General features: G+C 37.8%; 10 protein-coding genes across 18 annotated transcripts; 4 read left to right on the plus strand and 6 right to left on the minus strand.

The window, feature by feature from the left end:
* Positions 1-4442: 4442 nt before the first annotated feature.
* On the minus strand, positions 4443-12629 carry LOC124637590 (ATP-dependent translocase ABCB1-like). Of its 2 annotated transcripts, XM_047174173.1 has the most exons (22): positions 12288-12629; positions 12108-12208; positions 11550-11721; positions 11207-11378; positions 11004-11134; positions 10712-10936; positions 10491-10616; positions 10117-10320; positions 9780-9950; positions 9470-9659; positions 9270-9331; positions 9028-9192; positions 8762-8866; positions 8233-8394; positions 7767-7970; positions 7166-7407; positions 6765-6924; positions 6402-6491; positions 6045-6149; positions 5501-5707; positions 5026-5172; positions 4443-4645 (listed from the first exon to the last, which is right to left on the minus strand). In XM_047174173.1, exons 1-22 carry the CDS (start codon positions 12585-12587, stop codon positions 4454-4456), a joined length of 3633 nt encoding a protein of 1210 aa, XP_047030129.1. In that variant the 5' UTR covers positions 12588-12629; the 3' UTR covers positions 4443-4453. The 2 variants fall into 2 exon arrangements, with proteins under 2 accessions (XP_047030129.1, XP_047030128.1); XM_047174172.1 differs by lacking the exons at positions 11004-11134; positions 11207-11378; positions 11550-11721; positions 12108-12208; positions 12288-12629 and having other exon boundaries at positions 5501-5710; positions 10712-10964.
* A 1490-nt stretch (positions 12630-14119) lies between these two features.
* LOC124637600 (prostaglandin reductase 1-like) lies at positions 14120-15883 on the plus strand. 2 transcript variants are annotated; one of them, XM_047174193.1, is made up of 6 exons: positions 14120-14398; positions 14525-14624; positions 14727-14915; positions 14997-15115; positions 15217-15483; positions 15548-15883. In XM_047174193.1, the coding sequence occupies exons 1-6, from the start codon at positions 14392-14394 to the stop codon at positions 15778-15780; spliced, it is 915 nt and encodes a 304-aa protein (XP_047030149.1). In that variant the 5' UTR covers positions 14120-14391; the 3' UTR covers positions 15781-15883. The 2 variants fall into 2 exon arrangements, with proteins under 2 accessions (XP_047030149.1, XP_047030148.1); XM_047174192.1 differs by having other exon boundaries at positions 14120-14394.
* LOC124637594 lies at positions 15795-18862 on the minus strand. Of its 2 annotated transcripts, none has more exons than XM_047174183.1 (3): positions 18644-18862; positions 18159-18379; positions 15795-17597 (listed from the first exon to the last, which is right to left on the minus strand). In XM_047174183.1, exons 2-3 carry the CDS (start codon positions 18369-18371, stop codon positions 15912-15914), a joined length of 1899 nt encoding a protein of 632 aa, XP_047030139.1. In that variant the 5' UTR covers positions 18372-18379; positions 18644-18862; the 3' UTR covers positions 15795-15911. The 2 variants fall into 2 exon arrangements, with proteins under 2 accessions (XP_047030139.1, XP_047030138.1); XM_047174182.1 differs by having other exon boundaries at positions 18456-18861.
* A 1686-nt stretch (positions 18863-20548) lies between these two features.
* On the minus strand, positions 20549-24059 carry LOC124637601 (methylated-DNA--protein-cysteine methyltransferase, inducible). The gene is given in 3 exon segments (XM_047174194.1): positions 20549-23565; positions 23662-23947; positions 23949-24059. Coding segments are annotated over 3 exon segments (552 nt in total). The 5' UTR covers positions 23972-24059; the 3' UTR covers positions 20549-23322.
* LOC124637596 lies at positions 20931-23072 on the plus strand. Its single transcript, XM_047174186.1, has 4 exons — positions 20931-21746; positions 21897-21977; positions 22063-22237; positions 22887-23072. The coding sequence occupies exons 1-4, from the start codon at positions 20931-20933 to the stop codon at positions 23048-23050; spliced, it is 1236 nt and encodes a 411-aa protein (XP_047030142.1). The 3' UTR covers positions 23051-23072.
* A 2524-nt stretch (positions 24060-26583) lies between the features above and the next one.
* On the minus strand, positions 26584-28700 carry LOC124637599 (prostaglandin reductase 1-like). The gene is made up of 7 exons (XM_047174191.1): positions 28535-28700; positions 28125-28227; positions 27727-27915; positions 27527-27645; positions 27293-27447; positions 27110-27215; positions 26584-26895 (listed from the first exon to the last, which is right to left on the minus strand). The coding sequence occupies exons 1-7, from the start codon at positions 28698-28700 to the stop codon at positions 26663-26665; spliced, it is 1071 nt and encodes a 356-aa protein (XP_047030147.1). The 3' UTR covers positions 26584-26662.
* Positions 28226-36666, plus strand: LOC124637593 (MATH and LRR domain-containing protein PFE0570w-like). 2 transcript variants are annotated; one of them, XM_047174181.1, is made up of 8 exons: positions 28226-29030; positions 29441-29528; positions 29616-29829; positions 30128-30322; positions 30418-30483; positions 30782-30936; positions 31105-31219; positions 32866-36666. In XM_047174181.1, exons 2-8 carry the CDS (start codon positions 29449-29451, stop codon positions 36430-36432), a joined length of 4392 nt encoding a protein of 1463 aa, XP_047030137.1. In that variant the 5' UTR covers positions 28226-29030; positions 29441-29448; the 3' UTR covers positions 36433-36666. The 2 variants fall into 2 exon arrangements, with proteins under 2 accessions (XP_047030137.1, XP_047030136.1); XM_047174180.1 differs by having other exon boundaries at positions 28741-29528.
* Positions 36667-37137: 471 nt separating this feature from the next.
* Positions 37138-47157, minus strand: LOC124637597 (transmembrane protein 120 homolog). Of its 4 annotated transcripts, XM_047174187.1 has the most exons (9): positions 46947-47156; positions 46528-46646; positions 44973-45146; positions 43593-43685; positions 43148-43365; positions 42153-42376; positions 41645-41734; positions 38249-38401; positions 37138-37335 (listed from the first exon to the last, which is right to left on the minus strand). In XM_047174187.1, exons 1-9 carry the CDS (start codon positions 47007-47009, stop codon positions 37291-37293), a joined length of 1179 nt encoding a protein of 392 aa, XP_047030143.1. In that variant the 5' UTR covers positions 47010-47156; the 3' UTR covers positions 37138-37290. The 4 variants fall into 4 exon arrangements, with proteins under 4 accessions (XP_047030143.1, XP_047030145.1, XP_047030144.1 ...); XM_047174189.1 differs by lacking the exon at positions 38249-38401 and having other exon boundaries at positions 46947-47157; XM_047174188.1 differs by lacking the exon at positions 41645-41734 and having other exon boundaries at positions 46947-47152.
* A 416-nt stretch (positions 47158-47573) lies between these two features.
* On the minus strand, positions 47574-80165 carry LOC124637595 (lissencephaly-1 homolog). Of its 2 annotated transcripts, none has more exons than XM_047174184.1 (10): positions 80010-80165; positions 77174-77315; positions 57204-57357; positions 56054-56200; positions 54873-55029; positions 53426-53603; positions 52495-52630; positions 51060-51215; positions 50370-50565; positions 47574-50258 (listed from the first exon to the last, which is right to left on the minus strand). In XM_047174184.1, exons 2-10 carry the CDS (start codon positions 77209-77211, stop codon positions 50185-50187), a joined length of 1236 nt encoding a protein of 411 aa, XP_047030140.1. In that variant the 5' UTR covers positions 77212-77315; positions 80010-80165; the 3' UTR covers positions 47574-50184. The 2 variants fall into 2 exon arrangements, with proteins under 2 accessions (XP_047030140.1, XP_047030141.1); XM_047174185.1 differs by lacking the exon at positions 80010-80165 and adding an exon at positions 79547-79697.
* A 647-nt stretch (positions 80166-80812) lies between these two features.
* LOC124637382 (sarcolemmal membrane-associated protein) lies at positions 80813-103739 on the plus strand. The gene is made up of 13 exons (XM_047173804.1): positions 80813-81472; positions 85484-85600; positions 91396-91536; positions 92533-92667; positions 93395-93613; positions 94225-94374; positions 95648-95749; positions 96190-96342; positions 96759-96852; positions 96982-97086; positions 97596-97699; positions 101151-101372; positions 101508-103739. Exons 1-13 carry the CDS (start codon positions 81281-81283, stop codon positions 102231-102233), a joined length of 2460 nt encoding a protein of 819 aa, XP_047029760.1. The 5' UTR covers positions 80813-81280; the 3' UTR covers positions 102234-103739.
* The last annotated feature ends 21676 nt before the right edge of the window (positions 103740-125415 follow it).

Below are 125415 nucleotides of genomic sequence, written 5' to 3' on the forward strand. Positions count from 1 at the left end.
CGTTTTTATCCGTTTCTGTCATTCAATAATGAATTATTATGTCTGCAAAGGATTTACGAAAATAAATATGTGCAAAATTCTTCACGGTGAAACCGTGCACTTGTATTGCTTGAAAAACTGACTGGAATACTCGTATACACAATTTGTGATTCTTAAAACATTTTGGCGTTTACGCTTGTCGCACAGTGGCGCGTGCCAATTCATCTGTAGGTCCTAGATATCTCACTGCGCTGTGATTTTTACTTATGAATAGAAGAAAATATTGTCCGCGTGTCTGAAGTACTTAGAGAAGTCAGTGTGATGATAGGATCCATACTTAATATAGCTATAAAGGGTAATTGGCCCGCGGTCGTTATATTTGCGTAAATAAATAAATATCCACAGTGAATACTGAATGACGCGTATCCGCTCCTACTTCGATAAACATTTCGCGCGTCATAGTATTTTATGCATCATCACTTATTATTATCCAACTATCTCTAAACGCACCGCCTAGCGCCAACGGTATTGATCCACTGCACTCTGCAGCCACAGCATTCATTATGGAGGGGACTTCCCCGAGAAGTGTGTCTATAGCTAGATACTCAATTACGTATGTTGTGGTGGTTCCGTAGCTTCACGAGTTTGTTTTAGTTAACTTGTTATTTGACAACCTTATGTATAATGTTGTATAGTGGTAGGTGTCATAGTAGAGATTAAAGCAGAGAATTTTCATGGTAAACATTCGTGCAAATGTATTAAAAAAATACAAATGTTGTCAGCATTTTTAATGGGCAATTAGAACTTTGAAAAATATAGAATCGTCATGTTACATCGGGCGGGAACTTATATAACGACTGCATTTATCAACACGCGATGCAACTTTGTTTAAAAACAAAAGTTTAACACGAATGCTTTAAGCTAAGCCGTAAGTGCCTTCAAGGATTATTAAGTACAAAAACTAAATAATGAACGAAGAAATACTTACATATGAAATTAAATGACAAAATTCACATAAATAACCAGATGGTTCAGATTGGGTAGCTTGAGAGGAGTGTAGTTACAATCCAGCCAGTTCTGGGGCCCGATTCTCCTAATTTTACTTAAGCAACATACGATTCACGTTCGACTGCGATCCAATCCCGACTCGATTACGATTGAAACGTATGTGGCATTCCGCTATTTTTTCTTTGAAATAAACGTTTTTATCCTTTTCTGTTATTCAATAATGAATCATTTTGTCTGCAAATGATTAACTATTGCAATATGATTGTAGAGCAAACTACCGTATAGGCCAAAATGACCAAAATAGCAGACCAATCGCAAACCAATCGAATGTCGCTGGAATACGATTGGTCTTATATTAGTAGCAGAATGCCCGATATGGTTAAAACTGCTATTGCGATCATATTGCGATTCGATTTCTATTCGATTTTGACATTATTAACTTAGGAGAATCGGGCCCCTGGTGACCAAAACGAATCAATGAAATCATAAAGTGGTAATAAACGAATGGATTGATTTTCAGAATGAGAGTTTCAGATTAATGATTTGATTTATTATTTTAAAAAGTGCGACTAAAATTTCATCCACTTTAAATCTATCAATTCTAGAATACTTACCGTTAACACAGTGATACCCTGGGGGTATCACGGATACTTACCTACTTATGTCAGGACCCGTGGCAACCCCATGTTTATTATTTACCGAATACCGATACTTCATACTACTTCTATAATTAATCCTTCATTATGAACCCAATAATATTTCAAAAGAACGGAACCCTGTTTCCATCTTTGCGATTATATTTAATTCTGAAACCTCGTTCATACTTTGGGAAATAACCGCAGTTGGCCATTTGAGTGAGATATTCTCACAAAGATTTCGCCCTATAGTCTATGGGCATTGCATAGTTTGTTCGGAGTTTACAGAGGCGAGTACGAAGTGAAGTGAGTTTTGATAACTTAGTATCCAGTTTGCTAGTTTATAAAGGTAGGCGAGATCGGATGAAACTTCAGTGCTTTGCGCAAATTCTGCTCAGTGCGATTAAGTAAAAGTTCATCCATTCCATTGGTAAGTTTTTTTCCATTGTTCTCTTCTCACGATTGATTTTATTTAAAAACATAGAGATTTGCTTGTTTTAATTTAAAATGTTCGGTTGATGTCTTGTTGCGTTTTTCATCGATTACTGAATTGCGTGCAAAATCTAAATGCTCTCAAAATGGCTGCCCAACATCGCCAACAATGATGTTCACACCAATCGTGTGCCTTATGTAGGTATCTGCAATTTGGATTTTGACTTTCTGCTAAAGTCTAAATCGGTAATCTTATTTTCACGATTCCTTTTTGCTAGATTCCCTGTATTAGTATAAAATGTAGGGAATGTTTGTGAAAAGCTCAATGTTCTCAAAATGGCCGACCAACATCGCCATTCGCCAACAATGAAAATTCTTATTCATTCTTAACTTGCCGGCTGTGATATCGCTGTCTGAATCAGACTGAAGATAGGTTATACAACAGCTACCACCATTATTTGGAATGGCATTAATTGTGTAGATAGGTGGTCGATACTATTTTAAGTTTCGTTTTGTTTGCCTTCAAGTGACCGCACCCATCGTCAAACTCAATACATTGAGAGGACAAAGTGCCAACCAGAATAATTCTGTGAAAATAAGTATTATAGTGATAATATCTTTGTCAACAAAATAACACTTCGAGTGCCAAAATAAATAGGGTTTTATTTAAGTAGTAGGTAGTCCTCTGAACTTTACATACCTTGAGCAAGTAGCCTAGGTATCACTTAACCCCTTGAATTCCAGTGCGCGGATTCACGCGAGACCCAATTGAGTTTCTATTGTTCACTAATTAGCGGCATACAAGCAGTTAATGCCTAGGGTTCTAACTAACTTTTTGTGCACAAATGTTTCAGTAAAAATGGGTCTTTTGGCTGCAATTGCTGTCAATGTTGTGGGAGGTGCCGTCATTTACGGTACCGGAGGTCTTCTGGCTCCCGTAGTGGCGCCAATGCTGGGCTTCGGCAGTGCTGGCATCGCGGCGGGGTCCACTGCCGCTGCCGCTCAGGCCTACTACGGCAATCTTGCTGCAGGCTCCATCATATCGCAGCTGACTGCCGCTGCTATGGTGGCACCTACACCGTGAGTACCATCTTCAGATTTTTCGTGTCTGTATTCTGATAGTAGATGACATATTATTTTATTTATAATAGTGAGAATATTAATCAAATGGTGAAAAAAATCATATCAATTTTGTCTTACTTATACATCCTACTAAAGCACTACTTTATCACATACCTACACATAATAGAAGAATATAGAAGAACGGCTCCCACGGACTCTACTTGTAATGCTTGGACTTGTATGTAGCCTCGACTGCCTTCTATTGATTTTGTTTTTATGTAGGTATATGTCACCGGAAAATAACAAGACTCGTACCTACCCAAGTTGATCAATTTTCTAGGTAGTTGATCAACTCTCGGAAAGTAAAAACGGTAGTTGAAACGATAAAAACCTGACAAGCACAACATATTTTAGATTTACAGCTCTAGTTTCGTGTTAAATATAAAGCCCTACAATGATCGTTTCCTTTGTTACAGATAATTTCGCATCATCGACATTGCATTTATAACAATGTGATTGTAGTGCAGTAATAAAATATTTGGAACAACATATTAGTTTTATTTAACTAATTGAACGTAAGGGGTATTAAATACTTTATCGACTCAACGTTGCAGATACTTAGTAGGTTAGGTAGTCCTAGATGTCCTAGGTAGAATTTTGAACAATATGAGACTTCAGAAGTAAGCACATTATGGGGCTCCCGACTGAGATATATTTTTTGCTTGAATATTTTTGACAGTCAGTCAGTAGGTAATCAGAAGTCAAAAAGTCTGACAACCAGTCTTACGAAGGGGTATCGGTTGGCCTAACTAACTGGGTTGTGGAGGTTGGGCAGTCAATCGGTGTTAAACACTAGTACTAGTTGCATCCGGTTAGACTGGGAGCCGAACAAACTCAATCCACCCCAAACTCTCCCCCATTTATTATGATAAGATATGGAACATTAACATTGTCTATGTGATTTTGCGTAGTCATCATCCACGCTTTTAATTTAATTAATATTTCTACTTGAACATAAACTGCACTGTCAAACGACTTTTTTTGAAAACTTATGACACAAATACACTCGTTGATTGCCTTGCCTTTAACTAAAAGTAAACAATCTTGATAGCACTTTTGCACAAATGAATATGGAACCAGTAAATTACTGATTAAAATAGTAATTCAATTAATTAAATCATTAGTTTTAAAATAAAATTCATATCAAGATGTTTATCTTGAGCTAAGTCTCCTATTAAAAACTATAGATACTTATTGATATTAATATAGGTTCCAAACCCGTAAATATCCCGTGATTCGATAAGGTATAACAAAACACAGCATTTGGACATAACGATTTATATGGCGTGAGCGTGTAGATCATAGTACAAGCCCTTAGCTTCGAGCAGTTGGTGGTGTGTGCCGGCCTCAGCGACCCGTCCCTTGGCGATCACACAGATGAGGTCGGCGTCGCGGACCGTGCTCAGCCGGTGCGCGATGGTCACGCATGTGCGACCCGCTTTGGCGGCGTCTAGAGCCTCTTGCACTACCTATCAATTACACAAAGAAAGATGAAAAGTTACTACATAATTGACCTCATAAGCCTACACGAGGTGACAATTCAGTATTTGACGAGTCAAATTCATTACTTTTATTGTCAAAACCGGTTACTTTCTATATAGTTTGTATGAAATTGTGAAAAATGACGTCACAGATTTTTCACATCAAGCTGTGTGCTGTGCTTATTTTCCATAAAACAACGATATATTTTTTTCCATCAGAACAATAAATGAAAGTGACATTATCTAAGATCTCTAAGATGCTATCTTAGATGCTATAACATATATATGATAACTAAGATGCTTTTCCAAATGAATAAAGTATCTATTTATTTTGAACCTAGTCAGATTTACAATTGTACGATAATAACCTTCTCGCTTTCAGTATCCAAAGCACTAGTGGCCTCGTCTAGGAGCAGAATCTTGGGATGTCGTATCAGAGCCCGCGCTATTGCCACTCTCTGCTTCTGTCCACCAGACAACTGCATGCCTTTTGCGCCTATGTTCGTCTCATACCCCTGGTGTAAATAATGATAATGTTTTAGAAGGTTTGAAGCAGGTTTTGATTTAAAGGTCTTTCCAAGTCGCTAATGACAGCTTAATTAGCATTTTTGCAATTTATACCCTTAAAACAGCTCTCAAAATAAGATTTATACCTAAGCATATTGTTTTCATTAATGACAGGCAATTACAATTAGTTTGTTCAGTTTCAGTAAGATTTGTTATCTCTATGCCCCCATAGGATATAGATAGATACATAGGTACGTATGTAATATTGTCCGGACAGGCACGTATTTTGTTTAAACATGAAACACGTAAAAATATATGGACGTAAGTAAGTATTACCTGCGGTAATGACACAATGAAGTTATGTATGTTAGCTTGCTTGGCTGCCTGCACGATCTCTTCGTGCGTAGGCCCACGTTCATAGTCCCCATACGCGATGTTCTCCGCAATACTGTAGTCGAAGAGTACAGGCTCCTGTGACACCAGGCCGAAGCCCGAACGAGCCTCCGAGAGCAACAGCCCCGGCAGAGGTAACCCGTCTAAACACTGCTCCGGATGCAGAAAAAAGAAAAAAATATCAAAAATATTAGCAAGCTATAAAAAGGTAGGCTATTTATTCAAAGTAGGCTGAAAATCAGCACGTTTAAAGTTCAATTTTATAAAAGACAGCTCTTCCCCTTTTTCTATGTATTTTTGCTGGAAGAGGATGGTGGAGCAAACACTCTAGCAACACAATTCTGTCAGTATGGTTTGAAGGTTCGGTTCTTTATAAAATTAAATGCTCTGCTAAACTATCGAATTGCTCTACCATACCCAGTCTGTCATCTAGCAGCAACTGTTCTTAAATTTAGATAACTAGGCGAACACAGCATCAATCACTAACCACTTCTCCGACGTCAGGATCGTAGTATCTCTGCAGAAGTTGTATGACCGTGCTCTTGCCGCAGCCGCTGTGCCCGACCAGCGCTATCGTTTTGCCTCTCTCAACCTATGGATCAGATCTATTGATGATTGAAAATCAAATACGATATATGACTTATTGCCTGAAAAGGATTTTTGCAAGATTTACTTTTCTGAATCGCCGAACAAAAATAAAAGTTATTTAAATATTATTTTCTCGGATCGGCTGTACCCCTCAATGCCTAACAGATCTCGTATGAGAATGTTTGAGAGTGTTTGTCTAATTTTTAATTAATATTTATATAGGTACCCTGATTCCTCGATAAGTCCGTATTCATACCTTCAAGTCCAACCCTCGTAATACTTGCACTCCCGGCCTGCTGGGGTATCGAAACTGCACATCATGTAAGCTCGCCTCACCCTTCGGCCTCTAAGAATATTATGCGATATAAAATCAATACTAATATTATAAAGCTGAAGAGTTTGTTTGTTTGTTTGTTTGAACGCGCTAATCTCAGGAACTACTGGTCCGATTTGAAAATTTCTTTCAGTGTTAGATAGCCCATTTATCGAGGAAGGCTATAGGCTACTTTTTATCCTGGTACGGGAAGTAGTTCCCACGGGATGCGGGTGAAACCGCTGGCGGAAGTTAGTCAAATATAAAAATATGCAAGACCAGCTGTAAAATACGAAGAATACTTACAAATGGAGTGATGACAGGTGTAGCCGGATCACATATCTGTGGCTTCGTTTCAAGCAGTGCAACGATTCGGGAAGCTGCACTCACGCCCTTCTGGAACTCGGGAGCGAACGTGAACGCGTTCTGCGCTTGACCTGACGCCATTTGCAAAGACTGTGTAGTCCTGGTGACATCGTGAGTATTTTGTGTGGGTCTACTCAAAGAATTTCTATAAACTGGTCCTTGATATAAGTATACCTTGAGCTGAACAATATAAGGTATTTACATTGCGAATTATAACGTTACACTTCTACTTACAAAGAGTCAATTTTCTTGGTTAACTTTCAAGTTCTACAGATACATCGTACTCAAAAGACTACTAAGTACCCACCTCATTTCTAAATCTACAATCTTATATCACTCACACTAGAATATTTTCGTAGGGAACACCCTCAGCCACAATGAGACTTCCACCGTATGTCAGTGCTGTGGCATTGATGAAGTTGAAAATGGAACGCGAGAGGCCGTTGACGAGTCCTCGACAGTGCGCGGCCTTCTTGGCGTCTTTAAGTGCTGGGGCCAGTTGACGCACGTACTCTCGAACGAATAGACGTTCCTGGCCAAGGCAAACCACCGTGCGAATGTTACTCACCGCCTCTATGGCCACCTATAGAACATCGGTATTTGTTTAAGATGTTGGCATGAACAGTCGACAAAGCAGTTCGTGTGACGATGCTGAACATGACCTGAATTTGTAACTATAGTTTCTGTCTTCAGGGGTAGGCAGAAGCCAGTAAGTTTGACACCAGTCTAACCAAGGGGTATTGGGTTGCCCGAGCAACTGGGTTGAGGGGGTCAGATAGGGCAGTCGCTCCTTGTAAAGCACTGGTAGGTACTCAGCTACATCCGGTTAAACTGGAAGCTGACCCCAACATAGTTTGGGAAAAAGGCTCGGAGGAAGACCCGCTCCTAAACAAACTCGACCATCAGCCGAAAACTGATCTGATTTAGTAAAACATTAGTTACCTTAGTGCTATTCTCCAAAGACTTGGCGTTTCCAAAAGACTCCTGGCTTACGGCCTTGACCTGCTGGTACACTACGAAAGCGATGAGCGGCAGAAAGCACAGCGCGACCAATCCTACACGGTACTCGAAGAGCATGGCCAATACCAGCGCCAGGCCTATGGCCCCGAAGCCTTGCAGACATATGCCTATCCGCTGGCCAGACGCCTGAAAACGATACGTATACGTACTTTACTGTAATACCGTCAAAATAATCAGATCGAGTCATTATTTACTCCTTTGAAGATGGGGCTTCAAAGGTTCTTTAACCCCCATCTCTTCACAAACAAAGCTAGTACAATCCTTGCCTTTATTATAATAGGTAGATTAAACCACAACCTTGTTCAAGGATTTGATTTGCCGTATCAACTCTTAATGATGAACAATTTGTATGGTTGTTAATCAGTTGATAGGACTAGCGCATACTTACACCTTGCACATATGCAGCCTCAGCCGACAGTTTGGCGCACAACGCGCCGGTGGAGTTTCTTCTCTCATCGTAGAACGCCACGTGCTGTCGCAGAAGGTGCTCGAACATTCGAGAACGAAGCCTCTCAGTCATGTGCGCGCCTGCCACCCCAAATGATACAGCCTAAAGAAATAATCATGCAGTAGTTTAGAATTGTGATTATACGTATGGTGGCTTTTTTTGCTAACCACCATAACATATGTAGGTAGGTACCTTCAGTAGCACCTAATAATAGAGTAATTAACTAAACATTTGCATGTGTGAAAGTAATTCTCGACCGAGGTTAAACTTGCACAAAATTACATGTGTAAATAACACTTATCGTTTTAACTGATTTAATAAGGGATAAAAATAAAAGGCCATAGGTAAGTATGCATTTTGTACACAAAAATAGTTTGCTTAAATCTAATAAGTATTTTGATCAGTGGGTCGTCTTAAGGGCGGTTTATGTTTTTAGATGAACAAGGAGACCACTTCTACCAAAACTTACTTCAATCAAATTAGACGTGCCCATCACAAGTCCAATACATATGCACATAAGGGATACTTTCTTTACTTTTTCCATTAACTTATTAGGGTCGGGGTCCGACATAGACTGAAAGAAATGCATCAAAATTAGAATTTTGCTAACCGAGTTATGCTTCGGAGGCACCTGATTCTCATAACACATGCTCACGAAATGTCGTTGGCAATGTCTTATGATTAATAGAACTCCTAAATGGGATGCAGCTTGATTAAATTAATAATGTCACGCACACCGAACAAATCGCCGAAAACAACGATGAAAAGCGGCATAGAGAACCCGATGACGATAGAGCAGACCGTCCCCACCGCCAGCCACCTCCATTCCTGCGACTTCATGGCTATCAACCGCCAGAACGACATACGAGACCTTTTCACTTCTTCGTCTTCTTCCACTAGCTTAAACACATTGGAAAGAAGTCAAAAAGTAATTTACGTTGACCCGCTAGTCTGTTCTATGCTTGAGACGAACTTACTGTCAAAGCTTCAGCACCTTCATTATCTGACGCGCTAGATTCCGATCTAACCAGCGTATGATCTGCAACATATTATATTTTTTAATTGCAAGACACAAACGAGGTAAGAAAAATCTTTAATTTATTTAGGTCCTGATAGTATTAAACGTCTCAGCAAAAATAGTCTAGCTAGAAGAAGACAATGCTTTCAGAATCCTGACCTTCTGTAGCGACGACATGTTCAGGCTCCTGTAGATTCACCATTTCATAGTAGTGCCCCTTGTTGGCCATCAGGTCTTCATGCGTGCCTGACTCCACGACTTGGCCATCGTCCATCACGTATATAAGGCCAACATGTCGAATGGTGGACAGTCGATGAGCCACTATGACCGTCGTACGTCCTTCCGCAGCCTAGTTAAGCACATTCGTATTGAATAGTTATTTAGCAACAAACGCTGGAAATACTCTCAAGGGGATCAAACTCACAGGATCCCCATTGACCTAGAGATATGGTAATAAACGTAAACAAACCTTATCAAGTGCCAATTGCACTTTAGCTTCGGAAGCAGTATCCAGGGCGCTAGTTGCCTCGTCCAACAGAAGAACTCGAGGATTTCGTACTAAAGCGCGGGCTATCGCTATCCGTTGCTTCTGACCGCCGGACAACGATGCACCACGTTCGCCTACCAGTGTATCATAGCCCTGAGAATATTTCCTATCTAATTTAGATCAAGATTCGGATGTCGAACTTCACATTTATAAGCCACTCCATCTCTTACTTTCAGAGATATAAAAAAATACGTAATGTCCAAATGATGTAAAGCTTACAATAAGTTAAATAGGATTTTCGATTAAAGATCTTTAATACCTTCGGCAGTTTGGTGATGAAGACATGAGCATTAGCCTCCTTAGCAGCCTCTCGTATGTCTGCGTCGGTGGCATCCTCGCGGCCGAACCGTATGTTCTCCCGCACCGTGTTGTTGAACAGCACCGGCTCCTGGCGCACCAGCCCGATCTGCGCCCGCAGCCATTGTACCGACAGGTCACGCACGTCCATATTGTCCACACACACCTAGTTTGTAGGAACGCTTCTAATTTGAAATAAGAATTTATTTACCATCAATGAAAGTAGTACTCACTAGGTAGCTACAGTTAAATGCTGCTATGAAATCACTCGCAACGGTTAATTGGCAATCGACCACTGTAGATAAATTATCGTAAGTAAACTATGCAAATACTTACACTGCCACTAATGACATCGTAATACCGGGAAATGAGTTGTATGATTGTAGATTTCCCGCAACCAGAGTGTCCAACGAGAGCAACGGATTGTCCGCGTTGCACGGTCAGACTTACACCTTTCAATATCTATAACGATGACAAATAACTAACAGATTTATAAAAAAAAAACATTATCCTCTCATAATACAGAAGATTTGAGTAAAACTAATTTAACTACTAACAGGCACATCAGGTCTAGACGGATAGTGGAACACTACGTTCTTTAATTCGATAGTTCCTACAGGCGCAAAGGGCTTCAAGCCACGGTCCAACAGTGGATTAATTGTTGGCTCATTTTGCAAAAGATGAAATATCTGAGCTCCAGCCCCTCGGGCCAGGCCAAACGAACGTACTAGAGAGCCCACCATGCCAAGATTTCCAAGGGCTGTCATTACACCGAAAAACACCTGGAAAAAAAAGAAATATTATTGTAATAACAATTGAAAGTTTGTGTAAGGCAATTGTCTCACTTACTGAAAACATAACATCAGCATTGTAGTTTTCCGGATCGTTTATCATGAGATAAATTCCGAAGTAAAATGACAAAGCATACGAGCAAAATATGCAGAAGAACAGAAAACCCATCGAGAGGCCTGTGAAAAATTCTGTAACACCAAAATGTCGTTAACACCTAATTCCACAATATATAGGATTTCTGTATATTCTTCCAACGGTACCTTTCTTGATATGAATCTTCTTAGCAGCCGCCAGTGGTATTTTATACCGCTCCAATTCTTTCTGCTGACCATTGAAAGAGTATACTGTTCGAATGGAGCTCAGTACTTCCTGTGCAATTGCACTAGCTCGACCTGTCTCAAGCGCCTCTTGCTTGTAGAGACGATCTGCTATCTGAGTTATATAGTATTTTTATTAATAGATATTTATAGGAATAGAGAGGAAAGGAATTGGATATAGGTTAACATGTTTCAACAAACCTTTAAATCTTTACTTAGTTGCTTTATGAATTTATATAACAAAGTATATAATTTCTACGACATTGAAAATATGTGAAGTACATACTCGTCCAGTCAAGCCGACCAGCGTAAACGTGATCGGCGTAGTGGTGAGACACAGGAGAGCCAACTTCCACCCCTTGAGCATCGCCATGAGGATGCAACCTATGGCCGTTGTCACGCTGTACACGAATGCCGACAGCTTGTCGCCGATACCTTCCTCTAACTTTATTACATCCCTAGAACAACAACAAGCGCTAAGGGAAAGTTACGGGAAACATTTAAATCGATTTCAAATTAGGAGTACCTCAAACAAGATCTCATCATCTTCATCCTCCGAGCCTTTTCCCAATCACGTTGGGGTCGGCTTCCAGTCTAACCGGATTCAGATGAGTACCAGTGCTTTACAAGAAGCGACTGCCTATCTGACCTCCTCAACCCAGTAACCCGGGCAACCCGATACCCCTTGGTTAGACTGGTGTCAGACTTTCTGGCTTCTGACTACCCGTAACGACTGCCAAGGATGTTCACTGACAGCCGGGACCTACAGTTTAACGTCAAACAAGATCTCGGTGCGCCAATTGATAAAAATCGTTTTGCCTGTCCTAGTAATAAGAGAACTTACTCTGCCATTTTAGATGCGAAGTCTCCAGTTTGATGACAGTCAAAATACGCAAAATCCTGATTTAAAGCTGCTTTTAAATATTCTTCTCTGATTTTGTACACCTGAAAAATATTTTCCTTACGTTCGTTACCATTGCTTTTAGAGACATAAACGGTGTTTTTTGGGGTTCTGTGATGTTACCTGATTTATAGCAGTAATGTTCATAAATGCAGATCCTAGATATGCACAAAAGAATAACAGGACGCCAATCAATGAGTACTTGACGCCAAAGTAATGCATGCTCAGTAGAAAAGCTTCGGCATCCTGAGTCCCAGCTTGCACCGCCTTGTCGTACGTAATCATGTTTTGAAACACGTTTGCCACTAGAGTTATGGCGTATGGCAGCGTAATTCCGGCCACAAACGACGCGATTATTGATGTGGCTATCATGAATTTATCAAGCTTTGATGAAAATCTGTACTGAAAATAAATTATCACCATGAGCGCAACAAAAAGTTGCCTGTGTTGCGACTCATTTTAGGGTGCCTACAAATAAGCCGCAAACTTAATTGCTAACAGCGCTTATTTCGAGGCACCCTTAGTCAATACATAAAAATGACTTCTAAGATAAAATTAACGTAAGTATAAAAATAGTGTCTTACGGGAGAGAAAACTAGAACTATACCAATGTAAAATATGAAATTGAAGGCGCAGTCTCCTGCTGCTTACTGTTCTTTTCTCTGAAAACATGAAAAAGAACTGTGAGATGACCACAAACGACGAGACGACGGATGGCTAGTTTGTACACCTACCTCATCATCCTCCTCCGAGCCTTTTTCCCAAACTATGTTGGGGTCGGCTTCCAGTCTAACCGGATTCAGCTGAGTACCAGTGCTTTACAAGAAGCGACTGCCTATCTGACCTCCTCAACCCAGTTACCCGGGTAACCCGATACCCCTTGGTTAGCTTTGTACACCTACCTATTACCCTATTACATGCGTCGTTTATCCCAAAAACCCAAAACCTAATTTATTAACGATTACTTTTCTCTATTTGTGCATCATTTACAACCCAAGTACCTACCTACTTCTAGAATTAAATGTATAGGTAAGTAGAAACTTACTTCCTGCCGTCCTGGCTCTTTCTTTTCTTACTGCACCCACGGCCCATTTTAAACACGCTTACAATGAATAATTACAAGTTTTGTTTTACTTTCCAAATATATTTGTAATCATATGCCACCCATTCATATTTGTATTATTGAACCGATTTACTCGAAATCTATACCTTTCGTAATTTTATTATGATGTCAATAAAATTGAATGACAGTAAACTAGGTAATATTCAAGTATCTATGATTCGAAGATATAAACAAGAAGATATAAGCTTACAGGTTGGATATTAACTAAGGACAGCTTTGAATCAATTGTATTGCGCAATATTAGGAATTGTGCCAAAACGCTACTTTAATAATTGTCTAACGTACCTACGTACGCGGGTGTGCAGTTTTTTACTTTATTTCAGATATTAGGAGACTAACTGCCTTTGCCAAGATTTTGCACGGAGTAATTTATTTATTTTTTAATTATAATACGCAAAGCACACAAAAAAAGATCATTAGTTTCAGATCATTTAGAATTTCCCGCTATTATTAAGAACACAGATAATACAGGATTCGTTCCAAAAATGGATACAGACCTACAACAAGAATAATATATTGTGGTTACTTCGGGCTACATATTTTAAATTAAAAAATTGTAGGTAGATATCCTTTTTGGCAATTATTTATGCACTTACTTACGCTTTATTACGTAATTACTATGTATGTACTTGCGGAAAAACGCAATAAATAACTTACTACACAAGCAAACTGTGCTTGTATTGTCTGTATCTGTATCAAAACCTACCTATTTGGGTAAATAATATTTATCAATAAGATAACCTGTATGAAGTGTCCAATTCCGGGAGACAGAGATCGAAAGTAGACCTTAACAGAAAGAACCTAAAGTACATTTTCTTATGTATTAAAATTATTGTAGTAAAACCGGTAAAACTGTACTTTGGTGGCGTCACGATTTTATCATTGTAATGCTTGCTCTCAGCCAGACAAAACACTGAGTACATATTTTGTTTGAGGCAGTGTTTTATTGATTTGTGTTCTAATCAAGCCACCTTAATACCTAGGTATCATATAGGTACACAATGGTCATAGCAAAGAAATACGTTGTTCTAAATCCTTTTGTAGGAGAGCCTAAGAAAAGTGATTTCAAAATTGTTGAAGAGGAACTTGCAGAATTACAAGAAAATGGTAAGTTGTGAATATGACTTTTACTGGTTCACTTTAAAAGTATCTGGCAAAAAGCCAAATCAGTAGGTTTATTAACCAAAGGCGGTAATACAAACACGTAATAAAGGATTTTATAACATTGTACTTACAGAATTTTTAGCTGAAGCAGCATTCATCAGCGTCGATCCATATCAGCGCATGAAACTTGGTGCAAGTTTTCCTTGTGATATGATTGGAGGCCAAGTTGCGAAGTTAGTATTTTAGGCACTTATTAAGTATAGCGATAATTTTTCGGTTTTTTTATTTCTAACGGAGTCATATCTATCTACGCATTTCTACATCTACGTTTTCAGAGTAATAGAAAGCAAAAATCCCGACTATCCAGTAGGAACATGGGTGATGGGGCATTTCGGTTGGAGGACCCACACAATTACTAAACCTGAAAATGAAAAGTTTTGTATGCAAAAACCGTATCTGCACAAGTTGCCAGATTTTGGAGACTTACCCGTTTCATTGGCTCTTGGCGTATGTGGCCGTGTAGGGTACGTACTTACTTGAATCTTTTTTTTTATGAATCCTTTTATTTTTAAACCACTGTCTTACCTATTATGTTCTTATGACAGGAATACTGCTTACTTAGGCTTCACTGAAATCTGCCAACCAAAGGCAGGCGAAACAGTGGTGGTGTCAGGCGCGGCAGGTGCAGTAGGCTCGCATGTTGGACAAATCGCTAAAATCCTAGGTAATGCTTACCAATTTGACTATAATTCTTACTTGTAATATATTCTTTTAACCTTTATCAGTTGGCTATGTTTTATTATATTCGTTAATATCGTTTCTCAGGTTGTAGGGTGATCGGATTCGCTGGCACTGACGAAAAATGTGAATGGTTAATCAAAGAACTAGGTTTTGACTACGCGGGAAACTATAAAACCACAGATATATCAAAATTTCTTAAAGATAGCGCGCCGAATGGCGTAGACTGCTACTTTGACAACGTTGGTGGGGAACTTAGCACTATGGTCATGTCTCAGATGAATCAATACGGCAGGGTCGCCGTATGTGGAGCCATTTCAACTTACAATGAAACAGATCCTGAAAAGCGAAAAGGTGGGTTTGATAAGAATAAGGTTTGCAAATATTTAAACATACTCAATCGTTCTATTTTTTTCAGCAACAATACTTCAACCATTAATTGTCAGTAAGCAGCTGAAAATTGAAGGGTTTTTGGTAAACAGATATGCAGATCGCACTTTAGAAGGTATACATCAGAACTTAAAATGGGTAAAAGAAGGGAAACTAAAATACAAAGAACATGTAACTGATGGATTCGAAACAGCAGTTGATGCGTTTATAGGATTATTTAGAGGAGACAACATCGGTAAAAGTTTGGTTCAAGTGAAATAAAGAAAAAGATATACTTTCTTAAAATTCAAAGTATTTATTATTTGTAAAACATTCTGTAATTAAAATTATATTTATAAATTAATAAAAAGCATATAATTATCAACTGCATAATTTTATTTGCAGACCATTCATCATCTGCACTTACGCCGTTTTGCAGTTGATTTAGGCACATCCTTAATATATTTATTTATAAAAAGTTCTTCATATATTAAACTATTTGCTTCTTTGCTCAAATACTTGGATAGTTCTTGATAAAGCTGTTTTTTGTGAACCTCTTCATTGACTGATGTTTGAGTATGAACAGATTTTTTACTAACTGATGGCCCATGCGTTTGTTTTAATTCACCAATTTTTTGTGAATTTTCTTCTATTTTATTGAGTAAATTATTTTCCATCTTCTTCATTCTGGCTTCTAAGTAAGCTATAGTATATTCTTGAAAAGTAGGAAGTTGTGGATCTCTAGCAAGATAATTACAAACTTGCCCCTTTTTACTGTCTATTTTTCTCTTATTGTGAGCTTCTTTACTTACGTCATAACCTGACTTATCATTATCATCCAATTTATCTAAACAATCTTCTATTATATCTCTGAGCTTCATATTAAATTTCCTTTTTTCTGCAATTGCTGCCACTCTTTCTGGTGGGATAATATTTTTAATGATTGGAGTGCTTTGTGTATTCACATTGGAACTATTATCTACTACTCCACTTTTAGATTTCAAAAGAGAATAACTCTTTGGTGCTTCTACAGCCACATTGCTATTTGCAGTGTCTGCCTTGTCTATTTCAATGTCTGGTATTTTTTGTGCTGGCACAATTTCTTTGTTTGGTTTTGTAATCAAAGACTTCTTCTTAACAGGGAGGGGTAAAACTTTAGTAGGAGATATTGGTTCTAGCTTTACACCACCTGGTGCTATTTTTTTCACAGATAAAATCTTAATTTTCTTATTTTCACTGTTATTACTCCTATTTGGAGTTGTTTGATGAACAAATTTTATTTCAGTTGGTTGATGCATATTTTCGCCCTGGTTATTCGATGTCATTTCATCAAGAACTTGAGCTCCAATTGGCTGTGTATGAAGTGGATTATGGTTATTTGTTTGATCAAATATTTGTTCTTCAATTGGCTGATATATATTTGCCTGATTCTGATCATTTGTTTTATCATAAGCTGGTTCTACAATTGGTTGGAAAATATTTACCTCATTCTGGTGAACATGTTTTGGTTCATCAAAAATATTTAATTCAATTGGCTGACAAACATTTTGCTGATTTTGTTCACTTAATTGTTTTCTTTGAAATTCAACTGGCACAACTGATACATTAACAGAAACAGAATTTTGGTCATCATCTGTTTGTCGTGTTTCACTTCCTTTACTTGGATTAATATTGTCTGTTACTGAGATATCCTGAATTTTTGCATTTTTTCTGTTGTTGTTATCATTCAAAATGCTCTTGCTTGAATTTCCTACATCTTTCCTTCTAGTCCGTCTTACTTTTCTAACTTCTTTTGGTACACTTGGATGGGTATCCAATTCACACAGACCCTTAACATTAATTTTGTTGTTATCATTTATCTCTGCTAATGAATTTAAAGCATCTAACTCCATTAAATCACAATTTGTTAGAAAATCTCCATATTTTACGGAAAAATTTGCTTTTTTGTCAACAATAGTCAAATATTCATTTTCAATATCATCAAGTGATATGCTGAACACTTTTGTGTCATCTTGTTCAGCTTTTGATTTATTTAAGTGACTAGAATCACAGTAAGGTCCATCTTCAGTAGGCACTGCATCAAATGTTAGTTTGTCTTTCTGAAATAATAATAACATACAATATTTATTGAATCTAGGAATTTAGTACATATAAGAAAAAAATATAGGTGTCAGCTTAATAAGGAGACAGATTTTCCATTACATTTACAACAAAAACTTGGATGTACTGCATTATACATACATAGATGATGCAAAGAAATATTTAATAACTAGAGACAACAGAATTTATGCATAATCTGCTTTTGATCAATAATGTTGGTGTTTCCTTTGAGTCTAAACAGATGCAGCTGAGAGTGAGTACCAGTGTTTTACAAGGAGTGACTGCCTATCTGACCCCCAGACAATACCCCCAGATAAAACTGGTTCTCATACTAACTGGCTACTAACCACTCATAACGACTGCCACAGATGTTCAAATCACAGACGGGACCTACAGTTTATCAAGCCTTCTTAAATACGGGAAACTTGGAATTTATGGATGTACTTCTTTTAACATAGCAGTTTCTTCTGTGTTGCCATCATTACCCTTAACATATTTTGGAGGCATCTATAGAATATGAAGTAGAATAGTAGGTTATGAAATTTAAAAGACAAACTTACCTTAAAGTTCATAAAGTTTTCATCTTTGAAATGATGCTGACACACAACTCTGTTCTTGAGCTGTGAAACTTTCAAGTTGAGGAATTCTAATTTGTGTGCATTAGTTAGCCACTGATGACAGCGCACTTTGTCAAACACAGGGTAGTGGAACATATGAGTCTTGCCATCCGTTCTCAAAGAGCAATTCCGGTAAGAGCACCGGCACCCTCCCATGATTCTTTCTGTAAATAATATATAATGCGTGAAACACTGATTTGGTACTAATACAAAGAACGTACGGAAAATGTGGAGCAATACCTATTTATTTTCCATTGTTTTAAAGCACAGCTACTTATAATGTTGTTAATAAACTAGGGTCACAAATTATTTTAATTATGCTAAGTGTTCTCGTTCATAATTTCTACGCGCTTTAAACACAGCGTATACGAAGTAAATAAGGTAATCTTACTGTACGTTGGTAAAGTAGAAGTTATACTTAGCCATACCAAAAAAAAAATGTTTGATTTAACACAATCTTTATCTCATGCAACGAAACAAGTTATCCTTAAACTTAATAACTTGATACATTAGGGCACAAAAACACTAATTTAAAAAAACACTCGATACGTTTATAAAATAATAGCGATATACATAAAATAAACGTAATAAATATTCACTCAAATCCAGGTTTCATAGAGTAGCTAGCTAGCTATATAGCTATGCTATATGGCTGACTGACATTTCGTCTATCTGCTATCATTCGTTCAATCTGTCAAAAAGAGACCACAGATGCTGTAAACTTAAAGTTAGCGAAGATGATTTGTCTCACCTCTACTCTCCATTAGGCGCTCCCTAGACGCACTAATTGCTGAGATATACGATATTGTGGAAAGTTGAAGTTCATAAATTAAAGTTGAAGTAATATGAGGTTGCCCAATATTTTTATTGTAATCGGTATTGCAAGTAAATAAAGTCAATGGGCCAACTATGTCACCCTACAAAAGAATGCGAAAAATACACGGTCGGGGAACCGTTAACTTTTAAAACGGTATATCCAAGAGAGGCAAGGTAGACTAAAAGAAGCTCCAAGACGGCCATACCAGGGGCCCGATTCTGCTTATGTAATAATGTGACAATTTGATAGCAATCCAATCGCAACAGCAGTTTATACCTACCTTATCAGGCAAACTTACTGTTACTATATAATGAGACAAATCGAATTCTAATGATATTTGATTATTGGCCATTGGTCTGTGATTGGTCGGACATTTATTTGGTCTATAGCCCGGTCTGGGGCCCGATTCTCCTAAGTCAATAATGTCAAAATTGAATAGAAATCGAATCGCAATAGGTATGATCGCAATAGCAGTTTCCGTGTCCGTTACCCAGGCCAGATGTTGTCGACAATGGTCATTTGAACCATATTATAGATATTTTTTTTGCGGCTTCTGTAATTGTTGCGGGCCCCTGGTCGTGTCCAATCTATCACTCACTACATACCTTGACGATCGACTCTTTAGTCTTTTTACTTGACGATTTTTCTTGACGATCGACACCATTATAGCGTAGTTCATTTTTTTAGGAATAGCAACTTCCCGTCAGTTGTAACTGCATAAACCACCGCAATACCGCATCGTTGTTTAAACCACCAACAACTACGACTCCAACAAAGCTGTGCAGTGTGCATGTTGTTAATGAGGGTGGTTAATGGGTGTACGTATGTTAGGGCGGGCGTGACCGCCACAGAACGAACGTAAATACATCGGCCTACTTGTCATCCTCCCCATGTAATTGAATATAATTATGAAAATAAGTGCTCTTTGCTTATACATATTATATGCCTTATAATTTTATCGACTAGTCACTAGTACCAAGACGATGCTCGCGGAACCTAAATATACGATTTTGTACATAGCTAGGTACTCCGTGGGAGTGCCTCGCAAACTAATGAAAACAGTATGGTTTTCATTATTTTGATAAAGAAATAAGTATGGCATACTTCTTTATTTATCAGTTTATATGTATAGGCACTCGATTTATAACCATGCACTTAGCCAAATATAGGTACCTATAGCTACAATAAAATTGATTTGCGTCACTTCAGTTAATTACAAACATAAAACCAGGGGAATCGCGTGTGCATTTTAACACGCCGATTATCTGTATTTGCTAGCAGCGTAGAGGTACTTTGCCTTTATTCGTCAAATTATAAACTGTTTCCTGCGGTTTCGCCATAACAACCAACCTACCTACCTACCAAACTACGCAACCAATTTGATATGAAAAGGCTTTAACTTAACCTTCGTGTGAGTTTGATTTATTTTCAAAATCATCAAAAGCAATTTTATTTTTTTCAGACCATTCACCAAAAACACATTAACATTGGGAGGAGAGTAATATAAACAATTAGGTATATATCTTAAAATGGTTTATTTTTTTATACTCATTACGAATCCTTATTATGCTAAAACATTACCTACATAAACGCACGTTACCTACAATAGGTAGGTATACTGTAAGTATGCAAGTTACATACCGACAGAAATACCCACTATTGTATATACGCAAACAAATTACCTATGTCCACTAGCATGCTATTAACATTATTAGAGCCTGCCACTTCAAATGGTTCATTAATTTAATGTAAACGTCGTTCCATTGATTGATGTTTATCATACGAATGTGCTGATCGTAGTTGTACAAGGGTAGGCCCTTCAACGTTTATATTTTTAAACCATTGCTATACTAGTTGCAACTAGTGAATTCGTTAACAGTGTTTACGGAACCACAGTCATGCAAGTCAGTGATATTATAAAACCTGGAGATTTCAATAATAAATCATACAACTCAATGATACCAATCATAAGGATTTTAAAAGTTTTTGCTATTAACGGCAATGTGGCGCCCAACAAGACATCCATGCTCATCAAAAGCATTTGTGCCTGTTCCATATTCGGATGTTTGAGCTCCTACTGCTTGTACTACAAAACAAAATATGTTTACAACAGGTTGGATATTTCTATCAGAGTAACAGACATGGCACAGATGATTTGCGACTTCTTCCAGTATACTGTCGATCTATTCTTTGTCTATAAATTTGGGAGGAACTTGTACATAGAATACTTCAGACAGTTCGAAATAATTGATGTTTGTCTAGAAACTAGTTGCTACGCTGAAATGAAACGGAGACTGTTAAAAACTATGACTTTTTTCTTAGTCATTTGGTTCATAAGTTCTTTTACTGATCTAGGAGCATGGGTCATTACCTACGGTTGGATGATCCCAGTCGTACATTCACTTTCATACCTGTATCTCCTTATTAAAATTCTGGCTACATTAGACTTGATTGCAAATATAATACAAGTTGAAGTTCGGCTAAGAATTATCAACAATTTTATAAAAAATTGCTACAAATGTGCAAGCGCCTGTCCTGTTGGGATGTTAGCAGACTGTATACGTAACAAGAATTGGTTGCATGGCGAAGATGGATCGCCAGATCAAAGTTTCAAGGCACGTTCAATAGACAGTCATGAAATAAAACGGCTCTCTAAATGTTACCTCTTGCTAACGGAACAAGTTATGTTTATTAACAAAATGTACGGATTTCGGGTAAGTACCTACATAGCTACGATAATTATCAGGGCTTATGGCTCTTGCACAACTAGCTACATACATAAAACAAAGTAACTGCAGGAACAAAACATTTCTTTCTCTCCCTGATATTGAGCATAAAACCTAAGAAACCGTTTAATCTTTCAGATTCTACTGAACACAACGAGTCTGCTATTCGATATGGTGAAGATATTGAATTTAGCTATAAGAATTATCGTCGGGTCACAGGTAATATCTGTCTGGTGGATTGAGATAGCTTTTACATTCACCCATGTTTTAACACATCCTAATTAAAAACTGGCTTTAATTTTAGCGAACCCTATACAACAGCGCGGGCTACAACTTTTTGCCGGGAGTGTCCGGATTTGTTCGCTTTTTAACTTGCGCTGCCATTTTAATAACTTTGGTAAACCGTTGCGAGCAAGCCTATCGGCAGAGAGAGCGGATCCTCAACGTCATTGATCATTTACTGATTAATAAGAATCCTGGTAAGTAGATCGTCCATTACTTTTGTTTTAAATAAGTGCGAGTTTAAACTAGTTTTCCGATCGTATCTATGAGCGTTTACGGTGCTGCAATAAAATCTAGCGCGTACACGGGGTTATAATTATCGGCAAGGATATTGAGCCCTGACCATCACCTGCGCAGAAGTGATTTATTGCCTTAAGTGTACTCGAGCTCATTATCCGTGCCGATAACTATACACGGAAATTCGCTGGCTAGAGCCTTAGCGGTGGTGAGTTGTCGAGTAAGAGCGTGTATGAATGCGTGTGCGACGATTATAATCCTTTCTCTGGTTTTTTTGTTTTTATCGCGGCATAACTAAAAAGCTCCCGATAGTCGATAAAGTCGATAAAAAAATCGTAGTTAAATACCTATAGTATAAACATAATCTACATATTGTTTCTCTTTACAGTACAAACAGTAAAGACAACCTATTTTGACTTGCTTGGCTGCAAAGATCTTTTAAGCAGCACTCTGCAAGAAATTGACTATTTTCCTGAAATTCAGTAGGAATGTAGGGTCAGCAAACAGCCTGTTATGGCTTTAGCATTATCAATATATGCAGTGACCTTTACCTACCAATTACTAAGGTACTGAACTCGAAATGATAATAAGTTATTTTTTTGTAAACAGATGTAACCCTGCGGTCAGCAATACAGGACTTACAGTCATTATTACAAGATCGCCCCATATGCTTCAACATGGCAGGTTTCTTCACATTGAACTTCTCGCTTTTAGTTTCTATAGCTTCCGTGGTGGTAACATACACCATAATATTGTTACAAAGTGTGAATTGAAATATATCATATTTGTTATTTGAACTCTTTTTTATTGTTACTTACATTTACAAACTACCTTTACATTACACAGTTTTTGACCTTTTTAGTTGCCTTTATATGAACCAACCACTTCAGTGGTAAGCTGGGAGAGACTGCATATGAAACTTTTTTATGTGTATTACTTATGCAAGTGCATTACTCTTGATGAAGCTTATTCTAGACCTATCACAGAAATCCCATGATTTTTATAAAATGGGGAGTCTTGTAAATTTTGAACACCAAGAACCCGATTACGAATTTGATTTTTCAAGTTGAATAAGTTTGTCTTTCCTGTCAACACCAGCATCATAGCCTCCGCCTTTAGATCCTGATGCAATGAGCCTGTGACAAGGCACTACTACCAACAAGGCGTTAGCGCCACAAGCTGCCCCGACAGCTCGAGAATGGCTCGGCGGCCGACCCAAAGCTTTCGCTAAATCACCATATGTTTGTGTAGATCCATACGGCAGTTCCAGAAGTTTATTCCATACGTCCTGCAAACCAGAGTAATGTAATAAAATATTTACTCTTTTAAAGAACAACTATTATTTATATAATCTTAAAGTATTGCACTTGCATAAGGAACTCACCTTTTGAAAGTCTGAACCATGTGTTTTAATGGGCACCGTAAAATTCTTCAGTTTACCATCAATATAATCTGTAAATTCTTTTTCAAATTTCTCTAACACTTTGTTTTTACTTTCGATATATTTACATGATAATTCTTTTGCTAGAGTATCAAAATGCTTTTCAAAGTTTTTTGAATCCTCAAAAGTAACGATGTATAAAAAATCATCGTCAGCTGCAGCTGTAACTTGGCCGACGGGACTTTCAAAGTTGTTAACATAAACGGTAGAGACAGAGTTTTTTGAAAACTGCTATTATTTTCGAAAGAGACATCTCTTACTGTATTGTGCTTAAAAAAATATATAAACAAATACAAACAAGCAAGTTCAATGATTCTGAAGTCCCGCTATTATTGTGACGCTTTTGACATTGACATCTGACAAGGGACACGGGACAAGACCATCGAGCTTAGAATTATAAGGAGACGCCGTTTTGATATTGACGTATCTATAGTTATATAGATATGAAACAAACTATGCAACATAGTTCTGTCTCACTCTTTCTAAGCAGATAAGTGTATTTGAAAACAGTGACAACAATATTTTTGTGATTGCGTAAAATGGTGACATTTACTTTTGAAATCCTCCTGTTTGTAGGTGCGTGCCATATCTGGCCATATATGTCATGGTAGTTGTGCTGTCAAATAGGTGCTCTTCGTGACTTATTTTTGCTATTTTATAGAATATCACTCGTGTTTACTTTTAAGACTTTACTATTTCAATAGTGAAATAATCAACGAATATGCCTATGTGTTGTATTGTGAAGTGTGGTGCTAGGAAGCACCAAAATCAAGCTGGATTCTCTTTACACAGGTTAGGAACCTATTTTTGCTAGAAACTACATAAAATAATTCACATTTTATAAAAAATATGTTACGGGAACATGAATTGATGGTGAAAGTACTTATATTTTGGTTTATTTCTGTATAAAAACCTATATTTAGAAATAAATGTTGTTTACAATAACATGTTATATTGGCATAGTGCTGTGCAGTTGTCATAATAGTATCGATATAATATCCACTTAATAAGTCTGCTTTTACAAATTTTAACATCAGAACTTACTGTCCCTAAGACACTGAGCCCTCAGAGTTGCGTATTATTTTCTACAAAACATCAGTTAAAAACATTTTGATTAAAAAGGCGTATTATAAAATTCAGGATTTTAAAGACATATTTTATTGAAAATAATATGTTTTGCCTTTTTATTTTCACATGATGCTTCTACGGCTACCACGGGCACGGCAGTGCTTCCGCACAGACGAGCAAATCGGAATGCAAGTTGCAATATTTGCTTCAGAACTTAGTTACCGAATATAGGTTTCGAATAGTATAAATATTTTTTTCTTAGCACTAAAATTGTTTTGAACAATCGATTAATACATAATTAGCTCCATTTGCATTATATAACTTTCTCATGAATAGCTTGAAAACGATTTTAAATTATTGTATTTTTTTTAAGAGAGTATCTCCTTATGGCGTTTCTTGCGGATTCTTCTTCATAGGACCGAATCTTTGGCACCCTGCAACTAGTCTGTCGTGAAAGAACTTTCATAGGGCTATTTGAAATAATAAATAATTACTTTGCCTGTTTTTTTTTTTTTCAAAGGACTCCTCCCATTTGGTTGATGTTGTTGAGGTTATTAGTATCAGTGAAGTTAATGTGATAGTTAGTTCTATGACGAAGAGATTATTTATACTCGGTTATTTTTATGCACCCAGTAAGACTCGTACATACTTCTAACTAGAATACAATATCGATATTTGTTGAATCCGGTAGCGGTACAACCCTAGTAATGGCAGCCTTTTTAGTTACTATACTGCAGACTGACAGTAGGTAGGGCACGCCACCATCGTGGCGGTAAGTCCCCTCTTTGAGGAGTGGCTCGGGAGGAGTCACGGCGCCCTTACGTACCGCATGACGCAGGTCCTCACCGGACACGGTTGTTTCGGGAGGTACCTGCACCGCATCGGTCGTGAGGAGGCGCCCGGGTGTCACCATTGTGCGGACAGCCCCGAGGACACGGTGGACCACACAGTCCAGGTGTGCCCCGCATGGGAAGGGCACCGCCGGGTCCTCGTCGAGGCTTTGGGCGGCGGCGACCTCTCGCGTCCGGCCCTGGTTCAGGCCATGGTCCGGGGCGAGAGGGAATGGGATGCCGTCGCCTCCTTCTGCGAAGCGGTCATGCTCGAGAAGGAGGAGGCGGAACGCCAGAGAGTTCGCACCTCTCATCCCGGCCGCCGCGCTGGACCAGGTAGACACCATGGGCGCCGGGTGTCGCGAGATGACTCCCGGCCACCGTAGGCGTGGGTCTGTGGGCGGTGAGTTCGGGTGGCTCATCGTCCCTCTGTCTTTCTAGACGACAGACCCGTGTCGACGGCGCGCGTTGTTCCACGCGCTCCTCAAAGAGATGTCAGCAACCCCAGCGGGGCCCAGCAGGGCCAAGGCCTGCCGGGGCTGCGGGTTGTTCGAAAGAGATACCGCGGCCCTGGTACATAAAAGGCCTATGACGGAACACGACGATTTTAGTCAGTAAGAGTCTGACACTCCCTCACCGCTGCTAACCCACAGCGGGAGGGGTCATTTGATGATTTTACGTCGATAAAAAAAAAAAAAAAAAAGACTGACAGTAGGTGTGCACGTTTTTTTCGTGACATTTCCTGTCCCTATAGTTATATGTCAATGGACAAGACCGACTTTAGTGCCGACTTTCATACTAGAGTAGTAACTACATAGATTACTACAAATAAAAAGTAAGTACTTCGAGATCGAGACCCATTAGAACTCGCAATTACTTATTTTTGATAACAGGACATAGGTATGAAACCAGTTGAAAAGAACCTGCAATTAGGTTTAATTGTATTTTATGAAAAAAAATGCATATATTTTAGGAAATATTCAATGTTATATAATTAATTTTATGTAAATACAACAAAACAAAATACAACGTTCTAAATATAGATATTACTTGACTTTAACAACAGCTTTTCCCGTATTTTCACCTCTAAGAATCCCCACGAGAGCATCCACCATATTATCGAAGCCGTGATATATTTTTTCTTGATACTTTAGTTTACCCTCTTCAAGCCATTTCAAATTTGCTTCAATACCTTCATTCCAACGATCTGTCCAGCGATTAACTAGGAAACCTTCTATTTTCAATTCCTTCAATACTATCGCAGGTTGAAGAATAGACACTGGAATATAAAATATTTAATAATATACTAACTTGTCATGAGATACTGCTACTAAATCGGGAGTATCTTGGCAAGACTGAAAGCTAATTAATCAGGGCAGTTTTGGGACTCCTATCGACCTACTATGCAGATCAGCAAACTTCTAGCTACTGGGTATATATAGGTAAGTCATACCTTTGTTAAACATAATTAGTTAATAGTTTTAATTACCTACCTTTTGGCAACTTGGTCTCATTATACGATGATATAGAGCCACATACAGCGACCCTACCGTACTTGTTCATATAATTAATTATAGTTGAACTTATTTCTCCACCCACCTATGAACAGAAAGACCACATAATCAAACACATACATTTCTACTCCAAATTAGATTGAATACGCTATTATTACTTACGTTGTCGAAATAACAATCAACGCGTTTAGGACATCCATCTTTCAAAGCAGCTCTAATATCAACGGTTTTATAGTTGTAAGCGCGATCAAAACCAAGCTCTTTTTCCAAATATTCACATTTGTCATCTGTCCCCGCAAATCCAACAACACGACAACCTAACAAGTAGGAAATGTTTAGATTTGTTTTAAAGATTAGCATCAGATTTCTCGGCGATAGCGTCAACCTTTTCCTTACCTAAAAGTTTTCCAATTTGCCCAACATGTGAGCCAACTGCGCCAGCTGCTCCAGTAATTACAATAGTTTCTCCTGGGTTTGGTTTGCATATCTCTTTCAAGCCAAAATAAGCTGTGTTACTGAAAACGAAGATGTTCATAATCCACTGGAAGGTACATTATTGGAGTAACTATTTAATCTAACACTAAACAGAACCATACCCAGGCATTCCGAGAATTCCCAAAGCCAGAGAGACTGGATGCGAACCGAAATCAGGCAGAAGTGTAACAGGTAACAAGCCAGCCTTTTCATTGGCCACGTCAGGGTTTAACACAGTATGTGTACGCCATCCAAAAGATCCAGTTAAGTACTTTCCAACCTCATATTTGCTATTGCGACTGGCAATAATCCTGAAAATTAAAATAACATAACAAAAAGCCTTCTCCTAAGGTGCAAATACTATGCTGAAGACTGCATAAAAATATGTTCAGCCAAACTTGAGAAAATCGCGCACAATCAAAAAATACAGGTACAGGTCAAATTGAGAAGAAAAACTAGGATTCTTTTGAAGTCAGATAAAAAAGACCTTCCATTTTTAGGAAATATTTAAAGTACTTACTTTGCTACTTGCCCTCCGATCATATCCGTGGGTAGTTTATATCCTATCATATAAGCTCTCATGTAGGGATCGACACTTAGATATTCAGCTTCTGCTAATACCTCTGCAATATTATAAACTGGATAAAATAACAGTACGGACATAAATGCCTCTATGTATATTAGTCCGAGGGTGGGAGCTTGAAGACTGTAACAGACACAGAGAAACAGTAAAGTTTTGTAAGTTCCGTACTTACAAAACTTTACTTTTTACTCCGACAAGGTACCTAAAAATGTTCGAAATGTTTATAGCAGTTGCAGAGATAAAATGGAAAACCCCAAAATTTAATATTAGCTTAGGAAATATCGCAAGCTATTTGTACAACTAAGGAGCATCCCAATTTAACATATTAAAAGTAATTTTATAATTACCGCCATCTTTTAAATCGGGGAGTGTCTCTTCGACGATCGTGAAGTCTGTTTTCTTCGGTTCTCCTTGAAAATATTTAGTTAGCACATATTTTTGTGCCTGCACTTTGCCAGTTGTTCCGGAATATAGCCGTTTGGCAAAATAAACAGATGTGAGTAATTTAACCATTCTGTATCAACGGAACAACCAGAAGTAAAGAAGTTTGTGGTACCTGAAAGAAAACAGATTTTGCTTGTTTTTTTTTATATGTTACAGAACCCTATTTGCGCGTGGCCCGACACACTTGACTCTAAGCATACTTAACCAACCGGAGTCACTATGAGCAATAATCTCCATACGAAAGTCTGTTCAGTGTGAGGTAATCCAACGTATAACGTCACGTCGCGCTCGAAAACAATATGAGACACAAGTTTCCCAAGTTATATTTTACTCTTTGAACACAAGTATAAAGTTGACGTATTCATCGGTCAGCGGTATCTACCTTCGACACAGAGAAAGGTAATGCAATGCGTCTCCGGATAGTAAAATACTCTAAGTTTTGGGTTAAATGTGATAGTCGATACCAAATGCCAACTAAAATCGACTAACGTCGAACTGAATCTAATTTAATTTAGTACCACTCTAACGAGCGAACGAATGAGTGAGTAAAATGTGAATGAAGAAGGGAAGGTTTTGTGAAATAAATAAAAATACAAAATGGCCTACGTATTGTTTAGGTTTGGGAATTTGGGTTCGGCAATTAATTTTTAATTTCTAGAGGGTGTCGATTTTCACACATCATACATCTAATTAAGGTTTAATCAAACAAAAATTTACTTGACCGGAGTAATTGATGATAGAATAATTTTATACCATGGCTTATGCTTTGAAGTGACTGTAGCCCTGGCCTGAAGGATTATATTTTTCAGTGAAAATCATGACTTCAAAACAGGAATTCAACTGTGTATTTTGCAAGGATGTTTTTGAGAATAAAGAGGATTTACAAGAACATTTTAGGTAACTTTTTGCAATCTGCCTAAGTTTTCGCAATGTCAAATCCAGCTACAGTGAGAAATGTTGAATGAAATTTCTTATTCTGTTTAGGAAACACGGAGACCCCAAGTATAAAAATCGCTTCGAAGTAGATCCTCAAGCGTCAGATGAGAAGTCTCGGGAGAAAGCCGAGTTGGTTAGCTGTGACGTTTGTTCGCAAGTATTTCCAACAATTTCAAAGGCTATAACTCACAAACACAAGGTGCACCCCGACCACGATGCGAAGTATTTCTGTCCGTGGTGCGGCAAACTGTTCACAATGAAGGTAAGCGGTGCTGCATGTAGCCGGCGTCACTCGAATACTCGCGTGTGATGTATTTGTAACGCGACCTGTGCCCCCTCCCCACCACGCGTACTATTGCTTATCTTTTATCTTTTTGACAGTTGTTTATTGTATCTATTATCATCATCACCTGAGGTCCAATCCCAAAATTGGTCATCATCATCAAAAATCATATCACTGAGAGGCATAAAGGATGACCATGTATTCAACACAGTTATTTATAGGTTTAGATACATAGTCAATGTAAAAGAAAGTTGATTAATTCTTTTTAATGTTTCAGCACTTGTACAATGTACATGTTCAGGCAAGCCATGCCACTCAAGAGAAAATTGAAGAAAAGTGTTTCCGATGTGACAGTTGCAGTGTAGACTTTTTCATTCCCTCTGCAATGATCAACCATAATAAATTCTTCCATAGACAGGATACGGACCTACCAGATGTAGGGCAGTCAAAAAAGATTAAATATTATCAACAGGTAGGAAACTACTTTTTTTCTGATTTTTTAATATTATTTATTGGTAGTGAAAAAGATCATGTGTTATATTGACATGTTATATTATACAATTTCAGGAGATTGTCCCAATCTACTATTGTGCATTTTGTGGGGAAGAGTATGAAAATAAAGTTAATCTAATAGTAAGTATATCTTCTGTCTATACAACAAATTTTTGGTAATGGCTAGGTTTTCGATTCAGTGAAGCATTTTGGCTTTCTTTAGAGATTCTTATCTTGTCCCTGCAAACTTTTTCTCTCTGAGCTTGATATCAGAAAATAAAAGACCTTGATGTTTAAGTGAAACATTCATTGATGTATTTCCTACATCCAGATGTCAGGTCTACAGCTTCTTTAGCTGTAACATTTACATCATCAGTATACTTAGCCTCTTTTTTGCTTTATATAGATAAATATATTTAAATGTTTTTATTTATTGTAGAAGCACATATCAGACGACCATGGTGATGAGAACCAAACTCCTGAAGAAGTACTGAAGTGTCCAATGTGTGAGGCAGTCTTTTACCATTTGGATGCTTATGAAATTCATCTCACTTTCCATTCTTCTGAAGATATGTACAGCATTAATAATTCTCAGTAAGTTGCATAAGGATAATCTATATTAATATAATAATGAGGAAAAATTATTTTGTTTCTTCGGTTGTTTGTACCCGAAACGCTCGAAACTACTGAACCGTTTAAGTAGTTTGTGCTCAGATAAATGCACGATAATAGACTGTAATTAGTTAATTATTTTTCTAACAGATTTGACGATTTACTGGATTATTCTTTGGAAACGCTACCACCAATAATAGAAAAAGTGACAAACTTGGAACCAGAAGATACAGATGCAGAGTCAACTATGAATGCTGTAGGAATAGTGAGTATAGTTATCAAAATAATATTTAGGACAGTATCAGGGTAACTGCATTGAGGAGGTCAGATAGACAGTCACCCCATGTTAGACACTCATACTCAGCTGCATTCAGATATACTGAGAAGTGACCCTAACATACATAATTGGAAAAAGTACTGGGTGATGGTTTAAGACCACAGACCACATCCACACAGTGCGGCAGATTATACAGAAGACCGAAGAGTATAATCAGCCCCTGTGTCTAGCATTTGTGGACTATGAGAAGGCCTTTGACTCGGTTGAAATCTGGTCTGTTCTGGAGTCCCTGCAGCGTTGTCAAGTAGATTGGCGATACATCCAAGTGATGAGATGTCTCTACGAAGCCGCTACAATGTCCGTCTAAGTACAGAATCAGCAAACAAGGCCCATACCGTTGCATCGAGGAGTGAGACAAGGGGATGTTATTTCCCCGAAACTGTTCACTAATGCAATGGAGGATATGTTCAAGACGCTGAACTGGAAAGGACGCGGCATCAACATCAATGGCGAACACATCTCTCACTTGCGATTTGCTGACGATATCGTCATCATGGCGGAAACGCTGCAGGACCTACAACAGATGCTGAACGACCTGGCAGAATCTTCTCTACGCATCGGCCTACGGATGAACTTGGACAAAACCAAGGTCATGTTCAATGAACATGTTCTACCGGAACCGATTGCGATACACGGCGCCGTTCTCGAAGTTGTTCGGAAATATGTATACCTCGGGCAGACATTGCAGTTAGGTAGAAACAACTTTGAGGACAAGGTGAATAGGAGAATTCAGTTGGGTTGGGCTGCATTTGGGAAGCTACGTCGAGTCCTAACATCGTCGATCCCACAGTGCCTAAAGACAAAAGTCTTCAATCAGTGCGTCCTACCTGTCATGACTTACGGAGCCGAAACGTGGACACTGTCGGTACGGCTGGTTCACAAGTTTAAAGTCGCTCAGCGGGCTATGGAAAGGGCTATGCTCGGCATTTCTCTGAGGGATCGCATCAGAAATGAGGTAATCCGTCAGAGAACCAAGGTCATCGACATAGCCCACCGAATCAGCAAGCTGAAGTGGCAGTGGGCTGGCCATATTAGCCGAAGAACCGATAACCGTTGGGGTAAACGAGTTCTAGAGTGGAGACCACGCCTCGGCAAACGTAGTGTAGGACGTCCTCAGGCACGGTGGAGTGATGACTTGCGCAAGACGGCTGGCAGGAGTTGGATGCGAGAAGCCGAAAATCGATCTCAGTGGCGTGCACTTGGAGAGGCCTATGTCCAGCAGTGGACTGCGATAGGCTGATGATGATGATGATGATGATGGTTTAAGACCCATCCCAAAAGAAATTTTCAATAATAAATATTTGCATTTTTTTAAACTATAAGTGGCTCAAAACAAATCAACATTCTGATATAAAAAATAGGTTTAAGACCCATCCCAAAAGAAATTTTCAATAATAAATATTTGCATTTTTTTAAACTATAAGTGGCTCAAAACAAATCAACATTCTGATATAAAAAATGGGATACAGAGAATATTTGTTGTGATTTCATTTTTTCTATACAAAGATTATCTACTTCTTCTTAATTCTGTCCATGCAATTTTTCATTGTCATGTGGGTATTTTGTAATTCCAGGAAAAGTTCTTGGAGTTAGCCATGGATCAATCGGATGATACCAGTCCTGTTAAAGTAAAAAAACACAAGAAACATAAAAAAAACAAAAAATCTGCTATAACTCTCGACGAATTTCTCAGCATGAACCAAGACGTGTTTGGTGAGGGCCTAGACTTTCAAGGTATCGAAGAGGTACCCACGCGAGTTGTTAAAAAACAGCTTAAAAATAATAAGAAATCTATCAATTCTGTAGTTACTTCTGCTGAGCTGGATAAATTAAAAAAGGCTGGTATTGTCGTAAAAAGAAAAGTTGAGAGAGTTCCACTCAACAAAAGTATTAAAATAGCTTCTTCTATGCCAATCAAAAGTGCTTTGCATAAACCTGTTAACAAAATAAATAAAGTTAGAGAGATAGAAACTTCTAGTGCAGTATTGACTAAATTAATGAATCAGAGCAATAATCAAATTAAAATAGTGAAAAAAGTTATTCCTAATACCTCAGTAAGTGATCCTAGTAAAACTATTGATGATGTTTCCCCTGAAAAAACTGAAGAAATCGAAAGCAATGTGGAGGAGAACAAGACTGATGCTAATCAGAAAATAGAAGAACATGACTCTCCTATTCCTAAATTAGATGACGACGAAAAGGATTTACCTTCACCAAATTTAAAATTAATATCAGTAACTGATCCTGCCGATGATAGGTTGTCACAAAGCAACGTTGATTCTAATGTGGTCGAAGATACTGAGAATACCGATAATAGTCAGAAAATTAAGGAAATATCCGAAATTCAAAATAATTCACCTCATCACTCACCAAAACCAGTAGAAAATGAAACGTGTCAAGAAATCGCTAATGGTGAAGACACCGAACAAGATAATAATGGAAGCGAAAAATTTGATTCAGATACAGAGTTAGAAAACACAGAAAATGAATCAGAAGCTCAAAATAACGTTAACGATGATAACATTGTTGACAGTAGCAGAGTGCCTATTAACGACAACAGAAGCCAGAATAACGTTCTTAGTTCATCAGCTAGTTCTTTATCTACATTAAAACACTTAGGTCATCTAACTGTGAAATCTATTGGCGCCAATCAAACTAAAAATGACATATTAACAGAACCTACAACTGACGGGAAAATTATAGTTAAAAATAGTCAATCTTCCAACAGTGACAGTAAAAAGGAAACTTCCGAGTCACCTCTAGGTACTGATAAACTAAACGTAACCAAGCAAAAAAATATTGTTGAAAAAGACCCTACAATGGACGCGTTGAAAGCTTTAGGTAAAAATATTACAATCAAATCCTTATCATCTAAAAGGAATATTGATGTAAGTGACCATGAAGATGACGAAATTGATGAATGTGAACCAACAACAAATAATCTGAAATCTGCAGATTTAGGTGGTAATAAAAATATAACAATAAAAAAAATGAAAGTGGAAACAAATGAACCTACGCCAAATAAAACTAGAAATCTACCCAATCAAGATAGAAAATGTATTCCTGGAAAACAAGTAGTAGGTCAAAAAATTCTGAATAACGTACCGGGTGCTGTCACAAATGAAAAGAGTGATAACAGTATATCAACGTCAAATGCAAATATTTTAAAACGGCTTACAAATATAACAACAAAACCGATAGTGAACAAGGCCAACAGTCCCTCGCCACCTATCAAACAAAGCAATGTAGCCAAGAAAGTTGTTGAAACTGAAAAGCAACAAGAAGAAATAATAGAAATATTTGACATTGATGACTCTGAAGATGAAGATGATGTCTGTAGTATACCGCAACATTCTGAAAACTCAATGAAATCCATGGATGCATTAAAAAATCTTAGTAAGAACATTACAGTGAAATCTTTAAATCAGCAATCAGTAAAACAAAATATAAAAACTGAAAATAACATTAAGTTGGAGAAAGAAGACAGTAACAGCCAGAATACATTTAAAAGTCAAGTACAGAATAACATTAATGATCGAATTAATATGCAGAATCGTAGTACGGGAGTTCAAAATGTCTTACAAGGATTATGTAAAAATATAACAATAAAATCTCGAAATACGTCATCAAGGCAATTTGTGCAATCTGAAGAAAATATAACACATGAATCTAAAGTATTTGAAGATGATGATGACGGCTCCGATATATCAGATAATGTAAAAATCACGGAACTTGAAGAAGACTTTAATGATAGTGAAGATAACTCGGAAATGCCTGAAAAGACAAACGAAAATATGAATAATCCCATTATTGAATCGCCACACGATTCGGGCAGTGACAACGAACATTTTGATGAAGACATACATGACTTCGAAACTGACATAAAAGTCAGCACTGTACAAAAGAGTAACAAAACTATGAATTCTACCATTAATTCTGTGTGCTTTAATAACTTAAAAAATATTAATAAAAATATAACAATAAAATCAATAAGTAAAAATCCTGCAAGTGATGACATATCTAAACAAGCTAATGACGGTCAAGAAACCTCGCGTATTCAGAATAAAACAATTCCTACAAAAATATCTAACAAAGTAGGACAAGAATCCGCGAATGATAATATTTCAGTCAATAGGATTTCAAAAATATCAACTCAACCTCTGAATAAGAGGATGTCTGCTATGAATGAAGTAAGCTCAGTAAACAAAGAGGTAACAGTAAAAACAATACAAACCAAAACTATGATACAAGAAATAACGACGACAGTTACTAAAACAATAAAAACAGTGAACCAGACCATGAAACAAGAAGTACGAAACACGTCATTTCAATCTAATAAACCTATAGCGGCACAACGAATCCAAGGCATGAAGCCGAGCCAGTCAACAAATTTTCAAGGAGTTGTAATAAGACATGCGCCACCTAGTGTAGGAGTTAGAGCAACACATATTAGACCGGCCAACACTGTCGTGAGACCTTCGAAGCAAATTGTGCCTGCAAGGCCACGAATGAATCTAGCGAGGCCCAACAATCCTGCAAGGCCCAGTAATCCAACAATGGCAATAGGTACGAAAGTTATACCAGCACCTACGCCAAACAAGCCACCAGTGATAGGGAAACCCCTAAAAGTTTCACCTGGAGCAATGGCTTCAGGAACCGCAAAAAGGCTCAATACTGAAGATGTGAGTGGGCCTTTCAGTTGTTTTAAGAAACCGAAAGAGTCTTTGATACCTGTATCTGATATACCTACATTTGGTAACAGTGACGTGACTGCCTTTACTTCCGCGTCACATACCAGTAGTTCTAACTTTACAAGTACTACAAAAGTTGTAAAGGGCAATTCGGTGGTTAGTGCAAAACAAGTGAAATCAGAAGTAAATGCGTCTTCACAGCAGATCAGTAGACTGAATAATGCAACTGGAATGAAAATAATGACTAGTCAACAAAAACAATCTCAAGTGCATGAAAAGAGCGCATCAAGTCCTATGAAGCGGACTACCTTAGAAGCTATACAGAGGTTACAGAAACAGGGTCTTTTGGTGAAAAAGCCGCGAACAGATGTGAATGAGGATAACGAAGGTTCCGATCACGATAGTGATGATAATGTAGGAAACTGTGCAACAGAGGAACAGGACGCATAGTTATAGAATAACATCTGTAAATAATATTATTTAGCTAAAAGTTGACTGATCCAATTAGACTTATATTCTTGTGCAAGCCAAGTCCTAGAAATAATGATTTTGTAAATTTTCCAGATTTGTTTACCGCTGTTTATACAGCATGTTTAATGTATTTATTTTGTTAATTGAACTAAGCATAAAATGTGATGTAAATATTGCGTACGGCAAATACACAACTAATATGAATAAGAGTTATCCACTGTTTTTATTTCTCCACACCTACAATGATATATTAATTAATCTAGCCATCTGGCTAGAAAGAAATACAACAAAATAATGGTGATTTTTCATCAGAGTTGTGCTATGCTACATTGCTATGAATGCATTTGATATCTACCATTCCTCTCTCTTGATTGGCTTTTGTTTTCGCATAACTTAATCTGGACAAATGAATTTCACAACTTCGGTCCACTCTCAACACTTATTTCTATGAACAAAATCAGAGAGATATGTGAATTCAATGATTTTGTTAATTGGTCTAATGTGTAACAGGTTAGGCCAATTGCAGAGAAATAAACATTACTGTATTACTGATTCCTTTTTTGAAACACCCTTTTTATATCAGGAAAACTTTTGACAACCAAACTACGATCTAGGCAAACACAATCAATTTTGTATAAAAAACCCCACCATACCATTAATGAAAAGGTTAATAAAAGCCAAAAGAGTTATTAAATAACTATATTAGATATTATTTACAGTAGAGAAATAACGCCATTATACAGTTTTAAACATCATGAATTATGAAAATATAAACTGTCCATCAATCTATAAGTTACATTCGTTAGTAAATCACAATAAAATATAGGCCAGATAAAGTTATTCTGATTTCGTTTCCACTTTATTCTGTCGCCATTTTTGTTCCTGTAATTGACAAAATATGAATTTTGAATTTCAATATAATTCGTTAGATCACATAGTGTTATATACTGCTACAACCCAATAAACATGCAAGCAAGCTCAGAGAAAATAAGGTAAATTATATATTTTTAACAGAATAGATATCTACTATTTGAAGTAAATCTTTTATTTTCTCTAGCTAAAGCGGAACGCACTTTGGACGCACAAGTTGAATGGTAAATGGCAAGGAGAATCTAAAATGCGTTCCGCAAAAAAAACTATTCTAAAACAGAGCATACCTCTAAACAGAAACACAACAAAAACAATGAATACCCAAACATACAGGAATATTTATCAAGACATTAATAAAGTAAATATATCGAATTTGTTTTCTGTTTAAATTATTTGCTATATATAATATATATTAAACAATTTATTAATGTCTTAAAAATCTTCGCTTAAACGTTACTTACCAACACCACAATTATTGCTCACACCATAAATAGACTTTTGAAGTTCTTGAACAATTCAAATCCTGACAGTATTTCCTTGCCAAAATTAATTATTAATATTTTGTAATACATGGATACTTCTGTATTGTATTGGCATAGTGGGCAGTTAAATGTTTTAATTAAATACCTATTTCTGGTATAATTGAGTGTCATATAATATAAGATAAATAAATATATAAAACTTGGACATACATAACTGAAAAACAAATATCAGACGTGACCTGCAACCTCCTAATCCAAACATAAGTACTTCCCATTCTGAGATAATCAGAAAATTATAAAAATTCGCATGAATTGTGTTCGAAATACACAAAATTAGATGTCGGATCAAATTTTACAGCGTAAGAGACTTTTTAAGTAAACAGGAGATTAGTTCAGAGCAGGAAGTTCAAAGTACGCTAATAAGTGATACATCATGCACGTACCAATACTGTGAGCTCATTGGATAGACGGTAGGCAATCGCACGTAACTTGTACCGTAGCTTCAAACCACCTTGATATTTCCTGTGCAAGGTCTGCAGTATTGTGTACATGTTGAGAGAGTGCAATGTAAGAAACAAAGCCGCCAGGTAAGATATCTGTCGATGGTGCAAACAAAATATACATAAAATAAATATAAAAATGCAAATATCGCTGAAAAAACAAATTTATTCATCAATGCATTCAAATAAATAACATCCATTACAAAATAAGAGCTAAAACAACCATTATAAATTAATCGAATATACAAAGCATAAGTACAACATTATCACTAAATTACGAATAGTTTATTGTTTGATCAAGGCACGAAATATTCACTCTCTTGTGTACAAGCCTGTCTATTACCCTTTATTATCCTGCATCATAAATTATTATAAATATCACTACTGTATCTATCTGTACATTGCCCGGACCACAACATGCAAATTCGATAGAATCAATGTTAGCAACATTATCTCGTGTTTTTTTTTCATTAATAGATGTAGCACCAATATAGCTCTAATCACTCCTTTAATATTCTAGAAATACCACCACCAGAGCAATAGCCAAGCGTATCGCTAACAATGCCAATAAATAACAAAGATAAAGCCTAACAAAATCACCGTTGTAATTTTATCTACGTAGTAATAAATAGCAAAGATGGCAGATGTGGCCCGGACAAGTCACCAGTTGCGTAAAATTATTGCTATTGCCGTGATATCGACGTCTAACAACAAAACGATAACATCATTATCATTAAAGTATTATCAGTATATTCAGGATACCTGCATTAATTCCATCATAAAGTAACAGCTAAACAGCCTTGCCAGAATATGACTAGCCCTATAAAAGTTTGATAACACATTAATATTATCATAGCCATTATGTATTATTTGTAGGACGGCTCATCTAACTACAAGCTAAAGCTAGTTTGACTTCTCCATCTTATATTTATGGTCATAATTTACAAGTTCCAAATTAACATGACATTCCATTTTAAGATATAAAAAATTAAGACCAAAATTGTGATGCAGTTAACAAATAGATATTTATGCAAATATGGCGCAATTATTGAATAAATAAACCCTCGAATACTTTATTAAAAATGAACTATTTGTGCCTTTTATTGCATACAATAACATATTCACATACACTATCATCAGATCCACATGAAATCATATAAAAAGCAGATTTTACTACCTATTGTTTTCTCCAGTAAAAGTTCTGAAAAAATGTCATATAAAATGCGGTTCGATATGTCACTTGGTGTTTGAGAAACGTAAACATTAAATAGCATACATTAAAAGCAAGTTGAGATAAAGAGACTCGTACATTTTTGCGTCAACCCTCCAAGTGACAAATCTGATGCAGACAAGAATATCAAAACATGCACAATAGTACAAATAACTCGTGCAAATCACTTTCGAAATATGTATTATTTTTCATAATCGTTGTTTGAATCGATAATGTTAACTAGATAAAAGATAAACCATTTTATTTTCCTATATAAATCAAATGTTTTCTTAGTAGTGTTTACTTGCCCGTACTCTTTTTACTTTATAGGTACTTGAACGTAAGAGAATACAAGGAAATTATAAGCTATTGGTCGATGTATATAGATCATTATAGATTTCACTTCATTAACACATTTATTTGAGAATCGTTATTACACATTTTGTATAATTATGAGGTCAAAATAGAGAATTTATGCAAGTATTGGAAAAAAATTGCCCGGCCACTCTAAATGTATCGGTGAAGCTATTTTGCAAAAGCTAATATCTACTCATTCAAATGCATAACCTTTAAACAACGTTTTTATGCAAAATCTTAAAAGCAAAACAGAAAATACATTTTTGGCACAAAATTTGTTCATATTTAAATAAACATACTTAAATGAATGTACTAAACGCAAACTATAATAATTTGAAATATAAATACTTAAATAATGTACAGTTAAAGCACTTTACATCTAAGTATATAACTTGCACTCAATGCGCAGATATAATATACGAGAAATCCATAAATTACAGACTCCTTATAAAATGAATAGGAATATGAAGTCCAGATATTTACTGAAAATAGAAAATACACATAATAAATAATATAAAGTAATTTCAAATAATATACAGATTTTAATAATTTTATTAGTGCAGTGTTAGATAGTGGCATACTTAGGGTTAAAAAAACAAATTGTTAGTAATTTTTGGTATAAAATATGAATGGTTTTCTGTCATCGCGCACGGCAAAGCAAGGTTTAGTAACTTGATTAGTTATAAATATTCGAGTGCTTGGTTTGTATAAAATATAATAGTTAATGATAAGCTAATATTATTATCACATTGTTATGTAAATTGTACGTAGACGTACAAAATATTTCAAAATAAAATGCAATCATTGGAAAGAAATTTGTACAAAAACAGTATGTAATTTAGGCGAACTTTTGCGATAGTCCGCTGCTAATATAATAATATGGAATATAATAAGAGATTAACGTTAACTGCTTATGTATTTACGAAGAATTTATTGAAATACCAAAAAAACTAAATAATTAAATCTAAGGTTCTACTATCTATGATGGAACAAGTTGGTCCCCGGGTCAAAACATCAACACTACTAATGCATTCGAGTTCATTCTGATACTGCAGCTCTGATAAACGCACGCGGAAAAATATATAGAAAAAGTATATAAAAGTATTTTAACTGAGACAATAAAAAAAATGGAATAAGTAGGAAATTATCAGAGCTACATTTCTGTTTGCTTTCAGCCAACATTTATTTCTTGAGTTTTGTAAATAATTTTAGTAGGTATATCAAGATATTTGAATATTTTAAAAGATTGAGATTAATTTCTCGTTGACAAAAAAAATTGTCTGAAAGCACACTAGCCAGATTAGCATTTGATTACATCGCGTATAAAATCAAATAGCCATACAATTCAATAACCAAATGCTTTCCGATATTTAATTATCTACTTAAAGCATTTAAACAGAAGATGGCGTCGCGTGGTGAGGTGTTCATTAACCGGGCAAGACAAATACTAATTGATTTTTTAAAGACTTGTTTACGTAAATGTATGTATAATTTTTCAAAGATGTCATTATAAGATCGAAGTTCACCGACAAAATAAACGTCAGTTTTCTTAAAACAATTGTTTGCTAGGAATTTTCGCGTTAAACTTTCAAAGTAAACAGTTGTTTTGAGGAAAACGGACCTTTATGTTGTCAGTTAAAATGAGCCTAAGTTGTTGCGCGCGCCTGTCTTCAGCGTACATGCTATAAGGCCTAATTTCTAGGTCACTACGTCACACAGCGTGCGGCGCGTCAGACGCGAGGCGTGGTCCATTCGTCTCAGTTCCACTGTACCTGCTCGTTGAGTTTCTGAGGAATCACGATGAGCGTCGTCGCGCAGTTGCCGATGCCGATCGTCAGGAATGATAAACTTAATGCTGGGATCTGTTGTAGTTTGTTACAGGACATGCGTTTTATATATCGTTCTATTACATTAGTTTCGAACTGATTAATCGTAGAATTCATACAATAAATACTAGTTGTTAACTTGAGCCATTCTCGAGACAGTAACATATTTTTTACGGCATAAAGAACTCGGCGTCGTAATTATACATGCATATTAGAAATGTATTCATAATACGAATTCACATTTTTACCGATTTAAGTATTCGAACTTACTACTTGCAGTTTTCCATGTGCAAATTAAGTAAGAGTTCCAAAATGTCTAGGAAACAAACATATAGATAAGCCTGCTCCTTCAAAGAGTTTCATGACTAACGTCCACGTCGGTTGTCAAGTGCATGCTTAACTGTCACAACCTTGTATAAAAGTAGAGATAACAAAATGTATATCAAGTACATACCTGCCAAGTGGCGTCGGGGTGGTAACTAAGGCTGTATAACGTGTACGCTATGTATAATTGGAATACATAACCGCCGAACAAGAAAGGCAGCAGGTACGACAGTCCCCGCCACATCCACGAGTGAAATCCTTCAATGGTAATGTCCATGTTATGGCGAGCGCCTAAAGCCTTTAGCCTGTATAGAACTCCGCTTTGGTATCTGAACTGCATGTATTGGACTACACCTGTGGAATTAAATTTGTATTGTATAACATGGTGCACCAACCCCAAATAAACTTGGGATAAGGACAGGATGATGAAAACATAGGTACTGAAGGCCTTTCTTACATGAAGTACACAACTTGGTACACTTCTGTGACACTTAGTTCAGAAAACGCAACCACATCTATCTTAACAGAGTTAGATACGGCGTCTTATAAATTAAAATTCCGAATTAAACTTTTGAAATTGTAGAAATAACTTTAACGGCATAAAACTTCAAGTAGGTTTCCCTAAATCTCTCATCAACCTTATATTTATGATGTCTATCCGTCCAGCGATTATGACATCCCCCCTCCGCAAGGTCAGCAAGAGGTCAATTTTGTTTAGATTACCTACTTGCATTATACATTGTAATGTCAAGACAATCACGTATTTATTTACAAGCTGTCGTGTCTTTTCAATTGCCTGACATTCGTATGTGTATGTGAACATATATAGATAGATAAATAGTTGCTAGGCAGTTTCTATATCTGTCTGCTTTGATGAAATGTGGTTCCGTCATCCGATATTATATGACTTATACTTTTTTATGAGGGGGAATAATGGTGGACTTCCTCTGCCTGGGGAGATAAAAAGGGACAGTACTTTTACATATAGCATCTTACATGGATATAACCACCCCGGTTTCTTTCCTCGCACTTGCGCGCGGGGCCAGTGGCTTCCACAACATACCATTTTTTCTACTGAACGTACCTTGAAATTATATTCGCATTGTCTGAATTTGCAGTACTTACTGATATAAGCGATGAACCACATAAACGTGTGTCTAAACATATTCCACGGTTCATTCTGCGGCCAGATGAGCAGTATACCGGCGACCACAGTCGATATGAAGTGGTGTAGTCTCCACCAGCCCTTGATCCTGGATCCGTTCACCTTGAGGATGCTCTCGCGAATCGTCAGAGTGCAGTAGTACCACACCAGCAGGAACAACAGTATTAATTGAAGGGGCCTAGAACATTGCGTATGCGTTATATTTCTGATGTAAGCAAACCTTGACCTACCGTGAGGCAATCATTACCATACTCTCTATGTTTTCTGTTTAGGTATAAACAAAATAAATAAAAAAATCGTTTTTAAGGTAACTTATAAAGGTCTCTATTTACTTTGCTATTGTATTATTATATTTTTGAAAACTTTGAAACTAAATGAAATATTTAAGCGAGTGCAATTAGTTACCTGAAATCTATGTAAAGATTAGCAACAGCTAACACGAAGGCAATAGCACTGAGAATCAGTTTAAACTTTTCATATTCGTCCTTGTATTTGAACCTGTTGACAAAATAATAATTAGTGGAAATAGTAGCTAAGTAGATTAGCGATCATTTTTTCTCGTATTGGAAGAGGCCTGCCTGTCTCTTGAACTGGGATACTAAAAATGGTTGGTCATGAAAGAGGACTTAGTCAAGACGTACTCATATTTAATTATAACTTTTAATGATATTTTATAACAAAGCAGATGTCACGGACATTCTTCAAACACAAAACTGGAATAACAAAGAATTTGTACTTTGGTACCTACTATATTTATATATATATTTAGATACAAAGTACAAACTGCACTAAGGTACCTAATGACTCAGAATTAGTAACTGGGACATATTGTTAATATTTGGCACGTTTTCTACAGTCCTGCTCATTAGTAAGTATTGTCGTCATTAAATACGAGTGTACGACAGATTCTCGACAATTAGCTTCACGGCTCACCCCTAGGTCACTTTTAATGGACCGCTCTCATCGTGTATGGTAAAGCCAGCCTTATATTTAGGAAGTCATGATCCTTTTTCATATTGACGGCTGTCTACAAATGATGGAGTAGTGACAAATGTTTTTGTGTACTACCGATATGATCGAATATCTTAACTTTGTGTTAGGTGTCGAAAAAGTCAGTCGGAAAGTCGATATTCACAAAATATAGTTAGGTAATTAGTTCAAATTCGTTTACATAATTATAATTTCCATTTTATAGACTTTTACGTTTACTAATTTCCGTGTTCAGCTATGTTAGTATCAGCCCTTACACGTGCTGTATGTAATAAATGTAATAATCTAATGTACGCAGCTAGCTATTTATGAAGCAATCGATTTCATTTACGTTTTTATAGAAGTAATATTACATAACTACAACAGTTGTAATAGCATGTCCTAGAGGTATATATTATTGGTTTTGATCTGTTGTTCCGTTACACGTTAGGTATATTTGACCCTTCCCCTAAGGATGTTGCGTTGCCCAACAATACGACCTTTGGCAGAAACAGCGGCGATGTTTATCAAAACGTTCAGATTTACTGCGAGACATCTGTACATTTATTTTGAGAGCATTAGAGTCTAAATATGAAAATACAAATCTGAATGCATTGGTTCGAGATTTTTCATAGTTTCTTATGACATACAAATTCGTTTCTCATCTCGCATCTTCTACAATTTCTAGATAAAAATCGTAATCTATCTCATTATTACCAATTCTTTACGCTTTTAACTCTTCCTAACTCTACGCTTTCATTAACTTCCCTATAACGCGAGTGAAACCTGAAAAATAAGTAAGAAATGTAGTCTTACTTGTCATTTTTGTTGAGTATAGACACGTTGACGTTTCCGAGTATGATGCGTAGATACAGGCTGTTCTGTTTCGGCAGCGTCGCGTTAATCTCACGCAGCATGGCTTTCCTTTTCATGATTTCCTTCTCCAAGTTAGCAACGCGATCATCCTTTGTGACGGTTTTCTTTTCTAACCTGTTGAAAATGTTGCATGTTAGCCGCTCGTTATAGTTAGTATGTTATAAAATTATTGGCTTATATCATGCCATGTCATATAAGTATATACTAAATATTGCTAGTTTATCTACGTTTTTCAAAATCAAAAATCAAAATCAAAAGTCATTTATTCAAACTTGGCTGCAAAACAGCACTTTTCGAACGTCAAAAAAACAATTTTTACAAAAGACAGCCCCCAAAACGCCCACCCTTCACCACTTCCTATGTGTTTTTGCTGGGAAGAAGAAGTTTCCTTAACTGAGTAAATTATTGTCCCATTTTAATGTCTAGTTTTATTACCACCTTAATAGATCTATAACTTATTTACTTTTAGAACCCATATTAATGTATATCTGGTATTGGAGAATCATTAGGCAGATTATTGCATCATACAGTCCATTATTAAAACTTAAAAAGTATTCATATAATTAGTTATCATTTCATGCAGCATAATTGGTTACATAATGACTGTAAATAACATGGAATTGATATGTACTAATCTGTGCTTAGCGATAAAGATTAAGCTGATAACAATAAGGTTTAAAGTGCCTTTCATATTCTATTATTATGATGGACATTTTATTACAGAATTATAGATTATCGTCAGCATTTCATTACAATATCAACCTTTAGTATCACTATTAATATTCCTTGCAAATAAACGAAGCTGTATAAAATTGTAAAGGTTCCTACTGTCTTAATATTATAAAAAGAAAGAATGGTATTTGTGTGATAACAATAGAAGAGTATAGAAGAAGAAAAGGTGCTGCGCCAACCCCAAATAAAATTGGGATACGGGCAAGGGAAGATGATCTATTCCCCGCATTAGCAAATTAAGGAATAATATATTTTTATGATATTATCATCTCCCCTCATTTAGATACAATTAGCCAATTGTGATAATTGCATTGATAATTAATTTATAAAACTGGCAAATCATATCTAAATTCAGTAATGCAGCTTTGTGTTATCTAAATGCAGCAAAAATATCAAGTAATGTAGCAGATTAATACTTGTACCTAAATTATCAATATTGGTAGTTTGAGTGAGATTGACTCTGAGTTTGAGTTTGAGTGACCTAAGTACACAATACCTATCATTTTTAGGTTCACGGAAAAGCCAAATTTTATCAAATTACCAGAAGATTTTTAAAATCTTTTCATAACAGAATGTGGTCAGTGGTTCGTCTTAGGGGCGGCATTCTAAACATTGGAACTAACAATAGCTATCTTAAATAGTCAGTAAATTAGATAAACATAACTGCACATGTTTAGCTACTAAACAACTTGTAAATAACAAACAGGGAAGCATATTATCTAGGGTTATTTAGATAAATCATGTTAATGACTTTTGATCTGACCTTTTCAACGCAGCCGCTATGATAGACATGCGGTATTTCTGATGGTTGATCTCCTTCATGCAGGCTGCTTGCAACTCACCAACCTCCTCCAATTTCGCGACATAGTCTTTGTTGGTGACCTAAAGATTTGGACAAGAAAACAATGAACTTATCTTACATTAATAGTGCCTACATAAGATGATACATTGGATGGTCAATTTTATACGCTTCGTAAAAATTTCTCGTAGTGGCGTGTTGTTAAACAAGTAATTTAGCACCACCAAAATACTGATAAATCAAAGTATTTATTTTGTTTCATGTATTTTCATAAAGCAGCGGGCTAATAAACAATCATAACGTTAATAACGCACTTAAATTCGATGAAAACAGGCGATAAAATTATGTTAAGTCTTCAATGGCTCATAGTTATTCATATTTACCTCTAAACGTTTGTAATCCACCACTAAGTCCTCCCATTCTTTGAGACACTCCTCTATATCCATGTTTGTAGTATTTGAACTTTCAAATAATATTTTCTTCACAAAATAATCACAAGAATTCAACCGAATCTGTGAATTCCATTCCCGTTTTCTGTGACCTTTCGTCTGTCTCTGTCATCTGCCTTCGGCCAGCCAGCTGTCGCTGTGTTAGCACAGATTATATCAGAATAGAGAGGTTACTGATATTAATTTAACATTAGTCGATTATTAAATAAAAAATACATTCTTTTTTATTTTTGAAACATTACATATTTGTCGCGTAATAAATAAATGCCTGTTGTACGGTGTTTAAATGCTACATGCATTGGTAGAGTATTTTATTTATTTCACCTCTTTAGTTTGTAAATATGAGTTTGCATTTTCCTCAATCACACTTAACGGACTTTGATGACAATAGCTTCTTATAGGCACTTCTATATCTTCATACTATAAGAAGAAAAAGGATGCTGTATATCATCCGAGGGTGTCTCACGGATAGCTTTATTTTTGAACTTTGTGAGGAATAGTTTTGACTTTACATTGGGAACGTGTAGAGATAAGGTGGTAAAATGAAAACAAACTGTAAAATAAATTAAATACTTGTTTATTTACATGAAACACGAACCAAATCTATTTGGATTTCGGTAATTAATTTCGACAAGTTACAGCAGTTGAGTAACTGCAAAATTCTCATACCAACGCTTCAGTCACGTATTCTTAGTGCTATCCTGTATTCAGTAGGTAATCTAACATTATTTCTGCAGTTATGTATCCAGAGAATTCTGCAAGTAGATAACTTACGATGATGATATTATTCTTATGGGTAATTACATTTTTAAAGTGCAAGATACTTATTAATACAAACAATTTTATGAAGAACAATTATGTTCAGCAGATTATTTTATAGTAGGCGATTGCCATATTTCAAAGAGATTATGTTTCTATGCCAAGATAATATAGCACGCGTAATCGTAGAGAGCGCCCTTGAGAAGGTAATTCTCCTTTACGAATGTAAACGAATCCAAAGGTCGACTTTAGATAGTTCCATATAAAACAAAACTATACTCCAAATAAACAGAATGGGATTTAAGTACAGTAATAAAAAAAGTCAAAGTTATAGTACTAGTCAAAACCAAAGTACCTATTATGTTATACCGAGCTTATGTTAAAACCGTCAAACAAATGCTTTTCTATTTTGCTGTATTCATTTTTATTGAAATATTTTCAATTAATAAAAATATGCACTATCTATTATTAAGAAATAAATCTAAATAAGGGAAATGATTGCAAATAAAAATGACTAGAAATTGTGTATTGTGATGTATTGGCAATAAAAAGTGTAAATTATATATCAAATAGCAAACTGATTTTACAAGAGTTTTACTGCAAATAGTTAAGTGTCAAATTGAGCTAACAAGTTAGACATTATGCGGAATCCTAGATGTTTAGTTGGGCACTCTCTACAGATACGCCACAACACTAATTTTACAATCTCCATGTCCTCAGCATATTATTTTACGAATTCACACTGACAAAGCGAATATAATCCTTGTATAGGATTTAGATACTTAATTTAGCATCTATCCTGACAGCTGCGGCGCACGATACATACATCTCGATAAGAAATACAAAAGCAATTATGACATATTGTATAAGCGATAACTCCGTAAATATCATATATTAGCGCGGTGTTACCGGCCGTCATCTGTAAGCAATGTACATGTTGCACAATGTCATGCACTAAACACAGCTGTTTCTAACAGTATGAGCGTATCTACGCAAACTACTCTACGCACTAACCTCTACAACACCAGGCAACAAAATTATTCCGTATTAAAATAAATAACTATTGATAGTATTAATAGATACTTTTAATTAAAAAACTAACACCCGACCACGGTTACCTATGACATGCGCTTAGATAATGTGTACCAAAGTAACCTCATTCGTACACAAAGAGGAAACTGCCATACATACTGACTGCGAACATCATAAACCCTTCCTTTTGGCTTTGCCGCAGTCGGGTAAAAAGGCTTCAATTAAGTTTTCTTTCAATCTAGCTACCTTAAACAGGCCTGTAATTCAAAGTAATAATTAAAGTTTATATCACACATTAATTTACTTAAGACATAATTATGATGACATAAATGAAATAGGCTTAACTTTAAAATCAGATATTAATTAATAATGTAAGACATGAATTGTATTACAATTACCCATTTAGCAATTCAATGCTCTACACTTAACAAAATTGTTGTTTGAGACAAAAAAATATAAAACTGACAATATAAATAAATAAAATTTTGAAATATAACTTTTTCTAACTTATAGTTAAAGTTTTGAATTGCCAAAACTTAAAATAAGTCTCTTGGAAACCGATTGATATAAAATTCTACAAAGGTCGCTATACTATGCCGTTTCGGTTTCGTTGTCTCCATAGATATTCATTAATGTTGTTGGCGGCGGTGCTAACAAACATAATGAACATCGTATCGAGCTGAGACAAACATCAAAAGCTTTATGTACACTACTGTTGTTGATGGAGCATTTATGATGACTTCAAGTGTGTTCATTAATTTATTGAATGTTGTCATGAATAACTATCAATATCAAATTTCATAAAACTAACATTATCAATAAAGAAATCAAGGTACAAAAATCTGATTGGCTGGGTAATAAATCAAATTACTTATTTATAACAAATAAAATTTATATCTAAACGTTTTATGTATAAACCATAACTATCAAATAAAACAGGACATTGAAAGTTTATAGTAACACACACAGCTCCTCGACACTCCATCGTTGCGAGCGGTACATGACGAATGCTACGTCACTGCTAACTACAAGTAGGTCCAAATTTTTACAAAATTCGGAGAAATCAATTTAACTAAAAAAATATACAGAAACTATGCGCCATTACACTTTAATGGAATGTGTGAATCTAACCCAAGTAGTTGAACACGAACCAAGAATCGGGGCTAAAAGTTGAAGCCAATTTTGATATAGGAGACATAGCATCGTCAGGTGTACGAAAAAAATACTACAATGAGCAGAAGGCAAAGACGAAAGTGTCTTTCCTTTACAAATGATTGACCATAATGACAGCAGCTTACATCGCTCTCATTGTAGCTACAACGCGAAATAATAATGATAAGGATATCATCGGTGAGTTTAAGTTACTAAAATGGCAACGCTCTTAGCGACACTCCCAAACTTTGACGGTCTGATCGACGCTGCCTGATATCACGTATGGCAAGCTCCTGTGGAAATCTGAAAAGAAAACAAAACATTATAGTATGACTTAAGAAATAGCCTAAAGTATCCTCCTTGATTTTATGATGCGAAAATGTTTATAGTAGATAATAAAGCAGTATATCGAACCGAGACTGGTGGCGAAGTGCTGGTGCGCGTAGAGAGTCTTGAGGCAGCGCGTGTGCGCCACGTCCCACACGCGCAGCGTCTTGTCGTCGGACGCCGTGAGCAGGTAGCGGCCGCCCGGGTGCCACGCCGCGCCGCGCACCCAGTTGTCGTGCCCCACCAGCGTCGCCAGGCACTGCCCCGTGCTCACGTCCCAGATCTGTGCACAACAAATATTATGTTACATCAGGTAAGTCTAACACGGCCTACCAGAGGGGTCATTTGTTCAGGTGTGCCGGTCAACCAAACTTTGATAGCGTGTATAGCTAAATGTACTGTGTTACTCGAAAAAATCGAAAGAAAAGCTACACAGGTCTATTCCCACACATTGCGGTCTAAAATAAATGAGACACACGCTTCTTGAAAACGATTAATAGGATTTTCTCGTGTCCTAACATCTTTCAGTACGCTTGCCATTACCCAGTTTCACTCGCGACCGATTTAGGGGGATCCTATAAGACCGTGATGGTTGTTGGTCAGCATTGTGCAGCTATAGGCTTCTTCTTCCTACTGCCCTGTTCCCAATTTAATTTGGGGTCGGCGCAATATGTCTTTTGCTTCCATTTTTCCTTGTCACTCGTCATACTGACACTCACTCCCTTCCTATTCATGTCATCTATAGGCTGACGGAAATATATGCTGAGGATGTGGTACCTTGACGGACTTGTCGCGCGAGCCGCTGGCGAGGAAAGGCCCGGCGTGGTTGGCGCGGCGGTTGTCTGTGCCGGCGGCCTCGTTGACGGCGGCGGCGGCGGCCTCGGGCGCCCACGACACGCACTCCACCACGTGCTCGTGCTCGCGGAGCTCCATCTGCACATAAGTGCCGACTTTAAGTTTTACGTAATAGATTCAAACGTGGGATCGGGGCCTGTCGTAAAATATTTTCAATACCATATATAGCAATGTCAGAGTTTGTGACTTTATTTCGTTTGTGTATGTTAAGATAAAATATGGGTCAGTAAATAGCATACAGTTTGAGGTCGACGAGAAGTCAAAACGCAGAAAGAACTATCAAAACGCTCGCTCTTCCACTATTTCACAGCTCACGTATACATGAAATCGCTATTTTAGCGAGCGAGGAACTAATAACTATTGGGGCTCCCGGGTTCTGCCACATATTTGTGTTCGTAACGTGTACAAACCTACATACGGAAATAAGTCCTAATGCTAGGGTATCCTTCCCGTATAGAGAGTTCAACTCAGATTTGCGCGCGGCCCTATGTGTGCGTCGGCTTGTAAATATACAACTTTCATTCGTGTGACAGTGACGTCGTCCGAGCATGACGTGTTCTCATCGCTTTTTGTTATGGGTACAGTCGTTTACGAAAATGTCTAGTTCTTCACGGAGAAAATGTTTTAAGGAGTCAGGTAGCGTTTCAAAAAAATGAAACAACATTCAAAGCTTTTTATTATTACATTTTACAGTTTATCATTATTTTCTCATACGGCTTTTCAAATTGACATTGACAGTATCTAAGAAATAAATGAAGTGAAATATCTAAGATGAATTAAATACTCCTTACATATTTTCTAGCTCGGGGTACGCGGACAATAAATAAATGTGTGGACTAAGAATGTAAAAGACCTATAATTTAGTATAATAATGGAAACAAAATGTGTGGGGAATTTTAAAAAATTATATTGCTTCGCATAATGTCGACCAAAATAAGACGGAAATAATGAAACTCATAAATGAACGTTTAAGTCAAATTGATGAAGGGATGTTGGGTAATACTTGTCGACATGTACAAAAGAAAAAAGAAGAATACTATAGACATTTTGACATGGAGTCAGAATTTATAATTAACATTGGTGAAAGTAGCGAATCCGAAAATTCATCATTTGATTTTTCAAGTAGCGATACAGAATCATTATAAATAAATAAACTAAATTACGTAATAACTGTACTTTAAACAGCCGTATCCAACCCCTAAATAACTGTATTAGTACCCGACTGTACCTCTTGTCACGCACACAAAGTCACTGTATATGTACAAGGGTTACCCACACATAGGGCCGCGCGCACGACTGAGTTGAACTTACTATACACAGTTTAAAAGCCTGATTAAAACATTGATATCACACGTACCTTGCATTCATTGGTGTCGGCGTTCCAGATGCGCACGGTCTGGTCGTTGGAGCAGGAGGCGAGCAGCGAGCCGTCCGCCGACACACGTACCATGCGCACCCACTCGCGGTGACCTTTATACGTTTTGATGCAATACCTGGTAACAACATATATTATGTTAGTGTTTTATTTAAAATAAAAACATTGACTTTGAGAGTTATTTTATGGAAAAAAACGAGGGAAATTATTTCATTGGTTAAACTAATTTGTGTCAAGTAACGACACATAAATAATTAGGTCATATGAAAGCAATTTTGCTCTGCAATCGAACAACAAAGACATTATTTTCAAGGATGTGTGTCAGAGTTTTTATGATTGCATATCTTCAACAGTAATTTCTCTTATTTATTGTGTTTTATTATCAACAAGTTTTCTTCCTGCTAGCTCAATAAATAACATTAACGAAGAAATTATGTCAGTACTTTGTGACATTTATTTGTTGTATTTACAGTGATTTTTCATTTAATTCATTTAATTTGTATGTTATTTTCCTGTGTCCATTTTATAAACTCCTTATAATTTAATTCAATAACATACAAATTATTTTCAAAGCACGATTAATAGAATTCCAGAAACTACATTATTTTTGCTCATGACTATGCCACATGCTGACCCCAGTCGCGTTTTTTTCTTACATCCGCATTCCTCTCCCCAATGTCCAAAAACGTAGGTAAAAATGGGCTCCGTAATTATTATTTCTACTATGAACGCACTGTGTTCGGCCGAGCCGCATATTTTGACTAAGATTGAGAGCTTTATAAGTTAGGACTTGAAGATTTAGGGCGTTTAAAATCTTGGTTTTAGATAGGACCATCTTGACAATACTAAGCATACAATGTATTTATGGCTACATTTTCATATATTTGTGGTATTTTCTTCAAGTTGTTCTTACCCAGTAGCCACTTCCCAAGCCTTGATGGTCTTGTCCCGGCTCGCGGAGTACACGATGTCGCCGCTAGGAGAGAACGCCACCGACGACACGTTGTGATCGTGGCCGTGCATCGTCTTCACGCATTCGAACGTTTGATTGAAGTCCCACAGCTTTATTGACATGTCGGCGCTGCAGGACACTGGAAAAGATATAATCGTGGTTATAAAACATACTCAATGTCTGATTTTTCGTCAAGACGGTGAGAAAGGGTGCTTAGTTTTTCTTTTTCTCTTCATGTGAAGTTGTTTCTTTAAGATGCGTTGAAGCCCCGTCATAAGAGATCCTCAGTCAGTCAGTATCAGTATGCTGGTATAGTTCGTACAAAACTTAATGGTGGGTCCAAACAGAGCGCGAGTCGCTAAGCTAATACGTTTGTATATTAGTCAGTGGCTCTGGGGAGGCGCACGAAGGATTATGACTACATGCGCGTACTTGTGCCAGGAAGTTAAATGCTAGTTACCATAAAATTTGGCCATCATACCACGCTGAAATTAGACTTGTATGGCTTAATGCTGGCTTTCATATGTCGCACCATAATACCGTATGTCGTAATATGGAGTAGGCTGATATAATAAATTGATCGTATTCCTCAGTGGCGTCATAAATGGCGACTTAGTTATGTCATGCGGGTAGACAGTAGAACGATCGCGTAGCAATCTCATTATGTACAGCACAAACATCGGATTACGGTATTATCCCGCAGTTAGGCTCTGAAGGAACTTGAACTAGCTGATGTGTCATGTAAAATATCGATTTGTAGTTAAACACCCAAGTAGCAATAATAAATATTTGTTTGGCCCAGAATACATTTCAAAATTGATATCAACATTTCCATTTAAATTTTTCCCTAATTATCCAGAAAAGGTATTTTTTTATATCAAAATCTATATACCTACGTCATCGGATTACACACATAAATATTGAAATTTAATTTAATATACGACATTAATAATGAAACACTGATGTCATGAAAAGGAAATAGTCACCATATTCTGAAATTACAGGACAGGATAATAATTTCAGTATGAATGACATGTTTGCGGTAGAGAAACACGCGTGAACATAAACCTCTGATGACTAGCGCGATGTAGGAAGCTCATGAATGCAAATAAGCATTAGACTTCCTACAATTTGTCTGTAATGTCATTGGACGCGGCGCCCTGAGATACGTCATTATAGTTCATACGGTAGTTTGATATTAGACTTAATTACATCATTGACTACGCACTAGTATCTACTTTAGGATAATTATGACAATTTGTAAAAACTTCATAGATCAGGGATTTACCTCTTTGTTATAAAACAAACACACACACACACACACACATACATAATTGTAGAGGTGTGGTTATAAAAAAAGATCCCAACGCAGTGTGTCGGTTAAAAAGTAGACTTGACAGCAACTTACCGAGTAGTTTTCCATGATGGTCGAAGGCGATATCCTGAACGGAATCGGTGTGTCCCTTCAGGGTTCGTTCGTACTCGCCGCTCTCAAAGTCCCACACTTTGATGGTCGCGTCCTCACTCGAGGACACCATCAAACTGAACACCGGATGAAATATTACCTGGAAATTACAAACAAGATTTTAAATTAAGATTCATTATCATAATTTGGATACGATTCATTGATACGACATCAATTGGAGTCGATTGAAGTTTCTCATGACCGAAGACATTATCATGTTTCAAACAGATTAATCAAACATTCTCAATACAACAACGGTAACTGTTTTACACTTACTACAAGAAATAAAAACGAGATATATGCTCACATTGAATAAATTCTCACAATGAACAAGAATCTAAGTATGTAGTCAATACGAATTCTTAAAGTTGTACAAAAAGTCGCGGAAAGCTATAGATAGTAGTCACACCGTTCGTTTTATACAATTGTGCATGGTTATGATCACGAGAAATTATGCACAAAAACCAAAACAATACATTTTAGACAGCTTTCATTTGATTCGAAAGTTATTATTGTTCAAATTCGTGTAACATTGCTAACACCGCTTTGTATAACTGACAAACGCTCAGTTACCAAATAATTGAGCAAATAAGATTCGTAGCATTTTCAACTATTTAATTAATGAGAGGCGAACACAGAACAATTCAAAGCACGTGGTGCATCTGTATTTAATTCTTGTTATGAAATTACTAAGAATCCAAACTGTGTTAATGATACAATTTCAGCGAAATCTGGATGTATGTAGCGGTCATTTATTAGTACAACATTGTAATGCAGAATGAGGTGTTTCTTATCCTGGAGACAAAAGTAAAAGAAACTTCGTATTATGTAGTTTCCTTTATCCAAACTAATATTATAAATGCGAAAGTAACTCTGTCTGTCTGTCTGTCTGTCTTTCTGTCTGTCTGTCTGTCTTTTCTTCACGCCTAAACTACTGAACCGATTTGTGTGAAATTTGGTACAGACATAGTTTGAAACTTGAGAAAGGACATAGGATAGTTTTTATTACAAAAAAAAATAAAAATAAAATTATCTATTGGTCAAATCAAAAATCTGCTGGTAGTCACTATTCCACGCGAACGAAGTTGCGGGCAAAAGCTAGTATAAAAATAAATTGTATAAACCTTAGTAATGGTGGCCCGGTGTCCGGTGAGACAGAACTTCTCCGGTGGCCGAGGGATCCACTCGGCGGGAGTGCGCTTGGCGCGCGTCGGCGCACCCTCGATGAATTCCTTCTGAGCTTCTGACAGCTTCGATTCTAATTCCATCACCTGAACATAAATAAATAAATAAACTTCTGAGTCTCTGTAAAACCTTTATCTGGATCATTTTAAACAGGAAAGATTAAGTGAGCTCTAAGCTAGCTTTCTAATCATAATTATTTTATCGGCCTAAAATTAGAAACTGAATTGATGAAGATAAGAAATCTTCGTTACGCATTGCAAATAAACTAATAAAGATTGCTACTCTAAGTATCGCGCCTATCAATCGCTTAAATACTCATGTCGTGTTATGGAATCAAGGAAACTGAAATATTTAGCGGTAATTTGTTTGGTAAGTAGTCGAGTAAACTAGCTCACATCTTGTAAACATTCCCTGCTATTTTAGTGGTTCAAGGTTCCTAATGAATACAGAGCAGCGACCTGATTACCATCACCTTGTATTTTATTTGTTTGGATAGTTGGCATTATTTCTGGAGTGATAGTCAATGAATAAAACGTGTCAAGTCATTAAATAAAAGCAAAGCGTCGCGGTCGCCATCGACCGCCCGCCCAAGAAAATCGTTCAGAGTGACCTAGAAACGTCCACCGCACAGATCGATGGAGTACACTGCTCGGACCGGATCGTGCTCAGATGTAGTTATATACTTTTGCTCGACACGTTTAAGCCATCAATGCGCTCAACTACTAGCAATTAGAATTAAGCAATTTCTGAACCATTGAAACGCCAGAAAAACAAATGGCTTCCCAGTTGTATAACGCAACATATTGCGTATACAGGGGACACTAATAGGCGTCATCATCTTTGTGCTCACAGTTCGATTACGTGTAATCAATTATTGAAAGTGTTACACAAGCACAATACTTCACTGCACGTTAATTTAAGTTCCACTGTTGCTATGAAGAAAGTTGGTGGACCATCATCATGGGCTCAAAAGATTCACAAATAGTTACATCATAGAACATAAATCTTCCGAGACGTGTTATTTCCTCAGTTTACACTTGGGGTTATTACTTGAGTAAATTAAGATATGTACTTAGACGTTTTCCTTACTTTTTTCTGCAACCTGATGACCGATGTCCACTTCTTCTCGAGGAGGCCGCCAAACTTGCGATCCATTTCGCCGGACATGTCGGCCTCCTTCTTGAACGCTTCCAGCGCGTCCGTGTAGCCATTGCTACCTAAATAATCGGCGATCGCTTTGTTCCTGTAACAATGCATGTTTTGTTTCATTTTTTGCACACATGTTAACCATGTTTTGATTAGCTGTTGCGCAAAAAACCTTGTGCTAACATCAGCGATCGATATTTGGGAGACAAGAATTTTGGTTCAGAATATCTAAAAACAGTTTGCAATAAGGACCATCAAGTGTAAAGTTCTTTGTAACCTGTCACAACGTACAATACATAGGAAAGTCTAATGATACCATTACATTCGAGTTACACAGTGTAACAATAACTGATAGATCTATACTGTTGGCTACGCTGTTTATTAATTCCCAGAACGTAGTAGCAACTAACCTACTCATTAATTAAAAAAATAACACGTGAGAACCGTAAACTAAGACAACGGATGTTGCTACAACCATGACGCAGATACGAGTATTGTTCGAGGGCAAAAACGTTTTTACAAAAAATAACAGCTGCAGAGATCTCAAGAACAGGATTTCCGTAAATCACTTTTTACAAATTTCGGATTTTTTAAGTAAATCTGCTTTAGTTGCGACGTCAAGCATCTTCAGTAACTCCGGATACTGATACTCGATAGTTTTAAGTGTTCCGATTGTAGATGAAAGAACCAAAACAACTCTACATCCATATTAGGATAGTTTTAAAATGGGAAATAGTTACTACTGTAGTGGCCTTATTCTCAAACAACTCACGTCTAACGGGGAACGGGAAGATATATTGCCTTGTCATGGTAGATTCATTAAGGATTCGAACAATGTCGCCCGTCACAATTTTACATGGACATAGCAATGTAGGAAACAGCACTTTGAACTTACGACGTAGACGATCAATGGAATGTGTTCATTTTCTGCAGTGCGATTACGTAGAACATCACTAGAGGCTGATTAATAGACTGACGCAACCACACGAACTCTCCCACACGGGGGCGTAAATCACATGGTCTGCTGTTGAGTTTGTTTTCAACTTCAGCTGGTACAAGTGTTTTGTTAATTTAACACAGCAAAAAACGAGTACAAGGGTAATATTTATTCCTTCGTTTGTCACACTGTTTCTTTGGCTGTCAATTGTAATCAATTAATTTCTCCTGTCATGCATTTTGCTATTACAAGGTTATACAAATCGTTACTGGGTAGATGTGTTTTTGTAAAGTGCATATTGCTAGAGTCACTTGATCCTCGTCTACTTCAGCTCATGTACCGTAGTTTCCGGGTTACTTTATGCTTTGAACGTGTATCTAATTTCAAGAGGAACCCAAACGATTTGCTTATGTTATCTTTCAATTAGACTAGAGTCCAATAAATAGCTCTAGGGAAGCAAAGATGTTTGACGTTCTTAATTAAACTAATTATATAGATATTTTGAACTTATAGACTATATGTAGGTTTGGACGTATTAAATGAGCAACTGTTAAAAATAATTTCTTTTGTTATGAAGGTGCGTTTCAATATTACATTATTGCAGTTCATAGTATAAATGTTCTTCAATCGTTACTTTAATGGTACCAACAGAACTCCTTAATCGATATTGTCAATTCCGATCACGAAACTCACTTGCTTGTAGACAAAAGATAACAAACACACCGAAGTTGCTCTAATTCGATAAGCCGCCCTTGTCACTTTGGCCGTGACGTGGGTGTAGTACATTTTCTGATTATTATCGTACATTAAGACTAGAATTGTACTTTACATAATCAAATTCAATTTGCCCCATATGTGTTTATATGCTGTAGCTATTAAAATTATCATAATATCGTGGAAGGAAACAGCTGGCAATCCCAAAAAGGAGGTAATGCTCTTAGTCACAAGTGTTATTAAGGCAAGGCCAGCAGGTTGTTGATCGCAGTACTGGCTCCCTTGTTATGACATTGTGTGTAACGAAACCATTGAGTTTGTGTGATCTGCCTCACCTGCCTGCTAGGCTACGGTGTAAACAATTGACAGCACTTCCACATCCAGGACAAAGCAGAATAACGGTCTGGGGTGACATAACTTATACAGTACAACTTATTTCTTCGATTGCGTACATACACCCACGACGAACGGAGGCCTCTTGAAATAAGGACGATTATTAGACACTTCTAAAAATATCTTCACTTCAGCTTATTGATACAATCCCAATTGTATTTGACATCGATTCAAATGACATGACATACAATATGTGTTCAATAGAAGATGAGGTCATCCAATAGAAAAACAGGCGTCTTGGGTAAGGTTACGTAATATCAAAAATATCTTCTACTAAAAAAAGTTATATATCTAACGCCATTTATCTTATTTGACAAAATAAACGCAAAAAAAAAACAATAAATTGAGAAATAAATTTATTAATTCTTTTTAACTATACTGTCAGTTTAGAAAACAAAAAACTATAGGGACGCGATCACTATGACATTTAATTCAGGTTTTATCTGAAGACCCGGTAGGATTTCTACTGCCATGCCACTTCATTTAGTCAACAAATCAAGGGAAAAACTGTTCATCAGTAAAGAATCGGTATTTAAATAATTGGCAATCAGTTACATATGGATTGTAGTTATTCTAGGTTGTAAATAACTTCGGCCGTTCAGAGAATGCGTTCCTGACACCTATCAGTTAGTCACGACTAGTGATGGGCACAACATAACACTGAGTTCGTTACCGTTCCTTCAAAATGAACCGCCGCATTATTTTAAGATTATTTTCGTTTTAAATTGGCGGAATCATTTGTTTTATATTTTAGTTATTTAAGTGGAAACCAAAAAAAGGTAATATTCATATAATAAAATTGTTTTATTTATTCTTTGTTACAAGTACATTGAATTGAATGTGCGAACAGAATATTAATCAGACTCCGATTTGCTTGAGGAGGTGGTGTCTTCATCATCATCTTCGCCTACATGTATAATTATATTATTATCAATAACAGAATCAATCCTGATATCTCGGTCTAACAAAAGCCGGGTAATCAAATAAAAACAGATCGAAAACACTTGAAAAACGTGGTCTATGCGCACGAAACGACAACGGACGACTGTTTTAGCGTCACAAAATGGCGGCCCATAACGCCATTTGGGGTTACCATTTTTAATCTAAGTATAAAAATGCGGTTTGGTCATAGTTTTATTTTTATATTTCATAAAAGTTATAATTAAGTCTTATAGTCCATTATTTTCCAATTCTTAAAAAGAAAATCAAAACGTATTATTTTATATTATAACTGTATAAGAACAGATTACGATACTTGCCTGTTATTTTTAGCACAGCACTACAAAATATAAACCGCTGACATAACCTTGTAATAGCGCAGTATAGATTTAGAAAAATATTGTTTACCAAGTTATTTGACACTCAGTTTGGCACAAAATTATAACATTCATTGATTATTGATATAATAATGTTGTTTTAATGCTCCTCAATGGTTAAAACGGTAAACAACCAGCAAAAATATTTTTATCGTAACTGCAACGCCATTGCAAAGTTACGTCGTCAGTTCAATCGCGACGTGTCAGGAACGCATTCTCTGAATGGCCGAACTATAATTAATTACACTCGACGACAAATCAGGTGGTGCCTCCTGCTGACGATTAAACGAACTGCCTACACAAACTTTCTAAGAAAGTTTAGTACACAAGTTCAATACGCCTATTAAGCAGGTACTTTGTTCCATGCTATTTGCATTTATCCTATAAATGTAAATTTTGTGAAATGTATTCTAGAGAATAGGTACAAATTGTCGTATGACGGAAACTGTAATGGAAGAACTGTTGGATAGTTCTACCTTACAGCCCAGCAATTTCAATTAATGCATTTTAAATATTAAATTATTATGTGAAAGTTAAATTAACTTATGGTAAGGCTGCTTTACCGAGTATGCCAATTCATTTCGTGATTGTCTGAGAGCATTTTTGTTTAGTGAGTGTGCATGCATGAGGGATACCTCGCTGCGTGGTGGACAAACTGGATTACTTTATTTAGAAAACAGGCTGAAGTTGTTTTCGAGAATTAAGTACGTCGTTTAACGTGCTCTATAAACAGCATACATTGGTATTGCTGACTCAATAATTGACTATCTGCAGTGGTGTGCACAATTCGATTATTGCGCTTATGCAACAGATTATCCTGACCATCAAAACATCAATTGGCAATACTTTCTTGTCATTGAGTTTGGAATTTGGCGAAAACGTTAAAAGGCGATAGCGAGCGAAGCGTTTCATCTTCACGTCACTTCTGAATAGATTTTATTTCTTGCTTGATTACTATGTCAGGCTTTGATACCGGAGCGGTGAAACCGAATCGATTCCAAAGACAATCAGTCTCGCGGGTGTCCCTATTGTTCGCGTGGGAGCAATCAAGTTACACGTATCGCTTATTCCGTCTAAGTGAAAAGACAAAGCGACACAGATTGGGACGCAAGCAGAATTAACGTGAGGTTTAAACAACGTTTCAAACTCAGTAAATAAGGCGTACCAGTTTGCAATTAATTTAACAGGTACCTATTAGCCGTTTAGTCGTTCGATTGATTGATGAGCATGGTCTATAAATAAAATAATCGGTTTACCAAACATAATCACCGCCCGCGGCTAAACTGAACAATTCGCCGATGACTCCTGCCTTGGATGTTTAAGAGTTCAGTAGCAATGTTGGGGCACAGCGAAAGTGGTTTCGTGCGTAGAGCTAGAGGCGCGGACCGATCTGGGACCGCCTGAGAAAATAACTTTCACGATACATTTCCGACGTTATTACTCTGATTGCAGGGACAAGTGGTACAGTAACTGGATACAGGGATATTTCTTCCACATGTATAGGTAAATAAATATATTTGTCAACAACTTCACTGTATCACAAAATATTAAGCTTATGAATAGACGTCATTATTATAAAAACAAGCAAGCTTAATTTGCATGGTGGTCTGACTGCTTCAATATTACGTGACATTCTATTAGTAATCTAAACAGGTATCGTCGATTGTTAAGCGAATCGAAATGATAGGCATGTTCTACATAATATACGCATGTTGTCTATAATACAGTTTATGTGTGAATAGATTAGCATGATTTCATAGAAGAAGAAATATTTACACGGAAAGGTTACAGAGTTTGTTTGACAACGAGAAACAACGTAACAAATGCGTAGCGTTAATCGATAACGAGGAATATTAATAGCCCGTGATAATGTTAATGCAAATATGTATTCATGACAAAGTGAACACACCTATCATGATTCACTGACACAATAAAATTCCTAACATATAAACCTACTTAAAATAGAAGTTATATCAGAAGACTGTTTAAACTCAGAAAATCAGTGAAGGGACGTCGAGATTACTGGTCACCTTAGGGTCAATTCCCACTGAAAGAGCAGCGGCCGGCAGCGGCCGTAAGAGCACGGAAAATGTAAGAGCGCGGCGCGGTGCGGCGCAGCGCGGCGCCGCGCGGCCCGCCGCGCTCGCGCTCAATCCCTTGCAATTACGGCCGCTGCCGGCCGCTGCTCTTTCAGTGGGAATTGACCCTTACGATCACCATGTACGAATCAGGCATTAAATAACAAGAGCTATATAGGTCTTGGAAATTGTAGATCTCCTTAGTTCTTAGTAACGTTTCAAGTTTTGTGAAAATTTCTATGCGCCAAGGTTTTTCAAAGCTAACAAGCGTACATTATGGCTAAAACATTTAGTATTTTCCTGTTAACACAGTTTCAAGTTCACCTTTCAAATTCTACATATACTATTTTCAAGATAAATACGAGACTACAGTAGTTAGTAAAAATCTTAAACATTTCTTACCTAAGTAAGAAGGGAAACCTATTGAGGAAACTGCTCCGCTCTTTCCCCAATTTTTTTTGTACACATTTGCGATACGGCGTAATAATAGACCAAGAAATAAGTTAAATTGTACGACATATCTATAAAGGTTTCTTATGTCTTAATTTTAGCGACATTTCAATAACTGTAACATGCTTCTGATAGTGTGTAATTTACAGTTAGAACCTGCACTTTGACATTGAAACATTAGTATTAATTTCATGGAGCTCATGCTAGTATAATTAGCATTCTTTACCATTAGGGGAGAACGCACACTTATTTAGCTCCTACCCATAGAAAACAAAGACTGAAAAAACATACGCTCGCGTTTGTTCAACTACACAGTTAAGATTCTTGTATGACTTGGTTTGGTACACTTACTTAGATTTTAATGGCTATAATTCTTGTTACAGTCGATTAAAGATCAACAATCAGTAGTTTGACCCCAAAATATTGTGAAATGGAGCATTCGGCGTAACGGGATCACGAATCATGGAAACAACGGGATGGATGTAACGAAGCGGAACCATGTTAAAAGTGTTGAAGAAACCGCACTGAGTTCACCATATCCGTATGAAGAACACATAACAAGCGCCGATTTGCATACACAGTCGTGACTTGAAATGTAAGGATCTTATAAGCATCGCAGACAACTTTGTCAACTTAGTTTTTGATACATATTTATTTATTTATTGCCAATAGAATCTTCGTGAATCATAAATACCATCGGTTCATGAATAATGAAAAAATAGGCACATCATTTGCTTCGCATTAAAAATACGACGAACCTTAATTGACAAGGGGTGGGCGAAGCACCTACTCATTGCTATTTTCTGTGATATTAAATTTCGTTTCTGCCAGGGAATTTTGTATGTTTATCAGTATAGGATTAAAGTTGATAATAGTTTTTCTCGTAGCGGGGATGAAGGGGAGGCCGCCCACGCGACTTGCCTTATCGATCGCCCCCACTAGGCGCCAGACACGTCAGAGCGACACTGCGTCATTGCGAATCCCTTTTTCCTACACAAAATGAACTTCCCCAGAGACTGTCGTAACCAATTTTTCTTCGGTCAAAACAAATATGTACCTTACATAGGAAAATGCCAAGAAAATGCTAATAGAGTTTGAAGGTTGTGGACTGTATAATTGGTGTGGTGCCGAATAGGGCTGCTGGCGGGGACGCTTTTCAACAAGGCAGGGTGCAGACATTAACACTATTCAGGGTTACTTCTTCCTTTATTCTTCTTGTTAACTGGAGCGCTGCTGGATTCGGACTGCCCGATCACCAAAACATGCCCTCATTATATACGCTAGAGCGCGGGTAAGTAGTTCACAATATGGCCGATGCGACAGCCAATGGGAGCGAGGGGCGTTCCCGTGCCCTATGTATGGGAATCTTTTTGGGGCAGTTTTCAGGTGATTTGGCATACTTATAACGTTCCAGCTATGCCTATCCTATGCAACCTGTTTTCCTTTATATTATACAAAAAATTCACCCTTAAAAACATCCCTTTTTAATTAGAAAACTTTAAAAAACTCAAACGGCTCTCGTTAAGGTAAGGTTTCGATAACATTCGGTTTAATTTGTCGATCATCCTACTAGCGCCGCTCGTGGCCAAAAAGAAAACTAGAACTCAACAATGGAAAAGTACCAATACCCTAGATTTACTATTTGAATCTATTTCTAGGGTTTTTTCTAGGTTGCATAAGATAGGCATCCCACTTATATTTATTTACAAATACAAAACTTAGTACTAACAACCTTATGTACTGACTATTTTAATTATGCAACCTTAGTATTCTATCTTTAATTAAAACAATAGCAATATCTGTTTTTTATTGAAAAACGTTAATCCTTAAACTAGGGCATGCAAGTTACACTTAAAATTAGTACTTAGATACGCTTAACTATGTTACAATTTTAGTCTTAAACTTTAAAGGAATTAAAAACAACAACAAAAAATAGCTTTTAATTTAACAACAGACATACTAACTATCATAAAACCTTAAAAAACTTAAACATTGATTATCACTGCTTTTATCATTTAGCTATCACTTTTACACTTATTCATCGTCGCCGACATTCTCCCCCACGGTGCGTAGCACGCCATCCTCGGAGCGCGACGATGCGGCGGGAACCAGGACGATGATTCTACGCGTTGGCCGGCGCAGCACTCCTCCCGTAGTCCTTACGTCCATCACTCGGGTTCTGCCGTCTGGCCCGGGGTAGGTTTTAATGACTTCACCGCGGGGCCACGTATTGCGAGGTAACGTGGAGTCGACTATGAGCACGATGTCGCCTTCTCGAGGGTCGTTAGTGGCGCGACCCTCTATCCGTCGTGGCATGATGAGGGGCAGGTACTCTTTCACCCACCGCTGCCAGAAATGGTCGGCGAGCCTCTGCGCTGTTTTCCAGTTTGCCTTCCCGATTAAGTCTGTGTCGTCGAATTCTCCCGGCGCCATCGCTCCGCACGATCTTCCAAGCAGGAAATGGTTGGGGGTCAGACTCTCTTCGTCGTCGGGATCCATACTGACGGGGGTGAGGGGTCTTGAGTTGACGATGTGTTCGACTTCTGTTATTAATGTGTGAAGCACTTCTTCAGGCGGGCTTCTTTCATTGAGTACTGCAGCCAGGGCCGTCTTCACTGACCGCACGAGTCTCTCCCAGGCGCCCCCCATGTTTGGGCTGCCGGGGGGAATAAATTTCCACTTGATTCCTTTTTCTTGTGCGGCCGCCTCTAGCTCTTTGTTCGCGCCAACGAAGTTAGTACCGTTGTCACTAAAAATCGTACTCGGCGTTCCTCTTCTCGCGGTCATCCGTCGCAACGCCATTATCATAGAGCTGGCACTTAGAGAGGGGGCCAGCTCCAGGTGAACGGCTCGCGTGGTAAGGCATGTAAACAATGCCCCCCACCGCTTCTCAACCCTTCTGCCAACGGTGACTTGCATGGGGCCGAAGTAATCGACTGCAGTGCAAGTGAACGGGAACTGATGGTGTTGTAGTCGCTCGCTCGGTAGGTCGCCCGTCGGAGGTATCGCGGGGACACTCTTCCTTGTTCTGCACCACTGGCAGCCATGTGACACTGCCTTTACTGCGGCCCTTAAACCGAAGATCCAATACTTTTGTCGCACTTCGTTCATGACTGTAGCAGTGTTGCCGTGAAGAAACTTCTTATGATAATGTTGAATGATGAGCTGCGCGATTCTGTGTTTTCCGTCTAATATAATAGGGTTCATTTTCCTTCGCTCTTCGCCGCGAAACTTCATCGTCCTGCTTCTTAACTTAATGATATCGTCATCATCGATGTACACGTCGATTTTCTTAAGTTTACTTGCATTTTCGAGGGGTTTTTCTTTTTTCAAACTTCTTATTTCTGTTGCAAAACTATCGACTTGACTTATCCTTATCAGAATCTCTTCGGCCTTCCTTATGTGTTGTTGCTCTATAGGTGCGTGTAGGGGTTTCTTAGACTTGGTGATGGCTGGTTGATTGGGGGTTCGCTTCTTGTCCTTCTGTGCTCTTCTCTGCGGTCGCCAAGGCTCGTCTTCTTTGCGCGCGGCGGTAGTGGCTGCTTTACGGGTCTTCTTTAATAAGATGTATGCGAAGGTGACCACTCTGGCCGTGACGCGCAGTAGTCGCTCCCAGCTTGAGAACCTTTGTAAATCAATTAAGGCCTTCCCTTCTGTTGCGGCAGCCACCACTTGCTCCTTGCCTTTTTCCTCCGGTAATTTGCCCGCAGACTTGAAATCGTGTAGAGGCCACTCTTGTTCTGTTTGTCGAAGAAACGCGGGGCCTTGGAACCATCTTGATTTGTGACTGAACTCGGCCGGCGTTCCCCTTGTAGCGTCGTCCGCCGGGTTCTCTTTAGTGGGCACCCATCTCCAGTCCTCCGGCTTAGTGTTTTCTTCGATTTCTGCGAGCCGGTTAGCCACGAAGGTTTTAAATTTCCTTGGCTCCGCCTTGATCCACAGTAACACGGTGCTAGAGTCAGTCCAGTAGAATTTTCTTGATACTTGCAGGCTCATTTCTTCCTCGATACTAGCTGCTAATCTACTGCCAAGCAGGGCGGCTTGCAACTCTAATCGTGGAATCGACACTGGTTTTGTCGGCGATACTCTTGCTTTGCCTGCGACCATGGAGACGTGCACTTTCCCGCAGGGTTCAACTGTCCTCCAGTAAGCAACCGCCGCGTAAGCCTCTTCGCTAGCGTCCGTGAACGTGTGTAGCTGCCCTTCACCGCAGCGTGGCGAGATACATCTCGGTATCTGAACTCCTGTTAATGCCAGCACCTCTTCTAAGTACCTTGACCATATTTTTCTTTGTTTTTCGTTAATCTTCTCGTCCCAGTCAACCTTCGTTCTCCATATGTCTTGAATTAATTTCTTTCCTTGTATTAGCACAGGCGCCGCGAAGCCTAGCGGATCGAATGTTGACATCACGGCACTTGTGACTTCACGCTTCGTAGGCGCTCTTGTATTTTCTAATAATTCCTTCGGTGTGTTGCGCAGAACAACGTTGAACGCCAACTTATCTTCTTTCACAAGCCACCTCAGTCCCAGAGTTTTTTCTTCCTTTGTAAGCAGCAGTGATTCTCCCTTGTTCGTGTCTTCAATTTCTGATAATACCCTTATGTCGTTGCTCGCCCAGCCTTTTAAGTGAAAACTCGCTCGAGAATGTATCTCTTTAACTTCTCTTGATATCTTCTTAGCTTCTTCAATCGACGCGAAGCTCTGTAGGTAATCATCCATATAGTGATTCCTGCTTATAGCTTTCACAGCTTCTGGGTGAGTTGCCTTGAAGTCTTCCGCGTTTTTGTTCATCACATATATCGCAGTTGCGGGCGATGACGCTGCCCCGAATATAATTGACGACATTCTGTACTCGTCGGGTTTGCTTGTTCTTCGGCTTCCTCGCCACAGGAACCTTAGACTGTCTCGGTCGCCTTCCCTCACTTTGACTCGAAGAAACATGTCTTGGATGTCGGCCATGACAGCCACTGGGCCTTCTCTGAAGCGTAGCAGCACTCCGAACAGTGATTGAAGTAGATCCGGGCCTGATAGCAAGGCGTCGTTGAGGCTTTTCCCTTCGTACTTGGCTGCCGCGTCAAACACTATTCTTGGCTTCCGCTTGACAGGGTGCACAACTGCGAAGTGGGGCAAGTAGAAAGTTCTTCCTTCAGTTGACGTCTCTGGCGCTTTCTCTGCGTATCCATTTTCAACCATGCTCTGGATTTGCTTCTCGTAATACTCTTTGACTTCCTTATCTTTGTCCAGCTTCCTTTCAATGCTGATTAGACGACGAAAGGCTTGCTTGTAGTTGTTAGGCAGGCGCTCGTCTTCTTTCTTCCACAAGAGGCCTGTTTCGAATTGCCCGCTTGCTAAACGTTTCGTTGTTTTTTCTAAAGTTTCTAAGGCTCTTCTGTCGCTGTCGTTTGATGGCAGTCGGTTCTGGATACCCAGCGATTCTAGCTGGAAATGTTGCCTTACTACTTCTTCTATGTCTTCTGATTCTGTCGTCGCTCTTCCATAATGTACGAAGTTGACTACAGTGTTCGTGCCAGTTTCACAGCCGTGCAGCACCCACCCTAAGTCAGTGAGAGAGGCCACGGGTTCAGCTGGCTTGCCCTTCTTCAATCTTCTTGTGACGATAAGTGCCCAATTATCTTGCCCAATCAACAACCTTGGCCGCTCTGCCGTGTAGAGTAACTGCTCTTCGATTGCCTTCAGATGCGGGCAGCTCTCTACGGTGCTCTTACTGATTCCTTGTTCACACAGCCTCAAGTCGTCAATTGTTCTAACTGTGATGGACTTCTTATCTCTTCTGTGGGCTCCTCTTATCTTCAGTTGAATCTTCTGAGAACCATCTTTCCTTATAACTCTTCCGCCCACTGTTTCAATAGACAGAGCTTCGCGACTTCCTTCAGCTCCAATCGTCTCTGCTATTGCCTCGTCCAGGAGCGTGACAGTTGATCCTTCATCCAGCAACGCCAGTACACGTACTTGTCCTTTAGGCCCGTAGAGATGCACCGGAACAATCTTCAAATACGCTCTCTCTTCTGACTTGGTACTGTTTACTGAAGAAACCTTCTCTTCATATGTTTGTTTCCCTTTGTTTTCGTCACTTGATTTCTGTACTGGTACAGGCGGCTCGTCAGAGTGCAGGAGAGTATGATGCCATCTTCCACACTGCTTACACACAGGCGCCTTGCAGTTGATTCTTGAGTGCTTGAATCGTAAACACTTAAAACAGATTCTTGCTTTCTTGACGATGTCCCATTTCTCATTTATATCCGCTTCTTTGAACTTCTTGCATTCGGTTGCATAGTGTTCACCCTCACAAGCTGGGCACGACTTCTTATATTTGTCTTGCGACGTGTCTTGTGTCACATTCACCGGCCTTCTGAAACCCTTCTTGTATTCTGATAACGCTTCAGGCGGAGCGAAGTCCCCACACATGTCTGCTTCAATTTCCAGGAACGCTTCAACAAGTAATAGTTCTTGAAGTTCTTCATCTCTTCTGCTTCTGTGATAGGCAAACCAGCGAAACTTCATAGAAGGCGGCATCTTCTCCACTATGGCTTTCAATGTTTCAGGCGAGCTGAGGTACTGTGGTTTCTTCAACGCCTTGATTGTTTCTATAGCGTTCTTCACGCGACTTGCAAACACGCAGATATCACTTGGGTTTTCGCTCACTCTTGACATATTCTTCAGCTTCTCCAGCTCTGATAATGCTAGCGCTCCGGGTCTTCCAAATCTTGACTCCAATCCCTTAATTACTTCGCGTGGATTTTCAGCGGTGAATAGCAGGCTCTGAACAGCTTCTTTCGCTTTTCCTTGTATAGCTCTTCTTAGGCGCGCTAAGTTCTGTGCGTTGCTGAATGAGGCGGCTGTATCTTCGAATGATCTTCTGAATGCCAACCACTCTTCACAGGATCCGTTGAAGTGAGGGAGTTCGATGTACTTCGGCGCGGTGACGTCACGTGAGTTTTCAGACAGCTTGCGTATTGCTTCAGCCAGTTGGTGGATATCGCTTCTTTCTTCTTTAGAATCGGTCGGTCTCTTCTTCTTGCTGGGCCCGGCGCTGGTCTCGATGAACCAATTCTCCACTTCATGGGTTTGCTCGTACAACTCTTCACCAGCTCCATCTTCCTCGTCGGACTCGGCGACGGCGACGTCCAGCTCGGCTCGAGCTACCCTTGCGCGGGCCTCAGCTACTTCTAATTCCCGTAGTGCCACCGCCATCCTTGCTTGTGCTTCTGCCTTCTTTCTTTGAGACGAGCGGCTGGACGTCGTGTCTACATCGCGGGTCGACTTCTTAGCTTGCGGGTTTCCTTCAACTGACGCGCTGACACTAGACGGCGGAAAGCTTGAATCTTGTGGACGAGCCTTCACTGCGACGCTTCTCTCCGGGTTCTGGGACGTGGGGTGGCTTCCTACTTCATGTACGGGATCCGATTCTTCGATTATCCTTGATGGCGGAGGGGGGCGGCTCCCTTCCCCTGCTGATGAATCCTTTCCAACAACACCCTTTGCTTGAGGTAACGGCGTTCGTTTGTGCGGCGACGGCGTCCTCTTTGTAAGCGTCGATCTACTTGCTATCGACGAACTTGCGGTTTCACTTGGCGTATTCATGCTCCAGTCTGTTGACGTAGAACTTTCCCCGGTGGTCTTGGACTGCGTAGAACTTGATCTTGTCGAAGGCATCTTGATCTTCACCCTATCCGGCTCGAAGGACCAGCTGAAGGTTGTGGACTGTATAATTGGTGTGGTGCCGAATAGGGCTGCTGGCGGGGACGCTTTTCAACAAGGCAGGGTGCAGACAATAACACTATTCAGGGTTACTTCTTCCTTTATTCTTCTTGTTAACTGGAGCGCTGCTGGATTCGGACTGCCCGATCACCAAAACATGCCCTCATTATATACGCTAGAGCGCGGGTAAGTAGTTCACAATATGGCCGATGCGACAGCCAATGGGAGCGAGGGGCGTTCCCGTGCCCTATGTATGGGAATCTTTTTGGGGCAGTTTTCAGGTGATTTGGCATACTTATAACGTTCCAGCTATGCCTATCCTATGCAACCTGTTTTCCTTTATATTATACAAAAAATTCACCCTTAAAAACATCCCTTTTTAATTAGAAAACTTTAAAAAACTCAAACGGCTCTCGTTAAGGTAAGGTTTCGATAACATTCGGTTTAATTTGTCGATCATCCTACTAGCGCCGCTCGTGGCCAAAAAGAAAACTAGAACTCAACAATGGAAAAGTACCAATACCCTAGATTTACTATTTGAATCTATTTCTAGGGTTTTTTCTAGGTTGCATAAGATAGGCATCCCACTTATATTTATTTACAAATACAAAACTTAGTACTAACAACCTTATGTACTGACTATTTTAATTATGCAACCTTAGTATTCTATCTTTAATTAAAACAATAGCAATATCTGTTTTTTATTGAAAAACGTTAATCCTTAAACTAGGGCATGCAAGTTACACTTAAAATTAGTACTTAGATACGCTTAACTATGTTACAATTTTAGTCTTAAACTTTAAAGGAATTAAAAACAACAACAAAAAATAGCTTTTAATTTAACAACAGACATACTAACTATCATAAAACCTTAAAAAACTTAAACATTGATTATCACTGCTTTTATCATTTAGCTATCACTTTTACACTTATTCATCGTCGCCGACAGAGTTCAAGGCTTTATATAGAAATTCAGACATTTGCTGCACGAAATTAAGTGCCTTCACAGAAATTGCTGCGATACTCATTATATTTAACTAAAACAAGGAATATACTAAAGCTGGTTTGGTATTATTTCACAATATTAAACCAGCCAAGTAAATATCCAAGGAACGTGCATTTTAGTACCAGTTTCATTAGCCGCAGTAAACAGGGGTTGAAGGGCAAATTAAATATCGGGAAAACCTGAGCGTAACGGGGGTGAAAATGCCATCAACGTGATATTTACAAAGGGGAACAGGTTAGAGGCGATGGAAAACAACAGGCACAGTAAATTGCCAAGAAACCATAAAGGAAACCAATGTAAAACAAAAACGTTGACATAGTAAAGTTCCCGAGGAAGTTTCTACATAGTAATTCAATTACATTCGTGACCGGACGCTCAAATCCTTTAGAGTAAGCAGGTGAATGCTCTGCTTAATTAGATTTCAAATTTCTCCATGGATCGTAAAGTCGATTTGTCCAAAGATCGCCCCATTATTGCTCGATCAGAATTAATTATTTATTTATTTGTGGATGCAAAGATATATATTTGTATGCACATTCTGTTTTACCAACAATGGTAAGTACAGTTAATGACTGAATGACAGTAAAGTACCTGTCTGTGTAATTAAGAACGTGTATTCTCCATTTTGGCTTTCCCATTGATGTTATCTCTGCGTTTGGCAATTTGGAATAGTAAACAGTTTCTGGAAACAATCATGGGAACGGTTCAGAATTATAATAAACTAGAAGTTGCTTTTAGGATCTGCAATAGAAGAATCTATAATGACGCATAGCTATCGAAAAATACAGTGTCAGCGCAGCTTTAAAACGAGGCAACATAGCGACCGGGCGAGGACTGCATTCCTTGCAATCCGTAGCTCAGGCAAGAGCAGTATGCGGATGGACAACGGGTTCTCAAGCTAACAATGACTTACATTCCCATTATCAGCTCGTTTTATTGAATGATATTTGCCAACATTAGGTCACGAGTGCGACTTTAATCATTGTCTTTTGAATAGCTAAAGATTGTTGGTTGATAAGATAACACCTGATTCATCCAATCAATTCCTGATTAATCAGTTGGAGTTTATTTCAAACTACTAATCTACCATACGGTTTATTTCATCAGCATACAGTGATTTAACATTTAAAACAAAACACTAGATTTAGATCAGATTTTTAATAGGAGCGACGCGAACCTTGGATTGGCTCAAATATCGAATAAGAGCAGGTTGACATTGATGCAGGCGCATCTTGATCACAATATTATGCGATGAGTCACGAACGTTCATAACCTGGCTGGATGCGCTCAGTAGTGACTGGCATGACGTATACACATAACGTATGGACGGACATGCCTAACAACGACGAAATCCACACTCAAGGCCGACATAACTAATTTGAGAAAAGCAGAGTATTTTAGGAACAACAGTCACGTGGTTGGAATGTTTTTTGTTTATGTATCCCAAAGTGTGCCTGTCAACCATCAAAGAACTTAACTAAATCAATTTTCAGATAATACATCCTAAATAACAACTTTCTAACTCATCTAGACATTTATGTAACAGAGATTATGATCTTGATCGATTATGGTAATAACGAGATACCTATGACGTAAGTGGTTTTTTCTATTTGGGTGTACAAAATGTAAGACAACTCTCGATACGACCTCGTTTGTTTCGAGCCAATAGGAGGTCTTGAATGGCGGGTGTTTAAGATTCTTATCATTATAATTTGAATAATATTATAACAGTAATAATATGCTTTAATGTTCTCTTTAAACACTTTCTCTGTTCTACCTCTTACAGGTTGCTTGTTCTAAAATCTATAAATTAGACATTAAAGACTTGTAATTTCATACCATATCATTTTATAGTCACACAATAATGGTGACTATAAATTATAGTAGACATAACACAAAGTATCAGCTACGTAATGATCAATAAACCTCTTTATCATAAGAAGTAAAATGTGCAGTCAAGCAACAATCGAGTCGAATAACAGCAACATCGTAGTTACAGCAAGTGCTGCAATCTTCAACTGTAAGAGCATGTCCATTTAGCGAAATATGCCTGCTGGTGGTTTAATTTGTGATCGTTATTTTTAATCAACAGACGCGTTCAATGACCCCGATTCGACACAGTAGATCCGAACCGAACGCGGAATAGACCATTACTTTACCAATGACGAAGAAGTATCACCTTGTAAGTCGGTTATTTCGAACTGCGCTAACATTCAAGCCATCGGCTAACATGCGTTCAGTTGGGAATATCTTTTGCAGCTTTATAAACTTAGGCTAATCCTGTTTGTATAATGAACTTACATAACATGGACACTTTGAATTTGGACGTGTAGTTTGCACTTGTATTGAATAACAATAGCGTGTGAACAGCATGACCACATCTTTGTGAAGAAGTATCGCGAATTAGATCTCAGTTCGCCTTTCACTTCGTGCGAAGCGAGTTAAAGGGTATAAGGAACGATAGGGTATTTTAGGTCATTAGTTCACGGCCGTTGGGCAGGTATATTAAAGTACTCTAAAAAATGAGTTCTGGGAAGCAAACTGAAAAATAAACTGTTGTTAATTGATAGGCTTCAAAACGGAAGTCATCATAATACCGTACACTTGATAGAATGATAAAGCATTACCTCATAATCTTATGAATCTTAAATTGAATACCGATGTTGATAAAGTTTCTTTGAAAACTGCAATCAGCGTTAAAGTAGTTGAGCCGTTATTCGCAATTGCAACATCAATAATCGTATAATAATGATGAGATTTCTAGGTTCACGATGAAAGCTGCACACCAGCATTAAGTCGAGGAAGGCGCCAACGGCGACGCGGGGTCAACGACTTTGCGTTATAAGAGCAACTGTCACTTTCAAAGGTCGGCAAGCACGCAGGTCGACTCAGTACCGATGGTACTCCTTGTATGGGATACAACTATTTATTACGGTTACATATTTCGTGACAACTGTGCTAACACTAAGTGTATTTTTATTTTACTTAGAATTATTATAATCTATGTACCGGTATTGACACCGCTATAATTTAAAAGTTAATTATAATTATTCTCGATACGATCTAAAAAAGAACGTAACTGTATATTTGCAAAAACTTTATGCGTTAAACCGATAAACGTTATCCGGTTCTGATTGAAGACAAGGGACTCAATAATAGGCAACGCCAGACAGTTAGCTTCACGCGGAAGGAAGTCTATACTTAGTTAAAAAATATGGTTACACAAACTTCAATTGGATACCAAAATCGAGCAATTTAAACGATTAAGTAATTTGCGTGTAAGCACTTGTGGCTAGTTCTTCATAGTTTAAATATCGCTACATATATTTTATTAAAATAATCAGCAGAACATGTCAGTTTCGGTGTGGTCAGATTAAGATCTGTAAGATTATCACTGAATATTAACTGAGGTAACTTATCCACGGAACATTTTTCGTGTGAGGTTCGAATATTATTTCTTCACATGAATATATTATCACAACAAAATATCTACCCGTTATTGATCTGAAAGATTGTTTTAAAACATTTTGTTTTGTTGCTATCATAATGTTCTGTAACAGACAGCATTGATTAGAAAGAATAGCGCGGCCTGTTACCGATGGATGTTATCTAGATTACTGTAATGTTTATTGTATGTATGATGTTTTGATAGGATATTGTAATTAATACCAAATTCAGAAAGTTTCTAGTAGAGTATTGGTAACATTGCGTTAGCAGCGACCTTGTTGCCGCCGCAACTATTTGCTTGACCGAATTCATTGAAACTCAATTCTGCTGCTCCAAAACGCAATCGTATATTTTGAAGACAATGCGCCGAGTACTATTGAAAACAGAGAGCGGAATAATGCATTGATTTCGTAATTACCTGCCAAGTAGTTCAAATCATAGATATCGAAATACTTTAAACAAATACTTATCAAAGTTTAAAACCTGCAATTGCACTAGACACAATGCAATTAAAAGAAATACGTTTCTTAATGCAACAGCTTTCTATTGCCGATTTCTAGAGAATTCTTAGATCTATTCCGCGAACAAATTGATACCTGTATGACCTCTCCATGAACCGTAGAATTAATGTTTTTTTTCTATCTGATCTCATGAATTAGGAGCGAGGCAACACAATAATGTCTTAGGCATATGTTATCTTTATCCTTTGATCGAGCTATTTCATAAATGTCTAGAAAATATTTAACAAAACTATTTAAGTTTTTGGTGGTTTAAAGATCAGCCCTTGCCGTTATGCTTTTGGTGATATATTTTTAACTCGATGCAAATGTAATGAAAGCGAATGCGAGATCTCGAAATACGTCGACTAAATAAGACGGACGCGGGTAAGTTTTTGACGTGCCCTAAAACCGTACTCTCGAGTTCGCCTCTGATAAATGGCTAGTACAGATAAACGTATGATAATGTAATGCTTATCATTATATCACGTAGAAACAGATTTATTAATTTAAAGATATCTATACTAATATAATACATAGGAATCATTTGTTTGTTTGTACCCCTAAAGGCTCCAAAACTACTGAACTTATTTTGAAAAATTCTCTCTCTGTTAGAAGCTACACTCTTCCCGAGTAACTAGGCTGTATCTTATCCCGGTACGGGCAGTAGTTCACACGGGTCGCAAGTGAAACCGCAGGAAATCGGCAAGTTATAAAAATAAACTTTATTGTTTTCATATTTGGTTATTTGTAATATGATATTGGCTAACATTTTATTTGTTCCAATAAGATCCGTGTATACGTTTGATTAATACTTGCTTGACTAGAGTCAAGCTATGATGTCCTTTTGCATTATCATAATGTACGTTTTTTCACGGGCAAAACCCAAAATTGGCATCGGAGAGTTAACCATATTGCATTTTATATTTATGTAATTAGTTACGAAAAGGATGACGGTAGTAACAAGTAACAGGATGTTACCACAATGTTTCCATGTATTTACATATTATCTATACATATATCTAATACAGTATTTTATGATTTTGTCCAAATAGGGTACTACTTAATATAGTTGATATAGGTTCATAGATCATGCTTGTGTGTTCACATTTGAAAGTCTTTCAGATCTTTGGTCTGAGATATGGCACAAAACTGATCCAAATATTTAAAGTTCTTAGAAGTCCAATCTGATCTCTATATTCGTCGCAAGTACGAGTATAAAACTGCAGTCTTAAAAAAAGTCAGAAAAAGACTGAGGGGATTTTTCAAGACTAACTCGTAACTGAGAAAATTTCGAGTGACCTCAAGTGAACTGACACATAATGAGTATGTTACAATAATAAGTGCATTACTCACAGCTCCTCTCGTTGCCGTTGTGACAACACCATTTTCATTGTGGTCGGGTGACGCTTGAGGCGGCGGGCCCGGGTGGTTCACTGCACTAGAGTCTTACTTATTCACGCGGGCGACGGCAGAAACGCCGTTGCCATTATAACACCTGTGTACAAACAATAGTTTTTTTTAATACAACACTACTATGCCAAAACAAGGCTCAACGAGGACGAGTAAGTCTCAATGACATAACAAATATGTCTTTGAATTGAACAGAATAATAATGGGCTGTATCTTTCCAACCAGCTGATTGAACAACTTTAAATCTTTATTTAATGTTATTTACAGAAACATTCAATATATTTGTTTAGATACATATTTAATTTGGCATTTAAATGTCAATATTGAGTAAATAATGCATAAACAGGTTGCATTATCTACTATACTACTTACTATAGAGTTATTACCATATACGGCACCATCACAAAAATTAGTGCAACCAATGAATGCTTTTAAGTGACGAAATAAAATTAAGACACAAGGAAGGCAGATTAAAGGTTGAATTACATCATTGACAACATTAACATAAACTGAGTGAGTCATCAACATAAATATTTTGTTTAAGTATGTTTCCACATTTGGCACATAACAATCATGGTTTTAGTTTCTTGTTATGTGTTTTATTTATTTAACCCTGACACATTGTACTTGACAAAGTACTCAAATGGTTTATGCAAAATTACATGACTGACTGAGGTAATAGTTCATCGCAACATGATATTCTTTTCAATAATCATCTTCAAGTGTGTCAAAGACAGCAATAAGGTTGGACCAGCTACTTTCAGGTTATTTTATTATAAATCAGGTTTCATCATTTTGTGAATGTTTGTATACTTCATACAATTTAATTACTTTTTATCACCTTGAGTATTTTTATTTAAATAGTAAAATAATACCTTTTTTAACAAATGGCAGAGTGCTGATATAGAACTATTTATATTCTTAATATTATCAAAATTAAAGTTCATTGACTTTAATGATGAATGTGAACGAACTGTAAATAGGTAATACTAGGCTAGGTAATGTAAGTTCTAGTTTTTTTATTGATTATTCAAGGATATCTAGCACAGTCACATTTGTGTTAATATTTACACAATCGATTAAAAACCTAGTTATGTAAAATTACACCTGTGGTGAGAGGATATTATTATTTAGTCAATACATTCATATTTCTGATGTCAGGTGAAAAATATGTGTGATATAACTGAATTAGCAATTGGAAACTTTTAAAATGAATGAAATTTTAAGTAGGTAATTCAATACCCAATATCATCTTTTTTGAGAAGGAGACTTAATACATCCACAGATGTGGGAGAAATGTTGACTTTGTTGTTATATAAATATAACAGTTTATTTAATGAGTCATAAGATGTTTTTATTTCTGAATAACCATCATTTCAAGTGTACACAAAATAACAATGCCAACAGTATACTGGAATTTACATATGAGAGTGTGGGATAAGTAAAAATTCATGTTAAAGTACCTGTGTCACATAACATAACATGTGCCCAATGGTAAACACAGATATACCATAACATGTTTATGTACATTATTTGCATGAATAAAAAGCAAATATTAACGGCCAGTTTCTTCATCAAAAGTTAAAGTTAAAGTAATGTCTAAAGTAAAAGTAACGGTCAAATACGTTTTTTCAAGGCTAAAGTGACAGCAAAACTCACGGAAAAATTGAATTTGACCGTTACTTTTACTTTAGACATTACTTTGACTTTTACTTTGGTTTTAACTTTTGATGAAGAAACTGGCTGTAAGAGAGTAATAATTGATAAGAGTACATATTAATACCCAAGTTTAATTTCATTTTAAAGGTTTCATTTAAGTAGCAACATTTTAAAATGCTAAACTGTTAACATGTAATTTGAGGCTAATCAAAATAAAGTATGGCTTCTATGTCAAGGACAAAGCTGCCTTTATTTTGGTAAGTTACGCAAATGAAGCCATAATATAGCATCAAATGAACTCTGCAAGTACTATGTAAGTATTTTAACAATTATAAAAGTGTATTTAAGTAAATTTAGAAACTATCAAGGCCAGCAGGAAATACATAACTGTGATACAGTGCTATCACAACTCTTTTAATTATTTTGATGTGCAGTTACAATTTTATATTTCACTTATCTTCAAAACTAGATTACAATCACTTATTACATTTACTTTTACAGAAGCACAATTAGTTTTAGGATCATATTTTGCAAATAATTATGTCTTAATTAGCAATGTGACGTGAATCTTTTTGGAGTTATTTATCATATGATAGCCAACTGAACTAACTTCGAGAATCCCAATTAACTACATTTGTAAATGAATTGTAAACTGACCTGGAGTTTTACATTGCACATTGATGAAGCTTTTATGTAATTTTGCAGCATTTTTTTCTGTTGACTAAGTAAAAATTTGATGTCTTTAAAACTCTTGTTCAAGTTTTATATCTCACAGCTTGAATTACTTAAGCGTAGAAAAATACAAGGAATTGTATGAAAAACAGCGTGAATGCAGTAAAATGACTCAGAAAATAAACGTCAAAACCAACAGGGTTACTGTCATTTTGCCACATCAACGAAATTCACGAATCTTGTGAAATTTTGATATTCTGGCAATAAAGTTGTTGTTTAAATTCGTTATACCAAAACCTGCTGCTAAATTACTGATAAATATTTAACGATTATTATAAAAGAACGGCCATATTGAACGTCTACATTCGATGAGCTCTACGCAGATATTTCTGCTGGGATTTCCTTGGGTATGAGTATTCATCTGATAAGTAAAATGAATAATACTTACGGAACACAAAAACACTTTAAATTTCACTTTTGTCTGAAATAAATATCACGCACTCTACAATCACACTTCACACAAGACCCAAGGCAGAAAACCGTTTTCGTTGCAATGGCTCAAACTCACCCACCAATCCAATACAACATGAAGTTTCGATTTTCTTTCTTCTGACCACATTTACTGTAACAGCGCCATCTAGTTCACACTGAATAAAGCAACATTTGAGAAAAAGAGATAGGAGATACAATTTTCTACGTGAGGAAATGAAAAGGCTGTATTGAAATGAATGTTACCACTATTCAGCTTCGTTCTTATATTTTACTACAGCAACATTGTCTATTAGTGATGTTATTTAATCGATTTTACGTAACATATTAATAATTGTCGACATATTGGCATCCACGGATCGCTTGCCATCAGCGAAAAATAGAATCTCATGGAATCGAACATCCTTGATAACATTAGTAGGATTTTTGATATTAATAGTAATTAAAACAATTGAAACCGTTGCACTGAAGTTACTTAATAAGTTAATTCACTGTCTTCATAAAATTCCTCTCACCTAGGGAAATAAATATATTGGGAAATAAATAATGAAACAAAATTGTACTCATCAATGTATTGGAAAGTTAATATTTTGAAACATATCTTTATAGATTTTTAGGTTTTAATTGATGAGAGGTGCAGATTTTTTTATCACAATTAATAACAAGTTCCCACCATTTACCTTGCCGCAAAATACATCTTATCACTAGCGATGGAAGTGTAATTTAGTCGATTTTGATTGACTTTAGTCAACTATTGCTACCTCTAATTCAACAAAACAAATGTCCGAATCGTGCGCCCATTTCGTAAGTTCCTCAAATGATAATTTTGATTGACGCCCAGAAAATATTATATTTCTACAATACTCAGCCACGCGTGAACTCTTTTTATTATACAATATAAATAATAAATAATAGCTAGCGTTTTATAATAAATTTCTTCCAGATTAATTTTTTTTTGTACATTGGTCGTTGATACCTACGTCGACGAAAGGAATCAAGTTTCATAAATAATGGTGTTTGCATAATTGCCTCGATATTTAGAACATCTAATCAATTACAACGTTTTGACTTAATTTAGTTTGAAACAGTGCTTGGCCCCCAAAATGGCAGTGATCAGTGCTCACCTTTCACCTTGCAGCAAGTGAATAGATTTTGGTTTCTTTTCTCGATGTGTTACTCGTTAAATAACGTACGAGGCACGAATGCTGACTCTGAGGAGCAGTGTGTGCGATGGTGATAGCAAAGAGCAAGAAAGTTAAACCAAACATGAATAATACGATTAAAAGTATGGACTACAACTGGACACCTGGTCCAGAGTCACAGAACAACCAGGATGGCGGAGTACCTAGAGCTATCTTCATCCCTCACTCGAACTCACTGCCGTTTGAAGAACGTTGCGTCACGTTGGAGCAACCTGTCAAGGTAAATAGTTTCCTACTGGAATGTGACAAACTGAGCTGGCTGACATGTTGCTAACCCTTGACTTTATGTTTATAAAATGAGGTTGATGAGAGTAGTTCTTTATATCTGAGGGTTAGCTGTGTGTGCTGTGCTAATTTTGTTCAGTCCAGTAGTTAGAGTACTTATGATAATTGGTAGTACTTGCCCATGTAAGTAGATAGAAGAATGGAAAATTATCTACAATCATATGCTAGTAGTAGGAACAAACCTCATATTTATTTATCCTATGTACTCTAGTATCAATATAACAAACAAACGTGCATTGTTCTCTATTAAGATGGCAAATAGAAGGTACCTGTAAAATGTCTAAGTGTGATAATTATTACATTGACACGTGGCCTACTGGATTTTTCAATATTGATGGTTTAAGCCTTATTCATAAGTTGTCCATATACATATGAATACAGTGTGTGTGTGTATGTGTGGATTCTCACATAATTTGCAGTGAGCCAGGTGATTAGGTGTCAATAACACTGTAGAAACACTTGCAAGGTTGCACTGTTACCATTAGCAAACAAACAACAGGTAATTATTGCCTGTATTGTATATGTTGAGGACAGAAAACTATTTTTACCCTACACTTAATCAGATACTATGCTTAAGTTGTCTTATAAGTTTCAATAAATATAGTTTAGTAAATTAGATTCATATTTGCCCTTATGTTGTAGTAATACGCTGGTTCGTAGCATTTCTTCAGTAAAAAATCACTTTAAATAACTGTATGTACCTATTTGTTTCAATCATCAGATTTAAGCAGCATACTTTACAATTACATACATAATAAAGTATGCTACTTGCCTACCTAAATAATATTACTATCCTCAAGTTCTTTGTTGTTATCACTATTTCTTTATTTTCTATTCCAACCAGTTTTAATCTATTGCTCAAGAAGACTCTAAGATAAATGCTATCTGTATATCAATTGATAGACCAATTTATCTCATGTTTCCCATCTATACCTGTAATTAAATACTTAGTTACAACAAGATATGTTATTCCTAATCTATAGTACCTATTGTAACTTTGTACACATTTTAGTGTACTCTCAATACTTATAACTAGGATTAACTGAACATCTGTACAAAAATCAAGTTAGGAAATTATCATCAAAGTAAAATGTTTAGCTAGAATTACTACTATTATATTCAGTCAAAATAATAATTCTAAATATTTTTTTTGTAAAATTAAATATTACATGAAATAAGTTTGCCCCTCTAAAGTTATCCGTTTGATGGCTTGCGGGAGTATTTTGTACATATATTTTGACTATTGCATAGTCATTATATTTCATTCAGACCTATCACAGGTCCGTATGAAACTTCAATAGGTAGGTGTGTTTATTAAGACCAATATAGTGTTTTTATAAACCATCATGATTGATCAGTCCATTGAAAAGAACATACTCAACAAGCGTACATTCATGATGTGCATAATCATGATTATTATGATTTGCTAAACGACTAGTACTAGTCAAATAATAGATATGGCTAGCATTATGGCATATATAAATGAATTCATCCTTATATTGGTGGATCCAGCTATGGTATATCATATATTCTCTGATCTCTCTCCAGTCGTGTTGGATTGCTGTCCCATCGGGTTATGAGAGTGAAGGAATAGTGAGTGCGCCTGTGGCTGCGTAAATACTTGTGCACTATAATGTCCTGCGCAGTTGGCTAATCTCCTTACATGAGAGCAGCCACCGTAGCCGATAATCGGCTAGGAGGACATCATCACATCATATCACATATTGATAATAGAACTTGTATAGAATCCACAATTAATACCTTCATGAAGTTTTAAATAAACATTTAAGATCATTAAAACAATAAAAACTTTGAAATGACTGCTGCAGGTCCTACAGTTTAAACATTTATAATAAATATTAACAGGCTGCCATTATTTAAATTACAAATACGCAAACCTTCATGTAACTCGTTTCAAAGACAGGTTTGCTTCAATCTCTTGAAATCTTATCTTAACTCACTCTATCCAGGCGAAATCTGATAAAGACAAAGGAATTTAAGCAAAAATTTGATCAATTTGTTATAACAATTTCAATGTTTTGACAGATTTTACCAAAGTTTCTTTGTTTTTATTCTTGGAACAATCTCTTTATTGATGTACAATGTCAAATTCCGATTGCCTATTTTTTCTTTGCAATTGATACAATTATTCGTTACATTTTTCTAATAGTTCAATAGTCATCTCTTTTGTTCAGTCTATTCAAACATAAAAACTCAATTGACAATCGCATCACACTTGAATCATTGCATTTATCCATAATTTAGTTTGTATTCTGTCCAGGCGCTCGGTTGTCTGTCGAGGGTATATGCGCTCGAGCACGGCCGAACACGCCTGACTCAGCCTGACCCGAGGTGCTTGAGACGACCACAATTGTGCATTGGCAATTAAATTTAATGAGATTAAATTGTGCTATTTCTGAGTACGCATCTGCTAGTGCGCTTGTAAGGAAGTCGATGCTTATCAGCTTTGTGTTATTGTACAGGAAGCTTTGTCCCAAGTTTTACTATTATCAAAACAATTAACAATAGCTCATGTTCATGTATCATGTGACTCATTGTGTTTTTTACGCTTTATCGTAGCAATTAAATTGATTCATATTGCAGCCGATTGTGAGGTCGTAAGTGTAAGCTTCAACAATATCACAGACGAAAGCTTCACTTATTACTGTGTACCTATGTAGAGATTACTTTAGCACGAAGTGTTTAATACATAATACACGGATACCTATGTATTTGCGAAAGTTTGGCAGCGAAACCTATCGGTAATCGCAAAATTATGATAATAAGATGAAGCTGGAAGCTGCAGGTTATGACCCGAAATTATGTCCATAATTCTCTCTATAGTTACTCAATATGCACATTTGATTGCATAGCCATCTACGCTAGCCAACTGAGTAATCTGATCGCTGAATAATCGGAGGCAAATAATCGTTCACTATTGTAATTTAGATGTACAGTATAATTTAGCATTAATTAGTAACGTTAGTGCAGATTAGAAATTTTATTAAAACTTTAAACGATATTTCCCTAGGCGTCTATCCCGCGAAGATGCACTGAAAGCTTCCCTTCAGATGATTCCAGTTATTTTAAACGTGAATCTACTTAGAGAAATTTAATGGGCTCATTGGTCCATCATAGCTCGAGTGTAGTAAATAAATCAATAGCCTATAAGTAGCGCGTGCATCTTAGTAATTTTGTTATGGACTTATAATGCAAAACATGATTTGAATTATATAATAAAATATTTATGAATTATGCAATTCATTAGTTAACACATGAGCTTGACTGGAAGGTGAAGTAATTTTTATATGCATGTCTACACTTGGATGCTCGAATAGTTGATGCGTCTGGTTCACTAGTTGTTTACTCATGTAGAAGGTTCAAATAGGCTTTCCTCCTACCTGTCCCTCAAATCATGTGACGCCATGTGATTAGTAGGAAAAAGGGTACAATTCATTAGTCCAAAGCAAACACGCACTCGGTCACTAAAACAAAGGTGGAGTCTTGTCATATTATCCATGATAAATAAATCTTTATTAACGATGCGTGCTTTTCATAATGTCGAGTCGTGGACTAGAGATCCATTGATCTAAATAGTGCAGTTTGTTTCGCGTACAAATAACATGTTGATACACAGATCAATCTATTTCGATCTGTCCTGACGTATACGCAACATTTACAGGTAACTAGGTTGCCATCGTTCGCGAACGACCTTCATTATTACCTGTTTTCTGTGATAACATTCAACAAACGTAGGATTCTATTATTTAGTCTGTTATTCAAAATTAATTTGAGTGGATATTTTCAACAAATTATTATTCTGTAACATTGCTATAATGTCGAAACAGTGGCATTCTTAAAATATTTTTTGATAATTGAGGAAGCTCGCGTTATCAAATGGATCTAATGGTCGTGTTGCATTCACAGAATGTTGGTAATGTTTCAGATTGGGCGCAACGTGTACCGCGCGACTCCGAGCCCGACGAACACAATATTCGAATGCCGAGTGTTGTCTCGACATCACGCCACGCTCTATTACGACAAGGGCCACTTTTACCTTGTGGTAAGTCCCGCAAATTGCTGCGATATTCTCTGAACCAACTTACAGACAATTGTTACTCACATTTATGTTATTACTGTCATTACAGTCGTCAGCGAAACTACATGTGGAATACCATAGTGTCTAAGTACGAGTTACTTTACTACACGCAATAAACCGTCAAGGAAAATAGTATTGCTTTAAACAAGAGAACATTAGCTCTATGAATTAACTCCCATTCCCAGTCATCATTCTAATTACCGTACACACGAGCAAGTGTAACAATATTTCTAACGAAACTGAGGAATTTAAGCAATTCATTAGTAAAAACAATTCAAATAGGTTCAGTAGTTGCTGAGATCACCCCGAACAATAGAACAAAGGAACAAGCTCTTTATAGTACTGTAGATTGATCAATTGTCGTCAGTCTGGTTTGCGAAGTTTTTCCATAACAGTAGTCATTAATGCGTAACTGTGACAGCTGCAGAGGTCTGATACCACTAGAATTGAGGACAACTCGAGGTGTTCACTGATACCATCCAGTTGTGGATACGGAGTTTTTTCAATAACAATATCAAAGCAATAATATCGATCTTTTCTATAACTGTGTAATCCTTGTGACAGCTTTTTAAGGCATTATAAGCTTAGTTAGGAAACTGACGCAAGGTACAGTTCGAATCGAATGCCTGAATTACTAATCACTGTTCGTTGTGTACTGTTGATTTATGTACTTATAGAATAGACTTAAAATTGTAGCTGTTATTTTGTCAAAAAACTTATGACAATATTCGTAATTTTGCCCCTAGTTAATCAAATAACAATGATGTTTTCTTCTTTAATAAAGACCAATAGACAGAAAAAGACACTGTATTTTCATGACGTCTTGTTAGATGTTGCCGGAACGGTGCTCCAACTGGGACAGTCAGATTTATGTGACATTAGAGTGGGCCACAACTTGCCTGTGTTTAAATTAACATATTTAAACTGATACGATCACGATGCTATGTTTGTTCCTGAATCAGTGTACTCGTGTTTGTTTAAAATACGTTGGAAAAAATCAAATGTCTAAAACGCATAAATATTCAAAAACTGCATAATAATTAACAGTTAACGTAAGAACAGAATAACATTAACATTTGAAATAGGAAGAACCGTTGTTACATTCCGACCGAAAATCTCACGCCACGATCTCAGCCATGGTCACAATAGTAAGTTCGTAACAAGTACAACCAAAATGAGTTGTTATGAATATTACAAGCGTTACGAAAAAGTCAACTCATCCCACATTTATTATGAAAGAACCTTGTACTGGTTACGTGTTAGAGCCTAGTAATTCGAGTACGACTCTCACCGAATCCGCCCACAGGCGATTTCTATGGACGCTTGTCTTCATGGTAATTCCGTTTACCGAACTGCGTCTCCGGTTTTAGAGGTTGTTTGCCTACAAACGTCTGAATTGTTCGCGTAACATTGATAGTTACGTCGTAAAAATCCACAATGAGTTGTAAAGAATGAAGACACTGAGCTCGCTCGTGGCGTTTGTTATACTGTTGTTTCGACAAAACGTTGATATTTACATAATATCTTGATATAGCGCAAATGTTAAAAAAAAACTTTATAAAATTGTTGAATATTTTATAACATTTTCTTGTTCAAACTGATTTACTTTCGAGGGTTAAAGGAGCCAACCCTTTCTTAACTACTTCAGAGTTTGCGTGCACACGCGCTTGAATATGCTTGAAAATTACTTGAAAATGTGTCTGAAAACTGAAATGCACACACAATAACTAAAGGCACATTGTGCTATTACTAAGGCAGATATATAAAAAATAATAGGTTTGTTAACAATCAAATAGGAAAATATGTTAACAATTGCGTCGTGGGACTATAGATAAATATTCAGTCATTGCTAATTTTAATTTGATTTAAATATATAATGATAATATCTTTAAATAGTCTTGTCGCGTAGGCGTTGTTGTAAACCTCAAATTCGGTACATATTAAAGGACAATGCCAGGGTCTGGGCTCATAGTTTGCCCAGCTATGGGAGTAGTTCCAGGGTGTTCCTTAGTGCACTCTGAACACGTAATGCAAATATTTTTGAAATCGCTCCCTGGGGTCCCGAGGAAAACCGGTTCAAATATTCTCCATGAAGAGTCACTTTACGAGGCCTGAGCCATTTGCCCAGTAGTAGGAGTGGTTGGAATAGATTCTTTACTTCACTCTTAACACGAAATTAAAATATTTTTGAAATCGGTCTCAAGGGTCCCGAGAAAAACCGGTTCAAATGTTCTCCTTAGATAGTCACTTAACAAAGTCTTTGGCATTTGTCCAGTAGTGGGAGTGGTCAAAATAGGTTCTTTACTTCACTCTTAACATGAAATCCAAATATTTTTGAAATCGGTCCCTGGGGTCGTGAGAAAAACCGGTTCTAATATTCCACATGAACAGTCGCTTTACAAAGCCTGTGTCATTTGCCCAGTAGTGGGAGTGAATGAAATAGGTTCCTTACTTCACTTTTAACATGAAATTAAAATATTTTTAAAATTGGTCCCAGGGGTCCCGAGAAAAACCGGTTGAAATGTTCTCCTTAGATAGTCACTTAACAAAGTCTTTGGCATTTGCCCAGTAGTGGGAGTGGTCAAAATAGGTTCTTTACTTCAGTCTTAACATGAAATCCAAATATTTTTGAAATCGGTCCCTGGGGTCGTGAGAAAAACCGGTTCTAATATTCCACATGAACAGTCGCTTTACAAAGCCTGTGTCATTTGCCCAGTAGTGGGAGTGATTGAAATAGGTTCCTTACTTCACTTTTAACATGAAATTAAAATATTTTTAAAATCGGTCCCAGGGGTCCCGAGAAAAACCGGTTGAAATGTTCTCCTTAGATAGTCACTTAACAAAGTCTTTGGCATTTGCCCAGTAGTAGGAGTGGTCAAAGTACGTTCTTTACTTCACTCTTAACATGAAATTAAAATATTTTTGAAATCGGTCCCTGGGGTCCGGGTGAAAAACCGTTTCTAATATTCCACATGAACAGTCGTTTTACAAAGCCTGTGCCATTTGCCCAGTAGTGGGAGTGATTGAAATAGGTTTTTTACTTCACTCTTAACAAGAAATCAAAATATTTTTGAAATCGGACCCAGGGGTCCCGAGGAAAACCGGTTTAAATGTTCCACATGAACAGTCTGTTTACAAAGCCTATGGCATTTGGCCAGTAGTGGGAGTGGTCAAAGTACGTTCTTTACTTCACTCTTAACATGAAATTAAAATATTTTTGAAATCGGTCCCTGGGGTCCGGGTGAAAAACCGTTTCTAATATTCCACATGAACAGTCGTTTTACAAAGCCTGTGCCATTTGCCCAGTAGTGGGAGTGATTGAAATAGGTTTTTTACTTCACTCTTAACAAGAAATCAAAATATTTTTGAAATCGGACCCAGGGGTCCCGAGGAAAACCGGTTTAAATGTTCCACATGAACAGTCTGTTTACAAAGCCTATGGCATTTGGCCAGTAGTGGGAGTGGTCAAAATAGGTTCTTTACTTCACTCTTAACAAGAAATCAAAATATTTTTGAAATCGGTCCCAGGGGTCCCGAGAAATTAATCTGATAAGACTTTTCTGAAAAATAAGTCTTACTCATATGTATATAGTCAATCTGAATGCTCAGGATCTCGCTGTCAGGATCCAGTACTGGAAAATGTTGGAATGGGTTATTTTTTTTACTGTAATTTTCAGATAAATTCTAAAAGCGTTGGATTCTAATAAGAACTGACAATGATTTTCTGAAAAAAAGGCAATTACCGCAATATTTTTGAATTTACGGTTTAAATCTACAAGGCGCCTGCGCTAAGAGCTATCTTCTAGAAAAATCTTATCAAGACGAATAAAATAAGCTCAAACATGAGGTAGTTAGTAGATACGTTGAGGAGTTCCCTCGTCTCTCTGTCGTCTCCATTGTCAGGTCAGATCTTAACCTCCACTGTTTTGTGGTGTCTGAGACATATACCCGAATGACAAGGTTTTACTCGATATATGTCTACAATTTTCGAGAGTCGCTCCCGATTTTTTTAGAGATTCCATCACCAGACCCTGGGCCGGATGACAAAGGAAGTAAGCCCTTTCAAACAATAAAATAATTGTTGAAATCGGTTGGTAAGCGAGGGAGTTATGCACGTACAAACGTAAAAAGAATACAAATGAATTAAGAACCTCCTCCATTTTTGGAAGTCGGTTAAAAAAAAGTTGTCGTGTACAATCCCTCGTATTTGTCAATGAATATAATTCATTTCAATTAAGGTAATAAAAGTGGAATAGTTAAGAGTTCGTAAGCTTATTTTATGTAATATTGAATAAGAGTCAAACCATTTTTTCTCAAGACTCCCAGGATAGATTTCAAAATGCTTTGGTCTGGGACCTAATATAAGCCTATGGAACATAATACACTATGCAGTTACTGTGGCAACACTTAAGCCCAACTTCCATACAAAGAATAGCATTGTCCTTTACTTACGATATTTGGGATATAGGTAGGTACGATAGGCCTTGCGGAAGTGATATAAATTATGTATCAAGTTAATAGTAATGAGTTGATTTATAGAGCTTTTACCCGTAAATGGTTAGCTAAAGCAGAGAAGGAATCTAGCCTTAGCCTTAGGCGATTAATGGTTGATACATATCTTCGATTTATGTCATGAATATGAATGTATTTGTTTATTGGTTCTTATTGATTCCGCCGCACCTTTAATTGATATTTCATCTATACACAGATCACAAAGATCTATGTGAGTTTATGAGGTCATTTTCTATAGGATAATAGTTGGATCTGAGCGGAATTATTGAATTTATAATTATTTCACCTATAGAAAGCGTCGAGTAGTCCCCTCAGGTCTGAAACTACGTGAAGCCAGCACCTCGGATCGCTGGTGAAACCGCGCGAAACAGCTATACAAATAATCTTGAATGTGATGGTGTTCCTACCGATTGAATACTTGTAAAAAGGATTTGTCCCAGAGCCTGAATTTTCCAAAGACTAGTTCATCCGATGGCCAAAAAATGTCACAAAAGTCTAACTGGTACATAACGTTTAATTAAATACAAATGGTTTTCCTAGTTTCGTTTTAGAGGTTTTAGACGTTTTAGAGGTCAAACAGTCCAAAACGGTCTGCAATGAATATGCATCTTAAGGATAATGTAAAGAATTGAGAGGCCAAAACATTCTAAACCTGAGCACTCGAATATATTTAAATAAACAATTAGATGAAAAAGATGTTAATAGTAGCTATGTTAATTGAACTCTAGCAGGAACAGTTTTGTCTATGACGTTTTTACTGTTTATGGTATTTTTTTGTGGACATATGTATGTACTTTGATATAAATTGTACCTATTGTGATTTTTGTAATTCATAATACATTTTTCGTAATTCAAAAGAATAAAGTTTTGGTCGTTATTTACCACATGACACTAGCTGCATAAACTAATTGTGCATTTAAATTGTAGTTTCCACATTTTTAATTCTGAATATTAAAAGTTTACATGATTCAGTAATATTGGACTATAAAATATGTATCTCTGAATGATACAGTTACTTAGACTGATCAAAAAATTCAGCGCAAACTAATCGTGACACTCTTAAAACTTTTACCGTTGGACTACCAAAAAATCTGTTCAACAGAAAATTCGCAAGAAACATTTCGCTTAAAGATCTAACAATTGTATTGTACACTCTTCAAAATAATTGACTAATCTATTTATAAACAAAGCTTTTGTTGTTGTACACAGCTATTCGCTGTATGACGTGCGCGTATGATTGTTTACAGGACAATCAGAGCAGCAATGGCACGTTCATCAATAACAACCGGTGCTCCATATCGAAAGAGCAAGAACCACACGAGGTGTTCTCCGGTGACGTGGTGCAGTTCGGCATACCTGTCGTGGAGAATGCCAGCAATTCTGAGAAGGTAAGACATTGCATAGCTATCGAGTGGAGTGTTAATACACGCGTGATCAGTAACAGACAACATCGTGGTCTGTGTTGGGCGCCAAATACAAATGCGTGGAATGGAGCAACGTCGTCAATTTTCTCGAAAATATGATCGTGAATATAATGAGAATTCTGTGAGTGTATTTTGTCGCGTGTTAGTGAAGCCATGTTATGCGAAATATGAAGCGCAAGTGGCGACAGATGCCGGTCACATTATTTTTTAATTATTATACTTGCGTTTGTGATAAACGTCGGTGTATCGAATTTCGTTACAGTGTAGTGAGTATTGAATGAATGTCTATGTTGTGTATAATGCGTGCAGCGGATTATTCCTATAAATTGGTGTAGTCGTTTTTCAGCAAATAGATTTTCCATATAAAGCTTGTAAAAAATCTTACCATCACGTTTAAAGTTTTTCTGATCAATATATTATGTAGGTGCGTTGGGTAACCGGTTCGTGTTCTGTCGATCTAAGTTCAGTTTTGTTGATATTATAATTAATTAGACGCTGAAGATGATTCCTCATCAAATGTTGGAGGACCTGTTTTTGTTACACTGTGTATGAATCCGATACATCTTTTACTTGTGCAAGTTCATGGTCATTGTTTAAAGGTTTAGATCCGGGAATAGATAGTCATCATCAAATCATTATTTTTATTTTATCAGTTTGTTTACAATACATTTTTATTTGAATGTCCTTTTATCAAGAAGGACAAGTAAATGTCTAGTAACTCAATGACTCATATAATGCAGATAATTGAATGTTTCTTTGAAGTACACATCGATATTTTTGCCTATGTTGCCAGATTAAAGGCCAAATTATAATATTTATACAGGATCTTGTCATGAATCAAATTTTCATATGAATAAAATTTTTGACAGTGTCGTCGTGTTTGAGCAATGGTGTGTTCTGTTTTGGTACAAAACACTATAAATTTTGGATTATACCATAATGAGTAATTTTCTTTTTCAGAACAAATTCCCGCCCGTGGTTGCGTTACTCAAACTATATCACCCAGATGGAAACGAGGCGAAGTTAGCATTCAACCCCACTATGACCACATCCCTGCATCTCAAAGAACTGTATCAGCTTAATAATTTTGTTCAGGTAAGGTTTTTATCTCTTAGTACAAACCTGCCTTCATGTAGGTGACAATTTTTGATTGCTGATAGCACCTTCATGAATAAAACAGGCCTTAATTAGATGATAATATCAGCACCCCCTCCATCTACATATATCTATCCTCCTACTCCTATCCCAACTTTGTTAGGAGTCGGGGCAGCGTCTATTTCTTGCATCTTCCCTATTTGATGCCATCTTACCACTTTCATTCTTCCCAACCACATCGTCTTTCACGTCATCGTTAGTTCTCATCCTCTCCTCTATCTTGTTTGGTGGTGATAATTACTATCAAAAATATATTCGTTGTATAGCACAGCTTATACTGAGATATACCTACCCCGAATACTGTTTTTTTTTGTATACTTTGTGTATGCAGAAGTAATTTATTGGGTCCCTTTTGTGGTATGAAGTGAGGTGCAGGAGTGGGCTAAAGCGGTGATTGGCCCGCAGTGCATCGCGTCATAGCCGTCACTCGGGATTGGTTCTTTGCTAATAAATCACTTCTACGCAGATGTAGGTCAGAGCTCAAGATTCGTGCCGATAACTATAATCACCAACCCGCATTGAGCAAGCGTGGTGTTTACCGCTCAATCCATCTCCGTGTGAGAGGAGGTCTGTGCCCAGCAGTGGGACGATAAAAAAAAGGCTGTAACTAAATTTGTGTTCTTTTTGTATGTGTATTTCTAAATAAATGGTTTAAATGTTGTATCAGGAAGCGATCCAGCGCGAGGCGTCGCTGGAGGGTCGACTCCGCACACTGCGCGAGTGCGTGGAGCGGACACGCGCGGAGGCGGCGGCCAGCTGGGAGCTGTTCGTGGGCGAGCAGCGCCTGCTCATGCGCGTGCACACGCTCGAGACCATGCTGGCCGTCGGCTCGCAGCCCGACCACCACCAGCTCGCGCAGCTGCTCAGCGACAAGAGGAACTACCAGGTACGAAACTTGTAAACAGTTCAGCCAGGTAAACAGACAGGGGCCCGATTCTCCTAAGTTAATATTGTCAAAATCGAATAGAAATTGAATCGCAATCTGATCGCAATATCAGTTTTAACCTTATCGGGCATTCTGCTACTAATATAAGACCAATCGTATTCCAATGACATTCGATTGGTTTGCGATTGGTCTGCTATTTTGGTGATTTTGGTCTATACGGTAGTTTGCTGTACAATCATTTTGCAATCGTAAATCATATGCAGACAAAATGATTCATTATTGAATGACAGAAAAGGATAAAAACGTTTATTTCAAAGAAAAAAGCTGAATGCCACATACGCTTCAATCGTAATTGAGTCGAAATTGAATCTCAGTCGAACCGAGTCGAACTTGAATCGTATGTCGCTTAAGTAAAATTAGGAGAATCGGGCCCCAGTTCGTATCTAGCCACCATTAAGTTTGGTTCGAAACATACCAAATATTTCAGTAGTGGAATAAAATAATTACCTCTCGGTCGTCGTGCCATCTTTTTCGGGGTTTATCTCGTCTCCGATGGCCGTCTATTATACAAATATTATTTACTATATGCAAATATTATTTTTAATTTTCAGGAAGTGGCGCAGGAGAGCTTGAGAGCGGCACACGAGCAGCGGCTGGCGCTAGAGGAGACGCTGGAGCGGCGCAGTCGCGAGGTGGCGGCGCTGCACCAGCACAACTACGCGCTGCGCCTCACCGCCAAGAACGCGCTCGCCGAGCTACAGGTACGTGCTCTGTGTACCGCACACCTAGTGCTCAGCGGCTGGCGCTGGAGGAGACGCTGCACCAGCACAACTACGCGCTGCGCCTCACCGCCAAGAACGCGCTCGCCGAGCTACAGGTACGTGCTCTGTGTACCGCACACCTAGTGCTCAGCGGCTGGCGCTGGAGGAGACGCTGCACCAGCACAACTACGCGCTGCGCCTCACCGCCAAGAACGCGCTCGCCGAGCTACAGGTACGTGCTCTGTGTACCGCACACCTAGTGCTCAGCGGCTGGCGCTGGAGGAGACGCTGCACCAGCACAACTACGCGCTGCGCCTCACCGCCAAGAACGCGCTCGCCGAGCTACAGGTACGTGCTCTGTGTACCGCACACCTAGTGCTCAGCGGCTGGCGCTGGAGGAGACGCTGCACCAGCACAACTACGCGCTGCGCCTCACCGCCAAGAACGCGCTCGCCGAGCTACAGGTACGTGCTCTGTGTACCGCACACCTAGTGCTCAGCGGCTGGCGCTGGAGGAGACGCTGCACCAGCACAACTACGCGCTGCGCCTCACCGCCAAGAACGCGCTCGCCGAGCTACAGGTACGTGCTCTGTGTACCGCACACCTAGTGCTCAGCGGCTGGCGCTGGAGGAGACGCTGCACCAGCACAACTACGCGCTGCGCCTCACCGCCAAGAACGCGCTCGCCGAGCTACAGGTACGTGCTCTGTGTACCGCACACCTAGTGCTCAGCGGCTGGCGCTGGAGGAGACGCTGCACCAGCACAACTACGCGCTGCGCCTCACCGCCAAGAACGCGCTCGCCGAGCTACAGGTACGTGCTCTGTGTACCGCACACCTAGTGCTCAGCGGCTGGCGCTGGAGGAGACGCTGCACCAGCACAACTACGCGCTGCGCCTCACCGCCAAGAACGCGCTCGCCGAGCTACAGGTACGTGCTCTGTGTACCGCACACCTAGTGCTCAGCGGAGAATAGTAAACGTCAAATAACTTTGCCTCTCCGAAGTTGGCTAATTTTGACTTTATGATAGTCAAAATGTGCTTACAAAACAACAGGAGCATCCGTGAGGTTTCAAAAGGGCATAAAGACGCCCTTTAGATGGGCAAAGTTACTTGAAGAGAATTGCACGTCTAGTGAAGTGGAACGTAACGCTAATGTTTTAGCACCCTAGGTCAAATTGGCTGCTGTTGTAAATTATATTCAACCAGATGCCAGCTCAAAGCTCCGTTACACTATGTTTCATTTACTAATGTTGTATGTGTTTCGTCCGTGCAGAAGCTGGCAGCGCGGTGCGAGCGCAAGATGTGCGCGGCGCGGCTGGCCATCGCCGCCGCCGAGGAGAGGGAGCTCGCCGTGCGGAACCATCTCCCGCTCGCTGTAAGTTACCTACCCTTGCCTTGTACCTCCTATGTCCATCATCATCTCCCGAGCCTTTTTCCCAACTACGTTGGGATTGGCTTCCAGTCTAACTGGTTGCGGCTGAATACCAGTGTTTTACAAGGAGCGATTGCCTATCTGACTTCTGAACCTAGTTACCAAGGCAAACCTGCCTTCCCTACTTTTCCTTTTTGTATCTTCTATGTATCATCCATCATCTTATACGACGGCTTGGCATTGCTCAGCTTGCTTTCGCTAAGCGATACTGCAAGATTGTTTGAAAAAGTCTCAATAAAATAGGAGATTTAAAAAAAAAAAAACGAATTATTCGGTAATATTCTTTCATACAATTCCAGTCTACCCTGTGGTAAGAGATGTATTATTTCTTCTTTAAAAAAGTTCAGCATATTGTTTTTGTACAATGATTGTTATTGTTCCAGTATTCAGTACAAAACGGTGAGGCGAAGATGTTGGTGCTGAGCACGGACAGCAACAAGCTGCAGGAGGCGAAGCGCGGCGGCTCGCTCGAGGACGCCGTGCGGGCGCTGCCCGACTACATCAAGCTGCTGCTGCCGCAACCGCTGCTCAACAAGGTAACTATATTGTACTGTAACCGCTGCTCAACAAGGTAACCTGAGGTTACAAAGACTCCATGCATCCGCTATGCATAGCATCCTTAGGTGTCTTAGGCCAGGGAAAACAAAGCACCCGTATAGTTCTTGCCACCAGTCGTTTTGTACTGCATGGCGGCTTGAAACTTACTTTTGATCAAAAGCATATGTTGCCATTACGCTCGCTCACCTCCGCCGATTCATTGATACCTGTAAATGTATCGTTGCTCGTTCGATGTTGCGAGGTCCAATAAGCTTAGCCCGAAATACAAGATGTTTGTTTTCTTTTGCTCAAAGGCCATTCAGTCAGCTCCCTGTTTTATAATACCAAGTGTAAGCATTATATTATGTAAAGCCTTATGGAACACCCTTCTAATAAATACTGTTTCTGTGTACAGGTTGGAATAAAAGCGATATCGGCCGAAGGAAAATCAGCGAAGGAGTTCGAATTAATTTTAAAGACAAATAATATTTATAACATGGAAAACAAAGGTAAGTTTAAATCACAGTATATTCGATGGCTTAACCTTCTATAGTTTGTCAGTATCAAATGTTTTCAAAATTATCTTACCAAACTAGAATTCAATGTCCAGATGCTTAATCCTACCTGTTTGTTTACAGAAAAACAGAACAACGAAGAGGTTGGTGTCGGCGGCAGCGGCGAGGAGAAGACTGGTGAGCCTGACTCATGTACTGACGACGAAAAGCAGTCGCGGCTCAACCATGGTACATTATTTCTCTTATTTAAGTGTAACGTACTATTTATTCCCTTCCCCTTCTGTAAAATGTCTGTGGAAAAACGTAATAGTTTTCCTTCTTTGTCATTCTTAGACATTCCCCCTTACTTATAAAAATCTCTAATCACCTTCTAAGCAACGTTTTAACTAATCACTACCTAAAGACTTAAGTAGTTATTAAATGTTAGTTAAGACATGCTTAAGCAACGTTTATAAGTAAGAATTTTCTTAAGCAGCCCTTAAGTAATACTTATTATTTAATTCACGTTTATAAGTAAGGCTGTTATTATATTTTAAAGGAGGCGAAGGTATCTAACATTTTTACGGTCTTATTATGCATTTTATTGTAAATTTTAATTGATGTCTGTTTACCATACAATGCCGCTTTTCCAAAAATTGCCCTAAAGTTTTGTTTACACAGAGATTGCATTTTTTCTTTCAATATATTCCCTTAATATTATCCTTTATATTCTGAATGGTTTATCTATGTTCGCATAGATCCTGGTCACGAGGAGAGTCCCAGTCCGCTGGACGGCGAGCTACACGCGGATAATAACGCCAACTCCACATACAGCGAACCCAGTACTAGAGAAGAATCACCTGTAAGTAGTTTTGATACTTTATTTTAATACTATATAGCTCGTGATGCCGAAGATGTTAGGCCTGCGGCCATTGGGAACTACTTCTCAATAATAAGTAGCCTATGTTACCAGGGGTGTAGAGTCCCAACAGTGAAAGAATTTTTCAAATAGGTTCAGTAATTTCTGAGACTATGTGCAAATAAACAATAAGCGAAACCGCAGAGGTAACGCCCGCAGCGCATTTGAAAAAAGGTACTTTACGCACTTATATAAAAAGCTTATAGCCTTCCCGATACATGGTCAATATTTATTTATTTATTAGGTTCACCAATGAATGTTTACACTAATGCATGAGTACTTATAACTATTAACAAACAGAATAGAGTGCAACACTCACTTATAGCTAAAGACCACAAACACAATATTATTATCTCTAGTAATCTAATCAGACTAATGTACTTATATTACAACTAACTTATATAATTATGTACATATATGCAAATAAATCTATCTTATAAGAATGTTATTATAAATCAGACAAGGATTTCGTGATTGCTGCTTTGATCTTAGCCAATGAGTCATGATGCAAGTCAACTAAATCACTACTGCTGTTTATGACCTTGCAAAAACGGGCGTAGGGTGAATTAGAACCCAAAACAGTTCGTCTATGTGGAGGACAAAGTGGAGTGATTGAGTTGCGTGGGATTCTTGAGGGAGCACGCAAGTTACACAGTGCCAGCAGACTGGGGCACTCTATATAGTTTTTCAAAATTTATGAAATAAATATGGCGTCATTAAGTCGCCTCCTTTTGTCCAGACTGCACATGTTGAAGTGTTTAATAAATGTAAATGTAAATGGTAAACCAAACATCTAAAAATATTATGTTCGTTCACAATGTACAGGAAAAGCATGTTCTAGCGAAGAAACTATCAAGCAAACTCTTTGCTTTACAATGTTTTTATGATTTCTTGTTTTATTATTTTATAAATTCTATTGTAATACTCGCAGAAGGAAAGAGAGGTAGGATTAGGAGAGAGTAAGAGATCAAGAGTCCCGTACTAAGTGTATATGGGCTCTCTTTGCAATGCCAAAGTAACAAAGCATATTTCCTACATATTTTAAAACTACAGCTGTCTTTTTGTGTAATTATTTTGCTTGTGTAGGTGGTTCCCTAGCTGACCTCAGCTACTGCTCACCCGATTTTGATGATAACGTTAGATTTATCTTGCTTTACGTTTAATGATAGTCGTATATCATTCGTATTTCATGGACGTCAGTCTCCCCGGTTCCTATTTAATCCGCTGGTTTTGACAAATATTGATTTCAATAACATTGATTTGTGATCGAATCATACCAATACATTTTGAGAGTCGTTTATTTCTTTGAATAGTAAACTAGTGCTACACGTCTTCAGCTCTTGCAAAGTTGGTGAACTATTAGATTATTACTTACCAAAATAATACTTACGTTTATTTCTCCCAACAACGTTAGTTTTCACATCAGTTAAGGAATACTGTCAGTATTTCTTATGACTTTTGATTTCGTTTCGACCGTAGTACAATTCCTTGCATGGAAGTCCAATTACAACAGTTATTTAGATCTCGGTTTAGCCAGTCTTCAGATACTTTAAAAATAGTTTGTTCTGTAATGTGTCATACAAATGCTTGTTCACTTTGATACCGTATGTCTCATAAGGCCAAACCGCATAGATCATACCATATCCGGCACAACTTAGCATGAATTAGTTCTCATAAAAACGTATTAATTATAGCATATACTGTACGCTTGTTGGGAATCGACGGCCTCGGTACGTTAGCGTGAATCATCGTTTCAGATTTTAAGACCTCGGATTGGAACGTAAATAATGTTTTCATGTAGTCTAAAATGTTCGAGAAACATCATGACTGTACACTAAGAGAGTTTTTTTGATGCTCGATTATTTATAATTAGATACGTTTTCGCTATTTTAAATTGCATTTAAAATACAGAAAACATTGCTTCGTCATAGCGGAAGAAGTTTCTTTCCGCATTCCAATACAACTTCCTTTTACATAACTTTGATGATCTGAAGACTAGAATCAAATTGGCTAATTCTGACTGTTGAGAATTGAATTACGAATTTCGTGTCTTAGTTTTGGTATTTTTATTGACCATGCTCGTTTTCAGAATATCAGTTCTAGGAACACGAGTTCTGTGAGTGGTATTCGTTTTTTGTTCGGTTGTTGCGATATAGAAACCTGAATGTTTTCTGAACCTAAGGTAGATGGCTCATTAGCTGAATCATACGTACTTAGTACTCAACTTTTGGAAACAGAATTGTTGATTGCTAGAAGTTGTGAGGGTTGGTGAGTCAAAATAGTAATTCAGCTTTAACGCGGTCGGGTTTCATCCTAAATGGGTGAAACCTTACGTGACGTTCTTGTATGTTAATCTTAGGTACTGCTTGTACTTGATTTTTGAACATGTGACGGGTAGTCAGGACCTATAAAGTCTGACAATTGGCTTGGTAGCTGGTTTGTGTAGGTAAGATAGACCAATACGTGGCAGATAAATAGTTACTCCTACCTGTATTGATTTAGGCCTTTCGAAAATTCCCATGCCTGTTGTCGCTGCGGCTTCAAAAATGATATAGTAGTTTTCTTGAAGGATGGCTGCTTTCCTCCAATGATGAATGTGTGAGGAAAAGGCAACATACATACATATTAAAGAAATAAACTACTAGTTACTACTACTACTTTTGTTCTCATCTTTGTGGCAGTACTAGGTATCACTAATTGGAAGTGTTGTTCTTGTCAGGTGACTCATCACAGTAGTCAGATAATACGCAGTTGATGTACTCCTTTGTTTCCTAACTGATATCGCTGGGAATAAAGCATACTTTACCAGTGGCAGTCGATATACTTTTCTATAAAATCCTCAACATGTACGTAAAGGGCGGTGCACGATACGAGCGTGTTATTATGTATGTTAATGCACAATTTCACGGTGAGGTAGTTCGTGCGATGCTTTGTTCTTTATTGCGGCGGTGGGTGAGTCAGGCGGGCGGCGCGGCCGGCACCGCCTCGCCCCGCCCACATGCGTCGCACCCTGCGCCACACCACCAAGAAACTCAACTCCTCATTACCGTACCTACATTCAAACTATTTAACCAGTGCAACAACCTAATATATGAAGCCTGCAATAACAACTGCTAAGATATAAAAATAATGAACATTACAGAAATTATGATGGTTAATTGTCTGTGGCATGGTTAATTAACATAGCAGTTTTTATTGTTGCAATATTACCTACTTGATGAAGTAGTTGATGCACTGTCTAGACAAAACTTGCTTCTTGTTTCTCAAATCTTTAGACATTGGACCAAGGCGTTATAGTAAATGATAACACTTTGTATTTTGTATAGTTTATTCTGGTGACAAAAGGTGGTAAATAAAACGAACAAATAATAAAGAAAGCATGTATTTTCCACAGAGTAAAGCAGGTGCTGAGTACGCGAACATTCTCCGCGTGATGGCGGGCCTGAACGAGGAGATCAAGGTTCTGCGCGAGCGACTGTCGGCCGCCGCCGCCGACAACGAGCAGCTGCGCGCCGCCCGCGACGAGCTGCTGGCGGCGCAGCCCGACGTCAACGACCCGCCGCCCATCGAGCCCGACGACGCCGCCGCCTACCGCGCGCGCATCGCAGAGCTGCAGGTAATGTGACTACTCACCTAGGAAAACATTGTGCCCGACTATCTTATAGGTGACATATGACTGTTATAAACAAGGGTCAATTTCCCCTTTTACAAAAGTGAATATTTTTTTAACAATCTGTTGTATTTTATCCAGGCTCAACTCACCCGTTCGACGGTCGCCGAGGAGTCGAATCTGGCTGAAATCCAGAGACTGGCGTCCAGTGCAGCTGAAATGCAAGCCGAGCTTGCGTTCAGGCCGACACGTGCAGACATCGACGACCTTACCGCAGTCGTCGGAAAACTGCGCGCCGAGGTCGTCTCCAAGGACCAGCAGATCGAACGACTACGTACCTCCACCGTCAGAGAGCGCAACACCAGCGACAAGGCCGTCGAGACCGACACCTCTCTAGACGAGCGCGAAGACAAGCAGGACACGCTCGAGCGGAGCATCGACGCCGGCAAGATCTCCGCCGAAATCGACGAGATGTTCCGCCTCGATTACGACGACGAAGACGAGGAGACGGATTCGGCCGTCACCGAGATCAACCGCGACTCGGACGTAGGCACGGAGAGCGCGGAGGGCGCGGAGGCGGAGGGCGCGGAGGCGGAGGGCGCGGGCGTGGCGTACGTGCGGCTGCAGGACGAGGAGCGGCTGCAGGTGACGCTGCACAACGGGTCGCTGCACGCGCTGGAGGAGGAGCTGGTGCGCGCCAAGGAGCGCTGGGCCGAGGTGTGCGGCGAGCGCGCGCGCCTGGCCGCCGCGCTGGCGCAGCTGCAGGGCAAGCCGCGCCTGCGCCTGCCGCTGCGCCACGCGCTGGCGCTGGCCGTGCCGCTGCTGGCCGCCGCGCTCTACCTGCTGCTGCTGCCGCACGCGTCCTGATGGACGGCCACGTGGGACCCGCCCGGGTACAAGTAGCGTCGGCCGCGCCGCCCGCAGCGTTACGTACTTTGCTCACTCCCTCGTATTCTGTGACCGCTGCGGCACCGGACCTTGCCACGGTGCGACTACATCGGCCGGTACCTCATTTTGAATATAAAATTATATACGCTGCTTCTTGTTTGTGACCGCCGGCCCGGGGTTTCGGTATATTTATGGATTAGAGTAATTAGAATATATTATATTATTTACGATAGAGTTGGTTTATTGTGCACCCTCGGTCCCGACACTGACGAGTCGACGGTGTAGAACAAATAGTGGGAGCTCGTATGAAAGTGCCATTTGCTAGCGAGGAGGGCGTGACCGCGCCGCGAGGGTCGTGCACGTCGCACGTTGTTATCGCATGTATATAACTTAGTATTGTTTCTGTAAAAAGTGTCAGTATCGTATCGATATAGTATAAATTGATTGTTGATATCTGCCATAATAAATAACTGTACATTTTAAATTTTAAGGCCTAACGACTGTCCTAAGTTAAAGTAATTATTGTTGTATGAGAGCTATCGAAATTCTTAGCCGAGCGACATTTGGTGATTTCTCGAATCAACTGGTTTCCCTTGTTGAATATTTTAGGTGATAATTGATAGTGTGTTCATCTTTTATTATGGTATAGTTGTGGGCTGTGGGGGCATCACGGACTCGCGGCTGCTGCATCTTACTTGTCACACGCTTCGGGAGCTAAACATATCATTGTTAGGTAACACGGTGTGGGCATTTATTTGTCGTCGGACACGGACGTTAGGTATCTTCGAATGGTTTGCATTTTTCTAGTCTTTAGAATCGGCGTCGAGTCGGTTGCATGACGTTTTGAGCTCCTATGTTTTTTACAAGTTTTAGAGCTTTTTTACAAGTTTAGTCTGTATGATCCTCCGTCTGTCTTGGACGCATTTACGCGCAGCTCTGATATATTTGCAGTGACGCATTTTAGTTGGTTGAGAGTCACAGGTCAGGTAGACCCCGTGCATGTTTTGTTTTGGTTTGATGTTACAGTGCCACTATTAGTTTGTTGAGCAACAGTTTGAGTTTGTTGTGCGAGAGAATGTTAAGAGTTAGTTGTGAGACGCATCTCAGATGAACGAGCGTCTCGTCGAGGCAGTTCTCGTTATGGTCGACCCTCAAGATCGCTTAGCTCTGTGATGTGAGGCCAATAGATAATTTTGTAATTTGTGTAACTAACGATTGAGTAATTATATCTTTAGAATTATTACCACGTTGAAGTCCACTGTCTATAAATATTTATTATTTTATTGTTGCACTGATTTTTGTTATGTTCAATGTTTTATTTTGTGTTTAAACCACCTTATTGTAAATAAATTATATCTTATACTCGTTCTTACGTTTAGTTCATGCTGTCGAAGACTTTATGTTGTATTTTATTGAGTAAAATAACTATGCATTCAATGTGGATGTACTGATAAATTTATTGGAAATAATATTGATTTGTTTAAACATTGGATTTTTATTTACATACCTGAATAGAAATCGCAAAGCGATCCATTTGCGTCATAGCCGCCTGGTCTGAATTTAAACTATTTCTCACAGTATTAATTGCTCGTAAACAAGTAAAGTTTGAGAAAAATCTAGTGAATCTACGTGGAGCTAGTATGACGCAGTCGCGAAATAATAGGCTGACTAACAAGATACGTTACTCGACGCTTACTCGATGGTACGACACGCATCATCTATTTATAACTCATACGAAAGCAACGCTGATTTTGTTACTTTATTTGTTGCCAGCGTAAGTGAACTCGCAATGTGTATCATACAGGTTATAAAATTGACACGACTCGCTAAATATTTGCGCAGTCTTTTATTTCAAATCAGCCTTTGCATTCGCTTTGTTCATGGCCGAGCAACCCTAAGACTATATATTTCTCTATTTTAAATAAATCTAGAATATATTTATGACCCTCTACCCAGTCTTATCACATGTCAGGTTATCACTCAAGTCTTCGCCTGCAAGGTACCTATTAGTCGGGTTAAGTCAATGATCGACAAGTGTTTTTATGTACATAGAGTTCCAATAATAGTTTGCAAAGAATTAATTGTAGTTACCTTGATATTAATGTTATTATAATGTTTGCTTATTTTGCTAAAAGTGTACTGAAATACACTTGGCACAGTGCGATATTGATAACGAGTTGCAGGTCAACAAGTCACTAGCACATAATCACTCAATCGCAAGAACATGACATATGATGCATGTTGTACTTAAACAAAGATAATCTCAGTGTAAATATAGAAAACAGTCAGCTACTGCTAGGAATTATGTACACTTTTATGTATCATATATTTTATATTAAATGTTGGAAAAGTATATGGTGTTAAATGTGGTTTTGTCGGGCGGCTAGAGACAATGGTTGACTGAAAAATTATCTATAAAGTAAATACACCGTTGACCGTAAATATCATCTGCTTGTACATTTATCAACTAAGTAGTTTGGCCTCTAGTCTAAGTTTTGAAATTGAGCCACCTTTCTGACCTCTGCAAAAGAATTAGGTACCATATAATATATTCCAGTCCACATGGATTGCCTCCGGGTCGCGCAGGGGTCCTATTAGAAGTGATAATGGAAAAACAATTTTCTTCTTTTTAGTTACTTTTAATCAGTTATTGGTTAGGTAGTACTTTTCATCTCGCCTCGTCTAGTGATCGCAAGCGCAGCTGCTGTGCTCGAGGTCTCGGTTTCGATTCCCGGGTCGGGCCGAAATCGCTTTGTGGGGTTTCTTGAACTTTCACAAAGCAACCCGTAGTGTGGAAGTTGGTGATTGATTCACCTGTGCATCGGAGAGCACGTTAATGTCGGTCCTGCGCCTGATCTCTTACCGGTCGTGTCGGATTGCCGTCCCATCGGGTTATGAGAGTGAAGGAATAGGTAGTGCACCCGTGTCTGCGCAAATGCTCGTGCACTATAATATGTCCTGCGCAGCTGGCTGATCTCCTTAAAATGAGAACAGCCGCCGTGGCCGAAAACGGCCGTGGACGCCATTATTATTACTTTTCATTACTTCCTTCGACCCGCAATTTCACCCACGTTGGATGGGTACTGTTACCGGCATCCAAGTAAATTCTGATGGGTGAGCTATGTCACTCTAAGGCTCAGTTAAGCCGTAGAGCCTGGGCGTGTTGGCAGTCAAGATTTGAAGGGTGAGCAATATAACTTCCCAGTAGGCTTTTGAAGTTTTGGGGCTTCTATTTGACTGTCTGATACGAATATCGAAACAGTATAGATGACACCTAATTTAGGAACCGAAAAATGTGGTGCCGCGCTAAGAAGAATTCGCTCTGATTCTCCTAATTTTACTTAAGCAACATACGATTCACGTTCGACTCGATTCGACTGAGATCCGATCCCGACTCGATTACGATTGAAGCGTATGTGGCATTCCGCTATTTTTTCTTTGAAATAAACGTTTTTATCCTTTTCTGTCATTCAATAATGAATCATTTTGTCTGCAAATGATTTACGATTGCAAAATGATTGTACAGCAAACTACCGTATTAACCAAAATTACCAAAATAGCAGACCAATCGCACACCAATCAAATGTCAATCGAATACGATTGGTCTTTTATTAGTAGCAGAATGCCCGATATGGTTAAAACTGCTATTGCGATCATATTGCGATTCGATTTCTATTCGATTTTGACAGTCTTAACTTAGGAGAATCGGGCCCCTGATGACAAACCACACAAAGAGCTAAGCGTTGTTTTACCACTGAGCAGCCAAATAGTGCAACTTTACTTATCCACGAGCTCGTATTGTGTAATCAATGCATGGTACTAATATCAGATAGAGCTGACTAACATGGCCGTCTCTGTCTTCTTTAAGCCTTGTGTGGTGAAAATGTAAGATGTAGTCATGGGAAACTGGGCTCGTGGGGTAGTACCTATCTATACTCATACGTGGTTAATTTAATGCATTACGCACACATGATTTGATTTAAAAGAAAATCGTGTTGGAGTTAATGTGCCATTTTATAAATACTTATCTAAAAAATATGACTGTACACCTAGTTTTGATACCTTTGAATAAGAATTGATGTATCCACACTAAAACTAAGTACAGTTAAAACAATTAAATAAAACGATCACTATTTAACACATTCAATAGTTAATTAAATTAATAAACTTAAGTTTATATATGTATTCAGTTATAACTTTGCAAAGTTGAAAACATTATTTCACAAGTTCTGAAATCTTATGTTGCATGCCTTGTGCCTTAGGCTTAATTACAGCTACCTTATTACAGTAGGTACAGTATTAAATACAGCTAACTTATGAACTATATGCAGGCTTCTGAACATTTATGCAAACACAACAATTTATGTATTTATACTTATTTTTACATAAAGACGGAGCAAAAATTAAACAAAAATATTACTTATACTTCGGCCGTTCAGAGAATGCGTTCCTGACACCTATCAGTTAGTCACGACTAGTGATGGGCACAACATAACACTGAGTTCGTTACCGTTCCTTCAAAATGAACCGCCGCATTATTTTAAGATTATTTTCGTTTTAAATTGGCGGAATCATTTGTTTTATATTTTAGTTATTTAAGTGGAAACCAAAAAAAGGTAATATTCATATAATAAAATTGTTTTATTTATTCTTTGTTACAAGTACATTGAATTGAATGTGCGAACAGAATATTAATCAGACTCCGATTTGCTTGAGGAGGTGGTGTCTTCATCATCATCTTCGCCTACATGTATAATTATATTATTATCAATAACAGAAGCAATCCTGATATCTCGGTCTAACAAAAGCCGGGTAATCAAATAAAAACAGATCGAAAACACTTGAAAAACGTGGTCTATGCGCACGAAACGACAACGGACGACTGTTTTAGCGTCACAAAATGGCGGCCCATAACGCCATTTGGGGTTACCATTTTTAATCTAAGTATAAAAATGCGGTTTGGTCATAGTTTTATTTTTATATTTCATAAACGTTATAATTAAGTCTTATAGTCCATTATTTTCCAATTCTTAAAAAGAAAATCAAAACGTATTATTTTATATTATAACTGTATAAGAACAGATTACGATACTTGCCTGTTATTTTTAGCACAGCACTACAAAATATAAACCGCTGACATAACCTTGTAATAGCGCAGTATAGATTTAGAAAAATATTGTTTACCAAGTTATTTGACACTCAGTTTGGCACAAAATTATAACATTCATTGATTATTGATATAATAATGTTGTTTTAATGCTCCTCAATTGTTAAAACGGTAAACAACCAGCAAAAATATTTTTATCGTAACTGCAACGCCATTGCAAAGTTACGTCGTCAGTTCAATCGCGACGTGTCAGGAACGCATTCTCTGAATGGCCGAACTTATAGTAGTAGTAGTTTCATGATTCAAAATAAGTCGTTCCCATTAGTTTCAAAACTTCTACCGCTAAACCATAGCAACATTTAATTCTTTCACATCATCACGTAGAACGAGAGTGAAATATGTATTAAATAAAATATATTCATGTTATTTGTATACAGTTCGAGCCAAATAGCTTTACATTTATGAAGTTAGCCATTTGACACCTTACGCATTATTTTGTCTAGAAGCTTTGCTGCGGTTAAAAAAAAATACGCTAATAAATTAAATTGCTAATATAGAAAATGCAAAGTCGTCATGTAGTTAACAGAACGAGAGTAAACAGTCTTTATTACAAAAAAAAAAAAAAAAACAGAAACTTCAACATATAAAGAAAGACCCTGTATCCTAAGGTGGCTAAGTAGTTTAGAAAATTGTCCAAACAAGAAAATAAAAAAACTAGAACTACCAACAAATCTATAAGTATTGAAAATATTTTTTAATTGTCCTATTTAAAGGTTCTGAAACTACTGAACCATTTGAAAAAATATTGTATTGTAGGGATATTACCCCCGGAGGTCGCCTGTAGTACCCCCATGAAGTCGGGTACCATAGGCTATGTTGTAATCCGTTTACAGGAAGTACTTACTTTGGCAAGTGTTTTTCGCGTAACGCTGCTGAGTAAGAAGCCTATGTAAGAAAGTGATAAATTGATAAAATGAGTCCATTTTCTTTTCCTTCAAATTTTTGGTGAGACAAATTCCTACAAAAAAACTAAAAAAAAAACAGTCAAATAGAATACAGAAATAGGTCAACAAACTCATTTTACTTAAATAACATAATCATGTGCCTAAAATAATACTACTTTCTCAACATACGTCAAAGCCATATGCTAATGCTAAAAAACAATAAGGTTATCAATTATATTCTTTCTACTGCGCATTTATAGTTCGGCCATTCAGAGAATGCGTTCCTGACACGTCGCGATTGAACTGACGACGTAACTTTGCAATGGCGTTGCAGTTACGATAAAAATATTTTTGCTGGTTGTTTACCGTTTTAACAATTGAGGAGCATTAAAACAACATTATTATATCAATAATCAATGAATGTTATTACGTCGTCAGTTCAATCGCGACGTGTCAGGAACGCATTCTCTGAATGGCCGAACTATAGTTAAATAAATTAATATTATATAATTAACAGATGAGCAATTGCTTTACGATTGTGAGTTATAGTCGATTCCCACGTGTAGGTATGTCTTGGCTTTATAACAAAATTACTTGCACCCTGTTTCGGATGTCGTTAATACAGTTAATTGCGCTTAATACGTCATCGGTAACTAGTTACGATTACCCATCGACGATCACCACGTACCTATGTTTTGCTGAAAAGTATGACAAATAAACGCGCGGGAAATGACTTCGTGAATCGAAGCTGGCTTTTTCATTGAAGATCGTGTGCAGACGAAGATGGTATCTTGCGCGGAGAATCAATTTATTTTTCTTCTCTCTCGATTTAATCCAACGTTGTTCGTAGAAAAAAAACGTATAAGCGATACAAACGGACGAAGATCCCACCGACCCGTGTTTGTCGGCCGAGCTGGGAAGTTCGTCCGGGCGTAGCACTTGATACTTCTCTTCTTTCTTCGGCCTTCAGTTTTCACTTTAGCAGTTCAGTCAACTTCAGTCACACTTACAATAAATACAAAAAAACTAACACGTAGATACACTCGTGAACACAATACATTTTTAACATATTTTGTGGATACATCAATATTATTCAGTTAATTATAAGTGCGATAATTCAATTATGTAATTAGAAGACAAAGCACAGTAAATAAAAAATATTTAAAGTTAAAACAAGTTATTCACCTGTAATAAAGAGCGGATGCTAATGGATGTAGATTCGGTGCGGAGTGAAATAAAGCGCTCGGCTGCCTTCCGTCGACCTTCGATCGGCGCGAAGCGAGCGAATGCTGTGGCGAATGTCCGTCGGAGGAGCGCGCGGCGCCCGGCGTCGGCGGTGAACGAACTCACCTTGACAAATGCACCATTTGGCATTGTTCGCGGGAAAACCGGCGGCCTTGCGCGCGCGCCGCCGCCACTGCCCGAGCCGACCAATCACAAGCCTTCGCGCCACAGCCTGCGACTGTTTTGGCGGGAACAAGTCGTCTGTATCACTGTGAACGTCGCACGCACACCGCAGCGCGGCGCTGTCGTCGCGTCGGCAACAACACGATTTCAGCGTGACGACCTTTCGACGTAATCTTGTGAATGACATACGGGCATGTACATATATTTGACGATGTAGGTTCTATTGTTTATTAGGCATTCGCTAGTTCCAATATTAGAGTACTCTTTATATATTTTTTTTCTATTATTTTCTTGCGGTTTAGTACTTTTTGGCCATGTATTACCAATTTTGAACTAAATAAGAAGTAAAAGCGTCGCTAACGCATAATTCTCTTTACTAACTTAAAATTTGTACACTTAATAATGAATGTAATACGAGATAATATTAACGCCCGTTTCAATTACTCAATTAAATAGGTAAAATGAAGCCGTCTGGCGTCTAGCACGAATAGATAAATGCTAATGTGGCCATGGTCGAGCGATTCCCAGGTACCCGCCGAGATAAAGCACTAAGCCTGTAATATTTTGCGCGGCTTAATCGAGACGTAGGTAAATTAAAACGGTATTTTCCTGCCAGGTATTACTTATTCACCATTTGAAGAGGATAACCTATAGGTTTATACATTTGACTGATTCATGTACGCATGTTACTTATTTGAGATTTAATTTAATTACTTATACAAATGTAGTCAGAGATTTTGTCTTATCGACTAACCCATTTTTCCGACGGCAAACTTTTCCATACTTGTTAAACGTACTCAGTAAAACTAATGAGACATGTTATAACGAAATCAGTTGTTTATGAGAGAAACTATATCGACCGTGACTTGTTAGATAGGCGGTAATTATTATCCATTTTATTATCAAAATGGCGGATGCAAGTTGGCTGTCGTGCGCATGACGTCAGCCGCTGCCGTCGGTGGCGAGGCGCGGGCGCACCGAGCCCGCCAATATTTCGTGGAAATTAGATATGGCGGCAACACACGCCTGAAGTAAAAATATTGTATTGATTTGTTAGATATTTGATCATATCTATGAAATATCATTTTTATTAAAGTTTCGAAAGCGGCATTTCTTATTCTTTAAATTTCATTTTTAGTCGTTTTATAGATTATATTAGAGAGTTATAGCTAGGGTACCATCTTAAATGTATCTAAGTAGGTAATAATAATGCGCTAACTAAAAGATGATATTTATGTTACACACTTAAACTAAAGGAAATCTTTTCTTAGTACTGAACTAAAATTATTGACTAAATAAGTACGTCCTGCTACGAAAAAATCATAAATTCGAAATTAAAAATTATAACAACGGAAGATTTTATTGCACATATTACATTACTACACACCGATGAAAATGTCCCAAACACAATTATTTTTATCATAATACCTATAGACTCTATTAGTATCGATAAAAAAAAAAATCACCGATAGAGTCCTTATAAATTCCCGTCCGATAATCTCGTAGCAGGGTGCTACGGCGTAGCAATTCGTAGTCGGAGTCGCTCCTCATATTACAAAAATCCCATGTTTTTTCTTTTGACTTAGAAAATGTTTTTATCTCGCTTTGGCAATGAATGTGAGCAATGATTTTTTTTAGAACTTTGTAAGTATGTGAAATTTGGATTCATTTAAGTTTTTTTTTCTATATTGTCAATCCAATGGTGGCAGCCGCACAATTAATTTGCTTACTTACATGAAAGTGATGGTTTTAAAACAATAATTATGAGTTAAGTTTATTATTCTTCTATCCTTATAACAATAAAGGCACAATAGAAATACCTGCGACTGAGGTGAATGTTATGAAAACATTGTTGCGTAACAATTCCTATATTTAACAAAAACTTAGAACTTACCTAACTAAGATGATTATTTAATGTCATCGCTATAACATGTGGTTATTATTTCTGCGATTACTCAATGCTGTAAACGATAGCTATAAAATTATTTACTTATTACTAAATCAATCATGTCGTACTTTATGAAGTCCATAGATTGGTTTGTTAGCAGGAACAAGATATTATTGTCAATAACTATGTAAATTAAAATGGTAAACTATAAAGCAAGCTATAAAGTTTATTTATTCGCAGAAGTCAAAGTTTTTGAGTAAGAATTAAGTAGTCAGACCCTGCCTTATGTAGTCCGAACTACCTAAGTACTTGGAAGGTACAATCCAGCGTTTACCTTTTATAAATCTTGGGTACGGGTGTGATTAGGGTTCAATTAATATACCTAGTCGACGAGTTTTTATATTTATATCGCTTTAAAATATTTTATGCAGTTTTCAACAGTTGCGTGCAAGTACCTCGGTACACATTTACGTGCCTACTAGTTACGTTTGCAGTGAGTCAACTGCAATTCTGATTAATAATGGTAATTTTCAACGTGAAGTTTTAAGGGGCAAAAACATGGGAAAACTTAAAACAACAAGTATAGGTAAATTCATTGACTCACTATTCACTTATTTACTTTGAGGATATTAATTAGGTTTTCCCAGCCATGTCAAAATGGAAATTTCAATTTTCAATTATTTTTTAGTCTTACAGAATCTGACTGAAAGCTAAGGCATATAAATATGTTACAGCCAATGAAATGACTTCCAATTTGCGGTTTAGATTTACGAGTATTTTTATTACCAATCTAGAATATCGGCCTAGACTCAACACATATTAATTTTACGAACTGGATTTGGCAAAATTTTGAATTAGTTAAATAATAAAATCAGCTTAATTTCGTAGTCATCACAAACAAGTTGGGACAAGTTCGTCGTTTAGTCAAGATAACAACATGAACGACCTCTAAATGAAAGCTGTAGGGTGGCTTCTAAACATGAACTCTAGTCTATGACTCATTTCAAACCAGCCAGTCTCAACAAAAATAGATCGGTAATTTTCCTTATATTTATCTGTTTAATTATTACCTCTATTTCATAACTGTCGTCAGGTCAGTGCTTCCAGAATGAGGTCGACTTGTGATTGATGCACTTTATGCAGTCCACTTCCGAGAACACCTTATTAATTTTATTGTAATGGACATTGATGTATTTGTAGTCTATTAACCTTTCATATATTTTATGTACTTCGTGATTTAACAGAATAAATCGCATATTTATGAGTATTGTTTCAGTATTAATAAGGGCATCGAATGTTAAATATAGGGAACAACTTATTGATTGAACTATAAGAATTATTTTAAAATGTCCCAATTACTATTTGACACTTTTCATTTGAAAGAGTCTTGTTGATGCAAATTAAAAAATAATTCAAAGAAAAAACGTTAATGAGCTTTTCCAATAACCGATAGTTGAAAAAAATGTATTCCACGTAACGACTGGTTCGACAAAAAATATTTTCAAAATCACAAAACACGAGTCACTGGTTAAGACTGAAGTGTATTTCAAATAATATTTCGCTACTTATCATTTACTCAGCGAATGTCTTCGGCGAGTGCGGCACAGGACATGAGTCAGGTGTCATTGACCCCGGCGAGCACAGCGTCATCACAATACCTAGCCGACGCCATTATATTTTACGCCAGTTTTTATCATCTCACCGCTCAGTTGACCCTCGCCAGTTTTATTTGAGAACGTTGAATGATGCCGATCGACATCTTATTGACATTTAACTACGATTTCATTTCGTATCGACGAGAGCGGGCGCATGGACTTGATTGAATATCAAAGTAGACGCTTATGTAGTGTGTCTCGTCTGAGCATCATTTATTTTTAGTTAATAATGCTCAAGGGTCAGTTAATTGAAGATACGTCTTTTGTTTAAAGATAATTTTCTTGCGTAGTAACAAATTCGTTATTAATTTTTAATTAATAGACATAAGGCATCCAATTATTTAAAACAATAACTGAGACCTCAAAGGCAATAGTTCCACTGACTTACTTGTCTACATTATTTATTGCTAGAGGTTAAAATAAATTAATGAATATTTATTGAGCGTGCATCCGGGAATTATGAATCATAATTGTGGCTCAAGCAACGCCGCATCACAAAGCTTACTAGAAATATTTATTGCTTCACTCAGTCTATTAGTGATTGTTGAACGCAATGTAGGCCACATTTGCAAATAATACATTGCAAAATTGTTATTAATATCCCAGAACGTAAGATGGACTTATTTTATGATGACAGCATTACGTTATGCGCTGAGAGTGTCATGAAAATAATGTTAGGTCATTTAGCTTAATATTAATGTAGTTTTCTTGTATAAATATTCGTAAATACCTGGATAATTTCCTGTAATATATAATACTAGCTGGTGCCCGCGACTTCATCTGCGCAGGTTTAGTATTTCGAACAATATGTTTACAAATTGTAGCCTATGTGTTATTCTGATGTATAAGCTATATTATTGTAAAGTTTCATTAAAATCCATTCAGTAGTTTTTGCGTGAAAGAGTAACAAACATCCATACATCCATACATACAAACTTTCGCGTTTATAATATTAGTAGGATTTAAGTTCATTTAACTTTTACTAAACGAGACAGGAAAATACCGTGTATAAATAGGCGCGTGTGGGATGTAACTGATGTTAGTAGTGTCAATATTTCTGGAAACAATTCGCTTGTTGCGCGCGCGCAGGCGTGGTATCGTTAACCCTGCGTTTGTTCGGCCTATTACTTCCCAGAATTCGGCATAACCTCCGCATGTCCGTGTCCTTCCGTCCGCCGGGACTTTGTTTAGTATTCAAAGCAGAAACTACTTATATATATTTAGCATTGTGCTCATTCTAAAGGGTTCCTTCGAACCGCATATTTTGTCTGCATTCGCCACGGAAGACTGATGTCATGCCCCACAAACGTGACATTTGTTTATATTTGCTATCTTACCCATTTTCCTTATGCAAGGTCAGGATAAGACATTTTTCTAAGAAAAGTGTTTTCTAGTTGGTATCTGAAACAAAGAAAATTAAACACATTAATTTCTTGGTACTCATTACAATCTTAATCATAACGATACATGTACCTATATCTAAACGATACGTACCTAATATTACATTTAGACTACGTTAATATTAAACCTAAACCACTCGCACTTGCATTCTCAGAAACATCTTTCATATTTTCTTCGGCTTGAAATTAGCTGCTATGTAAATAAGAGAAACATAAAATAAATGCTGTTGTTTCCATAATTTCAAACACCGTTATGTTGCCACCATATATTTTCTAAATGTTTCATAAAAAGTAATGCCTACGTACGTAGCAACTGCATAAACTTGATTAAAGAGATTGCTTATTTTTGGAGTGTGTTTTGTTTAGAGTTTTAATTACACAATAACTGTGCCACAATTAATGTTTCCTTATGAATAATTCGTATGTTCAGTGTGTCTTCGGGGAAACGCGTGGCGAGGCGGCACGGCGGCGGCGCGGCGGTGCGCACTCAACCATGTGTGAACTTATCTTCACACACACAGCCCAATAACTGCATGATGTCACCTGTACACTACATGTGACACAAGTAGGACATGTGTTTTCCTTTCAGGCCTTCTATTAGTGCAAATAACTCGCATAACATTAATTTAATCCGTCTCACTCATTATTTTGCAGAATGAGCACAAAATTACTTTACCTACATATTTCTATTATTTTTACGTACCTAATTATAAATATGACACTATAAAGATGGACTTTGTTCGTGTTGTTTAGTTAAGTATATTGTATGAAACTTGTACTATTCTGGAAGAATAATTTTCACGCATGAGTTCTTCGGTAGCTACGTACCTACTTAGTTGGAATTTCATTATGTTTTAATTTTCTGGGAGATATTTATAAACTGGTACTATACTGCAGTGGACTTTACCAAAGTGATAGGATAAATACTTATTTACAGTTTGGCTCTTGGTTCTTTCATGATTTTTTTCTTGGATATATATTTTATTGTTTCTACTTATTGCTATTTTTGTCCTTTTAATTTGTGAATTCCCTATGTGTGTGTTGAACGAAACGGTTAGTTTAGTTTTAACATATCCCTTTATTATAATAAATTGACCAAATCAATAATTTAAACTCAAATTATTATAAAGTATTGTGTTCATTATCGATATCGATCGATAGCTAAATTTGTAATAAAAACCACTATAGAGTAATCAAATAAAATGCAAGAAACAATTAAAAACAATGTTGTAATCAGTGAGATAATCTGCATCATCAAGGTTTCTTTGACGTAATTTTTCCAAGAATTTGATTTGCTTGTTTTGTATATCGGTTAACTATTCAGTCACCAACCCTGAGTTGGATCTACAGGATCCTACCATGTGGATCTACATGATCCAAACCTGTGGATCTACTTCTACAGGATCCAACCCTGTGGGTCTACATGATCCAAACCAGTGGATCTACAGGATCCAACCATGTGGATCTACATGATCCAAACCTGTGAATCTACTTCTACAGGATCCAACCCTGTGGGTCTACATGATCCAAACCAGTGGATCTACAGGATCCAACCATGTGGATCCCCATGATCCAACCCTGGCATGCAGCTGACATCTATGTGTCTATCTACATAGTTGTATGAGACCAGCTTTACTTCAAAATAGACAAACAGTCTAGATGAACGTTATTCAACAAACACCTACGTTTACCTACCTAGATGAATTACGCATTTCTAAGTTTAACTAGCGAACGTCATTTCAAGCATTGACGATTCATTTTTCACAGAATAATAGATAATTTACATGAAAATGTAATGGAATAATAAATATATATTTTAAGACTAACAATGAGAAAAAAAGTGCTTGAATATTCTGGAAATCGCAAATCGTTCTGCCGCCTTCGTGGCAAACCCTTTCCAATCGGTTTTATGATCAGCGTGGGCGAAAGTAACTCATACGTTTTAGTTTTATTTCTCAAAAAAACTATTCAAACATAAAGTTCTACAAACATTGACATGTAATAGACGCAAACAATAATTGAGAAAGTAACAGGAAAATACACAAAAATATCGCACAGTAATGTGGTCATTTCAAATATGAATGTGAACGCTCACTTTCTCAAAGAGACACCGGAGCAAACCTCCATTATCATCGGCACGATTGAGACACAAAAATTTTTCCTTCATAAAAGTATGAGAAATCACTTCTAGGCCTACACGTTTATTTCGAATGATGATGACTGTTTGATGTTAGCGATGTTGAATGGCGGCGGGCGCGGGCGCACACCTACGGCTGACTAGCACACACGCACGGCGTCTTGAACACACCAGTTTGTGTATGTGTGTGTTATCGTTATGTCAACGAGCCGATAATGTCGTGGACTCGTGTCACGAGTTACGTCAACGTCAGCTGGGCCGTGGGCCGCGGGTTGCTGGAAACTCTCATCGATCAGAAAAAGAATGCCCGCTATTTCAAGCTTAATCTCAATTAAAAAACAATTAACTGAACTATTCCGGAATTTAAAATTCCAAAAATCTTCTGTAACGTTGCCGCTTGTTACTAGGCAAAATTTAGTTAAAGAATAAAATATCTATGAAATAGATAACGCTGAAGTAGAAAGCACTTAATTTATCAAACTACTAGCAGAAAGACATATCAGTATCATTCACGTCCCAGACTTATCTACACTATTATCGTACTCAAGAAATTGGGAGTTAACGTTAATTTCTTTCGATAAAACCCAAAATCAACACATTTTTCCTTACAAAAGTTCATTGTACTACTAAATTCCAGTTACCTTTGATTTAGGAAGTTCCCTAATCGCACCGGTATCAAAATGTGAACTACTTCTTTCGTGAAATGACGTGCGATGACAAAAATACGAGATAACACAACAGTTATCGGTGGTTACATCACGCTCAGCTGTTAAACTAGTTCGGCGCAGCATTCCTGAGGGAACGCCAGCCGGCGCACCGAGCCAGCGACCACATAAAAAGATAATTACCTCAAACGCACGCACACTACTGCATAGTTTAGCATTCTTATACCCGGTTATCTTATTAAGATCGATTTGCAGTAGCCACAGTTTATTGCTTTCTGACTTTATACTAGTTCTTGGAAGTTTGTCTGCTTTTAACGTGGGCACTCGACGCATGCAAGATCTATCCAATTGAAGAAACTTTAACTACAGGTGCCTTCTAATGATATATAACGTCCCATGTAATGATGTAACAGCATCTGAACTGTGACGACAGCAGTCAATCAAAATGTTTGACAATAGCATCCATTTCGGAACGTAGTTATAACCCAGTGTTATGGTCAACAATTCCAATAACGAGGGAGACCATACTTGGAAGATTTATGACATTTGGAACGATTAGACGTAACTTGACATTATCAATGAACAAACTGTGGGAAAGTGGTACTGGCGTGTTCGGCTCTTGAATGGATAATCACCGTCGCTATTCAAAAAACATTACTGACCACCATTATGCATGCTGTTAAAAACGATTATTTTATTTAACACTAAACGTGAAATAAATAATTCATTCAAAGACGTCAATAGCCGGCGAGCGTTCTGTTCGCAAGTGTCATGTAGATAAACAGCGATAGTTAATACTTAGTTTGATGTGTAACACTATGCAAACATATTATGTTTCGATGCCAGCGAAACTTTATTTTTTGGCTAGTATAATTCAGGTAAGTGCGCTAACTACGCTAGGTACGCTAAAACACAAACGTGGCATGTTCTTGAAATAGACAGCCGCAGCTGTGCAATGACGTCAAACATTTGACAAAGTAGGTGTCATGTCAGCGACTCTAGGCATTATTGCTCAATTCCCTATTTGGCATTCTAGTATCGCAGAATATTGCAAATGATTTTGATAACCTCTGCTCCATAACCTCCAGGCAGCGTAACACGTGGGACATTGGACGGAACTTGATGACGTAATTGTTGGGATAGCAACAGTGTCACTCACTGAAGCGAAAGGGCACTTCGGTCACTAACCCCTCACTAGACCAATGAGGTAATAATAGGCCTAAGCTTCCGAAAATGCCTGTGTCTGGCAACTAGGAGAAGCAGGAGAGAATTGCGTGTGTCCAGTTATTTAGTAACAGCACTTGGATAGATAGAGAGCACATAGTACCTATGATATATTGTTTATATTTGCCGGTGTCATGGCAGTGGGTGGGAGGCATTTGGCGCCGCTCCGTACACACTGTAATGTAATTTGGGAACACTCAATGCTATTCTATTATTGTCACTAGCGTGTTATAATAATGTTGTTTACGACACCATTTCACTGAGTTTACGATTAAATTGCTTCTTCAATTATGTTGATTTTAGATTGATTGATATGACTCAAGATTTAGAAGACCACGTGTCTTTGAAATGATATTTCCCTTTATGAGCAAAAAAAGGAAAACTTCGTTTTTGTAAATTGAAACCCACACTGGGGTTTCAATAAGCTAAGGATGTGTGTGTAAGAGAGGTCTCATTGGCTTGACAACAAGTCGCGACAAGTCCAAACGATGAATAACTTGTTTAAAGCTCAAGCCACAGAACATGAGTTCAAATGGAAGATATATTGAGTTGATAACAAAGTCTAGTGAAGTTCACGGAAGAGCGTTGAATTTTAGCCAACCATTAGACACGGAAGTGTGAAACAGAATGACTTCATGCGTACATATTTCATCATGAATGGATAATTCACAGTCGTGATTATGGCAATGTGCAATGTTCTCTGACATCATGTCTAGCTAGGACTTAATGTTTTGTCATCGACCTTACATAATCAACATAACATTTCTATGGTCTGTTTCTGCATTACTTAAATTGAGATGACCTTTCATGCTATCTAAATCTTGTAACAATGTTGTTCTAAAACAGAATCACTGTAAATAAATTGGATATCTTAAGAGGACGAATTGGAATTTTTGGCGCCAAGGTCCTCAATTTTTCTCAGTAAATACAAAACGGATCAAAATACAACTTGGTTACCTGAAAGTTCATGATATAAACGTTATTTTGTTAGACGTCAAAACATGATTAGGTGACTTTTATAACAGAGAAAAATATTTCAAACATACCTCTTTTTAAAAAGAGATTCACATATTATGGGCAAACGGGACCGATTTAAGCCTCTTAACTTTTTTAGTAGTTGAGTATATACATACTCTTTAAAATTGTAGAAGGAATTTTTATCAAATTATCATTTCTAAATAATAAAATTACAAAACCATTTTGTCGCTTACGACTTTTAGTTATAAGCTAGCGCGCGTATTGTTATCCTCGCCCCGCTCAGACGCTCCGACCCCTTTTGGCGCCTTAGATGCGCGTGCCGGTTATGGAATTATTGTTGACCAATTCGTCGCCTTAATCAAGAAACTCCCGACGCCTTGTCGTTACATTACTGTTGGTTAACTGATTAGACAGGTTGACCGAACCATACCGTATTTTTAGAGTTCCGTACGACCGTACTGACGGATGTCGACAAAACAATGAAATAAAATTATCTCGGAGTCTGTCTGTCTTGGCATACGTCGGCGAGATGTTCCGAACCATTTCAATTGATTGCAGAGTCTAAAACAGGACTTAAGATACAAGCCATCTAATCAGTTTAGTATCGGGAATGGGTCTAGTTTTTATACTAATAGATAGCACTAAATTAACAAAAAATATGCCAATTTAGACTGAGCAACGTTTTTTTGAGAAGAATCTGTGTGGAGAATCAGACAAAGATCGGCTTTATCTCGACAGGTTTAAAATTAAATTGATGCTACATCTTTCTAAATGTAGCAGTAACTAAATGTAGGTATACTATCTAGAAGTATGAAAGCAGAGCAATGAATGCAGTTGCTATTTCGAGAAGCGGAATGTAGACCCAAATAAAAAAATGCCAAAGTGTATGTCATATCGTTCGCTTACCATTGTAATAAATTGCTTGCCAAAACATGATACAAACATGCAGCACCAGGTATGATGATAGGTTGATGAAATACGGATTCGCAATTTAGAAAGTCCCTGGAACTACGCCAAACTCATCCGGAAACTTATAGGCGTAGCGGCTGTTTGTATTTAAACATTTTTCCACATTCCATTCTAAATATATTAGTGACGATACTGACAATCGTATGATGTGACGTGCGCTGACGCAGCGCTGCCCACGTCAGCATTACTGAATCACGCGCCGCCTCCCGCGCTCAGCGCCATGCGCCTGCCTACATTAACCCATATGCTTCCTCTTTCACTGTATTTTCAAGAAAATGTGTTAAAACCGTTTATCTAAGACGGCATGCGGCATGACTATTAAAAACATGTGCGTGTAATTTAGGAAATACACTTCTTTAAAACAAACAGCAGATCGAGTAGATAATGTTTGCGTGGCCTGTTAAGAATGTCTTGAGCTCATCGTAATCAAAGAAATTCACGAATTGTAGTTGAGCAGATAAATGTTGATTTTCACAGGAAAATTATTTGCATACAGCAAACATTGAATGTAGAGAGAGAGTTTAGTAATAGAATTCAGTGTTAACAAAGTTGCCGTACAAAATGTGAAACATTTCGCAAATGACTACAATTAATGTGGCACACACTCATTGTCAAACTTGTTTGCAATTTGATTCCGAAGTGCGCACTTTCAGCAAGTGATATTGCGTAAAACGAAACTCTTTGTTGTCGCCAACATTATGTGGACGTTATTGAGTGCTACAATAACGCATTAGTTTTGGCAGGTTGTTACACCAAATCTTTCATGATATCTATTTATAATATGTATTTATATTCTCGTGCAGTTGCTTGGCTTATTGTGTTTATTATGTTATGCGTATTTGACTAATAGGTAATCTCCCTTTAAATATTTAACCAGTTAGAATATAAACATAGTGCACTAGAGTATTTTCATTATTCTGTTTCATTATATTCGAAATGTTTCAAATCCTGCTTACTCCTAGGCCACATAAGCTACAAGGAACAATATCATCCATGTACATGTTTGGTATGCTTTTACATAATGCATTAAGTTAATGTTTTGACATGAAGTTTGTTGAAATAAACGGTGGCCAACGTCACATTGTAACTACCCCATAAAGTAACTGAAAGTTTGTAAATTATAATAATAAATAGATTAGCAGTTTGGAATTATACAATTTTAAGGGGTTTTATAATAATTTTATGGAAATTCTATAATTTCATACTCAGAGCAAAAGGTTATTCCCAAATACCCACCTGCGTTCTACCACAAACTAAAGTCACTTCATTTATACACAAAACACTATCTAAGCAACTAGTAAGTCACTCATCAGTAAGCACTGTACAAATTCCAAGGCTATGTGCTAACCATTAAACATTTGCTGAACAGGTAAAAGGAAAAACTACGAAAACATTACTAAAATTTCATCGCACGCTTTTTGCAAAAATAGTTTTTTTTAAGTTAGTTATTTCTTTTTGACGATTAAATGCCTTGATCGATCATGACATTCTAGTCAATCCAAATTGCGACGTCCCCAAAAATTTCGATTGAAATGTTGAGGGCATCGATTTCTCCTAAAACTTCTTCCTTCTTTATTTTCACCAAAAAATAATAAGGGTTCTTTTCTTACTATATATTTCAAGCTGTAATGATCCACATTATATAACTCGACAATTGTGTATGCTTGCATATAACGTGCGAGACACGTAGGTCTGATGTACAAAAGGCAAACGTTGGTCAAAGGCATCGGAACCGGCTGTGTGACTCATTGTCGAGGGACCAGCCGCAGCCGCCACACACCAAACCCTTCTACGGACAATATTGCACTCAATCGAATCAGCTTTATTCACTGTTGCCATGTTCATGTTCTCTTTTTCTTTTCGCTCGTTTATGACCAGTTTTGCCACCTACGAATGTCTTAAGTTGAAATTATCAACGATCTAATATCATGAGATTTCCTTTGTAATTAATTTTGTTGATCCTTAAGCCTCGAGATGATTAAGTCATAATCAGTGTCCGCCTAATTTTTTTGGGCATTCCAAATAGTCTATTGTCTTTTTGTTAGCATAATGGAAAACAATATTAACAAATAAAAGTAATCCAGAATTAATACAATAAGGTAAAGGACCTGCGTTTGTTACGCTTTGATAACAACAAAGGACACCTGAACTCAGAACTTCTTTGTTCTGGACAGATGAGTAATTGTTTGGCATTATGCGCCCGCGACAGGTCCCGACTTGAAGCTCGGAGGCAATCGGCCTCCACCGGGGACCTCGCGATAACCTCCAATGATTTATAAAACTTATAGCATTTTGTTGCTTGTCCAGAAATAACACGCCCAAAGTTTGCGGCGGCAAAAAGGATGTCGAACTCAACGTAATGAGAAAAGGGTGTGGTTTTATTCGCAAGGATTTTTTGCGTTTCAGGTTTATAAATAAGTAGGTCTGTATTTCCTTTTTTTGGTGTAATTTTTACCTGTTTGGTAAAAATACTCTTCAGTAGGATTTGGTTATTCATCTTGCGTTTTGGATTTGGAGTTTATTTGGGCTTAATTGTATTTTTTTGTTGTTCTTGTTCGTATGCCACTGGAATAAACTTAGGTTTGCTTATATATCTTATAGTATCATAGAGCAAGACTTATTTAATTGGTAATTTATATCTCTATCCATATTCGAAATTAGTCAATAAATTATCATTATCAGTGACAATGTCGCAAAGTTCAGCGCTCGGTTCGCGGCTTGAGCGCAATCGTGCTTCTGACGTCACGTGTATGATAGGTGCTTTATCGTTCACATGTTACACGGCCGATGTCTCTGATGGAAAACTCTTCGTTTCCACAAGGAGGATATTTTATTCTGGTTTCTGTTATATCGTTTTGTTTCAGTGAACCATTCTAGCATGTTACTTTCTTGATTCCTGTAAACACATGTTAAGGCAGTGCTGCCATCATTTCTAAACATGAATTTTGAAAATTAATTCGGGCAGATTTATTATGTTATTGCTAAATCTAATTGTACATTGTTCAGTAGCTTCTGCTTTTAATTCACAGTTAAAAGCATTAAAGGGCCTCTTCCTATTGAACGGCAATAAAATACCTAACTCATATGAGAGTCAAATTTCTTTCCACGATTCATGGTCAAGCATACATATGTGAGTCAAATTACATTCATCGATATACAGTCAGTGCTCGGCATCGTAAATAAAATAAGCCAATGGAATTATTTATGACGGAAGACTCGCTTACGTCAGAGGAAGCGTTTCTTTTAGTGGTTCCAGTAGGCGAGAGAGGCAGATAAAAAGAGAAGCGGAAATGCTCGTCGGTCTGTCAATGCGGCGACAATGTCGTGCTATTTGTGTTAAACGAGCGATTTATTTCAGTCGGTCGCGGCGTGAATGTCCGCGGCGGAATTTCGGCCGCGAGGAATCCGATTCCGTTAGCTTGCAGCGACCGCGAGGCCGAGAGAGCTCCGTCTCCGCGCCGGAGCCGGCGGCTGTGCTTGCTGCTAGGCTTAGATACCTGTTGCCAGGCGGCGCCGGCGCGGCCTGCAGCGCGCGACGCCACCGACACCCCCTCTATCATAATGCCACTATTCGTGCACGAGGAAAATTCGAGATGCCGCTGACTCATCACCTTGTTCACTGAAACCACCACGCTGCTCGTCTTGCTAAATACACTCTTATTTCCCTAACTTTAATAATTTTGCTACCATTTTGCCAAACATCATTCTGACGTCAGATTTGCAGGTGTAATTTATTTTTTGCTTCTTACCTATAGAGAGGGGGGAAGAGGACCAGCATCCACACGGGTCATGACAGCACAAGCACGGTGATCCGGCCGGTGTTCACTCACTGCATTGTGCACAGTATTATCCGATCGTAACGACACACTAAAACGTCAGCGAATAGGAGCTCGCGTGCCAGGAGGCGCGCGCGCACGAGCGTCGACCAGCCTCGCGCGCGCTCACGGAACTGACTGCGCCGGCGCTCCATTTGGGTCACTGTCATACGGTGGTGGGTGGTGGGGGACACACGTTCGCCAGTTCGCCTCTGAAAAATTAGCGTCTCGCGAATATGTTTCATCGACGCGGGCGTTTTCCCTTGACTTGTGCACCAATCGCTTGCGGTGGTGCCGCCACTAGCCACTCACTCTTTTCGGCGCGCAACTTTGCAAACTTGCGACTGCGTCGTCCGGATATCTGCTAGCAACTGATGACTGCCTCCTCACAAGACACCTGTGGATCACCTCGCGTTTCTCATAATCACTAGCGTTCGCTGTAAAACTTAATTGAAATTTTGCACCACACCTTTCATTATACTGAAGCCTCTATGGCAATTGACGGTGTCGTCTCTTAAAACTTAAGTTTCTTTCCCACCTTTGCCTGTAATTTACTAACAGCATGGCTTATTAGGAAAGAAAATAATGGTTAAAATATTTCTCCTACTAGTAAGTCATTCTTCTAATAGTTTGTATAGGTACAGATTACTACAAGAATACGTTGTATTGTTTCTTTGTTATTCAGGAAATCATTAACAATTTTTAACAAATTTCTGTGACTGTCTGTATACTCATTTCGAATGTTACGAATGAAATACCATAACCCAACTGGTCGAGGAAAGAATAATTGTCTATTCTCATTCATAAATCTGGCGCCAAAGCGTCTGCGTTGGTTATGGCCGTCGGGCCTGTGAGTTGGTGGAGAAAGTAACCGACCAATCGACTCAATCAATCAGATTGGAGATTGTTTTGGAATAGACCTTCTGTGAAATTACCATTCAATAAGCCTGGGAAAATATTAAAAAGAACATT

Source organism: Helicoverpa zea, chromosome 16 (assembly GCF_022581195.2).
Source record: "Helicoverpa zea isolate HzStark_Cry1AcR chromosome 16, ilHelZeax1.1, whole genome shotgun sequence".
Taxonomy (NCBI): domain Eukaryota; kingdom Metazoa; phylum Arthropoda; class Insecta; order Lepidoptera; family Noctuidae; genus Helicoverpa; species Helicoverpa zea.

Bases quoted from the DNA above. Each gene is read 5' to 3' on its own strand.
- LOC124637590 (XM_047174173.1), bottom strand. From the start codon at position 12,587: ATGGTGATAATTTATTTTCAGTACAGATTTTCATCAAAGCTTGATAAA. The intron at 11,722-12,107 runs GTAAGTTCTCTT...TTGTTGTTCTAG, and splicing joins TTCGCATCTAAAATGGCAGA to GGATGTAATAAAGTTAGAGG. The intron at 8,867-9,027 runs GTGCGTGACATT...CATTTCTTTCAG, and splicing joins TTTTCGGCGATTTGTTCGGT to TCTATGTCGGACCCCGACCC.
- LOC124637600 (XM_047174192.1), top strand. From the start codon at position 14,289: ATGGTCATAGCAAAGAAATACGTTGTTCTAAATCCTTTTGTAGGAGAG. The intron at 14,625-14,726 runs GTTAGTATTTTA...CTACGTTTTCAG, and splicing joins ATTGGAGGCCAAGTTGCGAA to AGTAATAGAAAGCAAAAATC. The intron at 15,484-15,547 runs GTGGGTTTGATA...TATTTTTTTCAG, and splicing joins AGATCCTGAAAAGCGAAAAG to CAACAATACTTCAACCATTA.
- LOC124637594 (XM_047174183.1), bottom strand. From the start codon at position 18,371: ATGGGAGGGTGCCGGTGCTCTTACCGGAATTGCTCTTTGAGAACGGAT. The intron at 17,598-18,158 runs GTAAGTTTGTCT...TTATTATTTCAG, and splicing joins AAAACTTTATGAACTTTAAG to AAAGACAAACTAACATTTGA.
- LOC124637596 (XM_047174186.1), top strand. From the start codon at position 20,931: ATGCAAGTCAGTGATATTATAAAACCTGGAGATTTCAATAATAAATCA. The intron at 21,747-21,896 runs GTAAGTACCTAC...TTAATCTTTCAG, and splicing joins ACAAAATGTACGGATTTCGG to ATTCTACTGAACACAACGAG. The intron at 22,238-22,886 runs GTAAGTAGATCG...TTTTGTAAACAG, and splicing joins ACTGATTAATAAGAATCCTG to ATGTAACCCTGCGGTCAGCA.
- LOC124637599 (XM_047174191.1), bottom strand. From the start codon at position 28,700: ATGGTTAAATTACTCACATCTGTTTATTTTGCCAAACGGCTATATTCC. The intron at 27,916-28,124 runs GTAAGTACTTTA...TTTAATTTTCAG, and splicing joins ATCGGAGGGCAAGTAGCAAA to GATTATTGCCAGTCGCAATA. The intron at 27,216-27,292 runs GTAAGTAATAAT...TTCTGTTCATAG, and splicing joins TTGATTGTTATTTCGACAAC to GTGGGTGGAGAAATAAGTTC.
- LOC124637593 (XM_047174181.1), top strand. From the start codon at position 29,449: ATGACTTCAAAACAGGAATTCAACTGTGTATTTTGCAAGGATGTTTTT. The intron at 29,529-29,615 runs GTAACTTTTTGC...TATTCTGTTTAG, and splicing joins GATTTACAAGAACATTTTAG to GAAACACGGAGACCCCAAGT. The intron at 31,220-32,865 runs GTGAGTATAGTT...TTGTAATTCCAG, and splicing joins CTATGAATGCTGTAGGAATA to GAAAAGTTCTTGGAGTTAGC.
- LOC124637597 (XM_047174187.1), bottom strand. From the start codon at position 47,009: ATGGATATAGAGGAGTGTCTCAAAGAATGGGAGGACTTAGTGGTGGAT. The intron at 43,686-44,972 runs GTAAGACTACAT...TTTTGTCAACAG, and splicing joins ATACTCAACAAAAATGACAA to GTTCAAATACAAGGACGAAT. The intron at 38,402-41,644 runs GTACAGTGGAAC...CACCATCGACAG, and splicing joins CTCAGAAACTCAACGAGCAG to ATATCTTACCTGGCGGCTTT.
- LOC124637595 (XM_047174184.1), bottom strand. From the start codon at position 77,211: ATGAAAATGGTGTTGTCACAACGGCAACGAGAGGAGCT. The intron at 53,604-54,872 runs GTAAGTTGCTGT...TATCTTTTCCAG, and splicing joins CCATCATGGAAAACTACTCG to TGTCCTGCAGCGCCGACATG. The intron at 52,631-53,425 runs GTAAGAACAACT...TGTTGTTACCAG, and splicing joins GCTTGGGAAGTGGCTACTGG to GTATTGCATCAAAACGTATA.
- LOC124637382 (XM_047173804.1), top strand. From the start codon at position 81,281: ATGGTGATAGCAAAGAGCAAGAAAGTTAAACCAAACATGAATAATACG. The intron at 96,853-96,981 runs GTAAGTTTAAAT...GTTTGTTTACAG, and splicing joins TTATAACATGGAAAACAAAG to AAAAACAGAACAACGAAGAG. The intron at 97,700-101,150 runs GTAAGTAGTTTT...TATTTTCCACAG, and splicing joins GTACTAGAGAAGAATCACCT to AGTAAAGCAGGTGCTGAGTA.